The sequence below is a fragment of the Drosophila hydei genome, unplaced genomic scaffold (assembly GCF_003285905.1).
Source record: "Drosophila hydei strain 15085-1641.00,03,60 unplaced genomic scaffold, DhydRS2 tig00000149-arrow-pilon, whole genome shotgun sequence".
NCBI classification, from domain to species: domain Eukaryota; kingdom Metazoa; phylum Arthropoda; class Insecta; order Diptera; family Drosophilidae; genus Drosophila; species Drosophila hydei.
Window position 1 is genome coordinate 1287638 of NW_022045678.1, and position 141273 is coordinate 1428910.

Below are 141273 nucleotides of genomic sequence, written 5' to 3' on the forward strand. Positions count from 1 at the left end.
CTTATTCTGAACAATAAAACACAGCTCTAGTCTGTGTGTATGCGTGTGTGTTTGTGGTCGGGGCTCAAACGAATGCGACGCGATTTGGGCAACCTTACACATGTTTGTGCCGGCTTTAATTCCCTATCAGATCACGTACGCGGCGCATGTTTAGCAGCGAGTGTAACTTTCCCCCCTGTATAAACCCATTCTCATTCCCTTTTGCCACCATTTGCCCACCTTTGACCCAGCTGAATGGCAAAGTCTTGAGGCACACCACAAATAGTGCAGAGATTGCGCCTTGGAATTTATTGCACGTGGTAAGTTGCTTGGATGGGTTCAGTTATTCAGTTTCAGAGCTTGCCTTTGCTGCACGGACTGCAGATTAGACGTCCTGATAGACACAAAATGGTTTCCTTTCTTCCTTTTTTTTGGTATTCTTTTATTTTTTTTTTGTGTCCTCCAGTTAAACTTTAGACATGGACAAAAATTTATTGCTGCCTAACTGCAAGGATTTCGCTTGCGTTTTGTTTGAATGAAGTTGCCTACTTTGAGGCGCCGTAACTTGATCTAAATGGGGTTTCAGGGTTGAGCTTAGCTGCTCGAAGTTTGTGTTTTGTGGCTGGCAAATGCCTGAGAGCGATTTGAAAATTTGCCCAAGTTTTGACTGATGAATGGAATGAAACAGTTAGCAGAAGGAAGCAAGGAGAGGGCTACCAATTTGTTTAGATAGTTGATCAGAAGATTAAATTGTTTGCCGACGGTATTAGAGGAATGTCAGGGGATTAACTGGTGCTTTGTGCCTAAGGGAAAGCAATTAAAATGGCTCTTAAGACAGAGTCAGGTACAAGTCAGTTTTCTTTCTTAACTTACTTCAATATGCTATTAAAATTTATTAATTTTTAACTCCATAAATGAAAAATGTCGCCAAGTGAATTGCCACGTGTTAAATTCAAGCACAAAACTAAAACAATTGACAAAATTCAAGTGGGAGTTGGGAAAGCTGAGCTGAGCTGAGCTAAGTTGAGCTGAGCAAAACTCAAAGTTCTGTGGAAGAATACTTGAGCACCAAGAGGCGACAGCAACAGCAACAGCCGCAGCAGCAGCAGCAGCAGCAGTAGCAAATCCTTGGGCCAAGTCACAAAATGTTTGCCACATTGTGTGAGGGTAAAAATCTTTTTAAAACAAATTTCTGTTCATGCTTCATTTCGTTGGCTTTAAATTTGTGCTGTGGCTTAACTTTTTGATGTTTGGAGTAAGATTAACGCCAACCAATGGCCCCAACCCCTGGCGACATCCTAGCTGGACCTTTATTGACGTGACATTGTGCGTGTTACGTATAATCTACTTTCGAGTAGCCACAAGCAACACCCATGTCCATGTAATCTCTGCTTCCTTCTGCTATTTGCCCATGTGTTTTGTCCTTGTCAGGGACAGAAAACTGTAATTTTATGCAAAAGAAAATGTGCTGCATGAAACTCTCAAGATAATGTACACAACAATTTTTTGACATTTTCTTTTTGGGGTTTTTCATTTTTATGCATTTCGTAGATTAAGCTGGCAGCAGCAAAAATATTATGATTCAACAAAAAGTGAAAAGTGAACAGTGAGAGAGAGAGAGAGAGAGAGAATTTACATCAAGCAAAAGCTTAAAATAACAATAATCTGCATAAGACATAAAAACATAAAGTTAATTAACTACTTAAAGTTCTGCGTTGACAAAATCAACGAGAAACACGTAAATCTTTAGAGCAGCATCGATAAAAAGAAAAGGTTCAAAACTTTTACTTTTCATCAAATACTCATAAAATCAACATTCACTTATTGCCCAAAATAAGTTTGGCCTAAACTTTTCGGCTATAAAAAGCCAAAATGCATTTCAGAAACAGCCTCAGTTCAAATTGTGAAAATGCAGGTGACAGTTGCTTTGCTGCTTGGATTTGGTGAGTTGAAAATTGCTTAAATTTACATCAAAGTATAGTTTGATAAATGAAATTCATAAATTTCTATTTCTATAAGATATCAATTTAAAAAGATTTTTCTTCTTCTAAAGTCAGTTAGAGTTAAAGAAAGTCAAAAAATATCCTTTACAAATATTTCCTTAAAACTTTTGTTTAAAAATTTTTTTTTTATTTTCTTATTAGCATTTGAAGATTATTTCGTTATAAATTATATAACTTTGTATATATACATTTTTAGTTTATAATAGACCTTAACATTGTTAAGCAATGATTTATTGATCCTTCAACCCATTAATATTGTAAGCTTAGACTATATATATTAGTATTCTTTTATGTTCAAATCAAACAATTGTCAGTTATATTTTTGTTTCTTAACAATATTATAAATTCTTTATTTTGATTTTCTGCAACTTATCGATCATTAAAATCGATTAAGACGCTTCTTAAACTCATCTGCAACTAACTTCAACTAAGACTGTTTTGTTATCAGTTCAAAGTTATGACTTGAACTATTCTATAATTCAACTCAAAAATATGCTTCCACGATTCTATGGGTTGCATATTGATTTGCGAAAGAAATCCTTATAAGCTTCATCTGTTTCACTCCTGACATTTAAAAATATTAAATAAAAATCAGCATTAAATCTTTTGTGTCAACATTTGACAACGCCTTAGTTCTCTCGCTGAGCACACTGGAGGCCCGTCCTTGGAGCCCTAGCGATCCGATGCAGCCGTCATTATTTCAACTCTACAAGAATCAGAAGCAACGTAACCTGGCCAAAATACAGCTAATGCCACAGAATGCCATCAGCTTTGTGGGACCCAGGCAGGCGACATCTCTCGAAGATGATGATGACGCGTATTACGCAGACGACTACGAAGCTGGAAATGAAAATGCGCCCGTAGACTACACGGAATCTGAGGAGGACGATGATGATTACGGCTGGCGTTGATTGCACAAATATATATATGTATATATACATATGTATTTCAGTAAATATTTATGCACATACAAATTGTAGCATTTATTTAACTGAAACTTGGTTGGGTAATTAAATTTATTTGAAATTCAACTTGTCGCATTGCCTGGCTGCTTGGCTGCTTGGCTGCCGGGCTGCTTGGTGGCTGCTGCGCATTCATTGAAAAATCCGCAACTAATTAGGACACGAAGCGGCAGGAAGTACACGTAGACATAGATGAGAATGTGTCTTCCTGTGCTGCTGTCGCCTCTCTCTGCCTGCCTCTGCGATTCTCTGCCAGGCCAGAGATAAGCAACTCGAGTGTCGTCTGTCGCATTTGCCCGGCCAGACAGACAACCAGCCTGCCAGCCAGCAGCATGCAAAAATAAATAGACTCAGACACAAGCAGAAAACAAGTGAATAGACTTTAAAGAGCTGAGAGACTTGAATATACCCACACTTTGCTTACGCAACTCATCAGTACGCCTAACAAAAGTCATGCAAACATGACTTACAACTTTTGCAATTAATATGTCAATAACAACATTTTAATTAATGTTAATGTTAATGTTTAATGTTTTTCGAATTTTTGCGCGTCTCTAAGGCTAAAATATTCTATAAATATAAGCTGTAATAAAATGGAAATGTTTCTATTAATGCAAATATAATACAGATAGAAAGAGACAAAGATAGTGAAAAAAAGAAGAGTGAGAGGGAGAGTGAGAGCTTAAGATAAGAGAGTGGAAGAGAGTAAGCGTAAGATGAAGCAAAAAGAAAAAAAATAAAAGATAGACCACAGTCTTTCTCTCGCTCTTTCATTCTTCATCTCAGTTTCTTACTGCTTTCTTATAGTGAGCGAGAGAACGAAAGAGACTTAGAAAAAGAAATACAATGAGTGAGAGATCATTGTTTTCCTTTTGACGTTTAGTGTCTCGTCGTTAGGCAATGACATTAAGCAATCCCGACATTGAGATGCCCTGTAGACATCATGAAATCGCTGGATGCAGGTGTTTCTACTCAACTCACTCAAAGGCAAACAATAAAGGCTGAGAAAGTATTAAGAATATTCATTATTCGAGCTGTAACAACGTTATTTAACTATACTAAAGAATATAGAATTAATATTTAAATATTCTTCATCTGTAAAGAAAGATTCATTAGTCTCGACGTCTCAATGACTCTAGGGTATTTATGAAACAAGTAGCTGTGGGAGTAGTCATAATTAACTGACTGACCTTAATTTAATACAAATTCTGCTCTCCATACATTTATATATACTCCAGTCATCTCAGACAGGCCTGTTTGTGTTATATTTTTGGAGCATGTCTTGCAAAGACATGACTTAACTTTCACTGGCTTGTTTAATATTTAAGTTAAACGACGAAACAACCACATTCAATTAGAGCTGTCAACGCGGTCAATTGGACTGACACATTGTTTTTGCGCCCACTTAGTAGGGTCGTTGGAACCCAGGCGACGATTCGATACTTGCGAAAAGTATTGATTAGTATTTGAATAATAGATGCACTTGGGGGGCCATGCGGCCACACTGAAGCATGCTGGGCGCTTCACTGGGTATCCATTGATAAACTGTGCAGCGAATAAATGAAGCGCTTTGTTTGTTTATCGCACAGTATCTCAAAGAAGCATCCTCCATTGGGGGTTCAGTTCAGTGGAGGCCTTGCCGGGTAAACCACTCGAATAATGCAGTCGAGCGTAAACTGTTGATGCCCCCAACACACCACCTCCACCCCGCCTCCTAGCTCTCTCTCTCTCTCTCTCGCTCTCAATCGAGGGGCGGCGTGCAGAACTGTCCTCGAGTCGGTCCTTGCACAAAATTTACATTTAATGAGGTTTAAGTAAGTGTAAGGTGCGAAAAAGTCATTCGAAACGCTTCGCCAGGCTTTCAGCTTTAAGTGATATGCCCTGGCCTGGGTGTGGACAAATTGATATTAAATGCAAATTTTATACCCAACGGTGTGAGAGGCATTCGAACTATTGATGCTCTCATATTTAATTCATTTGCTCACTGATTTGATGAGAACTCATTGAAGATCTCTCTGCAATTAGAGCCTAGGAAAAAACAAATTAAAATCACCTATAAGAAAATTACTTAAAATAGTTTATGATTTTCCCATGATTTTTATGATTCTCCTTTATATTCATAGATTATAAGCGATTCTTAGGCTACTTTAAATATATTTTAAAATAATAATTATAAAAAATAAATAAATTGATTTTAGCTGCAGCTAAATTTTAATATAACATTTTAAAATAGTTTCATAAATAAATATTTCATAAATATTTCAACAGCTTCATGTTATCGATAACTGAAACAACTGCTGATATGAAGTTATCGTTAATAGTGTTTGGCTTATAGTCCTTCACTAGGTAAAAAGAGTATATTGATGCTAACTCTTCGTCTACCTATCCATTCCCCTATCCGACTGGTCATTTATCCGACTGTTCGTCAATCCGTATGTCCGACTGGCCATATGTGCTCTTCTGGCTCATTTCACTTCTATTGAACCCTTGAAGACTTGAAATGTAGAATATATATAGTGCGACGTGGTACATAAAAAAAAGAAACTATTTCGTTCACAATCTTAGAAAGTAAGGCTTTAGACAGTTAAGTTACTAAAGATCGTTTCTTGCGATTGATAAAAAATTATATATCTACACCCAATTGGGGGCGAGGCTTTTCGGAAAAAAAACTAGATGTTCTACGGATTTAGAGCTAAAATCCACAGATAGATTGTTAAAAATTTGATATAAAATGAATTTTGGCTCCGACAATCCTCATTGTTTATTTTAATAGATGTAATAATTAGACAAACTAATACAATTTTTATTTACAAAAAATGATTTATTTGTTTATTATTAATTAGTTTTTAATACACAAACATTGCGCTGATATTTTGTTTGGCATGCACACGTAATACACACGGAAAGTTCCAGCTTTACTTTCATTTAAAGTCAATTTTCCTCCTCATTTTGCATTTCACTTTAATCACATTTTCCTCTCTTGATTTTTTTGTGTTACGGTACTTTAGTGTAAATCCTGTGGCGTTCGATTGACTTGTGAATGATATCTGAATCTGTTTTACTTTCTTCATTCAAAGAGCGAAAGCTTCTTACATGTGCTTATCTGAAATGGAAATCATAGCTAAGTCAATATACATTAATTAAATTTACTAATAGAATTTTTGAAGTGCTGAAATGTAAAAATAGAAATATATAAAAAAAATATAAATAGCTCGAAAAACAAATACATATTATAAAACTCTAGACAATGCCCAAAACTTAAGCCTCTGGGAAATTGAAATCTAACAAGTTAAGGTGCTCTAGTCTGGAGTGCCTGACTGGGAAATGTGCTGAACACTGTAGAGTTGCTATTCCAATCATTCTATGTTTGTTTTATACATACATAGCACTAGCACATGCACACACACAGACACTGCGACTGCGCTACGGCTGCAGTATGGACTTTGCTATGTTAACTTAATTGTTAAATAACTTTTCTTCTAGACTGTCTTAATCAAATTTGTGCGTATTTGCCAAAACGCAAACCTTTAATTTTTGAAATATGTTATGAAGGGCGGAAAGGGGGACGTATCCAAAATCCATATACTCATCGCAGCAGTCCCTCAGTAAATTCAAAGTCTCAAACAATTCTGCTACTCAGCAGATTAGCTCAACTGATCGATTCTGATCGATAACAAGCAAATAAGATATGTTATCGAAAAAAATAAGAAAACAAAAATAAATTGAACTCATTTATGGTTATTTTCTTGAAATTTAAAAATGTTATTCGTTAAGATTTTTGTTGATCTTGGAATATAAATTGATACATTGCAGACTTGAATATATATCTTGTCATAAAACCTTTCTCACAAGTTAAGTTTAGTTTTCTAAAAAATAAACTAAAAGATACCCTCAAACATATTTTCTAACTTTTTAAGAGCGAAATGCAATCGATTTGGATTGTGTACAATTATATGATCTTTCATCATATATAGATATTTTCTTTGCATATGACAAAAGATCTAGATATGATTAGATTCTTGGTCTGCTTGAAGAGATTTACCTAATAGGAATAGCAACTGAAAACCACCAATAGCTGTGCCCAAATTCTACTTCAAAGTCGCGAGTCGAAACCACATTTGAGCATTTCCACTAATTAAAGTGACACGAAAACCGCAATACACAAACACACCACACACACACACACACACACACACACACACACACTATACAAAACGACAAATAAATCAGCGTTTGCCGCAACGTAAAACTGGCAAAGTTTTTTGGTGTAGAAAATGGGAAAATTTGTGTGCTTGGCAGGAGCTTGATGCCTGCAGCTCTACTGGCTGTGGAGTAGATTGAATTTTGGACAGGCCACGGCTTTGTGGCGACAACATTTGTCCAACTGCCACTGTCAGCGACATTTGCAAGTAAAATGTTGTTGCCTCTTTAATTACGCTTCTGCGTCTATCCTTTGCCATTTACTCACCTGAGCATGTTAGAGATCCAGATGCTTGGCGGAGCCTTCCAAGCCAGCTGCCAGATTGGTCAGCTGCAGCAGTTCGTTTAGCGCCAGCGGCGCATCACGTCGATCCTTGGTAGTCGCATGTCCTGAGCTTGCATTGCCCAAGGCGCCACCCAGCCAACGTTTGTACGTGTGCTCCGGCGTCGTGTGCCAGTATTTGTGAAACGAGATAGGAGCATTGAGCTGCAGCAGCTCTGGCGCATAGTCCTGCGGCCGTGCCTGATGCAGGGCGGGCACATGTGTGGCCGTCACGCCCAATGCCTGCAGACAGTAGCCCAATATCATGTCATCTGGTGCACTTGCTGTAGGACAACTGCAACGCTGCACCACAAGTCGCAGCAGCGGCACACTAAGCACAATTCCAGCCCCGCCTGTATGATAATTGAAGCCATCCGCCGCATAGAGTCGATAGCCATAGCGTTCACCCAGATATATATGATCCGTATGATTGTAGCAGCTGAGCAGACCGCTGAGACGAGGTACGCTGCGTGCAATTAATTCATTTTGATAAAAACATTTTTATTTAAAGCCGACAAAGAAGAGCTTATACTAATATGTCTTAAACTAAGTGTAAGAGAGAGGTGCTTAACAAAGAGAAAATAGTTTACAAGTAGAGTCAGGGAAAGAGCACATACACTGTAAAACAGCATAGTTTGTCTTAAAAGTCAAGCATATAGAATACTGTGTAATAATTATGAAATAATTTGATACTAAATGGATTTTATCTGAATAAACAAACATTTTCTCGTAAACATCAACATTTTTGATTCATTATGAGACACATAAAATAAATGCGATATGTAATACTTTCTAATTCGACTTGAAATAAATTATTTTAAGAAGCCTTAAAGTCATAACGCATCAACAAAAATGCCAAAAATGTTCATTCTAGAATTTTATATAACTCTTCTCACTCAAATTGCTTAATTTTGTCCACAAGTGTAAATGATTTGTCTTCTATTACCGTTAATGCTCTTAATTTCAATATATGCATGACATTTTTTGGTTTGAGTGAGTAAGAAAGAGAATTAATTTGCGACTGCTTGCACACTATTGCCATTGATCCTTTTCTCTGTAAAATGTGATTGAGAGCGCGAACGTAACCGCTCTCATTGCATTAGTATAAGTGTAAAAGTATAAGTATAAGGCTTGACGCAGATATATAGAATAGCATAATTTCTTCCGTGAGAGTTTGCATTGCACGATAAGTGAGCGCAACAGTTTTCGTTATGTTAGTGTATTAGTGCACTTAGCGGCGTTAAGTAAAGAGATCATTTAAAAACTCATTGCTGCCTAATAGAGCATAATGACAATTGCAGTCGTTTGGAGCACAGCAAGCACGCCGCATGCAAAAAATTAAGCATATGAACATCAATAAAAAAATAAATAAATTATAAAAAAAAGTCAAACCGGGAAAAGCAATGATATTTTTAATTGAATATGCATTGAGGCGTGTAAGCCGCAAAAAAATCGTGGTGCACACATATGTTCACTCACACAGCATGCACTCTCATGCACAGTCAGTCTCTGCCTCTCTCTCACACATACCTCAGTAGCGTATCATCGTCGACAAGCATCAGCCAGCGTATGTCTGTTAGCTCATTGATATCCTTGAGGGATAGTTGCAAAATTGCCAATGTTTTGGCACAATGTCCAGTCGGTACGTTGGGTAAGCCAGTGCCGATTGTTGGTATACCATCATCTGTTGCGGTTGCCAGTGGAGTCCAGTTGTGCAGTGTCGTAGCATAAAGGTGAAAGATCATAAAGACAAATCAATGAATATTCAATATGGTAGCTGCTGCTGCTGCAAACTACTGTTACCAAACTGTTTGGCTCACAGTTGCATATGTGTTTGTGTTTATGTATATCTGTGTCTGTTTAGCTTGATTATACCCTGTACGCATAGAAAATAGCTGGGGTATAATGATTTAAATCAAATAAGATATATATATATATGTATATATAATATATTGTGAAGTGGATCTATCTATTTCTGTCTGTTTATCTTATCTAATAGTCTGAATGTGTATCAAAAAAATATTAGCATGCATATAATCTATGGAAATCATGGATTATATGATTGCGGCTTGCTCTTTTCATATTTTTCGGTTGCATATACCTATATATTATGATCAGCTTCTGATAAATTCAAAAAGTTTTATGTTTTTAGAAACTTCTTTCTTCTCTTAGCGTTCTTTGCCCATGTAAAAAGGTTTCTATAAAGCATATCTTGAGCATCATAAACTTATCTTGAAAAGATAAAAGTAGAATCTCGGCTAATCGATTGGTTACCTATCAGTTGAGTTTAGGGTATCTAATATGATGACACTCCTGTATCAATACTTGTCAGCCATTAGATACAGGGTATTCTATTTAAAGGCACTCTGGCGTGGAGCATCTCTGCTTCATTTTGTTTTTGTTATTGTTAGAAAGTGTGCGTGTGTTTGCCCATTTGCCACGCCCCCAATTGAGTGGGCAGGCAACGGCAGTAGCTGGTGGAGCAGCAGCCAGTCATTTGCTTTAATTGCGTTCATCGTTGTCGTTGTCGTTGTCGTTGTTGTCGCTTTACCTGCCACATCGCTGTAGTATTTGCGCCGGATGGCATCGGGCGCCCAGGTGCGTTCGATGATTGGTATACGTTCCTTATGGAATTTTGCACAGGTCTTGATTGCAAAATAGATGTGTGCGCCAGTTGTGTGCACCTGTTGTGGGCGAAAATCGTTTGGGCATCAGTTTTGAATTTGAGTTTGTGTTTGACCGTTGTCACAGAATTTATGGTTATAGGTTTCAAATGCTAATTGCCTCAATGAATGACCCCTCCTCACACCTGACACCCCCCACACGGAGCTGTACAATTGTTTGTCTTCATTTAACAAGCAAACATTATTCAACTAAGCCATAATCCATGCACAGCATCTGGCAATAGTTTCTGCATCAGATATACATCATTTTAACTACGTTCAATAACTCAAATAATGTAATAGAAAAAAATTGTAATTTATTCACAGCAGCTAAGAATTTAAAGTTAGTTACACAATTGTCCTTAGCAACAGTGCATGTGTGTAATATGTTCATAATATTTAATATATTTATTTCAAATTATTAAGTTAAGTAAAATAAAATTGACAAATTATATACACAGATTCATTTAGCTTAAGATTTTCATGCATTTAAATTTATTTATCAAAAATATTAAAATATATTTAATTAAAAGGGACACTAATTGGATTCGTACAAACAACATTTTCTATTATACCTTAAATATAAATAAAAAGTATCAAATTCCTTGAACTTGCATCAAATTTGCTTGTTTGAGACTTCTATTATAAGAGAAAATGTGTTATGTAAATGTGTGTAAAATGATAGAATGAGTTCAGTGTAAAATGTCTTAGAGTATTAGAAAACTAATTTGTATGCTGTTGCCGCAAATGCTCTTATTTTGGATATTTGCATGTCATGGATTTTATGACTGAGAGAGAGATAGAATGCAAGCGATACTGCTTGCACACCATTGGCGGCGATCCCTTTATACATATATGTATGTGATGCATAATGCTTAGAGAGCGCAAGTGAGTAAACAACGCGCGAGCGCAGGCATCGCCTTTGTGTGAGCGCATTAGTATATATGTGAGTCGATTAGTAAAGGCGGTGACTAATAAGACGATTTTATTATGAACGGCAGTATGGCGAGAGGACTAAGCGCTGAAGTTTCCTTAGTATTAGTGTCGTATTGCAATACGCTCTCTATTTTTACATTATGCGTACGCAGCTGAGAACGTGGGCATTGAAAGTCATGTGTGTGCTGCAGTTGTCTCTGAGTGAGTGTATTAGTGACTTGGCATGTTGACTAAGGTATGAGCTTAGCTTTCATTATTTAGTACGGAAATAGCTGCATGACATGAGAAGAGATTGTAAGAATTGTTTTGGTGTTAGTGTATTATCATAGGCGTTGGCTGAATCATAAACAGATCAATTAGTCTGTGCTTGTCTGCCTTTTAGAACAGTCGCGACTGCTGCATACGTTTTTCGTTTTTTTGACAAAAAATTATATAAAATAATACAAAAATTAAAGGTGATTGATTAATATTCCGAACTTTCATTCACATACAAAAATGTGCATTCTAAATAGTAGTTAAAATTAGTGTGTTGAATTTTTCACAAGAAACAAAATGGCGTTCGGTTAAAATGAATATTTGCTACAGAATAGTAGTCGAAAAGGAAGTGCGAAAGGGAGAGAGAATTATGTATAGTTTTTTGGATGGTATGCAAATATGTACAAATGCAGTACATGTGTGGTATATAAAGATTTGTGAAAATTTACTGTGATATTAATCACATTTAATTCTGCTGACCTTCACAGTTTGCTGAAGGTTTCACAGCAGGCAATGCATAGAGCTATATGTTCAATGTAAAATGCCTGCCGTTACTTAAATATAAACCGTTATTCAACTCACACAATGCATAGCATTCCCAGCGGCCATTTCCGGCTTGGCATGCAAGACACAGGACACAGGGCTTGACTCCTTTGCTGTCGTCTCTAAGGATGCCAACGACCAGGCTGGCGACACTCTCGCCCAGGGACAAATGTAGTCAGCACTTTTCAAAATTATTTTGCGCTGCAACATGTCGACAAAGTCGTCGTCGTCTTTACTGATGCTGATGTCGATGTTGTTACTTCTACTGCCACTGCCACTGCTGCTGCCGCCATCATCAGCAGGTGCTATATTATCGAAAATGAATCGGGCTAGTTCATGGGCTGCATCTATAGCAAATTCGCTGTGCCTTGTGGCATTTGGGGCATTAACAGCAACAAGTTCGACCAGGCTGCAAATGCATGTTCCATGATGAGTTATGGCCAAACACGGGCCTCCACCTGGACTCACCTGCGCAGCAAAGCACCTGTAAAAACAACGCCAGCAGTTAACATGGGATATGGAAACCATGTTGGATCTTTGTAGTTGGCAAAGTGATGCACAATCGTCGCTTCGGCGTCGTACAAGGCGTGTCCGTAATAAGCTAACTGTAAAAGCACGAGCAATAGCAATTGTTAAGTAGAGCAGTTGAAGTCGATGTGGCAAATAATATTTCATTTCATTTTTAAACTCACTTAAAAATTTAATTTTGAGAACTAGGAATTTAAATTTATAAATTAAATATAAAAAATAGTAGTAATATAATATTTCGAAACCAATTTAAAGGTAACTTTTGACTTAGTTTATGTTGTGTGTAGCCATTGCGAATAACAATGTAATTATAATTGACATAGATTCGTTTTCTTTTTCTACATAACAAAGCAAAAATACTTAAGCTGTTATTGAATTATTACTGGAATATAGAATTGTGGATATTAAATTATTTTTAGAGATATTTAGCGCAAACCATAGCTAATTTAATTCAGGACCCTAGCGGGATCAACAAAAATTACATTAAAATAAAAAAAATAAGAATGAAAACACCAAGTTGATTCTTTATTGGCCAAAAGCTTAGCCTATTTCGATTCGCAGTACATTAATTTTATAATCAAAATATAAATCAATAAGTCCAAAATGATTTTTGAACAGAATTTAAAAACCAAGCATTTAAGGGTTGACATATGTGCGAGGTATACTCGAAAAGTATGGCGAATTTTGATTTCCACGTATTAGATATATTCGAGCTGCGATTTTTTGAGGGAACTCATAGTCTTCCCTTATTCCCTAAACTTTCCAGACTTGACTAACTGTAAGGTTTTCTTATATGCGTAACTAAAGAGGCCTATGAAACGTCAGCCCTAGAGGACGATTGCATCGAAAGAGAAGCTGAACAAAAATTACGTTTTGAAGTGCTTCAAGTATAGCACGTAATGGGCATTAGTTTGAAGGGTATAAAATAGATATGCATGAATAAATAAAAAGTTAAAAAAAAAAACACTAAATGAGACTTTTTATACTTGATTTATATTTGATTTCAATTCGTGAATTTATGAATACAAAACCTTTAAATTATAAAAAATAATTTGTTTTTTAATAGAGAATACATCTACAACTCAATAGGTAGTTGTTCTCAAATAAATAACAACAATAATAATAAAAAATGTAAACAATAAATTTATTTCCAATAACATTCATATTGTAGACATTCATGGAATTCCTACACAATTTTTAAGTTTTTTTCTTTGTGAGTTGATATGATATGAATTCATTTCATAGTTGTATTCCGTTTCGGAAGGCATACACATAGTTTTATACTCATTTACACTTTTTTTACGTTTAATTAACAAATGTTTGTTTGTTGTTTTTCACAAGCCTTGGATTCGAACTTGAATCCTAGTTATTCAGTATTTCTATAAACTCATGTAGCAAGAATTCCAGTACAAATATTATACAATTTTATGAATTCGGATAGCACATTTGATGATTATATAAATATACATATTTCCCCTATATTTGGTATAAATAATTTTGTAAATTTTACAAAAAAAAAAATCGTTGCTGTGTGTTCAATCATTTTTAATTTTTTTTGTGTTTAAATCTTTTCGCTTTTTTTTGGCACTTTTCTAAATTCTGCGCTTCTTAATTTTTCTTTTCACCTCTTGCGCATCCCGTTGCTGCAGTTGGTCGAGCAGGCCACGCAGCGAGGCGACGTGCGTGTTGTGCTGACACCAGATAATCCAATCGGTGTTCGCGTTTAGCAGACGTGTCTTGCCTCGCAAATAGGGCAACGCATCGAGCAGAGTCCAATAATTGAATAGTTCATGCATTATGTGCACCTTAATGGCATAATTATAATCCGTTGGGATCGCCTCCGATATTTGTTGCTCTCGCAGATTTTCGCGTAGGGCGCGACAATGCTCTGCCGCCTGCTGTGGACAGGAAATGAGCAAAAGAATCTCACTGCCATTGCATAAGTGAACGAAGCACGTTAAGAATAGTAAAATTTTCAAACTAGGCTTTAACTGCATTTTATGCACTTTATTTGGTAAGCATTGTGGTCAAATGAAAACGCTCTTAAGACTTTGCCGTCGCGTTGCCAATCACTTGCAAGTGGAGCGCCGCCGTGCTCCAGCTGCGACTGCATTAATGAACGTGCGAAAACGTACTGAAGCAACTGTGATTGAATTTCTAATTTTTTGGCGCAAACGGGCCACGGGCATTTTCGTATAGTTAATGCCAAAGCGCAGGCGCCAAAGTCCGGTCAAATTTTATGAATGAACTTTGTCCTGGGCGCAACAGATGGCCAATGTCAGTAATGGCCATGGCAATGAATTAACCTGTGTGAGTGTGTGTGCGAGTAAAGTAAAGGTGTATTGCATACTTTTGTGCGGCTAATGATTATGCACCCTGTGCTGTGGATGTACCCTGTGCTACTTGTTGGGTCAGATACGGGAGGTAAACAAATAATGCTTGATTAATATTATTATAATTCATTTCTGAGTTTAGGCTGAATGATTAGTAATATGAATTATCGAGGTGATTGGAGTTGCTTTTGTAATTTGTATATTTAAATCCCAAGCACCTGTTCCAGCTGAACTCTATGAGTTCAGTTTAAACTCTCACAATATAAAAACTACCAATGAAATATGTTTTTATTTGGAATATAATCATGTGTCCCCAGTGACCCACTCTACATGACCGAATGATTTTTTATATCGCAATAAATACATCGCGAGTTAAATATAAATTTAAAAATAATATATTTCGTGATAATTTTATTGCGTAATGCTTTTTCTTATACAGTTAAAAAATACATATATAAAATAAAAATGATTTGTTTCTGAACAAAATCAATTGAGAAACTTTTAGATAATGAGAAGTTTACATTTTGCATATAATGCAAAACAGATTTAAATTATTCACAGTTGTTTATCCAACAGTAATTATAAAAACAAAGCAAGATATCAAAACAGGCAGGAAAAAATCATATTATATATATATATATATCAGAAGTGTTTTATCAGCTTTTTAGTAACTGCAATTATAGTTTGTTGTTTCTGTATATATTTATTAGTTTTACTGCTTATGCACATAATTTTTGGGATTAAATAATTCATCATTAGTGAATACATGAATGCCATGTACAGTTAGTCGGTAAAACAATTAATGGGAATACTAGTAGTTAGAGCAGTACATAAACTCTTATTCAATGCATAGGCGAGGCGAGACGTGTGGTCGTCTGCATATTATTGCTGCGATTATTAAGCTTAAGGCGCAGCTCGTTGACGTGCTTGAAGAGCAGATCCTGTTTTGAGAGCAGCTCTCGTGTGCGCTGGCAGCCATGCTGAGGCGTGCACAAACCGGGATTCCAGCGGCAATAGAGACCCTTCCACAGTCGTACGGCGCGCACGCTTGCAATGGGACGCAACACGAGCTCGGCGCCGTGTGTGAATGAGGGGAAAAGCGGATTCAGATATTGATCTAGCGAAGAATTAATATGTGTCCACAACGAAGTGGTCTTGTGCTTAAGATCTAGAACAGAATTAATTAGAATTATAAGTTATGCCAAACAAATATATAGATATATAGTAGAATGCTTACCCTCTGCCACACGCTCCGCCTCAGTGTTGCACAGGAAGGTGCCAAAGCGACACGAATACAGATGATCAACAATTGTGATGAGAAAATGCTCGTTGAATTCGAAGGCGTTGCTAAACTGTTGACTCACTTGCCAAACGCTATCAATGAATTGCAGGAAGACCGGCGAGCGATCAGCATCCGAATGCTTGTTATCGCCGTGGCCGATGCGTTGTTGGAATTTATGACCAAACGACAGCCATTCCTTTTCGATAAGCACTTCGAAGCCACGCACGGTGCGATAATGCGGATCTAGCAATAGCATCGACAATGCAGTCAGCTGTGCTGTTCGGTCCCAGCCATCGGAGCAGTGTACTACCACAGATGTGCTCATTGTCTCCACCTTATCGACAATGCGCACAGCGCCAGCTAAAACGCAGCGTATATGCTTGAGCCACAAGGTGCTATCGATGGCAGTTTGCCATTTCGAGTCGTCAGTGGTTGGGTAGCATGCTTCCTTCACCTTGCGCAGGCTTTCGCGCATCACATGAATATTGTGTATATCTAGGAAATTGATTTCCACATTTTTATAGGCATCCTCGGACTCGTAGCCGCCACCCTTGGCCTTGTTGGCAATGGCATTAGCACTGGGTCGGGCATCCATTATGGTCAATTTATCGGACTGTGCATTGGCCTCCATAATATAACTTAGATAGGTCTCATCATCCGCATTCCGTTTGCCGCTGACACCGACCAATGGCTGGGAGCAACGCGTTATGGTTGCCTGCGTACGAGGATTCATCCAGGACAAAACAGGCAAACGGCAACGCGAACGAAATTGCGCAACGCGACGAAGAAAATCATCAGAAGCCGCTTTTGGCACGGCCCAGACGGCCGGATAGCTGTCGCAAATGGCATAGAATTCGTTAATCTTTGTGACACGCCACATATCATTTGGCACGCCCAATCGACGCAACTCGGCCAACGGCTCATACACAGCCCAGCCATCCCATCCGGCGTTCACAGCTGCGTTTGCTGTCGACGGCTGAGCCGCTGCAGCCGCATGAGCAAATGCGAAAAGTTTGCCGCTGTAAGAGAGCGGAAATGCGTTGGCTTGCAGCTTCTCGAACACTGTGCGACGTGAATGATTTTGTTGTTTGTGTGCAAAGCGTAAATTGCGCATATCTTTGCAAAAGATTTCAATACCATAACTATTCTCACCACGTGACGTGGCACCACCAATTTTTTCCACACGCGCAATTACGCCCAAAGGCACGTCCACAACAACTGGTGGCTCCTGATCGCGCAACGGAAGCGAACGAAAGTATAAGCGATAATTAGTGATAGTAAGGGCGCCGAAGGCCGGACCGCGGTATGGGCACACATAGGTTACATCGTTTTTTTGATCCTGATCTTCCTCACCGTCCAAATAGGAAAAAGGCGTATCTCTTTGTTGACCATTTTCAGTGCCGTGCTTGGAGCCCAGCGAACTTGACTTTGAGCTGCTGTCCAGCGAATTGCTGCTGGCCGTTTTCGATGCCAACTTATCGGCTGAGCTTGATGTGGCATCCATTGCAGCAGAATGGTTAATTATCAACTGTTTCAGTTGTCTTATTGGACACTAAAGCGTAAACAATTTTTATGTCGAGTGAAATAGTCTTTTTTATTGTTCGCAGTCGAGACTTATCGAATCACAATCGGAACAAGTTCTATTGAACAGTTCACCGAACTGAACAAACGAGCTGAGTTATTGACTCATGTTAATCATATATTTGTAATATATGCTTTAAATAGCATAATTAAAAACAAAAATAGAGGTTATCGAAAGCAGACTATATAGTTTCATAATTAAACTACATTCCAATATCTAGTTGTCATTAACATAGCCATAAAACGACCAAGCAATGCAGTTAACATGCAGTAACATTACACTGTTACACGGTTACACTGTTACATTACATTAAACTGACTAGAGCGCCAAATTTGAATGACAAAAAATAAACTCCTGTTACGCCCTTATAAATAGTTCCAAACAATTTTTTTTGTAATAAATTTTAATTTATATATATGGTACATATAAAAAACTCCTGAACGGAATTTTTGCCTTTACTAAATTGTTAGTTTCTTTTCACAATATTATATAAATATATGTACATATGCATGTGTTTTTGTTTTATGTTTTCCTTGTATAATAATAGATTGTATATCATGTATTTAGTTTTACTTAGTAAGGTGTATTTCATTCATTTTGTTTTTATGTATTTTCAACAAAAGTTAACAAGTAAACCAATATTTTTGTTCAAATTAACTTAGTTTTTCAGTTAGTATTTTATAAATTTAGATTAGTTTTCTTTCCTCTTGATTTTTCTTTTAATGTCACATTTACGTACATTATTAAATACGCTAAGCATCAACAGAAATCATTTAGCTGACTAAAAAACGAAATGAGCTTTCCAATTGTTAAATTCAATTAATATATTCCTCTAATGCTGAGCGTTCAAAACAAATTGTGGAAATTAAGAGAACCTAACTCTAATCCTTCATTTTGTTACTAAAGAGACTATATATAGAATTGTATATATTTTGTTTAAGTATTATTTATCTTGCTTTGAATGAGTCATTTTATATAGTCAAATGTATCCTGTTGACGTTTAGTGTATTGTCTTAGCAGTTTTCATTACGAACATGTTTTCTTTCTTTTGTTTAATTTTGCTAATACAGTTGAAGAAAATTATGTTATAGTTTGTTTTTCGTTATGTATACTTAGAGACAAAGCGTTAGTTGCAGTTTTGGTTTTTGTTCAAATTAATAAAAACTTATTCATAATACCCCATTTGCATACAACTAATAATATGTTAGCAAAACAGGCAGTTTGTGTGCTTCCAACATATCTGATGTATGTATATAAGTACATAAGAACTTTACAAATATTATCATAATGTGTGTAGGTGTGTAAATATTAGTATGAATAAAGTCAATAAATAAAATAGTTTCATTTATTTAGTTGCCTTTGTCTTTGTATAAACTAAATTAACAACATAAAATTAAGGAGTGGGAAAGTTTTGTTTTGAAAAACAATGGATATGCTTTGTGAATAATTTATATATATATATATAAATATATACATTTACATATATATGTCATATTTATAAATTTATGCCAAGACATTGGGATTGCAATTCGAGCTTCGAGTTTTGCCAATTACAATTGTTGCAAATTATTTATTAATATTAATTTGTAGCATGCCTAATTTGTATTTCGTATATTAGTTTTCTCATTAATACAAAGGCTAAGTACTATGTGTAGACTTGTAGGGGTTGTTTGCCTTTAAAGCTGTTTTAACTATTCCGATTTGTTTTCCATATGTAAATAGTTAATAAATGGGCGCTTGCGACTTTTCTTCAACTTCATCCATCATTTTTCATCTCTTCACCTTCTTCACTTTGCTCTATAATACTTTCTTTGTTAGTTACACGTATGCTTGATAATGTTAATTATACATTTATATATATATATATATATAAATATATATATATATATAAATGTATGTTAAGTGAGCTTCGTATGTGTGTTGTATATTAAACTAGGCGTATTTTCTGTTGTATACACATATAAATTGTATATATAGTTATATATATTTATATATATGCAGCTGTTTACTATATATGCCTGATTGTTGTGCATGTTGTTCTCTTCAGTAGAATTAAACTCAATCGGAGCGCCTTGCCTTACCATCAAAAATTATATATATGTATATATAAAATAAACTTAAAGCATGCCATAATGTCATATGTAAAGCGTTACCATATAAAGTAAAAAATAAACAAAATTAATAGAGTTAAACAAAATAATAAACTGTACATAATGTCATTAAAATATTATATAACAATGAAGTTTGGTTACTAATTTGGTTCGAAGCACGCATCTCTGTATATATATATACATATATACATACATAAACAAATATATATATACATACATACATATATATATATGTTTTTATTCTGCAGCTAAAACAAAATACTGTTAGTCTATTGCAAGCCCAATTATACTATAAATATATAAATCATATATGTCACATTGTTAAAAAAAATAAAGAAAATAATATATATATGAATATATACACGTGTATATATAAAATGATTAGCATCTAAAACTTGTACATGCCTACAGCTAGCAGGGCGCCCGTGCAAATTAGTTACATACACGCTTTGTATGTGCCTAGTACGTATTTCCTATATAGAGTATGTGCTATGTCTTGTATACATTGTCTTGTAATGGATTATATGACTATGTGTGTCTGGGTGTATATGTGTGGGTGTGTATTTATATATATATATATATACACATATATATATAAATAGATTAGACGTGCATCATGCTGCGTGTTGGGGGGCCCAGTCAGTATTTAATCTGAGCCTGGGAGTCTCTTGCGTTGCGTCTTTCTTGTTAGAATTTTGTGGCTTAGTTGTTTGTCTGTTTCCTTTTTCCATACATTTCATCCTCATCTTTAGTTGTCGTTCTCAGCGTTTAGGAAATATTGGCGCTGTGCTTGCCTGTTGCTGCCTTGGTTTGTTTCATTTTAGACTGGTTTACTCATCCACCGATGTTGTGGGCGGACTATAACTGCATCAGGATGCGCTACGCTGTTCGCCATCCGGTCTGCGATCTGTGGCAATTTGTAGCAAGTTTCTGAACTCTGTGTCGAGTATTTGGCGTGCCTAAATGTAAATGTAAATAAATTTGGTTAGCAATTGAGACATACAACAATGAATATATAGCAGTCACCTGTGCATTTTGCGTGGGTATTTGCAAAGCCAGGCCCATGGCGTTGGCATCGAAACCCTCATCCAGCGCCATCAGACCACCATGGACGCCCGATTCGAGCAAGTTATTGGCATATTCCTGTCATAATAATAATCAAGACAAGCAGTTAAATGTAAATAAAATTCAAAGTAATTGATTATGACACCGACCTTCAGTCCTATGCTGCTCACCCACCGTATGACACGCTCATTGCTCCACACGAGCACATCGCAAAGGCCATTCTCGCTCATCTTACGCCTGTGCTCCAGCTCGGTGCGATCATAGTTTAAGCGTTTTAGCATTGAGATGCCATACTGCAGGCTGGTGCGATGAAAGCTATCAACCATTTTCAACTGACCACGCAAATCCTTCTTGGTTAAATGATCCAACATGCGTGCATCGACTAGACACTCCATAAAGGTTGTGCGATATTGAGGCAAACCTAGCCCAGGCAGCCAGTAATTGCCAATCCACTCGTGATTCATGTCCCCTAAACAAAAATAAAGTGATGTTTAGATATTTACCATAACTCAAGTTGTTATCTCATATCTGTGCGACCTACCAAACGCCAGTGTAGTTCGTGATGTTTGCGGAGCTGAGGGTGAAGTAAGTGAAACCATTTCCTGTATGGCCAAACGTAGTTTGAGCCTATGTAGCGGATTACTAATGCCTATGAAACAAAAGATTTTCATATGGTATACAAACATGGTAAATTTAATTCAGATTTTATTGTTACCTATTTCCCGCTGTATCTCCGTGTCGCTAAGTGCGCTCATAATAGCACCCGATTTGACATTGGCACGACAGGCGGCCACATACCAGGCTGGCATGCCCACCCACAGCTCCAGCCAGGCGACAATGGTGGGTCCGTTCCACAGAGCGAATGGCGTGCCTGCTTTCATGGCCTCACCCAGCAGATCGTTGCGATAATCGTGATCTCTGCAATACATATAGTTAGTAAAGGATCATCTTTGATTCACTCTAAGCACTCACTTCTTTTGCCTGCCGTAGTCAACGCTGCTGATCTTCGAGCCTTGGGCGCTGGCTATGCGCGGCATCATGCCGCCAGTCATGCTCATGACATCATAGTTGGAATCCACCTCGCTTAAGCCCATCGACAGATTGCCAATGGACATCATGCTGGGCGAACCATCCGGCAGCGTATCCTTAACGCCCTTGACCTTCTCCTTTTTACTAAAGAAACGACCCAACGAAGATTTAATACCCTTCTTTTTCTGAACGGCAGCGGCGGCAGCTGCTTCCCTAGACACGCCTGACGTAGGCGTCTGCAGCATGGACATTGAACCCATTGTATTATAGTGACGCAGTGACTCTTGGCTGCCATAACGTGAACTGAGTGGCGATAGCCCATAGCCATGCGAAGCCAACGTCATATGAGCATTAACATGAGGTGAGGCAGCGGGCACCATTGTGCGGCGACGCAGCTCCTCCTGGCTATGGGCGAGTGCCTGGGCGACGCGCTCCAAGCGCATCGAACGTGCCGTCAATGGCGAAGCAGCGCCGCCGGAACTTGAATCGCCGGTGGTGGACATGCCGCCATGCAGCTCCTCACGAGACGCATCACTGGATAACACGGGCAAGTTAAGCTGTAAATAAGAAAATAGTTGATTAGTTGGATTCCGTTGTTCCCCTTAAATAGGTTCCACCTGGAACTACATTTCACCAATTGCCAATTCTTACCGTATGATATTTCTGCATGAAATCACGCTGTGGACTGTTGGGCGTACTGCGTCCACTCATGGGAGGACTTTGTCTGTCCATGGAACGGCCACGTGCCAATAGATTCACATGCTCCAGACTGCCAACGCGCGACTCCAGCTCTTCGGCTCGCGCCTCTGTCGATTGTTTCTCCTCCTGGATGAGACGGATCTCATTATTAATGGCATCTAGCTGCTCTTGCAGCATCATGGCCAGCGTTTGCGCATCTGTATGCCCGGAAGGCGACATCATATCCGCCGTGGCTGCGGCATAGATCGCATCGCTATCATCGCAATCGCCCACGCTGGCAACCAGCTCGTAGGCCTGCTGCTGTGCGTGTGCCACCTGCTGCATTTGCATCTTCTCCCACTCCTGCTCGGCCATTGAACGGGCCAGAGCATTTTCTTCGGAGAGGCGCGATTTGCTCTGCCTTCGCAGCGAATGCGTCTCGAAACTGGCATGAGATGTGCTGCGTGTGAAGGCGTTGCCACCATCCGCCGCGCTACTGGGCGAGAGGCTGCGAGTCAATGCCTCCGTCTGCTGTATATTGTAGGCAATCTCCTGCTGGAGCAGTTGACGCTTGAAATTCTCGATTTCAAGGCGCGTCTTGGACAGCTCCTTCATGATTTCGCTCTTCTCATGATGCAGCTCTTCGGCCACCTTGCGCGCCTTCTCCAGCTCCTGCGTCAGCGCGTTCTTCTCATCCAGCGCACGCATGCGCTCTTTCAGATGCACCTCCAATCGCTCATTGGACTCGGACAGCAGCTTGTCCACCGTCGAGGACAGCCGCAAATTGTGCTCTTCATTCATTTTGAGACGCTGATTCAGTCTTACCACCTCGGCGCTCTTCTCATCCAAATTCGTTTCCAAGCCCCGGATGCGATCCTCCGCCGAACCATGACGTTCTTGAGCCTGCAAAGCGTTCAGCCAAACAAGTTTAGTAATGCAAATTCAAAGGGTTTCTCTCGTCAAAGACAACAAATTAGTGTTTGTATTAGTAATGAAAGCTAAAAGTGAGGAGTTTTCTTATGTTTTTTGGTTTAGTTTTTGTTTTTGTGAAGGTTTTCAGTTGTCGGTGCGCTGAGTTCTTGTGCAGGACAGAATAATAGAGAAAGAGTTGTATATATTCTTGGATATTGTTCTTGTTGTTGTTGGTAGTATTATTTTTTGGTTAGTAAGTGGATTTTTGGAAATAGAAAATATATACGAAAAATATATATTCAAATTACGTTACACAAAAAAAAGAATAAGAATATAAAGAATACGAAATTTAGTTGTAAAATTGATAATTGAGATTATACTTATGGACCTGTCGGCGCGCATATTAGTTCGAGTGCATACCTTATTTCCTACCTTTGTCAATGCCTCCATGCGCGCCTTTAGCTGCTCCTCCATATCCGGCTGCAGTTTGGCATGTTGGGCTAGCTTTTGCTCAGAGAGTTCGAGTTTCTCTTCAATGGCGCTGATTTTCTCTTCGTGCAGCTGTCCATGGAGTTTTTCGGATTGTTTTTTTTTTTCATTTTGTGGGGTTGGGTGTAGTTCAATTAGTATGGTTTTTTATGCAATATGGATAGGGTACATATTATTTAGTATTAGTCACAGTTCTGTAGCGTTTAAGCAGGCATGGGCGAACGACAAGACACTGGCTCAAGCAGTTTTTGCTTGCATAAAAATGTGGCAAATTTTAGGAAAATTCTTCAAAGGAAAACTCAATTGAAACATTCTATTTGAGCGAAAACTTAAAAACTTACGCTTCTATCGTAAAAAGTGGCTGCGCTGTTAATAACATTTTTTTGTTATATTAAAGACTTGTGTTATTAACAGAAGCATTTAACAGAAAAAGCTTGATATGTAAAACAACATCATGCTAACAGCTTGTACCCTACATAGGAAATTTAAAACAGTTTAAAAAAGAATAATAATAACAATGCAAAACACATGATTATGTTTACACTGAAGAATGATGTCATATATAGCAAAGCTTAATTATTTCCTGACTTTAGAACCGTTTCCATAAACATCCAAAATTGCTGAGATACATAATAATTAATAGCGGAAATAAGACATTAAAGATTTTTGGCATAAATACACACATATAGATAGGTAGGGTATATTGTTTTGCAGTGCAGTGTTTTGATTAATTTATGAAATTCGCCCATGCCTCGAAACCATAACCAATTCCATGTACATAGATTTCATTATATTTATATTTATACGCACCTTTAGCTGTGCTTCCTTGTGCCGCAGCTCCTGCTCCAGTTTCTCGTTCAGATCGTGCAATGATGTGGACTCACGTTGAGCATTCAAATAACGTTTCTCTAGCGTAGTTATGCGCTCCTCCTGAAAGTGTTATATATGTCATATATTCTGTTGATCTATTATATCTTCGGCTACGCTCTACCTGATCTTCCTTTTGTGCCACATTTTCGCGCAAATCTCGCTGCAGCTTCGAGCATTGATCCTGCGCTTTGCAATGCTCCTTTTGCACACGCGACATATTCTCCTCGAGCTCACTAATCTTGTTGTTCAGATCAGACACACGACGCTGCCATTGCGACAATTCAGAGGTCTGAAGTAGAGAATGAGTAGAGTTAAATCAATTTAGTGAAACTGAGTTGCTTAGTTATATAATTATGAGTTATATAATTATGAGCAGGTAGTCGACATTAAAAAATCTATATAATCTATAATTTGTGCTTTGATTTTACATTTTTAATTTAACTATGTTCTGCCAAATGGCAATAGTCCTAAGCTATTTATGCTTTCTGTTTTTAAGGAATATTATTCTATGCGAATTTCTATTCATTTCGTCTATTAAAGATCTATTTTTTTCGATCCATTTAAATTCTTATCTCCATCCATTTCCATTCTTATCTTATTTATTTATTTACGTAAGCTCCGATAGTCTTGGACCAATGTCTGATGCTGATAGTGAACAGCAATTAATTGCTATATAATGTTATTTAAAAAGAATACACTTAAAAACCCTCAATTATGTTAAACAGCAAATTCATAGCACTTAAAATAAACTTTATCATCATACGAAATAGTTGTCTGCTTTATCAACACATCTCGTTGTGAGTCATTAGTTGCTTTTTGAATGTATTGTCTACGAACGTAGTACGAGTTGTTGGCAATGATGTATGTTATGATACCCCTGCCACAGCGTGCTCACCTGCTTCTCGATGATCGTTTGTAGCTCGTGTGTTTTGGCCGCATATTCGTTAAGTTCGCTAGCATCGCCATTGACCCCGCCGCCGCTGCCGCTTGCCAGCTGCAACAACAAAAGGTACGAAACGTAAAATACACGCTTGATTGAATAAATAGATATAACAGCATACACACACACAAACACACCTTTTCTTTTATGCCATTTTCCCCGGCTGTGCTGGCAGAGTTAATACCGCCTCCGCTTTGCAAAGCGCCAGTTTTATATTGGGTTAGCTCCTCTTTGGTTGTATTCAGCTCTTCCTCTAGCACATTGTTCTTCTCGATGGACAGGCGCAGACGTTCGCGCACTTTCTCATCTAACGCCTTGTGATGCTCGAACAGAGATTTGAGCGCTTTGAGCACCTCCACTTCGCTGGAGACGCCGCTTTGGGCGGCCGCCTGTCGCTTCACGACGGTCATGCGCAGAGATCGCTCATGACGCGACACCAAGCATTCCAAATGTTCCAGCAGCAGCTATTATGACATACAGATTTAGTTAGATCTATCCGTAATATAGCTGAAGTCATGTGTAGCTTACCCGCGTATTATTGCGTTCCGCCTTAAGCTCTCCGATTTCTTCGTCGCGTTCCAGCAGAGTTTCACGCGCTTGCGTTAGCTCCTTAGTGAGCGTGGCGAACTCCTGAAAAGCAGAAAGCATCAAACGATTATCATTGTTAGATTTTAAAATTGTTGTGCTTACCTGCGGTAGATTGGCATTGATTTGCCGCTGTAAACTGTCCCGTTCTTTTTCGACATCGTGCAGCTTCACCTCCGTTTCACCCAATCGCTCTTGCGCCTCGCGCAAACTATCCATTAATTTGTCCCGCTCATCGAGCATGGACACCATCAGCTGCTCAAAGTTCGCATCTTCGCCGCTGAACTGCGAGGAGCGCTGCGATATGCTGTCTTCCGATATTGTGGGCATTACGTCGCACATCATGTTCCACATTATTTAGTTGGCCACCAGAGCACGGGCACGCATGTAAGACTGCAAAGCAAATTAGTTTCTTTTAAGTCTAAAAATAACTCTCACATGGATTTTAAGAGGTAGTTAAATAACTTCAGCAGATTATTATGCGAGGGTGGTCTGAATAATTACGATTTCGCACTATATATTTTCAATAAATAACGTTTTTTTTAGAGATGAGATTTTTTAAACAGCCCTCGTTGATATGAATCTAATCTTGTTAAAGATTTAAAATCTAGAATCTGATTTTATTGAATATTTTATTCTTTATACTATTTACAATATTGAAGTATTTTCTTATATATTTTTACATATATATTTGAAATCCAGATTATTTTTATTTATAATCTTGGTTACGCAGAGCAAAGAGTAAATGCAACATATATATGTATATATAAATAAACATATATAGAATATAGAGCATCGACTTATTAAAGCTCTCTTTTAAAAACACGATAAACTATTTTAACCGGTTTGAACCGGTATAACGGATTTCTTTGGTACTAAACCGAATTATTGAAAAACCGGTACAAAAATGAGTGAAGTGTAATTTAAAAGAAAAATAACTGTTAATATAAATTTTGCCTTAAATCGCTGGATAGCCAATTAAAACGGTTAAATAGCCTACGCATTTTGCCCACGCCTTTGAAGCTTTATGCTTTGTTTATGCTCAGTTTTTCCCCTCGCGAGTCGTTTACGCCCGTGTATTGGGTTTAAGACATTCCAATTGGACTAATACACTGAACATGTCTAATAAGGCTTTTATCATAGGCGCCGCATTGATAACAAGTTTTTTTTACAGCAACACACGTACACACACGCACACTGCGGACACAGCACGAACACTCATACATATACACACCGCTTATGTGTATATATACATACACGCATGCCAGCACGCACACATATGTACAGCTTTTTCTTTTTTTATATTATAATTTTTTTAATTTAAATTAATGTTTCTCACATGCATTTAACACTAATTATAGCAAACACATAAAAATTAAGAGTCGCGGGTTAACAGCTGCTGCACTTGGTCGTTTAATGATTGGTAAAACGCCTTTTCACGAGCATAGAGCGACGGCTTTTATGCAAAAAGAGCAAAAAACTCCCTTCCTCCCTGGCGCAAACACGTACCCCGTAGCCAACAAGGATCGATCGCACGGCGACAGCGCAGCAGCAGCAACAACAACTTTTGTTGCTGTTCAGCTTTTGCATATATAGCTATTTAATTGTTGCAATTGTAGCAAGTTTTATTTATTTCTGATTGATTTTTATGTGCGAAAAAAGGCAGCTCGTTTCTTTTTTGGTTGCCACTTAGGTAAAAATGTGAATATTGCCACCTAGTTTCAACATTTTGTATATTTTTGACAGTCCGGCAAGCTAATTTGCTTGAGAATATATAATTTACGTTATTGTGTTTTATTCAACCCAAAATAATGTTTGAAATGCATAAAAAATTAGAATTTGTAATTTATTGTAATATTGCCAAATATTGCCATTCCAGTCTATGCCTATGTACATTAATCATATATCGAGTGTTACAGCTGCATATCGACAGATAACAGTATAAGCAACATTGCTCTGTTGTTGTAACATTGCTCACAGCTCTTTTTTTTAGCAACATCACTCACAGTTTTAGCCGCATTGCCTACAGTTTTTACACACAGAGCAAGCGCCCTCGTTTATGTTTTATTTTTTCGTGTTATAATTAATAAAAATAAACAATTAGTATAGTGTTAACGTGTTGCCATACAAATCAATATAGCGCCGCAGCTAACAAACAAAATGGGGTAAGTGCATAAAGTATTCTAATACAATTTTAAATGCTGTAAATTGTGTGAAAAATCGACGCCGACGTTTTCCTTGCTGATGCCATTGTTGTTGTTGCTGTTATCGTTATTGTTGTTGTTGCTGCTGCTGCTCATCTTGGCTGAGGTGTAAATATATGCCATATATACAATGTGAATTTATGATATACGTAGGTGTAGGCTGGCAAACGCCGCCCGTCGATACCAATTATGCGCGTGTGAGTGTCTCTGTTCGTGTGTGTGCATGTGTGTGTGTGTGTCGGTGTAGGTGTGCGTACGCGCATTTGTGTATGTGTGTGTGTGCAGTAAACTTGAGCAAAATCAAAACGAGGCTACAAAACACTTAAGCGCATAATGCAATTTAGACGCCAAGGCAAGGGCCCCCCTCCCCCGTAACCCCTACCACCACAACCTCCACCGCAACCATTAACCACCAATAAGAACAACAATGCCAATGACATGGTGCCGACAATATCAATAAGAACTACAACAACAAAAAGAACCAGCACCTATGTTATGTTCTCTGTAGCGTTTGAACCGAGAAAAAGATTCATTGTTGCCATGACAGCCGTTTCTGATATATACTAAAATTATAAATATTTACGCCGCCGTTCTATCTAAATTTTCAATTCGTATCTAGAGCTTTAGCATTATGTTGTCTGAAATGTTTAGAATTTGATTGAGCACTCCAAAAAAATTACAGTGAACTGTGCTTATGAACGAACAGGCGGAAATAAATGGTTTAGCATTTGATTGCATATAGGAAAATTACAGTGAACGAACTGTGTGTGTGTGCTAAAAAGAGTTGTTTAATAATTTCTTTGAGCCGTACTGTGAACTATGCCTATATTGAACAGGCGGAAATAAAGACTTCATTGTTTTTAAAAATTACAGTAAACTGAGCGTGTATAGAACAGGCTGAAAAGCATTTTAATTATACAGTAAACTATGGATATACTGAACATTCAGTTAGTGAAAAATAGAATACAATTAATACATTTTTAAGTATATTATAATTCCTTCAATGTTATAAATTCAATTTACCATTTTGCTGAATATAATTATATATTTTTTTTTAAATATATACAATATTATTATATATTTACAATAATTCACAATATTTCACAATAATTTAAATTGACTGATTAATTATATTATTAATTAAATTAAAAAACTATTCTTTTATTATTAATAATTATTATTTAAAATCAATTATATTTATAGGATTGTTATTGAATAGTTTTTCATTGTAATTTTAGTTAATGCAAGTTGGGCCACATATTGAGCGTTCACTGTATTGATTGCTAGTTTGTTTGCACTTCCTATATCAATTAGCAGCTAGCACAGCCATATAAAGATCTAAATATACCGTTACCAACTTGGTCACATATTGTATTTATCGTGCAAAACCGACTTCCTCCTTCCACTGCCCCTTAGCAAGCGTTTACAAATTAAATATTAAGCCGACGTGCAAGAATTTTAATGGAATTTTTAATTAATCACCTGTGGGTGCTGCTGCTGCTGCCTTTACTCCTTTTACCTGTCTATTTCGCACAAACAGAGAGCAACCGATTTTCACTTGCCAGGCGCACGTGTTTCATATTGATCCAAAGACGAAACGCACATGGATCACGGCCAGCATGAAGGCGGTCAATGTGAGCTTCTTCTATGACATCTCTCGGAATTTATATCGCATCATTAGCGTGGAGGGCACCAAGGCGGTCATCAATTCAACAATAACGCCCAGCATGACATTCACACAGACATCCCAAAAGTTTGGACAATGGAGCGATGTGCGCGCCAATACGGTGTACGGACTGGGCTTCTCCTCTGAGGCGGAACTGACAAAGGTTTGTCTGTCTAATAGTAGTATTCCTCCATTAATAATCATATAAACATCATTTTCGTTCGTAGTTTGTGGAAAAATTCCAGGAGGTCAAAGAGGCCACCAAGAATGCCATGAAATCTGCGAATGGATCGAATGCAGTGACGCCCACCACCTCGGCAAATACATCTCCGATATCGGGACGTGCCGTGGGCGCCATGCAAAATGACAATACCAACATCGATCCTCATACCGTTGAACCGCCGAATTTAAGTAATACCAATACACAGAATGCCAATCCCGATAGTCCCTCCCACAAGCTATTGAACACTAGCGATGGCAAGCAGGATATTGGATCGGCAACGCCTTCGCCACAGCCAACGATGGGCATGGTTGCTGGCACAGCAACCCTGGCTGGCAGCGGTGGTGGCGGTGGCAGTGGCGGAGGCGGTGGTGGTGGTATTACAATCTCTTCTGGTGGCAGCATTGTGGGCATGCATACTGGACCAGGAGCGGGCGCAACGGCCGAGCAGCAGCTCAAATATGAAAACGAACGTCTGAAAATGGCACTGGCGCAGAGGTACGAATGATATATATGAAATGGTCTTCTGCTTCTATTGTAATCATAAATTTAACCTTGATAGCTGCGCCAATGCCAAGAAGTGGGAAATTGAGTTGGCCACGTTGAAGAACAATAACATACGCCTGACCAGCGCCTTACAGGTGTGTATGACGTTTAAAATTGGTCAATTCCTAAAGTTAAAGCCCACTCTCAAATCCCACAGGAATCGACAGCTAATGTCGACGAATGGAAGCGCCAGCTGCATACCTACAAGGAGGAGAACATACGCCTCAAGCGAGAAATGGAACTGATGCGTGTTGGCGGCGGTGGTGGTGGCTCCGCAGCTGGCGGCGCCTCAGAAGATGAACTGCGTCGCGAGGTGGCTGCGTTGAAGGCGCGCACAGAGACGCTGCAGGCGGAATTGCTGCAACACGAAATAGAGCTTAAAACGGCCAATATGAGCTTACGTGAAAAGTGCAATGATCAAACTGTAATTAATACTAAATATACCTATCATATATGTATAGAGACTAATGTAAGAACGTTTTGCAGCTGGCAAAGATGAGTGAACTGAATGTCCTGTTTTCCAAGAGTCTGTCGGAGCTGTATGCGGTGCAAAAGGATATGGAGAATGTTATACATCCTGCCAAGTGCACTTGAGACGCCGAGCTGGGTGCACACAGAAAGGTTGACTACTTTAACTTTGTTTGACAACTATTATGAGATTACAATGGAATTGATTTCTATTTAGGTTTCAGCGCAGGAACAGACTACAATGGCAACCACTATAACATCAACAACGACAACATCGACAACAACTAGCAAACGCTATTTAAGCAATTTTCTAACGGCCGACGCCGAGAGCACGCTGTCCAATGTCACCTCCATACATACACAGCTGCAATCGTCGTCGCACTACGAAACTCAAAACACGGCACAGCTGCAAGCGTTAGATAAACACTCGTCGCTACTGCAGGAGCTGCATCAGCGGCAGCTGCAGGCCGCTGCAATGTCGCGACCAAACTCCGCTGTCACTGATGCAGCCGCCTCCAGTGGGGCTGCCGGAGGCACCAAAACTGCCACCATACTCGTTTCTAAATCAAAAACCAAAACTGGGCTGCCCCTGTTGCTGAAGAATTCCATTAACAATTAGGGAAAAAGAGAAAAAAAAAACAAAAAACCAATAAGCAGACGCGACTCATTGCATTTTTGTAATCTTTGTATTTGGTAGTTTTGTATACAAAAGCAAAGCGAGACAAGAACCAAACTCTCAACTCAAAACACTCACACACTCATTGTAGGTTTATATGTATATGTATTTAATGTATCTTTCGGTATCCCACTTCCCAAAGTCAACAAATTGCCCAGTATTCCGATTCTTTTCAAAATTTTGTCTGTGTCGTGGTAATTTTTGTAGCATTTAAGTGGAAAGCAAGTTTTTAAAATTCTCGAACGCATTCAAGTGCAATATAAAGGAACCCTAACAATTAATTGATATTATGTGCTCTATATAGTTTTATTTCTTTCTGCTAATTGTTAATTAATTTTTAATGAGAGCTTGACAATGAATCCAAAGTCCCGGAATCGAAAACCTCTGACGAACTATATACAAATTAATTTATAAAAAAGAAAAACCGAAACAATTACGAAAATGTGCTCGAAAATTTTCTAGTATTTTTAACATGTAAACTTTGGTATTTAAAAAACTCGTGAAATTTTTTATGTATTTATTTATATTTTGTACGTCCTATAGACGGAGTCTTATTTATGAAATTCAAATGCAATCTTCATTTGTTATTATTTTTTGCCTTTACATTTGCAAAGTTTAATTAGCAAATTAATATACAAACTTATTTATTGCAATTAAACTTTAACTAACAATGACTTAGACGACGAAGCATACTAAATCACATAAAGAATAATTATTTTATAAATAAACAAATAAGAAAATACGAAACTAGCAAAGTAAAATTAAACGAATACCAAGTCAAGAATGTACGTGCATCAGTGGAAAACTAGTTTAATATATTAACAAATTATATAAATATATATATATATATATGTATGTATTTACATATATGTATTGAATGAACAACAAACGCAACTTGAAAACCGCAAGCAAATATCAATATGCAATTTCCCCACTACACACGTAGACAAACACACACACACACGCACCCACGCTCTCTCCGTTGCGAAACGGAAAATGGGAAAAAACGCTTACAACGGTTATTTTGATGCCATATTGTTATGCAATTTGACCGGTTCGTTTTTTGCATAAATAAAATTATCCAGTTAAAGCAAAAAGTAAATAAAATCAAATAATAAACGAAGCAAATGTTGAACATACAAAACTTAGCAGTTAAAAGCAAACAAACATATGAAATAAATAAAAATAAAATTCAATATGATTAAAAACTAAAAACGTTGTTGTTTCTCTGGGTTTGTCAACATCAATTATGAAAGGAATTACCTTTTTAAAAAGTAGATTAGGAGTTTCAGCAATAATTGGAATACAAGTATTTAATATTTTCATAATATTTAGTTAGGTTCGAATTTAATGTCTTTAACAAGCTTAAATAAATTGAAACACATTGATAATTTCTTTAAATGGATTTATAATTAAAATTATGTTTCGCTAAAGAATTCTTTTACGTGAAATAACGTATAACATAATCTACAATATTTAATTGTAATATTTTACGGATTTGTGATTTAAACAAATAACGATCTAAACAGTTCCGCCTTGGAGTCATCCGTCCAGTCGCTTGCCTCATTAGGAGCCATGAAATTGATCAACTTATTATGCACCACATAGCTGAGGGAGAGATGAAGTTAAAAAAATATAAATTTCGTAAATAATATTTTATGCAGTGCCTACCGCAACTTTCTGCCTTTGCTGGCTCTGGTGTCCACTTTCTTTTTCATTTTCTGGCGCAGTTTCTGCAGCTCCACAAACTGCTTGGTTATATCGCCCATGTTGGATGTGGTGCTGGCCTTGTATTCAATCAGTTCCCGCAGCTGCTGATGATAGAAATCGCTATCATCGTAAATGTGCGGTTGCCTTTGACTATTGTTGGTTAGCTCGGAATCTTCGTCTGCGTGCTGCGCCTTCTGCTGCGGCTGACTGCTCTTGAGTGTTTGGGATTTCTCTATGAGTGCGCCACGATTGGCCAGCGCACTGTCAATCTTCTTGATGACATCGTAGTCTTCCTGCATGGATTTTCTCTTAGCACCCGCTCCAGGTGTTAACAACTTGGTTCGATCATCCCACTTGAGCAGAACCTCATTGCGATAGCTGTGCATATTCTCAAAATTACTTTGCAGCGCACTCGCAAAGCATTTGCTGGCTGGTTCCGACTCGGATCTCGACTCTGCTGGTTGTTTGCGTTTTACGGCCTGTCGCAGCTCACTGTGCTGCTGTGTGAGCGCCGACTGCAGTGCGAGCAGTTGATGCAATAGTTTGGTACTTCGTTCTTCGGCTTCTTTTAACACCGTTTTCAGTTCCTCGTTATTATCGCTGAGCGTTCGCAGCGTCTCTGGCGGCGGCAATTGATTCGCCTTGCTCGTGAATTTTTGCGTGTTGATGCGCAGCTCCAAGAGTCGCTCCCAAATCTGCAGTTGATTTTGCACGCAGAGTCCTTTTTGTACTTCGGCTTGCTGATTTGTCTTGGACATGATTTTGTTCACATTGATTGCATCATCTTCTGAATTATTCTCGTCGTCATCGTCATCATCATCATCATCATCATCATCATCATTATCACCATCATCATCATCTTCATCATCGTCGTTATCATTATCATCACCAACATCACTGTCATCCTCCTCCTCGTCGCTATCATCATCACCATCTATTTGATGTCCGCCGTTCTCATAATCCATGCTGCTATCATCATCTTCTTCACCCTGCGATCCATTCGCAACAATTTTCGAAGCTCTTAACTTGTTGAAAGCCTTCAAGTTCTTTGCTTCTTCCTCGTCTGTGTCACTTTCTTCATATGGTAGCTCCTCCTCATCCTCATCGTCACTCTCCTCCTCGTCATCGTCTTCCTGCTCAAGTTCTTTGCGACTGCTTATTTTACCCTTGTATCGTTCGCTCTGCTCAGACAATAATTTCACATTGCGTTTACGAAAATCTGTGCTACGTGAATCGGGCAAATCGTATTCATCCTCGAAATCTACAACGCGCGCTTTTGTGGCCACATCAATATCGGATTCTTCATCACTTTCACTGTCGTTGGGATGGGCGAGCAGTTTGCTGACCTTCTCGGCCACAGTCTGTGGTTGCTTTTTTGATTTTCGCAACATTTTTACAAGTAATTCATTTACTTATTGCAATAATAACAACAAAACCTGTAAGCAACCGCAACACGTGAAACTGGAATTCAGTACAGAACTGATTCCGATTGTGTTAGGCCGTATGCAATTGAACTAGCTCGTGCTGTGCCCATCGATATCTGAAATACGTTGTACTATCGATATTTTTGAGCAACAGGTTACACTGTGCTGCCAAAAAACAATACATTATAATAAGAATTGTTGATTTTCTATATATATTTTTTTGTTTATATGCTTGCAAGACAAAAATATGTTTTATATCGATAATTTAATTCTCTTATTACCGCTTATACAGTTCTAAATATTTAATATTCCGTGTATATTATTTTATAAAGTATTTTAGCTCTCCGATACTTTTTATAATTTGACAGCTTTCAAAGTGTACTTTAATATTCATGAGAAAATATTTTAAGGTGGCTGACGAAAGGACTTAATTGTATTAAAAGAAGTGCTAAAGTTTGTAAACAATTTTCTTTATAACAAACTGTAGTACTCTTTCAGGCGGCGCAATTTTAATAAATGATTAATTGTAATATAATATTTTACAAGTATTTTTATTATAAGTTTGAGAGCAAGCATACTACATAATGGACACTTAAATTATCGCTGTAATATCAGACATTAGTTTTGATATACCGATAGATTCAATTCTAAATTGCAAACTCTTTAACTCACAACTCCACTGCGACACGCTGCCTCATTAAAATGAACAAAATGATTGCCTTATCAGCACAGGTGCATCTTGATAACTATTCGCGCACACACGCACACTAACACACTCGCATGCACACATATCTATGTATGTGTGTGTGGAGAAAGCCAACAGCTGCACACACTCGCGTAAATTATTCATAGCATACAATGGGGGGCTGTGAAATGTCATATGGACTATGGACATGAACTTGAAATCCTTTTTGTTGGGACCAATTTGTGCTCATTATATAAATGAAATGTTTGGCAAATTGCGACTTGGCATTTATGGGCAGCAGAGAAAAAGCAGAAACAAATAGAGAAAATATGGGCAAAATGGTTAACCTTGAAAAGTGCAGAAATGCGGTGCAAAACAGACGCCAATGGGCGGCCAAAGTTAACGCAAGTGTTGCCGGAAAAGGATAATTTACGCAGTATTTCAATTTATTTAACTACAAATCAAATGTATAAATATATATTTTTTATATATTCGCATTAAGTTGGTGAAAAAGTCAAGACGTGCCGCCATCAGACGCAGATAAGCTTTTGCTTCTTCTCTTCACACAGAAACACATATATATATTTAAAAATATATATATTATTTTTGAGACACGCTCACGGCTGGCGTTTTACGGTTTTTATTATGTTGATAAGCGCGTCGTAGCGTTTTGGCAATTCGACTGTATAGACAGACCAGCTTTGAACTTTGAGTTACACACAGACGCAGATAGAGACGGAGACAGTGACAGACAGCGGCATACGCATTGGATTTATGCGGGCGGGACGACACACCGAACACATGTCCGACATTTTTGGGGTCGTCTGCTGTTATCAATGCCCGGCCCGGCCGGCATTGCCAACTACATGTGTGTGTAAGAGCGCCAGCTGTGTAGCACATTTGCCTTTTTTACTTTATTTTCAAATTAGATTATCAGTTGTTGTTGAGATTTCGATTTCACGGCAGCAGCAGCAGCAGCAGCAGTAGCCAGCGCAGCATCAGCTGCCACAGCAGCCGCCCTCTTGATTCAGTCAGTTCCTGTACGCCGCACGGTGCAAATATATGTTCGAGTACCGCGAATTAGATGAAATATCGATAACATAACTCACGCTGCTCTCTCTCTCTCTCTCTTTCACGCTCACTCACTGTGTGCGTGTAGTCAGTGTTGTAAACTGATCGATTGCATTGTGTTGGCTGTTCTGCTGGTGTTAGTGCGTGAGGTGTGCAAATTATCAGATCTTGCATACACACACACACATACACACGCTACTGTGTCTATGGCAAGCACAATAATAACATTCACACACATACATAAACACCATATTATTCTTGGACACGGTGCGCGCGCGTGTTTAGAAAACGCAAATAAAGAAAAAACGGTATTAAAAAGAAACGAAAACAGGAAAATAAAAGGAAGCAATTAGAGCACAGACGTAATCATTGATTACGCTTAAAATAGGTGAATTGCTGGCTTGATTAAGCCATTAGGAAACTTTAGGGGAATGCAATAGTATTGTATAACAGTTAACAGTTGTATAACAGAAATAATATAATGCGTTTATAATTAGCTGAGCTATCCGGTTCACGATTGTTTTTAATTGCCTGAACGGCGAGCCCCCTAGAATTTCCGTCTGCCTATTCTATTATTTATCTCTGACTTTAACATCAACACAAACTAAGCAAGCAAAAGTTCAAAAGGCCAACAAACACTGCGCGATTAAAACAAATAAATAAACAATTCATTTATTGTGCTACAAGTTTCGATGCTCAAGGATTAATGCACTGAGAGGCATTTCGATTGTTGTTGTCTATTCGTAATCTTTAATGTTGTTGCTGTTGTTGTTGTTATTGTTGTTGTCTCTTTTCAATTGAGTGAGTCTGAGTGTCTGCTCTATTGAGCGCAATTGATTAACTGATTATCTAGCCAGCGGCATGTGAGAACAAGATTATTAATAATAAACAAGAGTCGAAGCGCAGCATAAGTGGAATTTTTATATACATCAAAAATATTTGATTGTCAAAATTAGTTCAAGGTCAGCATATAAAATGCAGCTTAAAAACAATCATTAAAAAAGCTACTTAAATATATATATATATATATATATATATATATATATATATATATATATATATATATATATATATATATATATATACATATATATAAACGTAGCAAGACAATATGAATTCATGAAATTCCGACCCAGCAGGACAAATGAGTGAAACTAATTAATCAAATTGAGTTAACAAAGCATCAATGTATATGCGTACCGGGGCTATCCTTTGGCTCGTTAGACTATAGGGCGCAATAAGACAAGTGGGCTCTGGAGTCAGTTTCTGTTTGTGTGATTATCAAGCAAGGCTGGCAGTCGAGCGTATTGCACAGAGCTTAATTTGCTGGAACGCAAAATAATAATAAACAAATATACATATATATTGGATTATATATATATTTAATATATATATGATACGTGTTTACCTATTAAATAATCGTCATCAACCAAGTGAACGAATTTTACTTAGCCAAGCTGAGTGACTGGAATTTAAATAAATAACAATTAGTTATTAAAATTGCAATAAATTTATATATTCATTCGAGTAAAATAATAAAGTAAATTTCAATTTTTTTGGAATTTTTAAATTTATTTGTAAAAAATACCAAATACCAACATATTAAACTTTTTATTTTCTAAAAGAAATTCCTTGAAGACATTCACACATTAAAATTGTTATTAATTATTTCCTTTTTCGAATTCACTTTTCTTTGATTAAATAAAAACAAATTTTAAAAAATGTCTGCACTTTAGCTAATTAAAATAAAATTTAGTAAGCGTATAAAAAAAGGAAAAATTCTAGTAATCTTCTATATTTAACAACTAATCAACAGAAATAGAGTGAAATATCTTGAAACTGTTTATTTTGTTTAAATTTCACGTGCGCCATAAGTTTTTAAACAAAAGAGAACTCTTGCGGAGAGCGGTGTGTGTTGATGGCCACTAAGATGGCCGGGTCTGGCGAAGTGAATGAGGTTGTTTATGATCATCGTATATTGCGTGATTGGTCCAATGTGAATAATACAAACGGCACAATGCATCTGTCCAAGGATATGATATTTAACGACGGCCATCGTCTGTCCATCACAGTCTACAGGTGAGTGCGAGAAATGGGAATGGTAATGGTAATGGGACTTTCTATACTCAGCTTAACATGTGAGATCACCCACACATTTCCCCAAGCCAGCATTGTTGTACTTTGACACACACACGCACACACTGACACACACAGTCACGCTGATAAGCAACGATTGTCTATGCACTTTTCTAAAACTTATCAGCCGCTGTGTAGGTGTGTGGATGTGGTTATAAATAAGTATAAATCATGTCGTGTTCATGTCTATCTGTCTCTGATTTTAATAATTTTTCACTTGGAATTTGAACGCTTTGGTTCAGCGTAGAGTTCACTTTAATAGAGTGATTCGAAGTGTTACACAGATCTTTGCAGCTGATTGACGTTCACAAAACTGACTAAGAAGCCCGTAGAAAGTAGTTTTTTTTTTGAAAGAAACTCAAAAATATTATACAAATTTAATTTTATTAAATAAAATGTTTCTCGTTGTACAACTATGTGTTTATTGTTGCGGGTTATAAATTATTTAGTTTGTGATTAAATCGAATTTCTGTTAAGTCTCAATAGGCGTATACGTAATATTGATAGGAGAATAGTGAATATCAAACGGTATTTTCTTTATGAAAATAGTTAATAGCTTTAATATAAATGAAATTATAAAAATATATATTATTTAATAGAATCATTAAGGCTTGCCTATTTTGCCCTTTATACAGTCTAGACAGTTGATTGATTAAGGAACAGCAACAAAAAGAACAGCAAAGTAAATCTTATAAAAAATTGAATTATAGCTATAATTAAAAGTTGTTTAAAATATTATTTAAATAAAGTCTTAATGACTACCTTTATATATATATCTATTTATTTCCTGCCTGTAATAAATATTATTTTTTAATTGTAGTTAAATACTTTGCTTAATTAACAATATTTTCTTAAGCTTCTTTTGTCTGCAAATCATATTTAAATACAACAATAAATGCATTTGACATTTCAATTTTAGAGAATTGTTAACTTTTATGTCTACATTAAGCTAAGACCAACTTCAGTGTTTTTAGCTATGCGCTAAAAGGTCTTTGAACGCGAGTCATAAAATTATATTTGCTAAGCGAACGTTTCGTCGTTTATCGTTTATGGAAAAATCGTTATGTTTGGTAAAATCAGTGAAAAGGCGCTTTGAAATTGTTGTTCGATTAGCAGATACCCTAACTATGTGGTACACCACAAACTTGTAAAAATTTTTTTAACTAGCAGATGCTTGGGATATCGCATATTTTTGCTGTTTTCAAAGGAACATAACATAATTTATACATTTTTATATGTATTTATATTTTAGTATTTACATATTTGCTATCTTTACAATCCATTTTATTACAGTGCTGTATATTTTGATATATTTTTATTGAAATCATTTTTGCTAAGCAGACGTCATTTATCGCGATTTACGGAAATATATGTTATGCTTGTTAAAATGAATAATTATACATTACAATTTTGTATATGACTAGCAGATACTCTACAAATTTCATAAACTTTCAGATTCACTATATACTTAAAATAACTAAAATCTAATAATTATATATATATATAATATATCTTTTCTTTTTAAAAATATTTTTGAAAAATTGTTTTTAAAGTTTTTAAATATATATTATTTTAATTTTATTTAAATATGATTTTGTGTTTATTTGTTTTAAATATTCTTTTATTTTTTTTTTTAATATTATTTTTTAATATTTGTGTTTAATATTTTCCTTTACAAATAGTTTTATGTTTGATATTTGGTTTTAATTATTTTTTTTTTAATTTTGTTTACTGACTTTTATTGTTTCTAATATTTTGAAGTATTTAAAGAAAACTTACATACAATAGTTTATTACTATGTTTACAAATAGTTATGATATATATTCCTTATATAATAACTTAACTAAGTTATTATATAATTACGACCTTTAAAAAATATCTGTCAATAATTGTAGTCATAATAAAAAATGTGCATGATAAAAATAATTTTTTTTAAATAATTTAAGCTTTTCATACCAAAACAAAAGCAACTTATTCAAGATGTTTATTAAAATTGCTTTTAACTATTTTCCGTTTTGGCTTATAAACCTTCCTTATCCCATGACTTTATCATATTCTTTGATTGCAAACACCCTGATGTACATAGCCTACGATTTGCATCTACGATAAATACACGTACAGTCTATAAATATTGTGATAAGCTGCACACTCCCTTCTTAAACCGTTTGAATTGCAGTTGAATTCGCTGCTCCGTTCAGTTCGTATGACCCACTTATCAAAGCCGAAGTGCACCCACGCAGCGCCATGCCCCGCCCCCGCTTCCGCCCCGCACTTGAATGTCTTATCCCCAAGCGATATCGACGCTCAGTCGTTCAGTTATTCACTCGTGCAGTTAGCCGATTAATCGCCACGACCTTTTCCCATTCACAGCATACTCTTTGTGATCTCAACAATTGGGAACAGCACAGTGCTCTATCTGCTGACCAAGCGTCGACTGCGTGGTCCCTTGCGTATCGACATCATGCTAATGCACTTGGCCATTGCCGATCTAATGGTGACGTTTCTGCTGATGCCGCTCGAGATTGCGTGGGCCTGGACGGTGCAGTGGCGTTCCACGGATCTGATGTGCCGTCTCATGAGCTTCTTTCGTGTGTTCGGACTCTACCTGTCGAGCTTTGTCATGGTCTGCATATCGCTAGACAGGTGAGTTGACTGCAAATTCGACTGTGTCGCTAATGGACCAAATTGATCGCCAGATAAGGCGACACACACAAAGTGTCAATCGCTTGCCTAACATTTCGATTAAGTTTCTCTCTCTCACTGTCTCTCTCTCTCTTTTTAGATACTATGCCATCCTGAAGCCACTGCAACGATCCTACAATCGTGGCCGCATCATGCTGGCCTGCGCTTGGCTGGGCTCCGTCATATGCAGCATTCCGCAGGTGGGCTGACACACGGTAGTTAACCAATTCCAATTAATGTCAGTCATGCCATTGCAGGCCTTTCTCTTCCATCTCGAGGAGCATCCGATCGTTAAAGGCTACTTTCAGTGCGTCACCTTTCATTCGTTTGTTAGCGAATTCGACAACTGGCTATATCAGATCGCCACAATGTGTGCCATGTACGCATTTCCGTTGATCGCATTCATTTACTGCTACGGTGCCATCTATTTGGAGATCTATCGCAAGAACCAGCGTGTGCTTAAGGATGTCATCGCGGAGCGCTTTCGTCGCTCCAACGACGACGTCTTGAGTCGCGCCAAGAAGCGCACTCTCAAGATGACCATTTCGATCGTGATTGTGTTTATCATTTGCTGGACTCCGTACTACTTCATATGCATGTGGTATTCGTTGGATAAAACGTCAGTGGACAAAGTCAATTCCCTGGTGCGCAAAGCTCTCTTCATATTCGCATCAACGAACTCGTGCATGAACCCCTTGGTCTATGGCTTGTACAACATACGTGGACGCATGAACAACAACAACAATGTGGTAAGAGATGGTCTCCCTCTCTCCCTCTCTCTCTCTCCCTCTCTCTCTCTCTGTCTCAAGCTAAATCTTTGGTCTCAACTTTCAGTCAGTCAACAATCGTCATACTTCGCTCTCGAATCGCCTGGACTCCTCCAATCAGTTACTGCAGAAGCCCATCAACCCGCTGCCCAATGGCAATGGCAACGTGGTGGCTGCGGCAGTGGCTGCCACCACAAAGCTGGCGCATGCGGTGCGCTTGAAGACAAATGGTGCTGCCGGTGACGTGCAGTCTCCAAATGCTGCAGCTCCTCCAGCCACGCAACTGGATATAAATGACGACGATGTCAGTGTCTGTGTTGTCACCGTCAAGTGCCCGGAACACACGCCCAAGCAGCAAAAGCAGCCAAAGACGCCCATCATCTGCCTCAAGTAATGTTTTGCCTCTGTTGCTGCCGTTTACCTTTTTATGACATCCCCCATCATCAACTTCACTTTTCATTTAGGTTTTCGCACAGTTGTCGGCATAAATTGTCAGGTTTTATGTTGCGGTCTAAATTTGCAAGACCAGCTCGATTGCGTGGTTCGTGGTTTGCTTAATTCAGCCACAATAGGAAAGTGAATTTGTGGCTAGCCGCGGTGGCTCGCTGGCATGGGGTTAATGGGTTATATGGGCAGTCCACTCAGGAATTTGTGTTGCACTGAAAGCTCAAGTGGTAGCACAGTGGGCATCCTTTTCTCAAGTAAACAACTAGAAATCAGAAGAACAGGAAATTCTAGTTATATCTCTAATCCTAGCCAATAATACAATTCACTGAATAACATAAATATTGAGATACATTAAGTTCGACAGCTAGTCACCTGTTGAGCTGAATTGGCATTTTAATAAAAATATTTTAGCTCTTTATAATTAGTTTTTGTAGTTAGCCATTTGCAGATTAAGTTAGTAAATCTGATGAGTACAAGGGCTTCCTTAGTGCATCAACAAAAAGAGTTTCATATACAAGTATGTTAACTGATTTGTCTTATGTTATGTAGATATGTAGGTAAAGCTTTATATTATTATATATGTATAACTATACCTAGGTATAGCTGCTTTATCCATATACCTAGGTATATATGTATACCTTTATCTACAAATGCATAGCTTTAGCTACACACCTCTTAAAATAGGACAATGTCAATATATGTATATATAGTTATATTGCTATAGCTAGTGATATTGTGATCCGATTTGATAGATATTTATATATGTGCATAGATAGACAGAGCTATGCAAGGTTTTAGTACGATGGCATCGAAACAGAGCAAGTCAAAGGGTTAGGTAAGATTATGTAGACTAGTCTGTTAATAAGCTTTAACATATGTGCGTGGGTTCAAGTCTGTTAATAAAGTTTAGCATATGTAATGGGGTTACAGCTTATTAACAGTCTAGTATATATAATCTAACTGTACAGGGGTAACGCACTTCTTGTAACTGAATTACAATAATATATAGAGGTACTACAAATACACTTATACAACAATAATTAATCAGAACTAGATGAAGAATTTAATTTATTTAGAAGAATTATGAAGAATTCAATTTATTAACTGCAGTCTATTTCTAGATTGAGCTTTAGTTTGCCTTTATTTAAAGTGATCCTTTAGGTTAATCAAAATTTGTAGTCATTTCAAATTACAACTATATATATAGTCAGTTGCAGGAACTTTATTATTAAATTATATAATTATCAAAATGCTATTTTTTATTAAGTGAACTGCATGAGTAGAGATTTCATCAAGTATATATAGATAATGAATATTTAAAGAATTCTCTGACAGTGTTCTTATTTTTATCTTGTTAAGCTGTATAACTTTTTGGTTAACTTGGATCATAAGTGTTATAATTTTTTTTTTTTTTTTAATTGCTGGTTTTATTTGCAATCTGTCTTATACTAGACAATAAAAAAAAATAATTAATAATTAATATGACGAGCTTACCGCAGTTTCATACCGCGTTATTGTTAGGATTTTAGATTTAAATAAAAATCAATTGAATGGAATAAGAGCTATATCTTTAGCAATATTAAGAGGAACTTTATGTTCACTGCTTATCTGTTTATTTGCACCTCTGTCCATTTGCTGACCTTGAGTGGCAACATTAACCCCACCCGAATGTTAGCTTATGCTAATGTCCACCTGGCACTTCAGATCCACTTAAAAACCCATACATCACATTGTGTCAACTCATCAGCCATATCAACAGCATCAACAAAAATTCGAAATTAAAAAAAAAAACAATTGTGTGTGTGTGTGTGTACTTACAGCTGTGGCGACTCCATTGAGGTGGCCAGTGCGGAGAAGAAGTCATAGATTACAGGGTATCTGGCGCACAGATTCAATGACAACAGATGAGTTAATTAAGAGTTGCTACCGTTTAACGTTTGATGCGGCTCCGAACAAAAGGCTTCTTAATTTGCTTCTTCTTTTTTGCATTTAACTTACAGATTAAAATGTTAAGCACGATTAAAACTAATATGCAAGATTCTGGTCGGGGCCGTTAAATGTTTAAAAGCTATCATAAAATACGCTTAAGACGTAATAGCGCGTAATATTAGATACTCTAGTTAGTTGGCTTATTGCTTAATTTAAATTAATTTATTCATAAAAACCACACAACACACAGAATATCATATGTAAAATTATAGAAAAATAGCAAATAACAACAAAAAGAACAACAACAACAACAACCATTCGATGTGTGTAATTAATGATCAGGTCTACAGACTACACCCTAGCCATAACCATAGAGCTCTGGCTTTATTTGCATTGGGTCTTTTATAAAGACGGCGTTAATCATTTGCTTTATAGCCTGCGTTGACGTTAATTATATAGTCAATCGTAATCGTATGTGTGTCTGTGTGCGCTTTTAAATATTTATTAGACATAGATATGCGATGAATAGAAAACTTGTTCCATTTGAGGGCAAACTCGGGAGTTATATTGACTGACCTTTAACTAATTTTGTTTTTATTTACTTAACTGCACAAGTGTGCGAAGTTATAGGGCTTAAAGAAGAGCTAATGTAAATATAATATATAAATATAAGCTAATTGTTTATTTTTTCGAAAGGTACATAGAAAAACTGAAGGGAAATCGACGACTTTCTGTGTGAAAATCGAAGCAAAATTTGTATTAACTGATATTAAATTCTTAGTTCGTTATCATCTTGAATATAAATATTTAATTTGTAGAGCTACAACATTATTAGGCATTTCAACTTGTCCATTAATTTTGATCTATTAGAGTCTTAACAATTCTTTGTAATATATTGCTTTCAAGATAATATTAAAAAAGATGTTTTGTAAAAGTTAAAAAAGTGAACGAAAATGATTGATGCTCAGTGTAAATATAAAGAAGTTAAGGTTGGTTCAACATGAGCTTGGTTTTTACGTTTATGAACTCAATTTTGCCATGTAAAATTGATTTTCTGCTTTCGTGTTCCACAGTTGTTATTATAATTTTTTTTGTGTATATTAGATATTCAGGCTTGGTTAATTTTTGGGTTGTTATTTGGGTTTAATTTTTTTAAAATTGTAGCGCTGATATGTGAGATAAATGTACCTATATAATGTACCTAAGTAATATATATACCTTCTTGGAATCGATTCGAATTGCAGTCTTTCTATCTTATGATTCTCTCTATCTATGATCCCCACTGATTTACCATGTTTCAATTGCCAATTTGCCAATCTTTATCAATCAGGCATCACATAGATAGCACTCCTTATAGTTGACGCATATATTGTTTTATCTTCGGCTTGACTAGCCTAGACCTTCACATTTCTCCCCGCTAATTTGTGAGTTGTAATATTTATAACGCACCTGGGTTTTTAGCTTTGGCTTTGTGTATGGTCTCACGCCCACGCTCCATCCTATGCGACAGTTTTAAGTGCGGCCACTGCGCTAGTTCGAGAGTAACCCAATTAATGGTCAAAAAGGCATAAAAGACAATTTCCTGAGTGAGCGGACAGTGTTAGAAAGTGGCTCACTTTCGTTACACTGCACAGCAAAGTCACGTTCACACACATACTCGAAAGAGCGCCACAAATAAAGTGAGGAATGCGTGTAATCGAAAACTTGAAGATCGAAAAATAAACATGTTAATAATACAATTTTATGATTAATACGAAATGAACTGCAACAACAACAACAAAGGCAACAACCGAGGGGTAGTCAGACATGCAAGCTGCGTTGTAGCGCCGCCAAAGTGCGTGGGTCGTGCCCGCTGTTGCTGATGCTGCGAGCAACAACAACAGCATCATCCGATCTCAACGAGCTGCACACCGCGCCGCTTATTTATAAATCACGCACATAATGAAATTTCAGCAAGTGGTCGTCGTGTCCAAAAAAATGCAGTCAACAAGCAACACGGGCGAAATATGCAGCGACGTTGAGACGAGATGAGATGTGAATCCGCTCTGCCTGGAACTGGGTGTGCTTCATATGATATGATATATATGCATAATGCTTCAGGCCAGGCCAGGGCATGGCTTGACACGGCTGGCGACATAATGATGAACTGGTAGATCTGAAGATCTGCTTTCTTTGCTGGCTACTGACGTGTTACGCATCACTCGTGTTGTCACTTTGATAGAGGTCGGTGCGCAGGGGCTGGGGGGCAGGCGTTAACACTTGTACTGCATAAGTAGCCATTAATAGGTGCCACATGGACATAACACTATTTTGGGTCTGGGGTGATTTGGTTTTATACGAGCGTTGGTTGGTTGTTGTCTTTAATGATTGCACGGTTCGTGCCGGTTTTTATGAGCCCCATTTCTGGGCATTTTTAAAGTGCCCAGCTTTTACGCTTTGCGCTCTGGCCGGGATATGTGGGGAATGCGGCAAGGCTGAATGCATAAAAAAGGGTTCAGAGTATTCACAGAAAATGTGGTTTATGAGCAAGGGCTACATTGTTGTTTGCTTTCGATTTCAAAATAAGAGCACACTTTATTGATATAAGTTTAGGGCCCGATTGGATAGTAAATGTAGGATAATTTGTTGCTATAAATGACAAATTAGGCAGATCAGCAAGCCAAATCAATAAATTATTCATTAAGAAACGCATAAACTTAACCAGCTAGATGTAAATGAGTTATTTCTTCTGTCATGGATCAATTAGCTATCAATCAACTTGTATTTCGTTGAATTTTTTCTAATTCACTTATTCCGGAGCCGCTCAAAACAAGTTATCAATAATCTGGCAGCACTGGTATCTTAGTCATGCTACTTTACACGTGGGTGTCTTAGCTTACTCACGCGTCAAAATATCCTAATTGGATTGAATAATTGATAGAATAATTTTAAGTATAATATAATCGGTCCGTGTCCAATCGGGCACATCAGTAATCATAATCAGTATACTATTCATTAAGGAACTCAAAAAGTAAGTAATGTCCTAGCTGTTCATTAGCTTCTGCATAAATTACACTTTTTGTCTGTGATGGACCAATTAGCTATCGATCAACTCTTGAATCTTCGATTTATTTTTCTTTGCTAATTCACTCTTACCGTGAACCATTTAAAACAAGTTATCAACAATCTGGCAACTCTAGTCTCTTAGTCGCTTACGCAAATTTGCACGTGGGCGTCTTAGCTTACTCACGCGTCAAAAGAAAAATACAAACGAAGACAAAATGCTATCGGCGGCGTCTGCGGCTGCGGCTGCGGCTACGACCGCTCTGTTGAACGCGTTTCTCCCAGCAGCAACAACACCGCTACACAAACGGCAACAAGTTAACAACAACAGCAACATCATCCAGCAGCCAACAACAACAACTACACCAGCTGAGAACAAAACAAACTGCAATCAGGCGACGACGACTGCAACAACTGTTGCTGCTTCGAACATCGCTGTCGCTATCGCTGCCGCTGCCGCTGTTGCCGTCGCTGCCACCGCCGCCTCTGCTTCTGCTGCTGCTGCTTTTGATGTTGCTGTCGCTGCTGCTACCCTTCAGTGTGCGTTTGCACGTTGAACAGGACGGTACAACTGGCAGAGGTAAAAGATAAAAACTTGCGCGTTCGTCGAGTATCAATAAATATAAACGAGCGCACGCGCGCGTGAGCTTTCTTGCGATCGTGATCTATGACGGCTTTTAGTGTCGCTCGTTTGTTGTTGTTATTAGAATAATTATTACAGAAATATACAGAGGCAAACGCCTGTTTAATTGTCAGCGCGTCGCTTTCTGACAGACGCCTCGCTGCCAGCCCCCATTGAGCATCATTTTCATTTCGTTTGGCAGCGCCTTCGGTTCGCGTTGTCATTCCTGTTGTTAATGGCATAAAAGTGTTTTAATTTTTATTAGCACGAACACCGGCCCTGCCTACACGAGACATCATCCAGCAACCAGAGCATCCACAGGTCTCCAGTTTTTAGTTGTGCAGTTGCTGCCATCGCTGGAGGATCGTTGGATCGCTGGATCGTCGCCAACGTCGCGTGTGCCGTTCGTTCTAATAAAATCAATCGCAAAGATCTTCGCGTGTGTTGTTTATGTGTGTGTGTGCGTTTTGTTGTTTATGTTTGTCGTTTCTTGAAAAGGGTTTTAAAAGTTTTAATGCAACCGTTTTTATTATCGTTTCGTATAGTGTGAGGAGACTTCAATCCGATTTGTTTGATCTTGCACGAGTGCATAAAATACATCCAAACAACCAAAAATATATATGAAAAAATTATACATAGAAGTCCGGAAATTGAGTGTGGCAACATCCATAAAAATAACTTAAGTTGTTGTTATTCTAAATAACGCGTTGACAGCAGTAAGTGGCTGAAGCTCAAGGAGCTGTCCAAAAGAAGTGCAACCAAGAAGCTGCCACAGAGCTGTTGAAAGCCCAAGTGGCCAATAGCAAACAGAAACGCGGCAACAACGTTGGCGTTGCAACGTCCTTGACAAAGAGGTGAGTGTGAAGGCTATAAAATGGTGTTAAGTAGGTTAAGCAGTGGGGCACAGCAAGTGCATGGGTGCAGCAGACGCCACAGCTCAGTTATATGGGAAACTTGGTTGAAATTACGTGCGAAATAAACTTCTGATATTAAACAGACTTTTAGATCTCATCAAAAATATTATATTTGTAAAGGTTTAAAAATTAACATTTGTGTATCTTTATATTCAAATTCGATCTGTAATAAAAATTTGTATAGTTAATGATTAAATAATTCATTAAAATAATTTAAAAAAATAAATATTGAAATGCCACTCTTAAGTTCAGTTTTATTTTTTAAATGTATTTTTAGGTTTGTTTTGTTTTATTTTATTTTTTTTGGTTTGATTTTTGGTTTTATATAATTTTTTGATTTTTTTTATTTATTTGATTATTTTTTCTAATGTTTCACTACAAACTATTTGTTGTGTTTCTTTATCTGAATATTTTAATTAATTAATTGAAAATATCTATTTATGGAAGTTTGACAAATTAGAATAAGCTTTAGAGATTAGTTTCTTTTTATAGTAATTTATTGTTTGTCTTATTTTGTTTTTAACGTAGTTTCGTTGCTTTAAAATTAAATTAAAAATTTTAATTAATTACAAATAGACGAACAAAACAAAAAGAAACTACTATATTTTATTCGAAATATAGTATATAACAGTTTTTGGTTTGTCGTTACTTTATTTCATTATATTTGTTTTGTAATATTTTTTAGCTACTATTTATTCTAACTTAAATTTTATATAATTTTTATGTAATTATGTAGCCAAGTTGCAGCTTAAAAAAGGTGAATGAGGTGTTTTTCCATTAGTTAAATTATTCAATGATTTAATTTTGTGTGCTGCTTTTTCTATAACGCATCGCTTACATCATGTAAGGTCTACGCTTTTCAAAAGATCACGCATAGCATTTCTCTTTGAATATTTTTAAACCTTTTCTAGTGGTTCAATAATTCATAAATGTATATATATAAATATATATTTGAAAACTCACAGCTTGCTGTAATTTTAGCCATATTAATTGACCAATTTATGAATATATTTATGCGGCCATTTCACCGCCTTCATATCTCTCGATAAATCATGCTAATTGTTGTTGTAATTCAAATACATATTAATTAGACACACCCAAATTTGGCCATCGGCTGTTGGCCGCAACGTTTGCACATTAATCTATAGATCTCATGTCTTATCTGCATTGGCGCCATAAATACCAAAGTCTAGTCATAATCTATTAATTACCAGACTTTCCACACTTATTAAAAGCAGTTTGAAGTTTATGAGTCGCATATTAAAGAGCCGAGAACAAATTAAAAGTCCGCAGAGTATAAAAGTAATTGTCAGCTATATTTAAAAATTTTACAGCATTCACAATTAGTTTGGCATTTCCTTTTTCGGTATTGCAAATTGTTGCCACTTGATTTCACACGAATGTTAAACAAAAACTGACCAAATGCGGACTTGTTCATAGCCGCTCTTGTTGTCTGTTTATATGTGAGAAAGAGTATGTGTAAATATGGATAAATTAAGCTTTGAACACACATGTGAAACTTATAAGTTAAGCTTTAGTTGACGTCATGAGAATTGCATAGATGGGCAGCTTATATTAAGATATAATTACAGTTCTTTCAGTCTGGTTATCATTTAGTAAGTTTATGAGCTTGGTAACATAAAGAAAGTTAGCCTTAGTTGAACTTATGAGAATTGCATACAACGGCGCAATTTTCTTTGTTTCACTAACATTGGCTTTAGTATTTGTTTTTAAAGTTTAACCAGAGAGTGGAATAATTAGTTAGTGCAAATATATAAGTCTTTCTATAAATATGTATATCTAAATATATAATATATTTATTTGATTTCAACATTTTGTGATTGTTAGCTTCAGCTTCAGCTTCAGCCTCAATTCAATTAAAAAACGCCCACTGAAAAGACATTACCATAACAATTTATAACTGCCGAGTCGACGATGTCTCAGTCTCTGGTTTAGCTGCTTATTTTATTATTTTGAATATATTACACTTTGTTGTGGTTGGTAGATCTTGCCATATATGGCCAGTAACTGTGGCATTATTAAAACATAAATAATATTGCTTTTAATGAAATTTCCGCTTGCCAAGTTATGAGTTCATAAACAAATGCAAATTAGTTGGAAAATTGTGACAACAAATTAGCGCATCATCCAGTGGAAAGAGTCGTTGTTAATTTGTTTGGCTGATTCAGGCTTTAGTTGGAATTAGGTTTACATATTGGTGAATGCTTTGTGTTGACTGCATTTCAGCACCAAATCAAATTTGTAATTCAAATTGACCCGCAGCACAATATTGACTCAAGCTCTTTGTTTGGACTGGCGGCGTCAGATGTGATTCAAGTTGGGCTGAGGCGAAACTTCAATTTAATGGCTCATCAAAATAAGTTAATAGCTTTTCAACTTTTGGCTTAATTACAGCTTAAACATATTCTAAACAGTTTTGACAGGTTTTCCAAATACAAGCATTGTGTTTGGATTTAGGATTTGTGGCGCCAAATATCGTTTATAACCAGTTGATGAGATCTAAAAAAAGTTTGAATGTAAAATTTTGGTGTCTACCAATTTTGCGGTTCGGTGTTAACTGAATTATAAAATCATCTTAATTTTCTGCGCTGAAATGCAAATCAAGATGTGACTGGGTGTGGCCTAGGTAGCTGAGATAATCACATGATTATAAAGCAGCCATATTTGTGACATGTTCTATTGTCTTTTTTATGGCATAATAATATGTTTCGAGACAGTTTATATGCTGCTGAATAATAGTTCCACAGAATGTTAATGTACATAAATGCGGAATGTAAAACATTTAAGTTGTTATAGAATTCTGTAGTTATTTATATATTTGTCTGATTATTAATGACTCTTAAAATTGATTTGTAACAAACACAGAACAGAAAACACAGAATTCTTGTTGGGCTATATTAAATATAACAATGTATTTAATAGATCAGAGATGAAAATAGAAGTCGACTGGAATATTTTAGAAAATATTTTTGTTTTCCAATTTATATTTCGTATATATTTTGTTAAGTGTATCTGCATTTATGGAACAATATATATTAATTATTGTAGTGCATTTTCACTTTAGATTTGCTTTATAAATATTTTATGAATATTCAATGCAAATTTCGATTGAAAACTAAAAATTATACGCAGTTCTGATTCTGAAAATAATAGTGCTGCACTAGAGAAAACTTTTTTACTTTTACCTATATAATATCTATGTAATAATAATTTGATCTATATTTATCTATCTACAGTAAATTATAGAGATAAATATATTTAGATGATATAACCAAATGGCATTTACTATATATACTTTTCAACTCTTACTTCTTAACCTGAGATATTTCACAATTCGTATTATGTTTTTAAAGCTCTTGGGAATCTTATCGGCTAAATAATGTATAATTTAAAGATAAGTAGATATTTTTTGATATTTTCAAAACACTTGAAAAGCTTATCGATCATATATGGTAGACAATTTTCGTACCTTTTTGCTTTATTTTCGATTTAAAAAAAAAGTAAATAATATAACACCTATAGCCACTTTTTTATGACAATTTGGTGTTTGATTGAGCCGCTTGGCAGGCGGCAATTACCATAGCAGAAATCAGCACCGCACTCATATATACCGATATATGTATATTATTGACAGACCTTTCAATATTGTGAAATGAGTCAGAAAAAGAGCGTTAAATTCGTTTGTGTAATAACTGAAAGGCCAACTTTTCAGCTGTCAACTACTGCATATTTGTTTCCATGGAAAACCGAATTTTAAATAGCTCATTTTGTTTGCGGACAGCAGTTGAGAAATACATAAATACAGTAATGTCGGAGTCAAGTGCTATTGAAGACATCACATTTATATAAAAGCTAAAAATTCCACTCAACTTGCGCCGGAAGTGATGTATAGAAAAATCTATTATGCTCGTGCCATAATGGAACCAATTTATCACGCGAAGACTGCGTTCAGTTTTCAATTAAATCCAAACGAGGTCTCTGACTGAAATATATATATATATATATTTTGGACAAAAATCAAAGAAAGTTTTTGCAGCCAAATGAAAATCTGTTGAAGAATTTCCCTAAGCGCAGCTTAGTTGGGTCTCTACCTCTCGCTCTCTATTTGGCTCTCTGGGGGCTAAGTCTGGGGCCGGGTCTCCAGATGCGTAGGCGCCGACGTCGTTTCTTTCCGTGTCAAACCAGCAACTGACAGCAGGTTTGCCAGTGCCTCGAACTGGAGTTGTATAGTTGAAAATGAAGTTGGGAGCTGCCGCCGTTGCCGCAGCCGCAACTAAGCTTGAGTTTGAGTTTGAGTTTTCGGTTGAGCATTTAAACGCGGCTGATTTGATTTCAGTGACACGACGCCTGCGGCGACGACGACTAAGACGACGAGCGCGAAAACTTGTCCTACCCACACGCGACAGCTTTGAAGCTGCAGCAACAGCAGCAGCAGCTGTGGCGCATGCGCAGTAGCCAGCGATCGCTTTTTGCGCTGTTTTCATCGCCCTGGGGGACAGGCTGCATGTTGCATGCTAGCGAGCGATGCAACAGTCAAAATATTTGAATTTCTAATGCCATGCGAGGGCTGTCCCAAACTTTTAATAGCCATGACTCATGCACAGTTTGTTGCACCCAAAATATGTTTTATGTTTATTGCAGAACATAAATACCACAGAATTTATTTTTGGCGTGCTTTTTTTTGATCTTTCAATAGACAAGTCTTTAGATTTTATAGATTTATGGCTTATAGCTTGCACTGTACTTAAATGAGAGCAGGAAGTGAGAGAGTTTTGACGAAGAAGCAAGATTGTAGCTGAACTTTTTGGAATTTGTAGTTCGTTTTTTATATGAATCATTGTTCAAGGTAATTTTTTAGCTACTAAAACTGTTTTGTTGTTTAGCTAATTTTTATAAATAACTGTTTTAATAATAATAAAGTTAAGCAATTGTCTTTGAATTATATTATACAGATAGTAAATATTGTGATTCCATTGTAAAATGATAAAGGTTTTGTCTAAATATATATAAAATGCAGAAAAAGGTTTGCGCGACTCTATAAATCATAGATATCGATGCTCAGTATCAAGAGCCGAGTCGATGTGGGCTTGTCTATCTGGCTATTCAACTACTAGCTCTCCATAGTTCCCATAAAGTATAAATATTTTATGCATTATTTCATTTAGTTTCATATTTATCTATCATACTCATGATCCAGATAAAATGCGCTGTAAATAAATAATATTTTTGTCAGATTCAATTCCAATTCCTGTTACCTTAGTGGCAGCCCTCTGTAATGTGTCCAGTTGTGTAACACTTAGGGTGTCCGTCAGTTTACATACAATCTGATCTGATAGAATATCTTTTGCGATAAGCATCAAATTTCCACTGATGATAAACGGGCTACGCCTTTTGTCATGCAGCCGACAAACTTGTTCGACCGAATTCAAATCTTTTAGATCTGAGCCCGGGCTAGTGGGTGACAATCTGTGTTGCTGTCGCTGCTGCGGTCGTCATTTGCGGCTTCCGTGTGTATTTGACTTTGCTTAATTAAATGTCAATCAATGTAGATATATATATATATATATATAAATATATGCATATACGATATGTCGTATAAACCACAGCATCATTGTTTTTGATTTGTGTGCTTTATTAACCTGATATGGCGGCGTCTCTGTGGCGACGCGCTGTCATTTCTGACTTATGCTGACTGCGTGGGCGCTGGGCAAAGAGAGAAAGATCTATGTGTGGAGCGTACATACATCTATATATCTATGCGAAGGAATTAAAAAGTATTTAATAAATTTTGGTCTGAGGATTATGTTTATATACGGCTCGCTTCGGCTCGGTGTCGTTTTTTGATTTGCCTGAGGCCTGGGGATTATTGGATTGACAATTGGTGGGAAATGTTCTTAGCGGATGCGTACAAACTGTCAGTAGCAGAAGGAACTGTCCATTTATACGTCTCAATGAACAATTGAGGAGCTTTACGTATTGCGCATGACCTGAGTTCTGGGTAACACTTTGGAACTTGCTTAAATATCTTAATCCTATTATCAATTTTAAATGCTTGGAAGTTTCTTTGAAATAAATGTGATAAAGTCAAGTAGATATGAGCAGATTATTCTATTTAAACTTGGAGCTCAGTGAATAATGGATAAGGAATTTTTTAAATATAATTGAATAAATTAGTAACTAATTTTTCAATACCAAAATATGGTTTATATATATTCTCTATATAGATTTCCTAATGTCAATACCCAATTTTAAAAATAAATATTTTATTTATTTTTAGTCAACGAAAGCCCACTTAATTCTCATTTCATGCAACTTTCTGGGCTGTAAATTTTAATAAATTTCTTAGACATAAATCTTTGATTTAATGTCTGGTCAAAGTTGCCCTATATTTTGACTTTAACAACAGCTACTTTTTTCCAATTTGTTTATCATCAAATAATGTACGCCTCGTGGACATAAATGTCTTAGACTTATTCCCATAAATGCAAAAAATACGTGTGTACCTAATCCTAAGTCTCAATAAAGCCTGTCACATGCCACATAAAAACCTTAAACTACTTCGAAAAGCTCTCAGTTAAAGTGGCTGGCGATTCAGCTACTTTTACTACACCTTAGCTGGTGAAGACTGTGTTGTAGCTGTGTCAATTGCAATTCTGACCATAAATGGCGCATGTTTTGCGCCTCTGTGACTCAGTGACATTGTAGCGAGCGTGTCTAAAACTGGCCAGAACCACTAAGAGAGACGCTGAACTACAGAGATAGAGAGAGAGAGAGAGAGACGAGACAGACTAACTGCCACTATAAATCCATAACTGTCAGTCACTAGCTTTTGGACCAGTATTGGCAGAAGCGCTACTCTCGCGTAAGGCTATAACGACATTTCTGTTGCCACGACCGTTACCACATTCCTGGGACACCTTTGATCCAAGTTAGGCAACCAAGAAGATGCTGCGCACACATTTCTAGCATGAATATTGTCTAATGGGCGCTGCACACAAAGCAGACCAAGATTTATATCTGTACGATTTCAATTTGTTTTACGAACTCTTAGCTTTTATTATAGAATATTTTAAACTCAGCTGTCTTGATCCAGAAGATGCTGCAATGCAAGTTTATTGCCAATTAATGCACACTAATTTACTCAAATGTTTTTTGTTTCTCTTTATTGCTCGTTAAATTTTGTGTATATTATTCGGCAATTTATTAGACTCAAAGTTATAAAGCTCTCGTGCTAGAGCCTTTGATCATCTGCAGATTTAAGCACTCGATAACAAATTACTTCGATTGACGGTAGCACATGTCGGCAATTGGCTTAATTTATGTGGCACAGGATCAGATGAGTGTTCGTAGAGAAAGTGCTCGAAATGTGCGGTAATGGCGCAATAAGATAAACAGTTGCCTAGTTAGTTACACGATTTATGGTCTGTAAGTGAAGTGTGATGCCTAGGCGAGAGATCAACTAATGTATGGCTACTTTTCAAGATATTTAAGCAGTGCTGCTGTCCAGGTTAATGCATTAATTATGATTGCAAATTGATGAGATACTCAATAAAATCGGAAATTGATTTCTTAATAACATGGCTCTGGCTGTGTTTTGTATATCTGAATATTTTTTTAATATTTGTATTGAGTAACAAATAGAAGGAGGCGTGGACGACCTCATTATGTGTATATATTTATGATTCTAAAGACGAGATGCGCGTTCGTATAGACGCAACGATCATGGACCATAGCCAGAATGAGTTTATAATTTTTTCGATAACTCATTATCGATAATAACATTTGATGAGCTTTTTTAAGCGAAATTTCAATACCACAAATTCTGATACTTTCGAATTAAATTTACTGAATACACACGACTTAATGTTTTTATTACATTTTAAAAATGTTGATCGATAACAAAAGTTGTTTGGTTGGGGACAACCCATAGAAAGGTCCTCAAGTGCAGTCACAGCGTAATCGATTGCTTTCAATTACACGAGAATATGTATATCTTTGTATACATTCATTATATCTTGCTGTGCGTCTATTCCAGCTGCCTTTTTGAAAATTATATATTGTAAATAAATTATATTTGAAACAAGAACGCACAGTTTCACATTAAATTCCATATCAAAGACTTTTCATGAGACCAACAAAAAACAAATCCTCACCTTGTGTACATAAAATTCTTTCGTGCCGCTTCCGCTCGTGCGGCACCTGAAAAAGCAGACCCACAGCCGAGAAATAGAATAAAAGAAACAAATGCCAAAGGAACATCAACTAAACATTTATTTAACTAACACGAGCCGACGAAAGAATGATTGCAAAAATCCAACATAAATCTCGGCCAAACTCAAAAACCAATAGAACTGGAAGCGAAATAAAAAATACATATATATATATATATATATATATAGAAACTTAAGTTGCAAATGCTTTATTACGCCCACAGATGGCCGACACAGATGAAAGATATACATAGGCAACCATACATAGACCCATAGAAATATATATGTAAGTGTGGCTAGCTGATATCGGAGCAACACTTCCGGCACGAAATTGGTGCGAGGCGTCGACATTTTGAACGATGAAATGCTTGTTGAGCATCTCAAAAATGCCGCAAACATTTCATCAAAAAAAAACTATTTTTTTGCTCGTTAAAACAATTTAATTTAAATTTTATTTATTATTTTTTATGCGATCTTCTGGGGCAGTCGCAATGCATTTTATGGGCTTTTATTTTTAAACGTAAATAAACAACCACCGACTGCGTTCTGTCTGCTTAAATCTTTTTATTTTTCTCTCTGCAGCGGACGGACACACAAATCACCTCAAAGTGAAGACGACGACGCGGGCGATGAATTGGACGCGCGTGTTGCTAATGGGCGTGGTCGCCTTGGCGCTGACACTTGTGGAGGTTGCATCACTCTCACTGGATCCAGGTAGGTGCCGCTGCTGTTGCTGCTGCAGTTGAAGTTTCAGTTGGTTCAATATGTTTACCGTTGTATTTATGGGCAAACCTGCGATAAGCGAGAGCAAATATTTGTCGGCCAGTTGGCATCGCCCAAAAAAAAAGCCAACTCAAACAGCGATTTATGTAAATCAAAAACATATAAAAAAGAAATACCACCCAGCAGACTGTTAAACGCTTGTTGCATGCAGTCGACCTCCCAGCACCTTAAATGGCGTTGGCGTTGCCCGATCACGAGCTGGCCAAGCTGCAATTGCAATTGCAATTCCGACGCCGGTGCCGGTGCCGGTGCCTTGTGGGGCATCGAGTGTGGCACACGATATCGTGAAGGTCACTTCACATGCGCCTGTCAACCGCTGCTCCTACACACACTCGTTCATGACAAATAACAGCGCAAATGCGTCAAATTCTACAAACGCGAGCTCGTTTTTGGTCTGTCTTGATAAATTCCTTGACGCTCTGACATGCATATTTGTTGATTGTGCAAATACGCAGCCCGTTGCTTTCCACTTTGTTTGCTGGCTTTTCTTTTTGGGTTAACATGCGACGGGATTATAGCCAGTGCTGACCAAAAATAAACACACACACACACTCATACAGACCGCCAAGTGTTGTAATCTCTGTCAGGCGCGAAAGCCGATTGCCGATCGCCATTCGCCGTTTGCCAGCAAATAGAGCAAGTGCCATGCCATGAGGTTGTGTTTGAGATTAGCTAACATGGTCAGCGCATTGTTTGATTTGGTTTTTTCTTTGGAGTTTATATATGTTGTTGATCTTGTAATCGATATATGCAGTACGTTCGTATCACATGCAAAACGGAAGTTTGTGTAGGCCTGTGTATTTACAAATTTGAAGAACCGATCGACAGTTGATGATGATTGATATTGTTTATAGATCTGCGCATATATATTAGATGATAAAATGTGGATAGAAGTATTGGCTGCTTGAAAATATCTTGAAATATTTTTTATATATAACAAGTCAGTTGAGCCAGAGACACGTTTGGGAATGGTAGATAGAAAGGTTGTTGTGTTAAATGTTAGTCAAAAAATTGCTTAAGAAATTGTTAACTAGCATGACTCTATGAAAGAAAAACGAAATAAAGCCATGGTTGGGGGGAGCGAATCAGTGAGACCTCCATAAGGTAGTCTTCTAGAGTTGTGAAGGAGCAAGGCTTGACAGCAAGAGCTTCGCTTCGAGCAAGTGTGGCGCAATTGTCGCTGGTGCAGGAACCGAACATGGCACTTGCAGAGGGGCTGTGCGAGAGACAAGAGATTTGCTCGGCATATGAAAAGAGAAGAGACAACAACAAATTGCGCTGCCTTCTGAGCGTAATTAAAAGAAAGTAAAATTGAGAATGCCAATTAGGGATGTATGTAAATATATAAATATTATAAATAAAAATATTTATAAGCTGTTTTTACTTTATGAGCACAAAGCTGACAAGTTTGCTATCTCGAGTATGTGTTTTTTTTTTTTACAGTTTTCATAAGTCTCTACAATTCAAGTCTAAATAATTATTTTAATTATATTCAATATATATATATATAATTTCTAAAATATTTTATAATAAATTTTAAATTTTATTTCTGCATTCGGTATACATTAATTCGCCGAATATATATGCAAAAATTGCCTTTCACTTACCTAAAACATACATTATCTCTTACCTCATTGCAGTTGCCTCTTCTGAGCTGGAACAGTTTATCAGAAAAGGAGATGTGGTCATATCCACGCGACACATAAGGTAAATTAACTAACCTTGAAGTGTTTTAGCACCATGTTAAACGACATTCCTTCAACTGACAGACCCCGGCGCAAGTTGCATATATCGATTGAGGCGCTGTTCATGATTGACTTTCCCATGCTGAAGCATAAGATGTCCTTCTTCCTGGACCGCAAGCAGCAGCGCGTTACTCTAGACATCAGCGCCAATGGGGCGACAGAGTCACGCAACTTTGAGATACCCAATATAAATGAGACGAGCACTATACGGTCGCTGGCCCTGCAGTTCTCCAAGAATCGCATTACGCTCCATGTGGACTGCAAGCCGAGCACTTTCCACGACATCGACATGAGTCTCACCAAGCTGTATACCCAAATGGATGATCCAGTTATTAAGCTGGTAAGTGTTGAATCAATCAGGCTACGAGTGACTTCTAATCCCTCAATTTGATCAATATTGGGTCCACACAGTTCAGAGAACGCAAATATCCACTACATTTTGATGCAGACATGGAGCATTCGCTGCAGCGCGCCAACTGTCAGAAGGGACTTCATCGTCGAGGCAATCGCCGCATGCTGCGCAACAAGATCAGCGAGCGTGGTAAGTTTATCGATCAGACATTTCACTCCAGTAGGCTGTGTGCTACAGCCCACCGATCTTGGCTCTGCCAATCTTTCAGAGAAGAACAAGAAACGCGACGTGCGTAACAATTGGTATTACGAGCCAACTCTGGCCAGAGAGGGCGTCGATCAGCGTCACCAGGAGGTGCCTACGGACACGGAACGTGGTGATATACCCATCATGCATGGCGATTGTGAAGGTAAGCAACAACTCGCCATCTTTCTACCAATCGCACTTATCACACAGCAGTCGACATTTCACGCATTGGGCGTGTTTCGCCTTTCTGTGGGCTGGCTACAACTTTTGGGTGGAACAGTGGGCTCTCTAAGGCGTTGCTCTTAAATCATTTTTGCATAGATGTTGTACTTGATGAAATTGTTAGTCTACTGCAGTTGACATTTATGTCTGGGTATATAATTCAATTAAGCTGCAAATGCAAGGGAAGTTTGGTCGACGGAAATATGAATGAACAAATGTTAGCGTAGTCGGAATTGTCCGACTAGAAGATACCCTGAACTCTGAGCTAAGCTGCTGTTTAAATTATTTGACGCTTCTTTTATGCACTTGCACTAAATAAACTTGTTGAATAGGTTTTTTTTCTAGATGAATTTCCATTTTGAATAGGTTCTAGAATAGTTGTAAAGCATAGGCAGAATAACAAAAATTTCATTTAAATTTCATAATATTTCTTACTGTTGAAGACTACAGACTTAGAAGCTTTTCTGCTTGACTATATTAAAATAAATATATAAATATTATTTAAAGAAATTTCTAGATATTTACTCAAATATATGTGCAGACAGCAAAAGTTGTGTTGCAAAAAAAAATATTTAAAATTTATTAACTGTGTTAATTTAGCTATAAGTAGCCAGTGTGAGCATATTTATCTACTCAATCGGACTAAGCCTTATTTAATGTTCCATTAGTATTCTCTAAAGTTTGCCCTCGCTGCCAGTGGATGCCACAGCTTCTTACATGCCGTAGCTTAATGCGATAATGCCTCACAAATCTGTAGCCAATTAATTACAATATATTCGTATATAAGCATTATATCGTATAAGTACCCACATTCGGATCTGCCAATAAGTCGTCGAGAAACCAGCGACAAGCAGCGCCCACAGAAAAGACACAACACTAATGAACCGAAAGATATGCCAATGCCTATGCTAAAGCCGATCCGTGAATAACTTGTGCACTCGTTTTGGGTACGCTGAGTGCTGTTTGGTCGATGTCGACCCAGCATAATTATTATTTATCTAGTTCAGTGCAAAATCCCAAATTGGTAGCACGCTCTGTACCCACACAGAGCCAGGCGACTGGGCGGCATATAAATATCAAAGGCAAACGTAATGAATGACGCCGACGAGATATCGAAACGAAGGTTGCACACTAAAAACCCAAACGTGGCCAAAACACGATCACAGATCCAGTGCACCTCGAACACAGTTGCCTGCCCCTGCATATCCAAAGCCTGAGCGGATGCGTTTGGGCGTTGAGGCGGCGGCGGCGGCGGCGGCGGCGTTTTCCATGTTGACAAAACTCACTCAAGCAGACAGCGAGACGTGGACCAATCGACAAACAGTTGGAACCGATGGTACATTGGACTAGTTTAGTCGTTGCCATGTGTCTAACATGGCGTCATACAACATATGAGATTTAGAGATGAGCTGAGAGTTTATTAATGTACATTTTAAAGAGGATAAGATAGAGCCGTCGAGAAATAACAGTGCAGACCTGATTGAAATAGTCGTGATGGGGAATGGAAGTCGCTGTGATTGGGAATTACTTAAGTTGTTTTTATTAGTTTATAACTATATTATTATTAGCACAAAGACATGAAACTTACAAGAGATTGTGTGTATAATTCTGTGAAGAGCTTTCCGGTTTTACAGCTATCTATCTCTTGGTGTTCAGCTCTGCTCTTTTCCAGCTTCTATTGAGATAATAATATATTTCTTTAGCAGATTAATATAATTTGTTCTGTTATAAATGTTATAAATGTCTTTGCAAAAAATATATAGGAATATTTTAGTGTCTTTAAAAAGCTATTTCTATATATATAATGTATAATATTTCCTTATTCTTGTCTTTAATTTCTTAAAAAAAAAACATTTGACAAGCAACTCAATTTCCGAAACATTTTCTGTTATATTAAAACTAATCAATTTCGTTCACAAAAAGATTCAAAATAAGTAATAAATCAAGATAATCGAGTAGTGACTGCTGCTACTGTCATCACTACACTTCACATCACTGTGCCTGTGACTTGGCACATGTGTGCAGCATCTCTGGATGCGCTTAGATTGAAATGGGTGCTCAGCTCTGTTGTCGCATTGCATTAAACTGCGCTAAAACGCGCCGCATTAGCAGCTGGATATTGAGGCCCGGTCGCTGCGTTTGGGCTTAGACCCGTCCAAGCGACAAAGCGGATTAGGTTGCAATCAGAGAAGCCTTGCGCAGATGACTGTGGAGTCTGTAAACGGGACGGTGCAAGAGTGAGCTCAAAATGAGTGCGATTTTAGCATTGGTTAGGCCTTAATCTTGTCAGCTGCCTGAACGCTTCCCACACACACACACATACACACACACATATACACACACACGAGTGCGCAGCGGCTCATGAATTATTGTTGCTTTATTTAAAGTCTTATTTTGAACGGTTTTTTCTTATGCTCATTGTTCCAGACGCCCTCGCACGCTCGCTGAGCGATCTTTTGGCATTGGTTAAGCTGCTGCGTGAAGATGTCGCCCACCAGCGACAGGAGATTGCCTACTTGCGCTTGCTATTGGAGAACTGTGCGGGCTGCAAGGAGCCCACCGGCGATAATCACATACGACTCGAGCCCAATTGCCGCACAGCGAATCCTTGTTATCCTGGTAAGCGTCATGACTCATGCAGCCATTGGATGGCAAACCCAACTTATACATCATCTCCATTCTTTTTTCTGCCCACAGGCGTTGATTGCCTTGAGGCTGCCACGGGACCAAGGTGCGGCCGTTGTCCTGCCGGCTTCATTGGAGATGGCAAAGTCTGCAAGCCGGGCGTCAGTTGCGCGGATCGGCCCTGTTTTCTGTAAGTGCCTAGTGAGAAAAATTAGCTTTAGCTTTTGTTTTTTTGTTGTTTGGGTTTTTATGCTTTTATGCCTTATACGCCCTCTGTTAATGGCGTCAAGGGCGTGGCCGATGCATGCATGTTAATTGTATTTGTCATGCTGTTCTCTTGACGCAGATGGACGCCTGGGAGGCTTGAAAGGCGCCGCCTCACGCAAAATGTCGCTCAGCGCATTCGCAAGGGCTTTTCTCTCGCTGAGTCTGCAATTATTTGCATATGGCCTTAATGGCGATTTGATGTTGTTTATGGCTTAATGATGCAGTCAAGCGACTCTCGGCTGCCACTTTAGACAGCTGCAGCTTTATCTATCTATGATTGATAAGTTTTACCCATTCAGATTTCAATACTGCAAGCCATGTCCGTTCGAGTAGGCATCAGCATGCTGAGTTCTGAATGGAGAAGAGCAGAGAGATTGTCGCTGGCAGTTTCGTTTGCTCCTTTATGATAGTTATTCCTATAAGACCATTAGTTATGTTTGGCTTCCATTCATTTGGGCCACACTCTTGACAAGTGTTCAGATCTGCGACTTCTGATATGCCAATCCAAATGTGCAAAATGCCTAATCCCTTGTCGGCTTAAGATAAAATCTCGCTACTCCACTTAGCACTAAGTCATTCTAGTTTATCACCTTGCGAATAAATCTTCTTTGCAAAAAGATAACTAAGTATAACAGCTGCTTCGAAAAAAGAGCTTTAAACGTGACGGCGAAGTCTATTATGCAATATCTTTTAAAAATGAAAATCTCTTTAATCAAGGATTATGGGCATAAGTAATTGATGCTGCTTTAAAGCTGAATGAGCTAAGCCATGGCTAAGCCTAGATACAAGCAAAGGAATTCTGACTTCTGATCTAAAAGTGATTTGAGATAAGCAGTGAATGAACAGAAGTCTTTAAGCTTAAAGTTTTTATTCACATTAAACCTACTCAGAAATGTGATATTGTTTCAAAGAAAGAACATTAAAAGAAGACACTTAGATCACCTGCTGTTATTATAGATACTTAGAGGGAGAAACCTACACATATGACATTTGGCGGAACCTAGTCGTAAAATCTCCCACAGTCCGGAAGAGTGCGCCATGAGCGAAAGAAGATCAAGTTCTTTTATGATTTTACTGAGGCTGTCATTTGTGTCAGCGTCTATCGACTAATTATGCAAAAGACCCACAGCAATTTCAATAGAATATTGACTAATAAAAACATAAATCGTAGAAGCTCGAAAATTTAGAATAGACATGTCATAAATATGTTAAACAAAACTAAAACATGCCATGTAACGGGCCCGGGGCATATTTTGTTGACATTGTTAAACAAAATGCAACAAAACCTTCGCAATAATACAATGTTGTATAAGAATAGAAGAAGAAGCAGCAGCACAAGGGACAAGCGGCGGCATCGGTGAGCTGTGAGGTCTGGACCACAAATGGCACTTGAAACTGACGCATAAATTAGTTAAATGTGCAGGGAACCCGCACAGATATGCCCAGCAAGCATACCATTGAGACAGAGACCGGAGCATTGTCGACTGAGAACTGACTGACTTCATTGTGTCAAAACACTTAAAGTGATTTCGGTCTGTGGGCTCTCTGTGAAATGTGAGATCGCCATAGCCGCTGCAGCACTCGACAAGTGAGCGCCTGGCCACGCGCAGTGGAAACGGAGGCCCGGCCATAAATTTGTTTAAATTATTGGAAACGGGCCAGAACAGACAAAACAAAAAGCAAACCCAATGGCAATGGCCACAATATGTTGCGCATTGTAGGTGTCTAGGCAACCAGGGAACCCTTGTTCCCTTACCTTGGGTGCGCCCTGGCTGACCGTATTTTAATTTGCATAAAATTGTTTTAAATGTTGTCAGCATCATCGAGCAACGCCGCCGCCGACTCGTTACTGTCATCTTTCATTATCGATGAAATGTGGCCAATGCGTGTGGTAAACATACAAGCACACGCACGCACATAGACACACGCACACACATAGACACACGCACACAAACACACACATAGCCCTCTATCATCATTTTAATTTAGAACCCACGAAATGTTTCTTTTTGTCGTTGCGGCGTCTGAGTTAAGCATGGCCAGCTCTTTGTTTGCTTGACTCTTGGCTTCGGCGTTTCGAATGGTTCAAATCGTTTCTATTAAAAGACCATAAAACTTGCACTAATGACATGCACACCTGTTGATCCTTTATTGTTCGGCTGCTATCGTGCAGTTTCCTAAGGGCTTGTCGAATATACTTTGTGTTTAAATTGTTAATGAACATTGGGAAGTGTTTTGAATTGGAAGGAGGTTCAGTTTATTGGAGGCGAATTAAGATTCTGAGTATTCAGTTAGTGTGTGAATAAGTGAATATTTACTCTGACGAATGCTCGAAAAGTACGCTTTGATAATTTGAGATTGAGTCTGAAATATATATGTATGTGATATGTTGTAAGTTTATTTGATATGCGAGATTTTTAGATGGAATTCTAATATTTGATATTGCTTGAAATCATATATTTTAAGATGTATTTGTTAGTAAGCAAGGCTTATAGATATTTAATTAGTATTTACTACAATGGCTAACTTCGACATTTAATTAATTTATATTTAACTTACATTTAACGAAGCTTGTAGAGTAGGTTTTTTGAGTGAGAGTAACTTTTTCCTAGGAATTAATTTCAAATAAGAACAAAAATAAAAATGTTCTTTATGCGACGGAATTCTTGTAACATTTCTGAATTTTCTACTCAAAAATTATATTTATAGAAGTAATTAATATATTTAAAAATATAAAATGATAATAGAATATAAATGATAAAAGGTATTTATTTACCTTTGCCGATGTCAACTCTTACGCAGCGCTTTTTGCAAATATTTTCCTAAAATAATAGTCAAATAGCAATTGAATGTTAAGTAAAGAATATGTGCTAAAAGAGTTCAGTTCGTACACAATTCAATTTGTAATAGCTTTTAGTTAATTGACTCTGTGACTCGACTGATTCGGTCGCACTTTCCATTTCCCCAGATCAAAAGCCCTAATTCGAAAAACCCAATCATAGTTTGGCCTCTAGCTGGCTGTGTTGGCCAGAAGTTTCACTGCCCTCCAAAGCGCGCTGGCTGTTGTTCAATTTAAATTATGCGTATGATGAAATAATCAGCAATGCAATCAAGCTGCAGTCGGGCAAGATTATATTACCCTAGCTAAGCCGGAGATTGAGATTTAGATAGAGATACCCATTTCGATGGCGATTCCAGCTGCAACATGTGTATGCACATGTTGTGAACAATTCCGAAAACAGAATTCCATTTGATTATGGCAACTTTCCCACAGATTCTTTGGGGCCTGGCCCGAAACAAAACGTTTACAGCAACATTGACTGGTAAAAGTGGCTGCACTGTGAGTGACAGAGTCGGCAAGAGTCGAGTGAGAGAGATGGCGAGCTTGGGCAGAGTTAGCTGACTTCACAGCAACATCAAAGTTCGGTGGAACGCATATCTCAGCCGCGAATCGAGTTCGCCTACGCACCAAAAAAGCAACAGCCAAGCCGCAAAAGTGGAGCCATTGATTCCAAGTTGACGTTGTCGTTGCTGCTGTTGTTGTTGCTGTTGCTGTTGCTGTTGACTGTGTCGCTGCGGACTGAGGCAGCGTTTGACTGCTTGAATTCAAATTAATAGCCAACTGGCTCTGGCTCTGGCTCTCCGACTCTGGCTGCTTGCTTGGTTCGTTGCCCGTTCGCCCGGTGTGCAGGCGCAGCAATGAAAACAAAAACAAGCCAAGCCAAGACCAAGCGACGAAGCTGATGCTGTGTCAGCCAAGCAGCCAACCTACTGCCAACCTCACAGATAAGTGGCCTGTGGCAAAATAAACGCCGCTTTATGGCAGTTAGTTGTAGTTTGTCCAAAGCGTGCGCCACATGGAAGTTGTTGTAGTAGTTGTGGATGCACCAACTCCTTTAAGGGAGAGCCAAGTGTTTCTGTTGTTTGGAATAAGTGGTATGCATTTGCATGGCATGCGCTACCATTAGAAGCAATTTGGGTGGGATAAAAGCGGGCAGCGATCTCAGCATCTCCAATAATAGATAACTCTCGCGATGTTGCGAGCCTCGTTCGAGAGTAATATGCACTATGGCAAAGTAATGGGCTCATCATGCGATATCTGTAGAGCAGATGAAGAATAGTTGCTGGCTAAAGATTTCAATGAGCGTCGAAATGAGATTGCAAAGTGTGAACGCAATCTTGAGATGAATCTGCGAACAGGCTGCGTGAATGGTACAGAATGGGCACATACTTCGAGCTGCTTAAAATATTCAGTTGATCTTTTATTCATTTTTACTTAAGTGAATTGTATAGGAAAGTTCTAATAGAAGAACAAGTTTCCGTGAATATCTATTTATATTCCTTTCACTCAATATTATTCACAGTCCATAAATAGAGTTTTGTCTAATATTCAAGAGCTTTATATGCCATAGGGTTTTTAAACTATATATACATATGTGTATCTTTATGTCCATGTCATTCTCAATCTGTCTCTATCTCTATCTCTATCTCTATCTCTATCTCTATCTCTATCTCTATCTCTATCTCTATCTCTATCTCTATCTCTATCTCTATCTCTATCTCTATCTCTATCTCTATCTCTATCTCTATCTCTATCTCTATCTCTATCTCTATCTCTATCTCTATCTCTATCTCTATCTCTATCTCTATCTCTATCTCTATCTCTATCTCTATCTCTATCTCTATCTCTATCTCTATCTCTATCTCTATCTCTATCTCTATCTCTATCTCTATCTCTATCTCTATCTCTATCTCTATCTCTATCTCTATCTCTATCTCTATATCTCTATCTCTATCTCTATCTCTATCTCTATCTCTATCTCTATCTCTATCTCTATCTCTGTATCTCTTTATTTTTAATTTGTTTCGTTATCTCAACATCTTGAATATCAAAGATGCAGTAGCTTCTTTAAGCTGTCCTTTGGTTTATTAGAGCCCTTTACCAATTTCTTGTCAGACATTTTGTAGCTGATTTCAAGCAGCGAGCAGTGTCTAAAAGCTTTTTTGCATGTTCACACATTACTCAGGCCGCTGTCCGGAGTTGAGGTCCGTGTCTAAAGGTTTTGTCTTTTTGGGTGGTGCCTGGCTAGTGTTTGAGCTGAACTTGAGCAGAGTCAGCAGCAGCAGGAGCAGATGACGAAGAGGAAGTTGCAGGCAACGGCAGCCGGACAACTGGCCGGCAGCCTTTCGGCTCCAGGTCCAGGCAGCAAATTGGAATTATGAATTATGAATGCGTGGTTAATAAAAAGAACGACCAACAACAAGAAGGCAAACGGCAAGTGGGTTCGTCATGCTAACTGCTAGATGGCTCGACGGTGGATGGCAGATGCTAGTTGGTGGAATGGAGATGCAGCGGGGGCAGTGGCTGAAATGCTAATGCGTTCCTCGATGCGCATCGCTGGCTATTTTCCCAGCACTCAAACGATGCCGATGCCAACTCGCAGGGGATCCAAGACAATATGGTCGAGTGAACTGAAACAAAGCAGAAAAGCGCAAAGTGGCCGAGGCTGCGAGCGCCTGTGAACATGGTCAGAAAGCGAAAACCCCTACGCAATATTTTTTCATATAACTCTCTCTCACTCCTCGCTCGCTGACTTGATCGCTGTCTTGGATATGGACAGCAACAGCGCCGCCTCATCGTGGTCCCCTGGCCACTTAAGTACTTAACACTTTTTGCTAATTGCGCGTTGCCGCCAAATGCTTCTACCAAAATATTGACGATCACACACACTCACTTCCGACGAGTGTTGTCGGCCACCGCCGCCGCCGCAGCTGCGGCTGATGAATCTACCAAAAACTGACAGCGCAAACTCTCAACCACACTAAAACAACAACATTCGAGTACTTCTTTGCGCCTCAATTCTAGCCAGGCTTGCCTACAACTACCAAGTCGGGGCATCAAGAACTTGACGTGGGATCTGACAAGTTGGAATTCTTATAACTATCTGCCATATAGGCCATATATAGCTAGCCCACTTGTCATATTGTTGTGGGCTGCTCTATTTGTTAATTACTAAAAAGAATTCTTGGCTTTAATTATAGCTTACATAAATATAGATATGCTTAACAACATTTTAGCCATGGCTGCTTGGTTGACCTCTCACTATCGAGTTCGTAAAAGTTTCTTTTGGCATTCACGAATGTTGATTTAATTGTTGATTTAATTTTGAAACTTTGGCAGCCAAGCAATGTTTAATTTAATCTATTAACATTTATTGTAAAAAACTATTTTCGAATTCAAATATATATATATATAAATAAATAATAAATAATATACATATATATAATATATATGTCTGCGCTTTCTGATAACCTAGAATCTTTCAAACATAAAGAAACTGATCTGTATTCCTACATTTAGAAAGCTTCATCATAAACTTTATTAGTTTTCTTTAGTACAAGCTTATGAGTAGAGTATACAAATAGTCCCATACATAACTAAGACCCAAAACCTTTGACTTGTTTTTAACGATTTCCAACTTCTGCATTAAATTTCAAACAGAATTTCGCCAGCAAGAGCATCGACTTTGGCATCGCCTTCGCCTTCGACTTCGACTCTGCCCACATGATCGTGGAGCAGTTCTTTTGTTTCTTCTCTTTTTAAACTTAACGCTTTGTAGATATTGCCATAAAATATGGCAACGGATGGCTTGTGGGTCAGTTGGGCACAGTAGTTGAATGTTGGATGTGCGCTGTCTGCTGGAGTGATGGACTTTCTTTGGAAATGCGTGTGCAGCGATTGCAATGAGTTATGTCCTGGGAAGGTTTGCAGCTTAGCAACGGCGTTACGCAGCTGTTAAAGTTGGGTTTAACCGTAACCTGGATAATAACTAATGTCCGTGTCATGATATGTAAATGTTATTTGGTAGCCATAAGCAAATCCCACACTCGCCCAAACATAAAGAGAAATTTACATGGCATCCAGCATGTAACTGGACTTTTTTTTGGCCATGGGCCATTTGGACTTGGACATCAGCCTACGTCGAAAAGACATGCACAGAGTGTGCCTTCTTTTATTTATTTTGCCTCGACGGCTTTTAATAACATTTTCTTGTAATTGTAATTTGTTTTCTTTTCGGACTGTTGCCTGCATCTTCTTCTTCCTGTGCATATTCCAAAATCCAAGACCTCGAACAGCCCGAACATGCTCACATGTGCGCTTTGTCGGTGCTTTTGTGTCCCAGAGGGATCGCGGAGGGGTCCCAACTGCTATAACCTTTTCACTTCCTTCGCTCTATCTCGCTCTCTGGCTCAGTCTGGCCGCCTTTTGTGTATGCCCATGGAGCGCGCATCATTAATAAATTTAACTTTGTATGGTGTTTTCGGTTCTCTACAATCTTTTGTTGTATATTTGTTCCTGCTTGTCAGTATTAATAATAATAAACAATATGTGGCCGCAAACAAAACACAGGCACATCAACATTTACCTCTATACTCAATAGCGCTCTATCCATATCTCTCTCTCTCTCACTCTCTCTGTTTGTCTGGGTCTCTTTTGCAGAGGCGTTCAGTGTCACGATACGGTGAACGGTGCTCAGTGTGACTCCTGTCCGGTTGGCTATGAAGGTGATGGACGCACATGTACGCTACGTAATCCTTGCCTGGAAACACCATGCCCCTCAGGTAAGTCAACACAGATAACAACAACAAAAACTGCATAAACAATAACAACAACAACAATGAGTTTATGTATTGGGCTGAGTTTTCACTCTTTGCGGTCTGTTTGACTTTTTGATTAGTTTAAGTTTCAAGTTGAGATTTGGGGCCACGTTTTGTTTCCAGCTCTTTTATGGCTAATTTAAGTATGTCGTGCTCAGAACTGAAGTTAACTGTATGTGTGTAGGTTGGCTTAGATACCTTAGAAGGTTGCCACGGCATGAGTCAACAATAGATCAAAGATCATGAAGCACATTTTCTCTATAAAAACCCAAAACTAATACTTAATGAGAAAAACGTAATCTATGCCAAATTCGTTAGAAATTTTTGAAAGTATAAATGCGGCAGATATTTGTTATATATAGACCAAAATGTTTGTTTAAGTATTATAATTTAATTTTAGATTACATTTGACAAATGGTACTAAATGGGAGTTATATTAACATGCATAAAGACTATAGATTAGTTTATAGAATATAAAAGATATGCGTTAGATTGAGAATATTTCATATTGAATGTGTTTTAATTTTCTCTCTTCCCTAACTTTGTTATACCTTCAAAAATCTTTATTATATACTTTTAAGTACAGAAATTTAGCAGCAAATTTTAAAAAATTGAAATGCCCTACCAATTGGCTTGTAGCGCACACAATTCACACGACTGTTTGATTTATTAATGCGCAACTCGGACAAAATTTAAGCAAGTCGAGCGCAGCGCGGAACCCTTTTGATTGAAATCCTCACTAAATTATAGGGTAGTCGAGCAATTTTCAATGAATGTGTGAAACAAGGTTGCTAATTAGAGGAGCTACTCACGCCCGTCAAAGAGAGAGAGAGATAGATTGAAGGACAGGAACTGATTCATATTGAAGGCGTGCTGGAATGCTGTGCCTTATAAGTCAAGTTGGCTAATTGAATTCGGCAAAAGTACAAAGTGCTTTGGCAGTGGGTGGATTTGCTTAGCAGTGTGACACAAATAACTGATCATTTATTATACGATATTAATGCATAAACAATTCTCATTATTAGGCAACATTCTAATGCCCACACATAATGTGCAGCACTATCAGAGGCAGAGCCAGTACACGGCGCGCAAATACTCGGTTGTAACGAACTGAACTGAATCAGAGCACAGCCGTAGAATTTAATTATAAATTCGATTACCTATAGACAGAGAGTGCGACAGAGACAGCGAGATAGAGAGAGAGAGAGCACATAATTAATCACTTATAAATAGTCATAAGTTGTAAGCTCTATGAATGGCAAATTGAATATAATTGAAAGTATTAGCAACGTTTCGCTCTCTAATAATCTCTAATAATACTTACAAAAGATATATAACAAAATTATTGAAATCAATTTTAATGAAATCGTAAATGCTCTCACACTGTTCGACCGCCAACCAGAAAGTGGAGTTGATAAGCGCGAAACGAAATTTGTTTTTTCCCTCTCTGTAATGCCTTGAATGAAATGTGAATAAAATTATAAAATATTTTTTCAAAAACAAATCAAATTACGGTTGTTTTATTTGAGCAATTAACGAACTTCTAATAGCTCACTGGTCGTGCGATTTGGATACATTTTTTCGGTAAATAAAATTTTATTCCTCATTTCTCTTAGTTTTATCTCTCGAAATTCATCTCTCATCTGCCTATATCTTTCTTATTGTCGAGATCCATTGCGCTTCATGTTTATTCACTATCATTTTCTGGTAATGCTTTGTAAGAATAGTTTATGTTTAAGAAAATTATATCTTAATATCATACAATCGTGTAGATCATTATATATATTGGTTGAGGGCCAACTAATAACAGCATCCATTAATTTATGTACTAATCTTTTAGCTCTTACTCATCTCAATCTCAGTTTCATTCAATGCAAATATAATAAATATTAATTTCCTTTGGCTAGGTGTCGAATGCATTCAGCTGGGCTTTGCGCCTTACTTTCAGTGCATCTCCTGTCCACGTGGCCATAAAATCAACGGCACCTCCTGCCACGATGTGGACGAGTGTGCGCTCTATCAGCCCTGCGATGGATTGGCCGTGTGCAACAATCTCAATCCAGGTTTTCGCTGTGGCCCCTGTCCGCCTGGCTTTGATGGCATTCATGCCCATGGTATTTAGCTTATAAAAGCGTCTATCCATCAGCTAACCAATAAATATTTGTACGCTTCTTAGGCTATTCAGCCGATTACTTGGCCGTGGGCTTTCAGAAGCAAAGCTGCTTGGATATAGACGAATGCAAGCTGGGTTTCTTTAGGTGTCCGGAACATGCGACTTGTCAAAATAGCATTGTACGTATATTCTTAGAGAAAGCAAGTGAATCGTTGGGTAATAATCTATAAACCTTCTAGGGCTCCTACAGATGTCAGTGTCATGAGGGCTATGTGGCTAATGGCACCTTCAGCTGCTTATCCGCGTCGGAGCTGTGTCCCGATGGCAGCATCTGTGCCAGAAATGCGGAATGTTTGGCCCTCGATAATTATAACTATCAATGCCGATGCAGCGTCGGTTGGGCGGGCAATGGCAAGGTATGTGGTAGGGATCGCGACTTGGATGGCTGGCCGGATGAGTCGCTCAATTGCGCGGATCCACATTGTCGACGCGATAACTGCCCCGATTTGCCGAACTCTGGTCAAGAGGACGCCGACCTGGATGGCATTGGCGACGGCTGCGACGATGATGCCGACAGCGACCAGGTGCTCAACAGCAAGGACAACTGTCCGTTTGCCTATAACAACGATCAGACCGATACGGATCACGATGGTGTGGGCGATGCCTGTGACAATTGTGTGTTTATTCCCAATCGCCGGCAACTGGACACCGATGAGGATGGCATGGGCAATGAGTGTGACGATGATATTGACAACGATGCAGTGCTAAATCAATATGACAATTGTCCTGCGCTGCGTAACCCAAATCAATCCGATGTGGATAACGATGGAGTGGGGGATGTCTGTGACAATTGTCCTACAATTCCCAATCCAACTCAGGAGGATCGCGACATGGACCTGGTGGGTGATGCTTGCGATAGCGATATCGACGGCGATGACGATGGCATACAGGATTCGGAAGACAACTGCCCGATGGTCAGCAACTCAGATCAATTGGATACAGATTTTGATGGCAAGGGCGATGCCTGTGACGACGACGTGGATGGCGACGGAGTGCCCAACTATAGAGACAATTGTCCATTAGCTAGAAACCCAGACCAATTGGATCTTAATCACAATGGCAAGGGTGATGTGTGCGAGGACGATGAGGACGAGGATGGCACGCCCAATATAATCGATAACTGCCCAAACAATTCCATGATACATCGCACCGACTTCCGCACAATACGATCTGTTATTTTGGATCCGGAAGGTGATGCACAGCTCGACCCCAACTGGGAGGTGCATGCAAATGGGTCGGAGATTATACAAACTCTGAACTCTGATCCGGGCTTAGTTGTTGGCAGCGATTCATTTGGAGGCGTTGATTTTGAGGGTACCTTCTACGTGAATGATGATACGGACGACGACTATGTTGGCTTCATATTCAGTTACCAAAGCAATCGCAAATTTTATGTGGTGCAATGGAAAAAGGGCACTCAGACCTATTGGCATTCATCACCCTTCCGGGCGTCCGCTGAACCAGGCGTTCAGATAAAGCTTATTGACAGCAATACAGGACCCGGGTCCATGTTGCGTAACAGCTTGTGGCATGCTGGCGACACGCCTGGACAGGCAAGGCTGCTATGGAAGGATCCATTGAATGCTGGCTGGAAGGAGAAGACCTCCTATCGCTGGTCCCTGGTGCATCGACCAACCATTGGCCTCATCAGATTGCGGTAATTTGGCAAAATACAGTATTTCCCCCTAACCAGGCGCCTGAATACATCTAATTTCGTTTTAGCATATATGAGGGCGAACGTTTGATTCTGGACTCGCACAATGTCTACGACGCCACGCTTACCCTCAAGGGCGGACGACTGGGCGTTTTTTGTTTTTCCCAAGAAATGATTATATGGTCGGACCTGGCTTACAAATGCAACAGTGAGTAGCCCTTTGGCACTTTTGCTTTGCCATCACACAAGTTCATTAACTTTTTCTCGACATAGCTCGCGTACCGCCCCTCATCTACAACGAGCTGCCCACACATCTGAAGCTGAAAGTGGAATTGGAGAACTAAAGACAGCCCAGACGTAGTTGTTCATCTTGTTTTTGGCAAAGCCTTTTCACCAACTAAAATGGTAACTGCCACAACACTTAACCCAATCAACTCAGCTATCATATTTGTGGATGCTAAGACAGATCTTTTGGTACTAATATATTTTTAAGTGTGCTTAAAACTTGTATCGAAATATATCTAGACAATAGCTAGTGTACAACCCTCTACTATTTCGTATTGGCTGACCAAAGGACATCAAAGTCGTCCTCGTTGCTATCGATATATCAATAAATATTATGGCATGAATGCTTTAACAATCTTATGAGGTTTTAATGCCTATTAAATAACTTGTTACTTGCAGTCCTGAAATTTTAAGAGCTCTAAAAATATTATTTTTTTATATATTATTAGTTGCTTTAATCTAATACACATTTTTATTTTTCAGATTTTTTCGATGCTTCAGAATGCCATGAATCCAAAAAGGCTCATTTCTCCAGAACCAGAGAGTTGCACCTGAAGTACCGCCATTGAAAATAAATTAAAACAAATCAAAATAAAATAAGAACAAAAATTATCTGTAAACTTTTAAGCGAAATAAATATATATTTAAATAGGACTATTTAAGTAAATAAGAAATTGTAGTTTTTTTTTACTTGCTAACAATTAACTAACTCTTTTTCGTTTTGTTTATGCAGTTCGTTTGTTGCAGTTCATTGTCTCTATAGCTCTAAGTCTTAACTAGTGATGCCAGTATATACATCTTAAATTGTAGACCTAAATACTAACTCTATTTTATTTAAATTTGTCTGATTCCCTGACGGTCCAGAGGATGTAATCTCTAAAGCCTCTTCTCTTCGCAATTTGTTGCTCATAACCAAATTATTTGCGAGATAGTTTCGATGCGCCGCTTCTACGTATCTGGAGCTCTTAATAAATATCCTAATCTTACAATGATAATAATCTAAATATTATTAGTTTACAATAAACACTTGGAAAGATATATATATTTCGTTTCGCCTATACTCCTATATCCTTGGCATCCTTAGGCATGCCAGGTATATAGTCTTAGTGACCCTAAAGACCAATTCGTGCAGAATTTACATTTAAATGGTCACAAATATATATGAGTCCAATTCAGCTGCCTTTTTTTATTTCTTAATTCTCTAGACCTCCACATGTCCTACAATATGTAGCTTGCCAAGATTGCACAGAATATACCCGAGATATACATGGGATTATTTAAACCCGGCTTTACATTTTTACAAAAAAAAATGTTGCATAGGCTCACGGAACTGCTGTTGTGGCCTTTGAACAGCAAATACTTAAGGACATTCGTAGTAGAACGGTAGTTAAGTAAAAATCTTAATAAACAATAAACACTGTGCTTTCAGATCACTATTAACTAAGAGCAAAGTAACATAACAATGTTAACTATGTTAATTAACGTAGCTATTCTAATTCGCTGTTAACTTACATTGCTGTGTTAACTCACTGTTCTTATGAAAATGTGTTGCATAGCCCCAAGGGGCGCTTAATTTTAATGCAAAATGTCTCCAAGGTAGCAGACGAAGAGAAATTAGTAGCAGGATAAGAAATGTTAGTTAACAGTGATTTAACATCGAACTGTTATTTAATATTGACATATATAACGTATTACATTTTCAAAATATTAACATTTAATATATTTATTTAAAGTTAATAATTTAAATCTAAAAAATCTGAAAAAAACAAGTAAGAAAGCTCTAGTCGGGGTGCCCGACTAGGAGATACCCTGATCCCAGTCCTTTGAGTTTTGTAATATTTTCCGTAGTTTGTATCGAGTATTAAAAAAAAAGAGAAAACAAATAAAAATCGACATTGCGAGACCAGGATTCGAACCCGGATTATTTGCGCAACGTGCACAAACTCTACCAACACCGCCACTTCATTACAAAAAAAAAAAAAAAATAAAACAGTAAAAAACATTTCATCTCCTCCGGTCTCGAACCCGGACCAAGCTGCATACGAGCGGGGCCTCTACCAACGCAGCCACTGTCCTTCTTGCACGGGCTGTTGCAAATTTGAACATAAGTAGCAGCTAATAATTCAGCACAATTCAATCGCAATTTCAATTCTTGGAATAGAAAAGAATACACGCATTTGAATGTATGTGTGCACACGCATAGGAAAAATGCGTGCGCGTGGCGCTGCTGACATGTGCTTTTGGAAATTGGCCAAACGTTTTGTTTAATAACTTCTGTTTTACTTAATGGATTTTAATGAAATTTTCAGCATATGATCTACATATCCTATTGGCTTGGTTGAGATGCAAACGCCTTCACATAATGGCCCTATTTCCAACTAAACTTAAATTCTAAGAATTTGGGGGAATTTGGAGCCGGTATCCAAAATCCAACAAAAATCAAAATTGCATAAAATATATATAAGACTAAATACAAAATTTGGAGGCTCTAGCTCTTAAGACGTTCGAGATATAATTTATTTACTGCATTTCAATAATGTTTTTATTCGATAACAATTAAATGCGAATAGTTATCGAATATTTGAAACAAACTTGACCTGCGCGTGCTATACACGGACCTACAAAAAAAATTTCAAGTCTCTAGCTCTTATAGATGCTGAGATCCACGCGTTCACACATACGGACAGACGGACAGACGGACAGACGGACAGACGGACAGACGGACGGACAGACAGACGGACAGGGCTCAATCGACTCGGCTTGTCGTCCTGATCAAGAATATATATACTTTATGGGGTCTGCCACGCCTCCTTCTGCCTGTTACATACATTTGCACAAAACCATTATACCCTGATTTCCCATTTTTAATGGGATCAGGGTATAAAAAATAAAAATATATTTTAGTATAAAACAAGTAGAAGAGGTCTGTTCTAACTGTGCACATTTTAAAGGGCTGCAAAGTTATGATTGAAGATAAGCTTCATTAAACTGTGTTTAATAATAATTGGGAAACAGGGAATCAACAGAAAAACCGTTTTTCCTGGAAATCGTTGAATCCGTTAAGATCATTTTCATGGTCAATACAAATTATTTACCACAGGCTCAATGTGCAAGGACGTCTAAGTTGATGTAAGTTCGCATATTTCTCAGTTGTATTTTATTTTTAAATGCAAGTTAAACTTTTATGTATCGGAAACTTTAAAACGAATACAATATTGAATTTTTCAATACAAATTTGTCACTAGACTCCGCATCTCTTATTTGTGATTTTTTTTACATTTTTAAATTTTATATAACTTAATATCTTAGGCACTTTACAGATGCATTTACATACCAAATAGCCTTTAAATGTTATTTCCTTTCAATACAAATGATATACTTTATTTGGCAACATCCTTTATAAATTTTGAAATGCTAGTTAAGGCTTCAAGATGTTGTGTAACACTTGCCACTCAGATGGCCATTTAATTTTGCTGAGCTTGCGTCACTTTGACATTTTATTCGATCTCAACATATCAGCTGTGCAGGCCTAAATTTTAAACATTTTATCCACAGTATTTTTCGACAAAATATCAATAAAAAATAGTCTTGCTACTCAAACAGTCTGAAATTCTGTCAGTCTTGCAACAAATAGTTCAGGGTAAGTTATTTGTACAAATTTGTAAGGCTAATTAGAAGACATGGGAATTGTTCGGTCAGATAGTAATAATGGCCAGTTGCGATGTGCAAGCCACTCCATCGGATAAGATTATAAATGAGGACACAGCTAAAGCCGAAATGAAGAGCGAAGCAGTTAAAAAATTTCAAACTCGAATTATGAAAAATGGAACTGTCCCCCAGCCAACCAAAATTCCGGGTCCCGTACGCTTGGATGACAGCGGCAGCTACATCCACACAAGTACACGCAAGTACACCACCCTGATGAAGTGTCTGCAAGCGAAGAGCGAAATGGATGAGAGTTTCAGCAGCACTAGCACACTGGTAAACACAACTGAGGATTCTGGCGTTCAATTGGATTGCTCAATGAACGTAGACGACGATAATAATTCAAGTTCCGAAATGCCATCTCAACCGGGCAGCTCAACGCCGCGCCAACAGCGCAGCACGGATACGATTGCAACCAGTGGAAGTCTTGACGAATTGGAGGCCGCCGAACGACAAACGCTGAGAGTACTGCAACGTGCCGTGGCCGAAATGGAAGCGGATGTCGCTTTACATGCGGAGATACTCGAAGAACAGATAAAGCTGGAGCTGGAGAACCAAATGAATTTGCACATAGAGCACGAAGTCCAACAGGAGATTGAAAAGACACTGTTGCAACAAACAGTGGAGCAGCAGAAACAGCAGCAGGAGCAGGAACAAGGGCAGCAGCAGCAACAAGAGCAGCAGCAGCAACAAGAACAGCAGCAGCAACAAGAGCTGCAGCAGCAACAGCATCAAGAGCTGCAGCAGCAACAGCAGCCGCAGCAACAAGAGACCTGTATTCAGGAACTAGAGACAGAGCTGGAGCAGCAGCTGGAGCTGGAGCTGGAGCTGGAACTGAAGCCGGAGGAACTGAAGCAATCGGATTTCAACGATGTATGTCACCACATCGACGACGAAGAGACGACCAATCTATCCGCTAGAGCTGGCTCACGCGAGCGAAAGCACGTGCGTGTGGAGCAACTCCTTGAGGCGGAACATGACATAGAAATGTTGCACAAGCTGCTCCAAGTGGACTGCGATCAGTACAATGACGAAGTGACTGCCCCGGATCAGCCCCATGACAATGATTGTCCGCCCGACTTAAATGCCGGCGGGGAAATGCAGGTTAAGCCGGACAAATTTACTACTGATAACGAAGCTGAATGGCATGACAAGCGAGTGGGCATCTTTCACTCGCTGCTGCAGATTATCTGCGGGAAACGCATCCGCAAGCTAGGCTATCCCATACTATTTTGTGGCATGGCTGTCGGTTTGATTTATTACTTTCGTAAGAATTAGGGAATTGTAGGCGTACACATTTTAAAATTCATCTACGCAAATTCACGAGCATTGCATAAGCGCGACATAGCGCAACAAAATCGAATTCAAGTTGAGTTCTCAAAATTTCATTTATTTTTACGAATGATAAAACGAAAACCACATAAATAGAAAAAAAGTATCGCCAATAAAGTCGCAAAACTCACGACGCTGCAAAACTCCCCATTTATAAGTCACCGTTTTCGGAACTGCATATCAAGCAATTGTAACAGAAAAAAAAAATATATATATATACATATATTTACATATAATATTTACATATATATATATTGTACTTATATATATATATATATATTAAGCGAGCACACAAACGCAATAAATAAATAACCCTGCGTCATTTTAACAGTCACAAAATTATAAATAATTTTTAAAGGAAATAAATCGAGGAATTCATGAAAACATTTAAATCATTGCGTGTATTATTGAGGGAAAAGAGGAGAAAGTAGGGAAAATTCCTGAAGTCTGTGTTTTTTGGGGTTTGACTTGTACATTTAGTGTTAATATCAGGGAAAGATATATATATAGGATATATAGATATATATATATATATATATAAGGAAAGATATATATATGATCTGCATCTTACATAGAACTGATTGAAAATCGAATGGACGTACAGACGGACGGATATAAGCTGGGCGGGATACACCAACAGATGGACGGACGAACTGATTGACCTACAGAGCTCGTGCAACAGTAACTGTGCTGATAATTAAAAAGCGTACAGATGCAGATGTAGAGGTGTCGAGGCTTAACTTTACTCTGTCATATCTGTCTATCTGATTGAAAATCAAAAGGGAGTACAGACGGACGGGAGGGATCCATCGAGGGATGGACGGACTGACGCAAAGATCCGACTTATCTGAGCGTACGTACAGATGCAGATGTGGAAATGTAGAGGCTTAACTTTACTCTGTTATATCTGTTAATCTGATTGAAAATCAAATGGGAGTACAGACGGACGGGAGGGATCCATCGACGGACGGGAGGGTTCCATCGATGGGCCGTCCGCGACTGACGTAAAGATCCGACTTATCTGTAACTATACTGATAATTAACAGGTATACTAATGAGCGTACGTACAGATGCAGATGTGGAGATGTAGAGGCTTAACTTTACTCTGTTATATCTGTTAATCTGATTGAAAATCAAATGTTAGTACAGACGGACGGGAGGGTTCCATCGATGGGCGGACGGACTGACGTAAAGATCCGACTTATATGTAACTATACTGATAATTAATAGGTATACTAATGAGCGTATGTATAGATGCAGATGTTCAGATGGCTGAACTTGCCTCGGACCCAACTTGAATTTGTCATAGAACTGTCATAGGATGGATATAACGATGGCGGGAGATATCGACGAAAGGAAGTTGGTCCGACGTGAAGATTCCATTTATCAGTAACTGTACTGCATACACATGGGCGGATATATGGAAATGTACAGCTACACGGACGGGTGTCCGTTTAGAGAAGCGGGCGGGCGGAATACAGGCATACAGACGTGTAGACAAACGGACGAAGCACTTCTTACTGCATGCATTAGCTTGAGCAGAGAAGGTTAAAGTCAATAAATAACACTTTTTATAAACATAGAATGTACACGATGTGTACATGATATTTCCTTGAGTAGAACAATGAATATAAATTTATATAAAAACAACGCTTCGAAATGCGTATGTGGAAATTGTCAACATTAAGAAAAATGTAGACAAACATTAGAAAATTTTTAGGTAAATTTTAAATTGAAATAAACTGTTTTCTGTTTAGATTCAGCGACAGAAATGGCCGCCACTCGGTCCGTTTTACTAGCGGGACTCGTGCATCTGCTAATTGAGCTTTTGCACTTAACACCTCAATTGGGGCTAAAGACGCCTGGTCCAGTAACGCCTACGATCATCGTCAGCTTGGCGCTAATGCATATCATCTATAACACCCGCATAATACCGCAGCGCCTCAACGATTGGCCGCCTGCACTTAAATGTATCTTTGAGTCCGTTACGGTCATCTTGATATTCGAGCTATCGATGCTGTTCTGGGAATCGATCGAGCATACAATTTACCTAGTTGTCAAGGGATCGCTGCTGACCACGAAAGTGATTTCGAAAGAGACCTATCATAAACAGGAGTACGTTATAGTCGGCGCCTTCACGCTGCCGCTGTCTCTGGCCATATTTGCTGCAGTTGCGCAGTCCTATAATATGTACCAATAGAAGGAATAGAAAGCACAAAATAAAGACAAAGCTTTTTAACTAGCTGCAATTCGGAAAGCTGAACGAAGAAATTTTCATTTGGGTGCAACACGTTGAGCTAAAGTGGAACAATGTTTCCTTTCTTTATTTATTTTAACAAAGTTTACCCTTAGAGCGACTATAAACACAGTTAACATATACATTTATTGAAGTGCTGTCTGATCCTTAAGACTTGAGAGCTTTGAATGATGGCTTAGCAAGGCAAGAGAACCTATAAGTACCTAAAAGAAGACAGAGTACAACGGCAATACAGATTTACTAGGCCAACTGCCGCTCCTAAAAAATGGCAATAGCTGCTGGGCCCTGAACTAGGTCCTCATGAATGGGCTTTGGGATGATGGCCTCATGAGATTTTATATAGATATCTCTGCTATATCTTTAACAAACTTTCTCATAAACATTTGTCGTAGCTTTCAAATCAAATTGGCCTTGGCTAAAGTTGTTCAGCTTAGCTAAATACCGTTAATAATGTCAGTTATTGACATTATACTATCCCAAATATAGGCTTCAGGCCTTTTTTTTTAAATATTTAAATTTTTAAATTTTTAAATTTTTAGTTTCTCTTGCAACCAGGTAAGTAATGTCCCTTAGCATGAGGCACTTTTACTGTTCACGAATTTGTAGTGCATAGTTATGGCTTCATTGGAATCAGTTCTTGTTGCCGCCGTGGTGCATCTCTTCTTTCGCTTTGCCTTGTATATAACGCCACAAGCGGAGGTGACTACGCCCGGTCATGCACTGCCCTCGATCGTTGTCTGTGCGGCACTATTGGATGTCATCTACGACATTCGCATTGTGCCACTAGGCATGTACATGCGCCCCAGGCTCATCAAATGCATTGCCGAATGCTTTGTGGCGATCTTCATAGTGGAGGTGGGCATGCTGGTATTCTGGCAGTCATTGGAGCATGTCGTTTTTATGCTGGCCAAGTCACTGCTGCTGGGCATGAAGCTGGTTTCACCTGAGTACTACTATGACCATGAGGCAACTTTAATTGGCGCCTTCACATTGCCGATATCTCTTATAATTCTGGCCTCTGTGGTCGTCTACAGCAATCACATGGCCAAGCTGCGTGCTCGTTATATGGCGCGGGAGATGCAGGTACACCTGCAGCTGGATAATACCGTCAACTTCCTGAGCCGCTCCAATCGTTTCAAGGACTCCAAATGTCGGAAGATACTGGATTCATATAATTCGAATGCAAAGCGCAGTCGAAATCCCAAGTGGATGGTTTACTTTCCAGATGAGTAGCGCACAGCTTTTAGTTTTTAAATTGAATTCAAACGAAACGTCTCGTGTGTTTATAATTATTAATTTTATTTATTTAAATTACAAAATAACGACTATATTTGATTTGCTTTTTACAGCACTCGCGAATTTTTCAACAAGTTCGGAAAATATATTGCAATTTAACGCTCTTATCTCTCATACCTTTCTGAAGCAAGGTAATCATAGGTATTTATAAAGTATTCATTTTTGTTTCGTATAGGTAAATAATACTTAAAATTAAAACAAATTTACTCATAAGTTCGACTTAATTTCTGTTTAGTTTTTTCATATTTAAAGAGCACATGTTGGAGTTAACTATTTATTAAGATTTCTCTCTTCATAAAGCAGCTTTTTCTTATTTTCATTTTTATTTTTGTGTTTTTTTTTTCTTGCATCATAAGCTTTGCATTAAGCCACGTAATTGCAGCGCATTTTCAAAGGTTACAAAAAAATATCTAAAGTTGTGTGGACTGCGATTACAGCGATTCAATGCAAAGCTTTTGAATAACGCTTTCAATGAGTATTTTATAATTTTTCCTTGGGGCAGTGTTAGAACTTTGCCTCGTTGCAGTGCTGAACATTTATGACCACAATTTACATTAAAGCAGCTATTTTTATAAGATTATTCCTTTTATATATTATTTGTATGTTTCGTTGTTGGTTTACTGCACTTCGCTATCACTGTCACTCTTTTCTGCAAGTTGAGAAACAAGTTAGTTGCCTTGCTCTATGCTTAATAAATGCCATATTTGGACTCACCTTTCTTGCCCGTGTAAGCGTGACGTTTCAGTCGATCGTATAAGTCTTCTTTAGTTCCGTAGAGCGACGCATTGGATCGGGCCAATGTGCTCATTTTTCCACCATGTAGACCTACGAAGAGCAGAGACAGGAGTTAGAAAGAGCTCGACAGGAAGTTCATGTTGGCAAAGGATTTCCTGCCGTTAAATCGTTTATTCTAAGGCCACTGCTTACCGTCTTTCATGTAGGTTTCGTTGTAAAAGTTGGGCATCTCCCAGCCATCCTCTTCGTCGTCATAGTAATGCGCATATGTGCTGTGGTGCGAGGGCGCAATGGACTCCGCGTATGGCGTGTGGGCGCCATAGTAGAAGTTGACTTGCGAGCCAGTCTGATCGATCGCTGGCGTTAGCATCTTCTTTGGATCTCTGCGCTTCGTGGAGCGCACACAAATCATCCAAATGAGCAGCACAATGATAATGATGAAGATAACGGCGCCTGCAATGCCGCCTGCTATGTAAGCGAACTCAGAGCGCTCGGCGCAATGGGGTCCGGTGAAGGAGCCGACACAGCGGCAGGAGGGCGTGCCCTTCAGATCCTTGACGCATGCGCCAGAGTTTTCGCAATAGCCGTCACACACATCTGTGCAGGCCATGCCAGTGCCGTTGAAGCCAGGCTTGCATTCGCACTTGAAGTCCGAAGTCTCCGGTTCCATAATGCAATAGGCATTGACGTCGCAATGTGGCTTGCCCTCGGCAATATGCTCGCAGGGATTGGTGCATTCGCTCTTGGAGGTGGCGCCCGTGATTTTGGTGCTGTGATTGGGCGGGCATTGAATGCAGGTGGTTTGCTGCGATTCGGATTGATAGAAGCCCTTGCGGCACTCGATGCACATGTTGAGCGTTGCATTGAGATAGGTGCCAGGCGAACAGACGGGCAGTGTACATTCCTCCACTGAGCTGGCGCCCACCTTGGGCGTGGTGCGACCCAGTGGACAGGCAGCGCATGAGGGCTGCACGCCCTGCAGACGATAGGTACCACGTGGACAAGGTTCACAGCGGCCGTCGGCGCCCAGCTGCTGGCCAGAGCTGCACTCATCACGGCACTCCTTGCGGGAGGTCGCCTCAGTGGAGCGCGTGGTCTGACCCAGACCGCACAGCTCGCAGCTGAATGCACCTTCATTCGGCTGATAGAAGCCATGGCCGCAAGAGCGGCACAGACCCGTTTCCGCATCGAAGTATTTGCCAGCCGGGCAACGCTCTTTGCAGTCAGCGGCAGAGCGCGCTCCAGGCCCAGCCGTGACACCAGGACGTCCGGCTATGGTCGGACACTTGCTGCACTGCTGTTGTCCTGCCTCGGACTGATAGCTGCCACGGGCACATGGAATGCACGTCTTGTTAGCGTTGTCGTAGAACGTGCCAATGGCACATGGAACACAGTCGGGTATCATGACCACCTGGCCGGCGGGGCAGGCATATTCAGAGCCCAGCTCCAACGAAGCTGGATCTGGCACGGTATTGGGCAGAATGTCTTGAACGGCAAACTGATCATCCTCCAATATTAACTTCTCCAGCAATTGCTTCACATTGGAGCGCTCGCCCGTCGAGGTGTGCACCACAGGATCGCTAGAGTTGGCAAAGGACAAAATGAGATTCAGTTTTTGTTTATCATCAGAATAAGCATTAGAAATTATCAGTTGGGTTAGCACGCAAAACTCATGTGACATGTGGAGGTTAGCATTAGAAGCATTAGACAGAGTTGCATTGTGATTGAGTTGGTTGATTGGTTGATTGGTTGATTGGTTGGTTGATTGGATGTTTGGATTAGTCTGATTGACAGTTGCTAGTACTGAGTGCAGAATGCTGGAGAGCGGGTGCAAATTTTGATCGTTATATTGAACGAATGTGGATGCTTGACATACTTAACAGCCGGGAAGGCTATTTCCAGCGTGTATGTGTCGCCGCCGGTTTGTTGGCGTCCCTGGCGACCTGTCAGTGCCAACTCGTCATCCTCGCTAGAAATTGGGGTTAACGAACACATATTCATATACATATAACACAGCGTACACATATATACAGCATAACAGACACATGCTAGACAGTTTGGACAGTAATACCCCAAGACACTCACTTGACAACTGGCAGCTCTGCCTCCATCACGTAGACACCACCATCCTTCACCTGACGACGCACACGATTGTTCTGGGCAGCTCGATAATGATCGCACTTGACATCGATCTGAATATCCTTGCACTCTCTACAAAAAATAAAAACCATTAGAGAATGCTGGTCTTCAGTCCAGCTAGTCCACTCTTACCTGGTGCCCTCAATGGAGTATGAGCAGAAGTTCCAGTCTCTGTTCAAAGCGTTCACGGAGTTGGTCACCTTCTGGCGCAGCACAGCCTGGCCGGCCTTGTTGCAGAGCACATCCGAAGGGAAGAGCATTTTGATGCGGAACACGCGCTGGGCAGGCTTAGCCGGCGAGCAGGAGGGGTAGACCAGTGGCATGGATGCTTCGCGAGTCGGACGCCAGAAGCCCTCGGCACCGCAAGTATAAAACTCCGGCACTTGCTCCGAGAAACGCAAGCCCGTATTGCAAGCGATCTCACAGACCTTGAACTGGCCGCCTGCTCCCCAGTCTTTGCAGACCTGAGAGCCGCCCACGGGATCGGCCAAAAGCGGACAGAATTCAGCTAGTACGAGTAAACGATAGACAAGGTTAGACAAGGTTCTAAATAAATTACATTGTAGACTTACTCAATAGCGAAACCTTGAAGCTGCATGAAGCCGTATTTCCAGCTGCATCAGATGCAATATATGTAATATCGTAGGTACCCCAGAGCAGCGTGGTTCCCGAGCGATGTCCGTTGCGTTCATAGATCTTGGTAACACCAATATTATCGCTAAAGTGTGGCTCGTCCCAGGTAACCACGGCTGAGCCATTCTTGGCAATGACCCACAGATCTCCTGGACAATGCTCCACAACTGGCGGCTCCTTGTCCATAACAAGCTGTTGGCAATTGGCGCCCGTGTAGCCCACTTGGCATTTGCGTTGGCCACACATGGAAGGCACATTCCGCTCCACGCCGCCCGTGGTCATCTCATAGCCGCCCCAGTTCAGTATGAGACCTGAGTAGAGCACCGGCTCGGAGCGACAGTCGCGCACTTGCTTCTGAATTTCAGAGGTAATGTCTAGAGCACGCGCCCAGACCTGCGCCTTGGTTACTGTGCCTTGGAAGCCAGCTTCGGTATAGCCCAGCTCATGCTTGATGCTATCCGGTTGCGGGCGGCCCAGCACGGACCACAGATAGGCAGGCAAGACACCTCCGTTGCCATATTCCAACTTGCTAGCAATCAAACCCTCTGTGATCAGCTGCAGCTGACCGCTGACTCCGTCCCAGACGACGGCTACATGATGCCACTGGCCATCGTTGACGGAAGTGTATTCGCCGAAGCTCAGGAACACATCTGGCAGATCCTCAAAGAGGGAGACCTGCACGCCGCTCGAGTGAGCTTGCAGCAGCAGACGTCGGCGCTGTGTCATGCGAGCGGAGTCTACACCGTACAGGGTAAAGAAGATGCCTGTATCGTCCTTCTGGGCGAACTGAACCCACATGGCCACAGTCAAGCTGCTTGCCTCGCCCGTGGGGAAGGGCACCACCTGGGCGGCTGTGGAACGCGATGCATCGCTAAAGTACAGATCGTAGTCCACTTGAATGGCTTTGCGGCAGTCATCGCCGGTCATGTTGAAGGGGCACTGGCAGTAGAAGCCATTGGTCAGATCAACGCAGCTGGCACCAGGTGGGCAAGAGTTATCCTTGCAATCCACAATATCTTGTTCGCAGTTCTTGCCCGTGAAGCCGGGGGGACACTGGCAACTGTAGCCAGCGCCATTGTCCAAGCAAACAGCGCCGTTCTGACACACGTGTTCCTCACAAGCATCGTACTCATACTGGCAACCGATGCCGGCATAATCAGCCGGACAACTGCAGTTGAGGCCAGAGCCAAAGTCCTGGCACTTGCCGCCATGCATGCAGGGATTGCCGATGCAGCGCTCGGGCGCTGTTTCGCAGTTCTTGCCATCAGTGCCGCTGGGGCAGACGCAGAAATAGTCTTGGAAGAGATCAATGCACTTGGCATCGTTCTGGCAGGGGGCTTGCACATTGCACGTGGTCACCTGCTGCTCGCAGCGCATGCCGCTCCAGCCAGGCGCACAGCCACACTCGAAGCCTCCGACGCGATCGCGGCAAATGCCATTGTTGAGGCAGGGTTGCGGCTCGCAGTCATCAATGTCCGTCTCACAGAGAGTGCCCTTGAAGCCATCGCGGCACACGCACTCGTACTTATTGTCCAGATCCAGGCAGCGTTCGGTGCCTACGGGATGGCAGGGGTCGCTGAGGCATTCATCGATTTCTGCCTCACAGCTGAGACCCACAAAGCCTGGCCGACACTTGCAACTGAAGCCATCGAGCTGATCCACACAGGTGGCACCGTGCTGGCAAGGGTTCGAGGCGCAGTCATCAATTGTGTGCTGGCAGTTCTTGCCCGTGTAGCCCGGTTCGCAGCTGCAGCTGTAGCCATCCACCAGATCCACGCAGACCCCATCGTTGGAGCATGGCCGATTCTCGCAGTCATCAATGTTAACATCACAGGCGGGTCCAGTCCAGCCCGGTTGGCAAACGCACTCGTGGTCAAAAAGACGATCCACGCAGGTGCCATGTTTGCAGGGCTCGGACAAGCACAGGTCGATCTTCTGCTCACAGCGTTTGCCGGTGAAGCCAGGTGGGCACGCGCACTGGAAGTCGTTGACCAGATCAGTGCAGGCAGCGCCAAGCAGGCAGGGGTTCTCTTCGCAGTCATTGATATTCTGCTCACAGTGCATACCTTCCCAGCCTGGCAGACACTCGCACTTGTAGCGGCCCTGTTGCAGGGCCAAGCAGCTGGCGCCATTGGTGCAGGGATTGCCATTTGCTGTGCAGGGATCTATGGTCACATCGCACTGGTCGCCGGTGTAGCCGCTGCGACAGAGACAGGTCACATTCTTGAAGCCCGGCTCGTTCTTGCACATAGCTCGGGCGGGACAGGTATCGTTTCCACAATCGCTGGCCTCCTCTTGACAGTTGATGCCCGTATAGCCAGTGGGGCACTCACAGCGATAGCCTTGCGGCAGATCCTTGCACTGACCACCGTTGAAGCAGGGCTGCGAGGCGCACTCGTCTATATCCTGCTCGCAGCGACGTCCAGAGAAACCGGCAGGGCAGAAGCACTGGATGTCATGGCCCATGGGCACGCAGAGTCCTCCATGCTGACAGGCGCCCTCGCCGCACACCACGGGCTTGCACTGTTCGCGTCCCTTGGAGCCGGCGCTGTCGGTGCGCATGTTGCTGGGGCACTCGTTGCAGTTTTGAGCACCCGACGAGCTCTGGTAATGATGCAGCGGGCAGGGCGAGCAGGGAGCCAGGCCTGTGGCGGAGTAGGTACCAGGTGCGCACTTGGCGCGGCACAGCGCCTTGTTAGAGGCGGCAGGCTGATAAGTGAACGACTGAGCTGGACAGGCTTGGCAATCCTTGAAGCCGCCAGTGGGTGGCTCCGCGCTGAAAGAGTTGCGTGGACACTCCAAGCAAGGCACCAGACCAGTTGGCGAGTATGTGCCATAGCCGCAGACGGGTATGCAGTCGGTTAATGCCTTTGAGCCCTCCTCCTTGGTGTAAGTGCCGGCGGGACAACGCAGACAGGTGCCCTGGCGATCGCGATTCTGATAGTAACCACGTGGGCAATACGTGCAGCTGTTCTGGCCCTCCGACACATAGGTGCCAGCCGGGCAGTGCAAGCAACGTGGCACATCACTGGTGTCCATGTTCAGAACTTCGCCCATGTTGCAGTTGAATCCGCGGGAAATCTGTGACTTGAGTGCGCGCAGCGGAGGACACTGGTTGCCAATGTTGGAGATGTTGAGCAATGAATCGATGACAGCACTCGCATATGGCACGCTCAGGTCGAAGATCAGATTCAACGTGGAGCCACAGAGGTCGTACAGCTGCGGCTGACGCACGGCTGGCAGTATGGAGAGTATAAAGTCCATTTTGACAACATTTTCCTCCAACAGTGACGGCACGGACTTGATGAATGTGACGTTCATGTTGACGTTCACCGCGGAACAGCGCTGCGAGAGCAGTTGATTGAGTCCTGCATAGTGATGGGAGAGCACTTCCTGGTATTGACCCAGACAGGATTGAGCCACGGCACCATTGGCGCGGTACGTGATTGTTGCAGTCACATGATAGGCAGCCTGCTCAGTGTTCTCGGAGACACAATCGGGTACCACTGAGGTGGGACGCCACAGACGGGACGTTTCGCAAGAGAAGGTCTTCAGAGGCTCGCCGTCGGTAAAGCGGAAGCCTGGCTTGCAGGTGGCTATGCACTCAATGCCACGATCGCCAGGCAGGCAATTGATAGCTCCGTTTGCGGGCGGCTGCAGCTCCCAGTCTACACACGGCGAGGCCTGAACGGAGACTTGGAAGTGGCAACTGGCGCGATTGTTAAACTTATCCGTGGCCGTGACTGTGACATTCTCGAAATGGCCAATCTTAATGGTGGCACGTTCAGGCGTGAACTGCAGGCGTACCTCGCCCGTCTCGTCCGAGGTCTTGATGCGCTTGCGCGTGTCATTGAAGTTCACGTTGTAGCTGTCCTGGCGATCGACCAGCTCAATAACATAGCTCTGAGGGCATTGCAGCAGTGGCGGGGTGACATCTGGCACGGTTATGTTGATCTCGCATATGGCCACATTGCCGTCGTAATCGAAGGCCACGTACTTGACCACCGTATCCTTGAAGATGTGGCTGGGTGTGCGGAAGTTCTGTGGCTTGATTTCCAGCCTAGCAATCGAGCCGGAGTTATCCACGGCTGTGGGCTCGGTAAAGTTGACGGGCAGCACGCCACCGTTTTCATCGCGACGCACCACAATTGGCTGCTGTGGGCAGTTCTGGAAGATGGGAGGCTCGTTGTCCACGCAGGGCGAGTATCCATAGTCGTAGCCGAGCAGTGGCTCCACCTTGGGCTCCTCGCAGCCCATCAGCTCGAATTTCAAGCAAGCATTGTCCATGTAGCTAACGATGCCCAGAATAACAAAGCGAGCTTGCACATACTTGGGCAGGGTGATCATGGCCAGCTCGCCGTAGTTGCCGGGATCGCGCATTGTTAGATTAAAGTTGGGGAAGTATACCACATAGTTCTCGCTCTCCGCCTGCTTGTAGAAGAAGCGTATCTCTGTGGGACGTCCAACAATGTCGTTGGTCACAACACCTTTGACCAGTATGGCCTTGACGCGATATATCTGACCCAGATCCACGCTGACATACGTGAAGGCTTCCTGCTTGCCGCACCAGCCCGTAGCCGAGTTCAAACGAATATTCCTGGCCTCGTAGTTCGGTCGCTCCGATGTGGCATTGATAGCTGAGTCGGGTATTTTGCCTGAGCTCAGACCCAATGGCTTGATCACCTTGCACTCGGGCTCACGTATGCACGTAATTGGCCTTGGGTTGATGAGAATGTAGCCAGGACGATTGCAGCCAAAGTAGACTTCAGAGCTTTGTTCGTAGCTGCGCGCCAACTGGCGACCGTCAGCTGGACGCCCTGGATCCTCGCACACGGGTCCCTCACAGCGCAGATCTCCGAAGTCCCAAATACCATCGGCACCACAGCGTACCACATTATCATGACGCTGGGTTTGTCCTGCCAGCTTGAAGGTATTCTGGCAACCGAAGAAGAAGCTGCTCTGGAAGCGTGTGTCCACAAACTGTCCATACTCGGCACCTGGTGTTGGCATGGGTGAGTAGCAGTCGACACGGGGGCAGGAAGGCTGCATGCCCGATAGCCAGTAGTCGGGTAGACCCGGTTTTGGATCGTAGACGCACTGCCTGAATCCTGCGGATGCAGTCGAGCGCAATTGACGACCAGACGAGCCGCATGTGATGGTAACATTATCACGGAACGGCACCAGCACGGACTCGGGATCGGGACGCGTAACTGTCAAACCCTCCAGCTTATCATCAGGCAAGGAAACGCACTTAGCATCTGCAAGAAAATAATTTAATTGCCCGGATTAGCTATGTTTCTTTTAAAATTCCTATTTGCCAAGCTCCAATATATGTTTCTGTTGAAAAGAGTAATACATTTTCTGATCCTAACTCTCTCAGTGTAGAAGATATTGAAAATGTTCGCCTTGCAACGTCTCTTATTAGTTTGGTTAGGGTAACAACATTAACCCACTTGCAAGATTAAGGAGTTCTAGCTAGAAAACTAAGGAAAAACTCTAAGGGAGGTAGCATGCATGCATTTTTACCCGATTCAAATCCCAGTACTTCCCGCCTCTATGGACTGTCTCTAGCTTTACTCTACTTTCTATAATAGGTCTATGACTTACAATTGCATTCTGGTACGCTGGCATTCCATTGACCGCTGGATAGGCACAAGGCCACCGAGCTGCCGCTCATGATGTAGCCGAAATGGCATTGGAATCGCACAATATCGCCGAAATGGTAATCGTTTCGCTCGCTGAGCAGCTGTCCATTTTCGGGCGCCTGCAGCTCAGGGCACATAAGTGGCACGCAGGTCTTGTTGCGCTGATAGGTGTCGCCGTCGCGTTCACCGGACTCCGAACGCTCGATGTGATAGCCGGCGGTGCCGTTGGATGTGTAGAGCTGGTAGCCCGTGTTACAGGCGCAGGCGTAGCTGCCGGGTGAGTTGATGCACTTCTGATCGCAGCCGCCGTTGTTTTTGCTGCACTCATTGATGTCCACGCAGTCCAAGCGGGTGCAGCCCATCAGCTCCATGCGCAAACAGGGCGCGCCCACATAGTCTTGTATGCGGAAGCGTATGTAGCGCGCTTCAATAGGCAATGGCAGATTAAGTATGGATAGGGTGGGCTCCAGTATTCTGAACTCCACGGCGGTGCCATCGGGATTGGCATAATCCTTGAAGACATCTGTCAAATCGTTCGAATATTGCAGACGCACAGCAGAGCTAAAAGCCACGTTGCCATCGGGACGCTGCACGGACATGGTGCGGAAGCCACGCAGTATCGTGGGTGCCTTAAGATCAATCAGTATCCAGTTTGCACCAGGCTCCAGCGAGGCGCCACACCAGCCATTCGTGTTCAGACGCAGCAGACCTTTGTTATAGCCCAGCTCACTGGCGGAGGTGCTGATACTGTCATCGGGTATGCCACCATTGCCCAGACCCAAATCTGCGACAGGCCGACATTCGGTGGTCGCAGTGAAGCCAGGGCGACATTGGCAATGGAAGGAGCCGTTGGTATTCATGCATTCGGTGGTGGTCAGATCGCACTGTGATGAGCTGCACTCGTTGATATCCTCGCAGCTGGGCGGTTGTTCGAAGCGCTGAGCCTCGCTGCAGCGCATGATATTGCTGCCAATCAACTTGTAGCCCTTGTAGCACTGAACCCTAGCCTCGTCGCCAAACTGGTACGGACGTGCTGCATCTACCACGAAACCGTTTGCAATTTCAGGAAACTCGAAGCAACGTTTACGGCTGCAACGTGGCACATCGCCACTCCAGGTGCCATTCGACATGCAGGTGAGCACGGGATGTCCATTGCGTTCATAGCCAGGCTCACATTCATATTGGACAATGGTGCCATAGCTGCGACCGCCGCCGTTGAGCAAGGTCATATTGGCATGTGGCACCTCAGGCAGTGCGGCGCACTGTGAGGCCATGCAATGGGGCTGACGCTCCCAGCGTCCATCGGGCAAGCAGGAAATCTTTTCAATAGGTTCGCTTGAAGCGAATGCAAAGCCAGCATAACACTGATACATGGCAATGCCCCGGTAGGTGACATTCGAGGAGCCAATGGAGAAGCCGTTGTCGATTTGTGGAACGGGACCGCAGTAGACCTCTGTGAAGGAAATTGTTCTTTATAGCAAAAACATAAAGAAGGAAAGAGCTCTTCTTGACTCACCCTGACACTTTGGTATGTAGGAGACACTCCAGTTGCCACCAGGCAAACATTCCGTTACCAGACGCGTCTTGCCGGTGGCAAACTCCTGTCCAATGGGACATGTAAAGCTGACCAGCGTGCCGAAGGCTGTGTCGCGACTGGAAGCCAAAGCTCCAATGCCAGGCTGTAGCTCTGGGCAGTCCGCCGAGAAAGTAGCCGACCAACTGGAGAGGAAATTAAATATAAATTAATAAGGAGACGTCAAATAAGTAAGATTATAATCGAGTGGAGATTAGCACAGACGGATGAACGGACAGCGGGACGATCTTCACTTTCAACTAAATCATTTACCCTGAAATTCAAATTTAAATGGCTGAAAATTCTGTTTACTTACCCCGCTGCATTGTGTAGCGCATCCGATGTAAATTTAATCAACATCTCTCCTGATGAAGCAGTCAATGTGAGCTTAGGGGCCGCAGTGCCTGTGAAACCATTGCCCGAATGCAGACGCAGTCCGGAGGTTGAGGAACCATCGAAGACCTGCACATTGTCGCTCTTGTGGACTGTGAACTTGTCAAACTTAAGCGAGAGCGGAGCACGTGCATCATTTCGGATGGTAAAGAAGCACTCCTGATTTTTGGGATAATCAGCTAAGCCGAATGCGGGCGAGGTAACAGTGCCGTTGCGTGCCGTAATTGTTGCCTTGCAGCCTTGAATGTAACGCAGACTGAAGCCTTTGCCCGCCTCACCGAGGCTGGACTTGAAGTAGAGGTAGAGCGTATTGCCGGTTGAGATAATCACACGTTCGTTTTGCGCAGATTTGCCCGTCAGCTTGGCAATGGTGCGACTCATGGGCGATTCGCCATCGCGTATGAGCAAATAGTCGCGGCCCTCGGCAATGTCCAAGTCGTCAACCTCAATGGATATGATGCGACCAGGCTGTGCCTTGAGCACATACAGGCACTCCAGACCACCGGGATATTGCTTGGGATAGTTGGGACTAGTCAGTATTTGCCTTTGCAGCGTCGCCTTCAGAGTGCCGCCACAGTTCTTGGCCTCAGTTTTCCAAGTGGCCCTGAAACCCTTGCGCTCCACGCTGCCGTCGGTCGTAAACTTGACGATCATAAAGTTTGAGGCGGATACAAAGGGCTGCGTAGTCAAATCCTGTTTGCCACTGAGCGTAGCCAGCGACACGGACTTATCCTCAGTGCGGCCACCAACCAGAACTTGCACAGTATCAAAAGTTTTCTCTGTTTCAAAGTCTTGGAACTGCAGTATGATGTTGCTGCCCAACGGACCCTCCAGCGTCCACTTGCACTTGCTCAGCGCGCCATATTTGTGCGGATAGTTAGGTGTCTCAATGACATCGCCGCCGGATTGCATGTGGAAATGGCATTGGGCGGGACAGTCCAGCTCATCGGTGCCGTCGCCGCAATCATCGCTGCCGTCACACTTGAAGGCCTGGTTGATGCACAGTCCATTGGCGCAGTGCAATGCTCCCTGGGGACAGGCTGGAGCACGACACATGAAGGGCAGCAGCGACTCACAGGTGCCCAGATCCCAGCTCTGCGACTTGCCGGCAAAGCTGGCAGCCACGCACTCGCCAGACTCAGCGTTGGGCTGCTGCAGAGACCAAAATCCCGAGTACTGTGAGATCAATGCGCCCGATGCAGACTCTAGGGTATTCGTGCGCAGATCATCGAGTGAAGCCAGGCCGAGCCAGTACTTGTCGGAGGCCCGCTGATTGGGGTCACTGGCACGTGCTATCGCCAACGTCTCATTGTTTTCCGCATAGCTATCGATGGCCACCAGCTCGGCGCCATATCTGCAAAGGGAAAGAGCACGTGAAGAGGATGTCAGTGATTAGTGTTTGGGCTTAGGTCTGGAATCTCTAATGAGCTGTCTCATGCTTCCGCTGCACGCTTAACGCAATTTCAATTATGCAGCTGCAGTTTTCTAATGCGCTTTACTTTCTATTTTTCCGCTGCTGTCTTAATTATGCGGTTCCCAAAAAAGAGCAGCAACAAAAAGAAAACTTTCGTTTCCAATCGCAAAACTCTATTTTCAAAGCCCACAGTTCGACTCCATGTGTTCTACCACAGCTGCAAGCCAAGAAGAAAAAGAAAAACCAGTTTCGAAACCAAATATATGTTGTCTTTGACTCATAGGCTTAGCTTTGCATTCAAATCTTGCATATTACACATACGCAGCGTGGGGGCGCTATGGGACTGACAGCTGTGAGCAACGCCTTTGTCACACGCTGCAGCTGTTTGGCTGCTTGCATGCCAAAAATTATGCATGTTGCACTCACTGCATCCCTGCAGCCACGCCCCACCCCGCCACTCCCCGATATACATAACAGGCAATTGTACACCTAATACCAAGTGAAAACTGAAGACCTGGCCGAATACATATTTGAGTAAGTGTGTCTTTGTGCATGTCAGTGGAATGCGTTGTTTGCCATGTTTGTCTGTTCACTTAACAATTTTGTTGTCTGGTATTATTTGCACGTCTATACTTGCTTATTTTCACCACCATCATGTTAAACATTTTAAAATTTACTCAAGTCGCATGCATGAAACAACATAATGCTATGTACGAACAGAGTAAAAATATAAATTTCCATTTCTAAGTATATATATATTTCTAAAGTTAAATTTGAAAACTGTTACATAAGTTAAATATAATTTTAAAAAAATTATTGAAAATAATGTTTTTTATATATATTTTAAAATATTTGTAATATATTTTAAAAACATACTTTTAATAATATTTTTGAAAACACTTTTAAATAATATTTTTAATATATTTTTAAAAAATTTTTAAAAATATTTTTAATATATTTTAAAAAATATTTTTAATATATTTTTAAAAATATTTTTAATAAATGTTTAAAAATATTTTTAATATATTTTTAAAAGTACTTTTAAATAATATGTTGTAAAACAAATTTAAAAATATATTTAATATATTTCTAAAAATACGAAATAATATTTTTAATACATTTTTAAAAATAAATTTAAATAATATTTTTATATCTGTTTTTATAACTTGATATTTTATTAGAATTCATTGCTTCTTTAAGCTTAGCTTCAATAAAAGTTCCGTTATCTACGACATTTTACAATAATTAAATATATTTATATTTTTTTACTGTTATTTTCATAGTTTCACCTAGCAATATGCTTACTAATCTTTAGTATTTATAACTCTTTAAGAATTCCGTAAAAATTGTATGGTTCAATAAAAAGTCGTCAGCTACCTGTTTCCGCACCTATGACCAAAAGTTCAAGCAAATTGACTTGTCCAAATGGGCAACTGCCAAAACATCATTCAAAAAGAGTTTTCATTGCGTCTCGTCGGCTACGCCCAAATACTAAAAACCAACAAGTTCCAAATTCACGAGTGGCTTTTATTTTTTGGTCACAGCTCCGTTAACTGGAAATGTTAACGCCTTATCGGCACTTTCCTTCATTCTACGTATTTCGCATGCTGCACACGCAAAATCGTTAAGCAACGCATAGAGAGGGATAGAAAGATAGAGGGAGAGGGGGAGTAAGAAAGCAAAAAGAAATTTTCACCCAAAAGAAATATTTCACATTTGGAGTGTAAAGACGACACCTGACATATACTGCTATCTTTAACTCAGATTTATATATGCAGTGTACTTTTTTTGGCAAATCTATCGGGCAGTCAAGAGTTGTTTGTCGTTTGTTGAACTTGCTGTGGTAAAACTAATAAAACGTTAGCAGCATTTTAATTGGTAGTGGACTGGGGCGAGGTCTATGGCATGTAAATGGCGTGTACATTATAGAAGTGGCCACTGTAGCAGCTGCTGCTGCTGCTGCTGCCATTGTCAACTGGTGTAGCCTGTGCCGGGCATATGTAATTGCCAGTTAACACCTGACAGCAAAGAGAAATTGCGTAGGCCATTGACATTAGACCAAGTCTATGGCCAGCCAATAACTTTATTAATGTTAAGCACCGAAAAAATAAAAGAAAAAAAACACATTAATTTCGAATAACTTTCACCCCACATGCCCCGCGGTCAATCCAAAAGCCAGCGATTCACACGCTCATTAAATTCAAGCAGAAATTACAATCGATAAAAAACTACGGCTTCGATCAAATCGAAACACTCTCAATTTCCAAGACTAGCCCACAAGACAAAAGGTTTTTGGGCTGCAAGAGCTCTTAACTCTCAAACAGGTGCAAGCACTGGCCGAACCACTCGCAAGTATTTGGGTCAACATTGGGTTAACACCCAAAAACCGAATCAGGAATGTTTTTTTTGGGCCGAACGCCGGAAGCTTATTGACTACGTCGACGACTTTCTTTTCGCTCGAATAAAGTGGCCGAAGAAAAAGAAGAAGCAGAAGAAGAAAAAAAACAAATTATTATGAATCATCGGCCATCGCATTGGCTTATCGATGGCCTGCCCAGCCAGGCCTGAAAAACAATTACGAACTTGGTCAACAACGCCAAAGCTGCTGCTGCTGTCGCTGCTGCTTGCCGCATTTTGGCCTGGGAGGCAGCCCACTTTGGCATTGACAGTTAACTGTCAGCGGAAATGCAATGCGGTGCTGTAACGGCAACTGCTGCCGCTTGAGTATATCTATATATATGTACTCCAGCACAGATCTTGACAGCCAGTCAGGCAACTAGCATCTATCTGGCTTAGTATCTATCTATCAAGAAGAACAGGTAGCTGTGCTTATTGAAGCGTAGCTACTTTGAGCCAGTTCACTGCTTGGCTAAAACAGAAGTCCGATGCCCACAACTTCCTCCATATGACCATATATATAGATATATATACTTAGTTGTATACTGATATATTCAAATTATCATCTGATTATGGTTATGCTATGATTTTACTCACCTTCGACACAGTTCGGCGCTTTTCTCCCACGAATGTTTGATATTGAAATATTTATAACAATTTAAACCGCGCAGTTCCCAGCCTGTAAAAAAAAACAATAATAAATTCATATTAGACAAGGTCACAACCAGATTTGGGAAAGTGCATTATATGCAAACTTTTAAAAAATTTAAAAATTATCTAACTTTATTTAGTATCTCATTTCTTAAATATTTTTTAAAATTTTATTTATAGAAATCTTAGCTTTAAGATTTTTAAGCTCATTCAAATGTTATATGCATTAAAAATAGAAATTAATTATTCTCAAGCTAATTAACTTTTATGAGTTGACAATAAACATTCGCTTTCTATTAGCCTTCAACGGACTTTATACTTTTTTTATAAATTCTTAAAAATACATTTTTGAGTTGTAGTATAACATTAGAGCTGATGAAAGACTTGTATACCCTACATAAATGATGAGGGGAAAACCTTAAACGAAAATATTTTAAATAAATTTGTTGTCCCCTCTTTCGATTTCAGGCCCAGCTCATAGGCTGCATGCGAATGGAAACCCTCACACTTGGGTTAGTCAAGATACCGCTTAAGAGGAGAAATTATTTCCCATAACCAAAAACTCTTCGCTGCCCTCATGGACATCAAATTCTACAGCAACTTCTCTTTCCTCGAGCAGCTCTTGACATTAAATTCAGTTGCAGTTGGCTTCCCGCTGAGATCGCTAAGCGTGACCCCAATCAAAGCGACTTGTTTTGCATAATTTAATTTCTACATCTCTAGCTCTGGCTCTAACTCTGGCTTTCTATGCCATTAAGAGACATATGAGCTGCTTAGATTTAATTACTTGTTCTAGAGACACAAGCATTTAATTGAGTTATTTGCCCGGTCCAGATTGTGACTGAATATCAAGATATCATGAATTAGAAGTTTGTTGACGAGACTTAAGTAGTATATTTATTTTATTTTCTGCAACAAATTACAATTAATTATTTTGGCTTGTGGCGCTTTCATTTTCCTCAATCGAAATTGCGAATTGCGCATTGCGTTTTCCTGGTAAAATGGGAAAGTTGCTGTGACTTGTTGAGCCCGCCTTCAGCTGGCTTGATTGACAGCTTTCATTTAAAATCAAATCGACTAAAATATGCCACTAGGCGCGCGCTCAATGTTTATACGGCGTTTCAAAATTGTAGTACAAAAAAAAGCAAAAGCATTTAAACAATTTTCACTGCATTGGCAAATAGTCGATAAAAGTTATCACCAAACGTTTGGGCCGGCATCGCCTTTGGTGCCTTTTGTCGGCCTCTGAAACTTGTTACAGTTTTTCTTGCTTCAGCTCGACATATGCTGACATATCTCAGCATGTTGGGTAGTTAGGATTTGGCATGGACTTTCACGATTTCCGTGTAGCGGGCAATCGAAGAAACGCGAATTTCAGATATCTCTGATTTTAAATGTTAATGATAAAAGATCAGAGCAGGCGAAACTATTTTATTGATTTCTTTAGTCAGAGAATTGATCTTTAACTAAACTGAAATATTTGCCAAATTATTCTTAAATAATAACAGCTTCAACTAATGTAAGACAGAGCTCATATATCGCATACTTTTTATACACATAGATCTGCCTTGATCTCAGACCTGAGACACTGAGCTTTGCCAGCGCGTAAATTTACACATTAAACAACTCCGTTTTTTTTTCTGTGTACTCAATTTGCTTTTTAGACATTTGGCCAACTGACCTGACACAATTATGTCAAGTTAGAGTATCTTGCAACTAATGTACAGGTGAGTCCCCTCAAGCTCATATATTATTATGTATTTATTTCTATTATTAGTCATTTCGTAATTACATCAATACTTCACAAGTAATTTTTGTAATCTCTACTGTCATGCCAACAAATTACTTTAAATTCTTGGCCGATTGTACAACAAATTTCTGCGCTTCTTTTCTTTTTTTCGCTTATTTGTTTACTTAACTGTAAACCGCTATTTGCCACAATTTCAATTTACTTATTTGTTGCCTATATACCGCAGCAATTTTTATTTAATTTGAGCTTCGGCTCATACCAACAAATAGCCCAAACATAACCGTACGTTGTTCCACTTAACCAAAAAAAAGTGAATAAATAAGAAGAAAAAAGTAGAACCGGTGAGGCACACATTGGGTTTCTTTGGGGTTCTTAGCACGCTTCAATTGAAATCAGTCGAACGGCAAAGAAAAATGTTAAGAAACGGTCAGCATAACAAACATCATGTAATTGTTTTTAATGGCCAACTATTTGCCTGTCTCAATGTGCCTCTCTCTCTCGCTCTTGTGCTACACCCACTTCGAGTATGTGTGTGTGTGTTTGTCACCCTGGCCGTCAAGCCGTTGTAGTTTCTCTTTAAGCCATTTCAGCCACGTAACTAGCAATGGCTGCTAAAAAATAAATTCCTTTGCTCTTGGACTGGGTGCAGCAAACAGCTGGACAAGGTTAGCCAGTTTCTCGATTCTTTTAATTTTCTTTGTCATACGAGTATGCCCATGTCTGAGTGTGTGTGAATTTTAAACTTGTATTTGCCTGGCAGTTGACTGCTTTATTGAATTGTGCCACATACTTCAAATACTTTGCCAGGAAGTTTTGTAAGCCATGCAAATTTGCTGCGTGACTTGTTGTTGTTGTTGTTGTTCTTTTTATGGCCCACATAAAAAACGGCTTTTAGACCCCACGTATATACATCTACATACAGGCCTGCAACTGCATTTGTTAGCCGTGCTCTAATTGCCAAAGCGCCTCGAACCAAAAGCATCTCTGCGCTTGCTGATCATTGTCTCTAATTTCATACTCAACACTCAGACGCTCTCTGACGAAATCTGGTGTGCACAATACAAATTAATAATGTGAGAATTTCTTATGTAATAATTTATATATGTTTAACTATCTGAGAGCGCTGCACAAGCTTGAGATATACATATGCAGATATTTAACAAGAAATGGCATGTTTTGCTTTGGCATTTTAGCTGCAACTAAAAGTAGCAAAAAGCTTTAAAAAGCGACAGCTGCGGCACTTGAAACAGTTTCTGAAATGCTTAAGCTGTGGGAAAATGACTTGAATTGGCTTTGGTAATGGTATTTGCTATGTGAGCAATCGAATGACCTTGCGAAAGTAGAATAAGTAGCTGCGAAAAGGTTCTAAGAAACCTTTTGAGAATGCGATTGAGATGGAGACGGCTTGTCGATTCAGTTTTCTTTTCTGCTCAGCTCTCAAACGTTGTGTATTACTACATAATTAAAATTGTTGATTAAAGTCTTAACGTGTTATATATTTCTCAATAGTACGCAATGGCCAACGAGATTTTTTGTTGTACCGAGTGGAATCAAGAAATTAGATTCTTTAGCTGTCAAATTGATTAAATATTTGTTTTCTATAAAATCTGCGAATTTTTCATAAAATTTTCGGATAGATTACGCCAAAAGTAGCAATATTTAAACTAGAAAATAACTGAAAATAATCTAATACTTTCCTTCCTTCCGAGCTTGACGAGATTTCGCATACTGGCAGACTTTTTAACAAGAATCAGTAAAATGTATACTGTGCTTCTTTCTGTTATACTCATATTAACAAAACCAACAACATAGAGTATACAAAATTTCATAATACAACGTTTTGCTTATTCTCAAAAATTCAACCAAAATTTCGAAATTTAAAAGTTCAAGCATATCATGTACTCTTTAAGTAGCTAATTGTTAAACAAGCAAGTGCTTAGACTTTGTGCTCTCCATTCACTCTTAAATACGTAAATCTTTTTCATTTAACCCATTTAATTTAATTTTGCTGTTGACCCCGATAAAAAGTCACTTTTAATATCCATGTCATTTGTCCTATTTGTGTAATTTGGGAATTCACTTTGCCTATTTAATTACCAGCTTATTTTTTCGTGTTTATTTTTCGTGTTCTGTTGTAAGATGCTTGGCCAAAAGAAGAAAGTGAAAATCAAGTTGCGGGCACGCATATAGTTTCACAAGTGCAATAAATCTTCTTGTGCCCCTTTCATTAGCCTCATTTTTTATGCATTTTTTTCTGTTTGGCTCAGCAACGCGAATTTATCTTCACCATATAATCAACAATAAAAGAAACACCGAGATCTGTTCATGGCGTAGAAAGCGGCATTACAAGAATATATCATGTAATTCTAGCTGTTTTATCGACTTTGCTTCTTTGCTGTGGATTACCAGGTAATACGAATGTCTTGGCTTTGATTTGGCCAGCCGCTGTCAATGGCCGTTGCCCAAACGTTCATTAAACCCTGGACTCTAACGTAAAGTTCATTTAACTTTTCACACATTTGTGTGTCTGGGTCTGGGTAATGCTCATCTTTAACGTGCTCTCTTTCTTGTGCCATTCTCTTTGGCTAGGCATTGCCACCTTTCGCACAGTTCACACAGAAGTCAGTCAACTAGAAAATTGTTGACTTCCATAAGCCACCGCACAAATTTGCTTAAGCACACGAGCATTTTACGCTTCGTGATTATCTAAATGCTGAAATTTGAAAATCATAAATAATATCACCCCAACAACTGGCCCATTCATTTAGTCATATGTGTTAAAAGACCGTCGCATCGCATCGCATCGCTTATCACAGTGTGTCATATATCACTTGGTTTTCGGACTGTGCGTGCTGACCCAAAATGCTGCATTTACACTCGAAGCAGCAGACGAAAAGAACTTAATTTAATTAGTTTTTCAGATCTGAATGATGCTCTTGGCAGTTGCTCGAGCGTGTCCAAAAATTGTGGAAGTCGCGTTGTTCTTGTTGTTGCTGCTATTCTAGTTCTTGTTTGTGTTCTTGTTGTTGTTGTTGCCTACTTATGCGTTTCGTTTCGTTTCTAGGTAAGATTGCGAGTTGTTTATTTTACTCGTCTGTCTGTATATTTATCAATTTGAGGTTTTTACAGTTAGACGTGATGCTTGACTGACGAGTAATGAAGGCAAACTTTGGCGTGGCTTTGAATAGAATTACACAGACTCTCAATCCTATATCTACTTTAAGTTTATTTTAAGTGGATTTATGTTTAATTTATAGAATAACATCAAAGAAAGCGATACGCATAATAAACAGAGAAGAGATTTTACTCATGATTTATGCCAGAAAAAGGTAAATATTTTATAATGAAAGTTTGAATTTAAGAAGCTATGTAAAGTTAAGAAGTTATGTAAAGTCTAAGAAAATATAATATTCTATTTATGTAAATCAATCAATATATATATATAATAAGCATTAGTTGTGCTTTGTCAGCAGTTGAAAGCTACACCTTATTTAATCAGTTAAACGCCCATAGCTTAGTTTATATTATGCATCACTCATAAGACATCAATAAAAGCCATGCTTAAGCTAAATAACAGCAGTGGCAACAACAACAGCCGCAGCAGCAGCAACTGCATTAACCGCCAACTGCTTGGCCTATTTTTGCACAACTGCACCTATAACAACTCACACATACACCTTGCATATGAATCAAAAAACACAAGCAACGTAACATTAAAATATCAAAAGACTTAGGCAACGAACTTGTTTTGGCCGCAGTGCAGTTGGCTGCGCCGTTGGCAGGTGTTTGGCTGTGTGTGCGTGTATGTGGTTGTGTGTGCATATAAAAGTGTTAATAAGCACAGCAACTGCAGCTAGTTAATACGAGGCAGCTACAGCTATTCCAACAACAGCAGCTAATATCAGTGGCATGCTAGGTAGACTGGGATTGGGACTGCGACTGGGAATGGGAAAGAGAAGAAGGAGGTGGAGGCAAGCCGATCGCCAAGTTAGTCAGTCAGTCAGGCAAACTTGGGTTGGCATTAAACAACCGTTAAGAAATCTTGTTTCGAAGCGCGTTAACGTTTTTTTTCTACTTTTTTTTCTACGCTAGAAACTTGTCTCGCCTCACATATGTGCTGCCGTGGTTGGTCTTGTCGACGCAGTGTACTCATACTTAGTAACGAGTATATACAGATATATATATATAAATAAGCTTTGTCAGAGTTCTGTGTGCTGTCATAGCCACATGGCGGGCATTCTTGGCATTATCGCCCAGTGGGACACCAACTGCAGCAGCAACCAGTTTGGCATATGTAATAACCGTTATCGCTTCGACTGCCAGTTGTAGGTGGCCATCGAGTGAAAGGCTTCAGCGCCAAGTGCTGACTGCCTTACTGGCCATACAATGATTGATTAGCTGCTCCAGCATTTCCGTCATTTCGACTTCTTTTCCAAATTTTTACGTTTGTTCTGGCGGAGCGTGGCAGTAGTCAACCCGTTTGGCAAGTTGGCAGCTTTTGTATAGATTTGTCATTAACGATAAGGCCGCATTTTAATGGCCAAAGTGTGCGTTATATGTATGAAAGGAGCTTAGAAGCTGTTGGCCTAATGATATGGCCAAAACAGGCCTACAAAGAATTACGTTTAAGATTTTTCCTATCCTAAGGCTTAGCAGAGCTTAGAAACAGAGTATCGAGTATATAACAAATGATTATTAGCTTTTCAAGCTGAGCTATTCAAGGCTTATCTTGATTGTAAACAATGAATGATGCGCAGTTTTCTTTCTAAAGAAAACTGTTTATCATTATTTGTCTTTAATTAATTTTCAAACGGATTAATTTGCTTATAAACAGCATGAAATTTCTATTAATGAAGGCAATTTGAGAGAAAATCTGAATTGAAATTTGAGTAAAAGCCCGACGAGATTTTCTTTGCTTTATTTGGATTTATTTGTGAGCGATGATGGAGCAATAAAAATATGGATCTGCTGCAAAGGCTTTGAAATACTTTTGTGGTTGAGTTGGAAATGCAACTGAATGCTGTAGTAGGTTATGATTGGAAGATGTTAACTCAGCTCAGATTATTTTCTGTCTAGGTTAAGTTAAAAATTTCTAAAATTTCTCAATTTCTATTTTCTTTTTAAGCAAAAAAAAAAATATTTTTTCTGAATTCTGATTTGAGCAGGAAATACTTGACTTTAATAAATGCTGCCTTTGAAATTATTTTAATACGCATACAATTAGAAGTTTGTTGAAAAATCTATGTATCAGCGCTTAATTACAGTTTAGCAAATATTTTAACTGTGGCCGAATGCACAGATACAAACGCAGCAATTAAATCGACGGATATTAAAGACAATTTGCCCGACCCATTGGCAAAAAGGCAATTCAACATCCGCTTTAGCTATACACAATATATAATTTCTATACAGATGTACATCTATATATACATATATGTAATTACATTTATTTGCGCTTTGATTTGTGCGCAATTTATTTCTTTTTTGGCCACACCTGCAGCGGCCACGCACGTGCCTTTTGGAATTTGCTGAAGTGCAGCTTAAATTGGAAATTCAAGTTGAACGCGAACTTACCATTTGGACACGAAAACGCCTCATCCGCTGTGGCTGTGCGAATTACCAGCACCAGCAGCAGCAGCGACAGCAAAGCGGCCAGCCAATGCGAATTGGCTGCCGTCGTTTTGGCCATGTTTTGCCGATTTAAGGCCAATTAAAGTTGAATGGGGCAGCCTGCAAGCAAAAAATGACAAAGAAAAATAGATTAACAATTTATTTCTAATACAATAAACAGCAAGAAATCAGCGCAAAAAGTCAAACAACAAATAAGAAAAGCCGCACCCATGATGAATAAATAAATTTAACAAAACTTGTTTATAATTTAAAAAATAAGAAATACAAAATAAAAAATGACGACGTCTCCGACATTTCGTTCAAACAATTTTCGCTTAAAGCGTTTAGCAATTTTATCACTTCTGTAAATTTGAGCGCAGCACGTGTTTGTGGCTGGAAAACTTTGTGAATGCGGTTTAGAAAGTTTCTGACCGCACAAGATTTGCATACATTTATATACATATGACTATATATATATATATATTACTAGCTGACTAATGCATTGGGGTTTCAGGCAGGCAATAAATTATACTAAGACGGTGCTAATATGTTGTTGGTCGCGTGAAGTGCGGAATGATGTTTTGTCTTTAGAAGACTAAGTTATGTGGGCTTACAACAAATAAATAGAAATAAAACAACCTAATATATGTATGAAAGCTAAGGCTAAAGTTAGTCACAGAAATATTCAGAAAAAAATACATTTTTCAATGAAATGATGATAGAATCGCGTAAGATATTTTAGACATTAAAGTCTCTCATGCGCTTAGAAAACTTTATATATTAATAAAAAAAATATCAAAAGGATTTCTGACTTTTTTTGTCAACTAATTAAATAAAATTAATCAAAAAATCATTCATATGGCATCTGTGTGCACAGCAGCTGCTAGTTTCGCCCAAGAGCTTAACTCTTTTAACTTGTCAGACGCCCATTTCAATTGCTCATATTGTTTGCAAACACAAAAATGAAAAGAAAACAAAACTTAAGCGTATTTGACTTCATGCCTTATACAATCATTTTCTTATATCTGTCTCCTCTACACTTTGCATATAAAGTTTAAGGCTCTTTGCATTGTTGTCATAAATCCCAAGTGCTTGTCTCTCTCTCTGAACTTTGCAGTTCACTTTTGTCTCATTGTTAAATGCCCAGACACAGTGTGTGTGTGTGTGTGTATGTCTGTGCGTGCCTTTTCATTCATATGCTATGCAAAATAAGTCATACAGTCTGGCATTTGAGTAGCTCTGAAAGCCGAGATCGAGGCGCAAGGTTGACGTTATTGTCAAGTAATTATAACTAACTAGCACGTTATGCATTAGTATACATTTGTTGTTGTTGTTGTTGTTGTTGTTTTTGTTTACGCTGGCATAGCTAAGCTTGTTTAAAGAAATTAAGCAGCAAACATTTGCTGAGTAGAAACTAAGACATTTAATTGAGTTTTATTAACTTAGAGGAATTTATTTTAAAATCTGTTTATGTCTCTCACATCATCTTATCGTTGATGATTTATTTTTTATTTACAAATCTACAATTTTTATGCATTTTTTTATTATATTCATATCATCAGCGAAAACAAGTCTGTTGCCCAAGTCTTTTGTAATGATAGTTTTGCTGTTTATGTTTGTTTACAATGATATTTAAGATGTAGCTGTAAAACTCGACGTTTGTGATACACCCCAGTCCAGCCCATTAACAATTTCCGCAAATAAAAGCTCCACACACACTTGCTGGCATCTCGAGTCTCAGCTTTAAATTTAGTCAAACGCGAAGGTTGTGCACAGCACTTGGCCACTTGTGCATGTTTCATTTGCGACTAGCGGCAAACAGCTGTATTCACAACAATACTTATTAGATAACTTTGATTAATGCATGCGAATGGCTGAAATTTAAGCCAACTTGAGCCATACAAAGCGGCTTACGGCTTACGGCGTCCGCGTCGGCATCTTTTTATTGAAAGGCAAATTAATTTGCAAGTAAGCGCAGCATACTCCACACGCACCACACGACAGCAGCCAACAGCCAAAGTCAAAGGCTTTCAACGTTAATTAACAACAACACACAACAAGAAGTTAAATTAAGCTACGTTTTTCCCGCACTTGTAGCTCAAATAATATAAGCAAAAAAGGGCGGCGCCCGTTGCTCAATGGCTTGCATTATGCAATGCGCATAATTTTACAATTTATGATTTTTCTCGCGCGCACCAAATTTAATTTTTGAATATTTTATGCATTTCAAAGTTTGAAAGCCTACATGCAGAAGAGCAGAGATGTATATCTATGTATATGTATATATATATTATGTATATAAACTCCACAAAGTTCAAATATATTAAGGATGGTTGATAAAAGACCTAAGAAGTAAGGTTTCAAATATTTATTTTAATTTAATTATTTTAGAAATTTTTTTTTAATTCATTAAAATAAAAGAAATTATAAGAAAGTATTTAAGTGTACAAAAAGAATACAGTATACTTTTATATCAGTATACAGTATACTTTTATACAGTATACTTTTTTATCAGTATACTTTTATATCCCTTTGCTGCAAAGCGTTTAAATAGGAAAAGAAATCTAATAAGTATACATAAAATATCGAACAAAATAATTTGTATTTTTAAAATATATATCTTTGACATAATTTATGTGTGTTTTACAATTTCTAGTATAGAAAATATTTATTTCTCTCTTTTCTTTTACTCTTTCACACTTTAGTTAAAAATCTATCTTAAAATGTGAATTTATTTAACTTTCTGCTTAGCACGATTTATATTTAAATATTTATTGTGGATTGTTAAGCTTTTTCATTTTTCTTATCAACTGCCTGCATCTTGTAGTTACACAACATAGCAAAGAACAAGGAACATGCCTAAGATATCAAATCAATATTCATTATTAAAAATTGATATCATATACTTTTTAGATTAATATAATTTATTTGATATAAAATTTTAAATTTAAAAATGTTTCAATAATTTTGAATATTTTTTGTTATATTTTATATTTGAATTACATTTTTTTTTAAATTTTTTCTACTATATATATTTTTGCTCCCAAATTATATTTCAATATTTACCACTCGAAATATTTTTCTTTTAAATATTTGAGACACCCTTTAACCTTATCTATCTTTTACTTTATGTACTTATAATTTGTTCAGCCCAAGTATACTCTATCACCTCGTCGTTAAAAAGCATACAAATCATTTAAAGTCCTATTTGGCTATGGTGCAGCTGTGTAGCCACCCAAACCACATTTTTGTTAACCAACAGCCGGCAACTGTGGTTGTTGTTATTGTCGCTGCTGTCGCTGTTGTTGCAATTAGCTGGCTATGCGGTTTGGCCCAGAAAGCAACTTGCTGCCAAACATTTGCAGCAAACTGGCTTCACAGTTGTTGCTGCTATGTTGTGTTATTTATTTTACTGAACAACTCAAATATTTGTGTGTGGGTGACTGCTGCCATTGTTTAGTCTACGGAAAGGCGCCAAAAAAAACAGTTTGTTTACCAACGACACGTATGTGTATATATGTTTACTATGTGGCTTAATGAAGCTTAGGCAGTGTCAATTTTATAGAGGAGGCGTAGACCAATTGGCCATGCCCAAAAACAGCATAGTCATTAGCTAAGCTGAATTAAACATTGACATTAATTTGCGCTGATGAGTCAAAGTCACAGCAGCTCAAACTGTAAAAAATCTTTAGCTGCTGAATTTAATCAAAAGATCATAGATATTATATTATTATTATTATTATCAATGTGCTCTAAATGATTTGTATTCTTTACATTATTTATTTTCTATCTATTTTCATTCTCGAAGAACGGCAGTTTCGTTAAGCGTGGCTAACTGTAGTTTCCGTTGATTTTATACCCATTTCTGTGGCTAATTGAATTATTATGCTCCCCAGCTCTTGAGACATTCGCTGCCCCTCGGGCCATACAATTAGCCGTCAGTCGGTTAGAAGTCAACACCCCGACAAATATTTTGCTTATATAATCATAGCTAATGAAAGAGTCCCGCAAACATGAACCGAATTTTGATTCGACACGATCTATGCCACGAGGCAGCGAGACAGCGATGCAGACCAGCCGAGAGTCCAGCTATGAAAAATCTCATATTTCAGACAGATGATCGCGTCATTCAGACCCTGACTCAATGTTCACATTTAACTGCACTATGCAATATGCAATATGCAAATATTAGCTGTCGTATGCACAGTTGATAATACAAATAATCCATAGGCTAATACGTATTTAGCATGTAAATAGAGGCGCCCAGACGAGAGTGAAAGGTTCGACATTTGCTATAGCTTTGGTTATGCATCTCGCATATAGTTAGTTGATTATGCGCCAATGTTTCAATTCATTTGGCAATACTCACAAAATTAACATGAAAATAGCCTGGCATGGGAAATTGAAGCTAAAAATTATTCAATCTTTGTTGTTGTTTTATACGCTTTTCGTAATCAGCGTGCATGACACCTTTTCGGAGCTATTAATTAAGGCATTTTGATCAATAAGCGAAGGTAAGAGATAATACTAAAGGCCCAACACAATACATTGCGACAACAGATAGACTCGTGACTGCTTAAGGTATATATATAGTAAAATAAAGCTTATTAAATACGTATTTTTTGCAGAAGTGATTAAAATTACTTGATTTGTTCACTTAAAACAAAAGACTTAGGCAACGAACTTGACAGCTATGGCTCAGAAGCTTAGTACGCTGTATGCTGCAGACAGCTACAGAACACATAACCACAACAATAGCGATAGACAGACCATCGTCATCAGCAACAGCAGCATCAACAACGCGCACAGAACATTAAAGACTCGAGTGTGGCAATGTAACGAACAAAACATTTTTAGCAAACATGTCGGCACAGATGTTTTGCAATCGCAAGAGCGAACGGAAAGGCCCAAAACTCGTGGAGCGTCAATCAAAATTCAAATTTTCAAGCATATGCAAAGCGATCGAAATGAAAAGCCAAACTGCAAGAAAAACTAAAATTCAGACAAAAGATCAGCATCAGTCGCAGTCGCCCTGTGGCCAAACCGGTTTGGTTGTGTGCTTACAGAGACGAGGTGAGGTAGTCGGGGCAATCATTATTGATGACACCTTCGACATTTAAAGAAAACATTGACGATGACTAAATGCGGCTAGGTTGTTCAACATGCAGTAGGCTCTGGCTATGGCAATGGCTGAAGCTCTGATCGCCGACAAATGGTAAAAGTCAACTGGCAAACAATTCGGTTAATTTTTTTTAGCTTTAGCAACGGCAGCCAGCTGCCGGCTTGCCATTTATGGGCTGCATTTAGTTTTCCATTTCACATTGCCAACTGCCTGGCGTATATTTCCAGTTTTTCATTCAAAGTTGCAAGTTGCAAGCTGCAAAGCTGAACTTTCACTCACAGCACTTGTCGGGCGCCTGGTCAGTCAATATTGGCCACACAGCTCGATGGCTGTGCGGACTGTGCCAAACTCGTTTATGCCCGCCCAACTAATGACCAAAAATTTTATTAGTTTTGCTTTTACGATCTTACGGCAACTGTGTAAATCGAAGCGCTTGAAGGTCAATTGCTTTTATGACAGCGTGCTTTTAAAAAATTGGGTCTCGCGCAGCTGGTTTGAGTGTAAAAGGGGCTGCCGAGGGAAAGCGATTAGTTGAATCGAAAAGAAAACTAAATAACTATATATAGTGATTATTAAAACGGCGATGTAAGCATAGAAAATATTGTTTATTGTTCGATTTTTGGTTTTAGACTAAAATCTTTTTGCTGACTGGCTATTTGCTTAAACTTTTATCTACAAATTTGTATACACAAATTTTATATTCTTCAAAATTATTCCAGTACATCATCAGCATCAAATGAAATATCTAGCATACATATAATTATTATTAAAATTTATGAATATGAAAAACAAGGTTTTTTAATTGAAACGTAAAAGTTAAATTACAACAGATTCGCTTTTGTAGCAAACCTGTTCATATTACAGCAAACATAAGATGCCAGAGTTGGAACAGATTTGGTTTTTTGATTTGCAGACTTTAAACATATGTAATATATATGTATATATGTATATAATGTATATGTAATATGTACTTTTTATACTTTATACTTTATATATATTATACTTTATATATATTATAGAAATCTGTATAATATCTTCAAGCAGCAGCAGCTCCAGTCATATTTTTACAGAATTGATATTTGCTAGGCACATTTGAATTTATATTTATAACCATATAAGCAGCTGTCGACCCACATTGTTGCCCTTTTACTTATACGCAAATCAGATTCACTCTCATTTGCAATAAAATAAAACACATATTTCTTATAATATCCGCTTTGGGTCCGTTATGAGCGCTTGGCAGACTGAACGACTGCAGCGCAACGAATTGAACTGTTTTTTTTTGTTTAACAAATGTTCTACAATCGAAAACCAGATTTTTATGTAAATTTCTTCTCATTGTTGTTGTTGTTGATCACAGCGTGATTTCATTTCAGTTAGCGACTGTTACTGTGTGTGTGTTTGTGTGTGTTATTGATCTTTTGCCTTAGCACAAATTTGTGTGTTTAATTTGGGCCCGCAGGTAGCAGCAGCAGCAGCTTCATGCGATGCTTGGAGTCTGTTGGCTGCTTGGTCACTTGGTCCAGCCAGACTCTACTTACAGCTTCAGAAAACCAGATGGGCAGCCCCATTGAACTAGTTTCGTTTTGTGGCATGTGGCATTTGTGAACGGTTCGGTATTTGGGTTGCCATAAATAATGTAGCCAAAAGCCTCAGCCTTTGAAGCTATTGAAGCTGTGCGCCGCGCTCGCATTTAAAGTGGTTCGCGTTGTGGCTTATTCAGAGAGAGCACTGAGCACTTGAAGGGTCTAATGAGCTGTGAAGGTTGTGGTCCGCTCATACAATTTGCGGTCAGCGTTGGTTGGGTAATTACAGTTAAAGGTTCGACTAGAGGTTAATTGCATGGATATAAATTGGCCTCATGATTATCGTTGGCTTTCATCATCGTTTTTCATTGATAAGTCTTCGAGAGTTTCGTTGTCTATTTCTAGATAGCCAAATAGAGTTACGTTAACATATTTACCAGTCAATTTACTTTTCTACCTCCCGCCCTCTCTCTTTGCCTCTCTCTGTTTGTCTTTTCTGTAACTTGCCACCGACGCCTCAAGTCGCCAGTAGCTGCAACAGCTAGTAACGACGAGTATGTTTAAGCTTTACAAAACAATATTTATTTCCATGTGCAAACTGACGAAAGCTGAGCAGAGCACATACACACACACACACACACACACTCACATCTATGTGAGTAACATACACAAATGGTCAAATGATTTCTACTGTCCAAACGCTTTCACAATGCAATGGCAGTTGAAGGCGACAACGGGACGAGGCGTAGTCTGGGGAGCGCAATTAATGTTTAAATCGTAAATAGACAAGAAAGAGTTTTGCTGTGCAATGTGTTTTCGTTTAATGAAAAGTGAAGTGAAAAACTTGAACATAACCGAAAAAAAAAGAAAAATCATAACAAAAATAGTGCTAGAAGCAAATCAACAAGGCAGGCCAAAAGCTTGGCAAAAGCGAGTTGGAAAAATGCTAAATATGCAATGGAGCTGCACCTCAGCAGCTACACAGGTACACGAATACACGCAGCCAAACACCCGCACATGAGTGTGAAGTCAGTGAGGCAAACGCAACTGTGATATCATGCAAGAGTATAAAGAGTAGCTATCATGATCAGAGCCACGGCGCAGGCATCGGCCCCAGTAACAGTTTTTTAGTGATTTTTTTTTTGAAATTCAAGACGCAGCTACTTCAAACTCAAAGATGGTCCCGAGAATGCAGCGAAAAGAAACAAAAACACAAACGCAAACAGGTTAAAGCCAAGTTGGAAATAAATATGCAGGCGGCAGACAAGTCAAGAGTCAAGTCAAGAGCTGAGGGTGTGTGTCTCTAACTGTGCACGCGTGTGTGTGTGTGTGTGCTTGTATCTTGTTTTGTTTTCTTGTGGTGTGAAGCACTCATGTGAATTTTATAGCTTTTTTGCCAAGGTATTTGCTTGAAATTTCGGCTGTAAGCTGAAAGTGAGCGTTGTTTGAGGAATGCATAAGTTGCTTGCCTAAGTCTTTTGTATGCTAGCTAAGTATCTTGAAGAGGGAGAGAAACAGCGAGAGGAAGCTTGTAGAGATAGATAACTAGCACCCGAAGTGGGCTTTTCCATTTCAGCGAATCTTTTTTAATATTTTAAACTTTCAGCATTTTCACCTTCACATTTTAATGTATGAAATTAACCGTAGTAAAGAGCTGTGCCTTACACCTTATTGGATTCTACCTTTCAGAAACTGGTTCTGTGTTAAAAGTCTAGAGTGTAAAAAGCATAAAGTTTATATCCACAAAGCTGGTCGTATCTCTTATAGAAAACATACATATAAAAAAATACTTTTTTTATTTCATTTAAAAATTTGTTTAAATATATTTCTAAAAAAAAATAATATATGTTTTAAATTATTAAAATTTAAATTTGTCAAGAAAAGTCAAGTCTCATCTCTCTGCCCACACTTTGCCTTTCATATCCTCATTCATATATTATGTATTTTATATAAAATGTACTTTTTTCTTCAATGCAATTATAAGAAATACTTTTACTGTGTTGGCAGGCAGATATCATTTCCACAGCATGCTTAATCACTTTTTAACAATTGCCGACAATGACAGCGCCAAAACGTTTTGCCGGACGCACCAGAGATCCACTTTCTTGCGGCATTATGTGCACGTACCGTACACAATTCTCACAATTAAAAAACGTATGAAAATAACGAAAAGAAAGAAAGAAAAACTTTTCGTGTCAATTGTAACTAATCGACGAAGGCGCCGAGAAAGCGCCCACCACAGCACAACAGATGCCACTTGGAAAACTTATGAAACCTACTCGTCTATGATATTGTCAACTGTTTTTCAAGATGATTAAGCGCTCTTTTTTTATTTCACTCGCACAAAAGACACTTGAGGGCATCAGCATTAATTCGCTTTTAGAATAGGATTGTAAGCACTTTCACTGTCCAGAGACGGAAGCGCTGGCTGGAAATTTGGCTTTTGATTTGTGATTAAAGAAAAGTTGTTGATTAGAAAATGATGCTTGATTGAAATCCCAAATTATTGGCAAGCAACATATAATTACTTAATGATCTGGACTGCTCGCATGTTTTGTTAACGAAACGACTTAGGACACGAACTCGACCGACAAAGTAGCTCAAAATGCGCACTGGAATGCTCTCTGCTCATCAACCACTAATCAGTTCAAGAGATCTGGGTTCGGAGAGCAGGGATCTTATTGCATGACTCGACCTGCCACGCCCAGTTGCGTAGCCCATCCTTTTTGTAGCTAACTGACACCTGATGTATTGCGAGTTGTTTGTCAAATTTTGAGCAACCAGAGGCGGCTTATTTATAAGCCAAGCGTCTTTACCCCTCGTCTCAATCGCAATCAAAATGTGTCTAGTTTCGGCTACGTTTCAAATGACTTCTTGCACCTTAAAGCAGGTAAACAAAACTCCTAAGGTATTTTCCATTGTGCGTGTGCATAGTGCTACTATGTTATTATTACCTGCGGATGACTTTAGATTTGTGAATCGAATTTGATTTCTTTTAGGGTTGCTTTAAGGTCTATCTACCGCCGTCTAGGCGTCAGCTGCTGTTTATAGAGGGAGAGAGACAGAAATAATAGCTGGGCATTTAAATTGTGTTTCTGTTGAGAAAATTCTGGGTAAATGTCAAATCTAAAGAATGTGGATTAAATCATGGAATGTTAAAAATAACAATCGACAGAATTCAAGTGAAACAGGATTAAACAAATTGAGAGGGAAAGCTAAGCTGTATTTTGCTTTTTGATAGACAAGAATGATGAATGCACTTGCAGCTAGTCGAACACTCAACTTCCGTTTCATTCGCATGCCAATATATGAAATGATGACTAATCATCGATAGTCAGCGCGTAAAACACGCGCTCAAAGTAGTCAGACTGGTTTGCTAACACAAAAATTTCATTTATCTAAAGTATTAAGCAGAACTCATCTCAATAAATATCCATAAGATGCTGTACTAAAAAGATCATGGCACACACAAATGCCCAGCGAACGAAACAAGTTTATTTGGCCAGCGTTAAATGCTTATGAACTCAGCAAATAAAAATGCTTGCCAAAATGTGCTTTCTGTTTACAGATCTCACAGCAAAGTAACGGAGGTGCGGGCGGCGAGGACAGCGGGCGCTAGCTAACACGTCATTTGTTCTGCATTTCACTTCCAGTTAGTGAAATTTTCTATCCGAAAAAATGTATACAACCTAACAATAACAACGAGACTACACAGTTTTTTTTTTTTATTATTGTTTCTGTTGGTGTTGGTGTTAAGCAACAACATGCGGCAGAGTGCGTCTCAAAAAATTGAGGTTAACTCTTTTGTGCCGTAGCGCTCTCGCTTTTTCGACTCTCCACTTGGAAGTTGACTTGGCCTTTATTGAATAAATGTGACAAGCGAATGCGAGACTGACGAACTGACGAACTGGCAAACTGATAAACTGACTGACGCACTTAAAAGCCGGCAGACAGTCAGTGCTTTTGTTTTGTTTTATAGAAAGTAAAAGAAATTGTTCTTTGATGTTGATTGCTGCTGTGCTACTTATAGCATAGGTATGCGTGTGTGTGCTGTGCTACGACTGCTTAGTTGTGTCTCTAGTCTTCAGCTTGTCACAATCGCTTCGATCAATCAATTACCTAAACACAATTCATAATAGCACTCTATATATATACAATCAGTTTGATTACTAGTCGCTTGGCAAAATGAAAGCGTGCCATTTTTGTCTACCCATTGTTTATCGATAATCGATAAATAATCGCATTTTTGCGCAATGAGTACAGCCATGGATATAAAGGCAAAGGCGTGCCATGAAATGTGTTTTCAGCTCTTAAAAGCTTGTTGCATGATGTCAGCTCAGAGTTGAAGCAACCAACAAAAAAAAGCGATTCTAATGGGATTTTTTTATCAATAATAATCGAAAAGATTTTTTTTGTATGCGCATAAAACTTGTACCTTGACATATAAGAATTGGAAGTTACTCATGTTTCCGGAATTAAAGTTTTGCATCTCAAAATATGAGATATCATGCTCAAGTTTGTCAGAGTTGTGACAATGCTTTGTATATGAATGTATTCTAGCTAAGCTAGCTAAGTTGTTAATAAATGAATATATAAGAGAATATATCACTGTATATATGTATGTAAGAAAGCAATATTTAGAATACAATTGGAAGTTTAGTCAAAACTTATAAGAAACCCAATCTTTCTCTCTCTTCCTCTGCCCATTTTAAATTCAATTTCTGTATGCAACTCACCTCTTATATATGCAACCTATATACACGATATGTATTATGTTCGTCTCTATATCGTGATCCGCTTTTTAATAATCCAATTTATGTGGCATGTCAGCTGGTTATCCTTGAAGTTTCCCGTTTTCGTATGCAACACGCTCAACAACGGAGTTTCAGTTGTTGTCGCTGTTGTTTCTTCCTCTTCTTTCGATGTTTATGGCAACTTTAAGTTTACTTTTTTATTTATTATTAATTTAAGTTTTTATAGATGTTCGTCGTTTTTAGTGCGCAAGGCCAAACGCTACTGCACTATAGATAGAGATAGTTGGGTTAAGCTGAGTTGATTTCGTTCGAAAGGCGTTACTAAGTATATCACACACACACGCACGCACACAAATATATGATTTATATTCTTTAATATTTAAATGTCTCGGAAATTATGCATGCAAAGACAAGCGGCTAAACATTCTTCACACAGTTCTCCTGAGTCGCTTGTTGATGCTAAGCACGTTTCCAAATGCCTTTCAACTGGCAATGGGAACAATTTTGTAAAAGAAATCTAAGAAAAATATTTTATGTTAATTAAGAGAAATATTTGTTGAAGTCAAGTCTATCCAGTTCTATACAACAAATGACTTAAGACACAAACTTGTTGAACATAATAATTATAGCCCTTTTGAAAGCAATTTTTGGTTGGCTAATTGGTTTTCTTAGCCTCCTCCTGTTCATGCAACAGCTGCAACCGCAAACTGCAAATTTTTACACCATTTTTGGAGCATTTTTTTTATTTAATTCGAGCTACTGTTTTTTTTATTTTTTACTTCTTTGCCTCAATTTCTTTGGTCATTGCGCAAAGCACTTGTTGCCCAGTTGTTATTGTTGTTTCCCCGTTTCCCGTGTGGATGTGTGTGTGTATGTGTTTGTAATTTCTACCTGGTTAATGGGAGCGTAAATGCGCAGCTGGCATGCGAAGTTAGTATGAATACGCAGTCGTCGTATTCGCTCGAATTCTAATGTCAGTTTAAAGTAAAGTGCAAAAGGCATAGGCACACAGACAAGTTAATGGAGTGGTACAAAAAGAACCAAGCAAGCGGTTAGCTGTCTAGCTTAAGTTCAGCTAACTTGCATGGATAAACCCGGACAAAGACCAATGACTGCGAACAGCTAACTGTAGATATATACTATAGATATGTATATGAAGAATAATGCACTAAAAGTATTTCCTGAATCTAAATAGTGGAAATATTTATCATAATTAAGCTTTTTGTTTATATATTGCTTAGATTTGTTTCCTTTCGTTTTTCATTTAGATTTCATTAAACTTTTCTTTCAACTATTAATATTTTGTTTAGTTTAAAGAGTTTGTTTGTTAGTTAAGCACATAATTTTAGTATCATTTATCAATATTAATATTTTAATAAATAGTTTTTTTTTATTATTATTCTATGCTTGTGTGGACTTTGATGAGGAGTTTTTATTATTAAGTGTTTATCACTTCTGCAAAATTTTCACTAAAAGTTGACTTTTTTGCAAAAGCCTCGCGCACGCGCATCTTGACGAGAGAAAAACTTAATACACAAATCCTTTGGCAACAGACACAAACACACTTGCACGCAGTGCATAAACAATTGTACAAAATCCAGTTTGAGCCACTTGCACACACACGCACACACTCTAGCACTTAGTATTTTAAGGCTTGCTCGAAAGACTCTGCGACGGAGCCAATTCGTTTACTGTACCATGCCACACGAAGGCCAAACTCTGACTAAAACTTGTTCAAGAAATTCAATGCGGCTGCACCTGAAATTTCAGTCCACACACAAACAGACTAAGAGACAGAGACACACACACACACATGTGTGCAGACCACAAGACACGGCAGCAGAAAAGGCAAAGCGAAAGAAGGTAGAGAGCCGCAGAGCAGCCAATACATGGATAGGTAGAAAAGTACGATGAAGAGATGAAAATAAAATAGCGCGACGTGCCCGTTTTACAGATTTTATTGTTGTTGTATTTCAGAGTTGTCTCTGGCGGCTTTTTGTTGCCAGCTCGTTCGTTGGCTTACTCAGTGCTAGACTTCTTAACGGCTTTCACACACACACACACACACACACACACATGCACATGCACACACTGTACGTACACTTAACTACTTCTCGTGACAGCCTCAACGTCCACAACGCGCTGCAGTCAAAAACATACTAAAAGCTTTGCTTGCTATCAGCAGCCGGCAAGCCGCAACGCCGCTGACTTCTGTTGAAATGGCGGCATGTGAGCCCGCCAAACTTGCGGCGAATTCAGCGATCGTTACCTGATCGTTTTATGGTGCCCGATCACTGCGTGAGCTTAGGCAAGGCATTGAGATTAGCTGCTAGTTCCTTGGAAAATCCTGCTAATTACCTGGCAAGGCGAACATGTGCCTTTTATGTTGGGTTTTTCTCTAGCATTTTTTCGGCGACTGTTTTCAAATATTTACCAGTCTGGGCCAGGATTTGAGAGCTCTGTGAGAATCCTGTACGTGCGAAATGGTAAACGGAAGCGGAATCTACTAATGCAGTACTCTGTTGTTGTTGTTGTTGTTGACATACGAAAGACTTAGACAACGAACTTGCCCAAAGAGCTGTGCTATAAAGCAAACAATGTACAACTAAAAGAGGTTGCTAAAAGGTTGCAACAATAAATCTGGATAAGGTTTATTAGATCATTTTATTAGGGCAACGCACACACTCAGAAAACTCATAAAATATAAAGTAGGCTCTGCTTGTTTCAAGCCTTTGTATTGGGCTATTTGTTAATGAATGTGAGTCATCAACGGAATGTGAGAATAATGCAATATGAGTGATGTGATGGCTTCTAAATTCCTTGCTTCGCATTCAATGTACTTGTCATGTATTACAATTTCTTACAGGCTAAGTCTGTTAGGCTGCTTAGTTAAGTTTGCTTCTTATGGTTCACTTTTGTTATAGAATCAGATGGATATGCGCACAATTAGTTGGTTCCTACTGCCTATTGGTGCCGATATACAGATATATATCCGATTCTGTAGCAAAAGCCGAGCTCATAAGTCGGCCAATTTAAAATTCACTCGAAATATGAAATAAAAAGTTGCAAGGAGTCAAACTTCAAGATTTCTAATGTCGCTAAAGAAAATTATATTTAATATATGCTTAAGCCATATTAAAAAAAACGTCGTAAATAACTGAGAAAAGCTTCATCCATGCACAGAGTTTTCTCAATTCAAATGAGAGTTGAAAGTGTGGGGCTTTCGCAGTCTATAAAGGTCTACATAATAGCAATGTAAGTCTATGTGCCTAAGAGTTTGTGTGTTCTAGATAAGTAAGATTCGAAACCTATCATCAGGATACATTAACTGAAATCTTTGTGTGCAGCCAGAACATATGTCGGTCTTGACTAAATCGGATGACTATGCAATATAGTATTTGTCGTAATAATATATCAAGCATTCAACTCATAAGTGTTATTTGAAACATCAGCTCTTATCTAAAAGTAATTGCAGGTTACTCGAAATACATGGTATACGTTTAGTTCTGATGTCGTGTGAGATAAGGCAGCAATGTATGATCATTTGGTAACATAGATGTCGTAATACCTATATTTGGTTGCCCAGAAGGGCAAGTGGCAAACCCTTTAACGCTTCGCTAAGCAAACATGCAAGCTATGGCCAGCTGGGTCAAATGAGTATTGCTTGAATGCAAGTGTCGCAGAGACAGTCAAAATACATTAGGCCAAGAGCAAGAAACAAAAGGGAGGGTAAGACTGTGCTGCTTCATAGACAAACACAGGCGACACTTTGACAATTGACAATTGGCTCGTCGCGGCGGCAAATATTGCAGAAGAGAACGGAAGTGCCATATAAAGCAGGTTCCATGGCCTAAGCCGTTAAGGCCCAGACACTAATAATGTATGCTTGGGCTTCAGAAAAAAACATTTGTATGGAGAAAGTTTTGACATATATGTTAAAAATTGGAACAAGTATAGAGAACATCTGACTGATTATGACGACGATTGACAGTTGAGTATATTCTTATGCTCGTGTTCATTCCATTTTGTTTCAGAACATCCCTTTGGCCAGGCTGTGCACATTCATAACTTTACTTACTCAGTGTACATGTTTCTGTGTCCTTCAATTTTTTTTATATCACATGCTTACCTATGAATATTTAACTTCAATGCCAGACAACAAATAACTCAAGACAACTTATTTAGTAATCTATAGTTAGCTATGCTTGTGGCAATAGTCTTGAGTTAGTTGTTGTCTGGCTTTTCAGTTAATTACTCATAGGTAACTAAGCAAAAGAAGATAAATCCTTAATATATACTCACAACAGCTACAGTGTTATGCTTCCATATGGGCTTACTCTATCATATATCTAAACTAAACATTTTATAGGCATGTCTATTGTAATTGGAATGATGATGTATAATCAGCACTATGGAAACATAGCACAGAAACATAGCTACAGTCATTGGAGCGAACACAGTACACAAGTGGAAGAGTACTCCAAAATTATTGAAGTCATGTGTTGTTTATTAAATGGGGACCTCGCTTCGATCGAATTGAAGAACGACCCATTTTACCCTAAGTATTGCATGGTGTGAAGGAATCTAGCTGACTTTATGGCCAAAACTTAAAAAAATGGAAGGTGAAATCTGGAGGCGGTCTCATCTCACGGACGTGTCGGATACGTGCTTTGCTATCCCTCTCGAATTATTTTCTCTTTTACAACGCCAACTGTTTGCTGACAAGGTAACACTGACAAGCGCACGACCCTGGCTCTACCAAGAAACTATTGCCGGAATAAAACCGCAAATTTTTCAAAAATTGGTTCTTACGCTTGAACTGAATCTTTTACTATGACTACGACTATGACTATGAAAGTTTCTTAAAATAAAACAAAACAACAAAGAAATATTATTAGCCGTTTTTATATATTTTTATTTTTTTTGAGTACTTTGTAACAAATTGTTTAATAAATTTTTATAATTAATGACCAATTAAATAAAAATAAAAACAAGTTTTTTTTTGGTTTTACAAAATTTAATTAGCACTTCAAATTCACTTCGAATTTTTTAATTATGATTCAACGGGTTTTTTAAAAAGTGTTGCCCCAATACCGACGGCCAGTGTTGATCAACAACAATAAGCGTTAAAGACTGCAGTGTTGCAAGTCGTGGCATAAACATCAAAACAAAGAGCGCGCAGCTTTTTTTATTTAAACTCAAAAGCTTTGAGTCACAACGGGTTAGTTTCGCTAAGCTTTTCACACTAATTTCATGGCATTTGCTTGGTTATCTTTACCAATTAGGTCTAGTAAAACTAATTAATAGACTTTTATGATGTTGCTGTTGCTGCTGCTGTTGCTCTTGCTCTAAATGCATAACTAATACTTCGTGCAAAAATATTGTAATTATTTAAAAATAAATCCAAATTAAATTATATTTTCCTAATATAAATATAAATCATTACAGATAACTAGAAATATTAAAAAAAAACCTGTTATACAACCTATCACATGTTAATATCGTTTAAGCCTACCCCTAAATTAGTGGTAACTCAGTCTGTTCCGATGGCTATAATTGATTAATTAGTTGGGCCAAAAATAGCTGAACAGGGCAGCCAAAGTGGAGACGTGAGTTTGCCAATTTCGAGGTTTTTGCTTGTCATTTTTATCATTTTTACTATGTGACGTTTCGAAGACGGACATGAATTAACGAGTGAGTTTGCTCTAGTGGGGTATGCACGACTATAAGCTACCTTTACTTCCGCTCTGAGCTAAAGCTAAAATATTTCAGCTTACTTGCGTTTTTATAGTAATTTATTTATATTTTTATTATAATTTTATTTATTTATTTATTCATATTTACATACCAAATTTGGCGCTTTTTCTGCTCTGAGCTAATGCTAAAATATTTCGGCTTACTTGCGTTTTTATAGTACTTTATTTATATTTTTTATTATAATTTTATTTAATTATTTATTCATATTTACATACCAAATTTAAGCTGAATTTAAGTGAGCGTAAAACTTTTTATTTGAATTTTGCAAATGTGTAAAATATCGCACGATAATATAAACCTACGCTATGCACGATATACAAGTTTGAAGAGTCTGGCTTCAGTCTTTTCAACAAGTCAACAGCCCGAGAAACACATAACAGATAACTAAAAGTACTCAATTACCCATTCTTATCAAACCACATACACCTTATGTTGCTTAGCGATAATACCCTTTTGGAAAACATAATAGCGCATGTGAACCCCTTTTTAATTGGGTTAAGGGTATTAGACTACGTCTTTTACAGAGACCCCTCCCAAGCGTGTCCAATTTGGCCGCTGGCCAGGTCAATAGATTTGGGCTTTAAAGTAGGCTAAGCAAACGTGTGTGAGTGTTGATCGGTTGATTTGATTTTGTTTTAAGTGAAACATGCCATCCGAATTGCATGTATTAAACATTAACCAATATGCATTGATTGGCGTTACCATAAATACAAGCGAAATTAATCAGGTTTTGTCGGCTGTCTGAAGGTCGCCAAGACGACAATACAAAACGCGCCCAACCAAAAGAAGAAAAGGTGTCGCCGCGCAGCGAAGAAACGCCAACTAATGCAACGATTGGGTAAAAGTGAATATTCGCAAGGGCTTACAAATGAGACCTGTAAATAACTAAAAAAGCAAACAATTAAAATGACAAAATGAGAAGCCCTGGCAACAAGTGAATATGTCTTCACGGCGAACTCGGTAGCAGCAGGCAGAGCTATAAACATTATTAATTTAATAACTATACATGGCTTACTGTGCTTAAAGAGTTGGGTTATCCTTGAGCCCGGTATGCGGCGCATCCATTAGCACCGTGGCAAATTCAAAAATTAGTGTCCAATAAACATTTAGTCATGCATAATGCATACACTCACACAGGCATACACATATCGTATATGGGCTAACAAACTTTGACATTTGCCCTTACACTTGGCCCTTATAATTAATGTGTGAGTGGGTCTATGCAAATGCGTTGGCGTGTCAGCCGTAGCTGAGGCGCCCTATTGGCATTGCAAAACCTTCGGACTGGCCACGCATGCGCCACACTGACCCCAAGCAGCTGATGCAGATAACAGCGTCAGAGAGCCAACGCAACACAATGATATAGAGAGAGCCAGGGCGAGGGCAACGACGAGACGAGGGCCGGCTAGTGAGAGATTTTAATCAGCGCGCGCACGGTCTCGGTCTCGGTCTCGCTCTCGCACTTAAGCAACATCTCAGTCACTCGCCATACAATCTTTATCCGTATTAAAAATCTGCTTCGAGTATATCTTGAGTGTGTGCGGTAAATTTGTTGGGTATATAAAAGCTGGCGCATCTGCAGCTGGCCATCATTCAGCGTCCGTCTTTTGGTCACCAAAACAGCGTCGGCTCGACAAAAACTTTACAAGCTCAGCAACAACAAACAACAACAATGGTAAGCACATCGAGTGCCAGAGCAACAAGTGGCGGCTGGTCACATAAGCACATCCATCAACTTGGCAAGCTGACCTTAAATCCATTTGCCTTTAACATTGGCCTGCCAATTAGCTGGTCACACACTAATCGCACGCGGATCAACAGCCCATGGACTTATTTTTAATCGGGCTTTTATGACTTTTATTACTATTTGCAGAAATTCTTCGTCTTGGCTGTGTTCGCCATTGCCGCCGTTTCGGCTGATGTTTCTCACCTGAACCTGGGCGGTGGCAGCGGCTACTCGTATGAGAAGCCATCGCAGGCGTTCGACATTGACATCCGTTCAGCACCTGCTGGGGGTCCAACTTACTCTGCGCCAGGTCCTTCTTACTCAGCTCCTGCACCTGGTCCGATTTACTCTCCTCCCGCACCAGCACCAGCACCTGAGTATCTGCCACCTGCGCAAGACATTGCCGGTCCAGCTCCTGGACCAGTTTACTCCGCACCTGCCCCAGCTCCCGAGTACAACGCTCCAGCTCCCTCTCTGCCAGCCCCTGAGTACCTGCCCCCTGGTCCTGCTCCATCCTACCCTGCCCCTGCCCCAGCTCCTGGTCCCATCTACTCGGCTCCAGCACCAGCTCCAGTCTTGTCTGCACCTGCACCCGAGTACAACGCTCCAGCTCCCTCTCTGCCAGGACCTGAGTATCTACCCCCTGTGCAGGACATTCCCGCTCCAGCACCTGGTCCCATATACTCGGCTCCAGCACCAGCTCCAGTTTACTCGCCACCCGCACCCGAGTACAACGCTCCAGCTCCTTCTCTGCCAGCACCTGAGTATCTGCCTCCTGTGCAGGACATTCCCGCGCCAGCTCCAGCTCCCATCTACTCCGCTCCAGCACCCGCTCCCGGCCCAATCTACTCCGCTCCAGCACCAGCTCCCGGCCCCATCTACTCCGCTCCAGCACCAGCTCCCGGCCCCATCTACTCTGCTCCAGCACCAGCTCCCGGCCCAATCTACTCTGCTCCAGCACCTGCTCCCATATTCTCCGGCCCAGCCGGCGATTCCAACGGATACGAGTACAACGTGCCAGCCAAACGCTTCCGTTTCTAAGTGCCCATCCCCATCCTCATCTTTGGAGCGCCGTTTGTTAAATTAATAAGTGGCCTCCGGCACCTTGTTGTTGATCATTTGTTGTTATTATGCAAAGTTTCTGTTGAGATTTTTAGCTAATAAATATATATGTATATAAATATAAAACCAATTAAATTACCAAATACACCCATCTCTTTATTCGTCGATCCTCACCATTGCGTGACTTCCACGTACATAAAATTCGAGTGCTTACAAAAAGCCCAGCGAGATTATGCAAAACCTTTTCGCAAGAAATGAGCACAGTCTACAGAAATATGAAATAAAAATGAAACTTGTTCACAAAGATGCTCTGAAATTAATGTCAACGAATCAAAACGTCAAAATGAGAAAGGGAAAATGCAAAAACCAAAAAGATTGAAAAGATTCCGCACGTCTCTTGGCTCGAAGCCTCGCTGTCACTCCAAAACTTAATTATCATTTGTGATACATGTTAAATGTTTACTGTTTACTGTTTAAATTTATTGCAATTACTTAGCAAAGTAATTTGATAATAAATCAATTTCCAATTTGCAAGTCATTTGCATTAACTACTTCATGGTAATCAGTTCAATTAAATTTTGAGCTTTTGGTCAAATTTATATTATTTTGCTTTGTAAAATATTTTGTAGTCATTCGACTAACAAATATCCTCTTATTAACTGTAGGCTGTTGCAACGGTAAATACATAATAATATGAATTTAATTATTTTTTATACATTTTTGCTGTGGAATTTTCCGCAAGATTTTTCTTATTTCTCACTGTTGCTATTGAGGGTCTTCGAGTTATAGATACTCTGTAATTAATTATAAGCTGTTGGAACATGTATTTCATAATTATTATTAATTAATTTTTTTTTAAATTTAAATGATGTAGGTTTTCCCAATTATTCATAGCCATAAAGATTATCTGTTTCAAACCAAGTCGTATACAATTTTCGATTTCTTCATTCCTAATTCTTTCTAAGCTCTAAAATATAGAAGATTTAAGTGCTTCCTCTTCATTTAATCTGAATTCTTCAATATTTAAGAACTGAACTTCTTTGCGCCTTGTATATAAGATGGGCTTTTTGACTTGAATTTGTTTAGTCAGCAGCTTAAGCTTTACGACAGACCTTGATGAATCAACATTTAACATGTGTTAGACTTGGATTTTTGGTTAGTAATGATTTATTAAAAGACTTAAAGTTTCAGGGGGGTTTTTGAAGACCGCAGCTTAGCAGATTTAGCTTAAAAATCATGGAACTGTAAGATAAATATGTGTGTATGCATAGTTGATGATCAGAAAAAATGAGTTTTAACAGAAGGAGAAACACATATTAATACAAGTCCATAAGCCTTACCAAAACTTAATTAAAACTTTTAAATTGCTTTTGAATGCAATTGGCTAACAAAAGATCACAAAGACTTAGCTAACCTGCATGCATATACTTAATAAGATTTGAAAGTTGTTAAGCAAATATTATAAAATCAATTTCCATTGTCTAAATGTTCATAGAGATATCAGCGCACGCAGTCGCACTATATATTCATTTAAATATGTATATCTATTAGATAATATCGGATGGGTTTGGCAAATTTGAAAAGGCAAAGCCAAAAAACAATTAAAACTTGGCGAACTAGTTATTATTTTTATCTGAAGCCCCTTAACAACCGAGCAGTTCCTTAATCCACGTCTTATTTCAGTTGAATTTAATTAACCTTAAACTCAAATTTGATGTATTTAAGTTCATGAGTCTAACAAAAGGTTGAAATTGTCTTTTAAATGCATATCTATCAATGTACATCAATAAAAATAAACATACAAAGGTAATTTTATTCAACTAATTTTAGTTTTATTTGATAATTTGCTTCTCTTTAATTTCATTTGTAGTATACGTCATTTTATCCATAGTTGTTAAGTAATTTAACTTTGTATAATATGCGCTGTTAATTATTTTTAGTTTAGTTTAAATTAGTTTACTATATATGCATATACGTATATATCATATAGGGTAGAGTGTAGGTATATAAATTATTATCATAATTATGCAATGCTTCTATAATTGATATAGCTCGATAATGGATCGGCCATATAGGTAGCTAAACATTAACAAATCGAACATGCATGCATCGTACTATACAATTAAACTAAAATACTTAAGTTGCTGCTGTTGTTGAAGAGACTCTAGGAGCACATAGAGCATATGGTCAAGAAAATAGGAGCCTAACTTAAAATAAATATATATTTAATTTATAAACAAACGAGTTGACGAATTTCTCATGGTTTCATTTTTTACGCTACTTTTTTATATGCACTTTCAATTGCGGTTGTGGGTGTGGGTGTGTGTGAGGATTGAAATTTTCAATAAATAGCCTAAAACGGGGACTAGCCACATCCCTTCTTATTATAGGACATTCACAGACGCCACACATAAACATCTCTATATTATAGATCAACTACATTATATACAAGCTTGGACTGCCGCCGGCGTTTGTTATGTATCATAATCGTCCTGTTGGGAGCTGAAGTAGCTCACCAGGCCACTGAATTCCCCGACACCTCCTCCAACACTGTTCGCGGCAACAACGGCGCTACTGCTGCCGTGTGCCGAGCTGGAATCCTCCTCGGCAATGGGTGCTGGCGAATCGGCTGAGGCATCCCCAACCACAGCCAGCGGCGATTTGATATTGGAGTAGGCCTCCAGTGTGATGAGTTTCTTGCTGGTTATCACCGATGATTTATGCACCTCTGGTGTGACAGCTGCTGGTGGTGCAGACGGTGGTCCTGATACAGGCGGCGGAGCGACAGGCACAGCTGGAGCTGGAGCTGGAGCTGGTGCTGGTGCTGGTGCTGGTGGTTGTGGTGGTGCTGATGATGGAGTTGGTGCTGGTGATTTGCCACGCGTCAATGCCGAAACTGAATGATTTGTGGGTGTGACAGGAGGCGGCGGCGGCGCACTCACAATCACTGAACTGGGCGCAGACGCGTGCGCAGGCGGCGTAGTCAGCGGCGGTGGATAATAGCCATAGGGTGGATAGCCACCTAAAACAGAAAGATTATTATAAGTAAGAGTTGAACTAGAATTTAAATTAGATTTTAATGCTACTTACGCGCACCGGCTGCATAGTCCACTGGACCAGGTCGCATATTGGCGCTGCCAGGAGGTGCCACACGCGGTGGATAGTTCGGATTGCCATAAATGGGCGGTGCTCTTCAAATGAAATATATTTATATTAACCGTAACAATTCAATCTCCCCCTGACTTAACTTACCTGTAAGGATTCAGATGCGGTGAGGCATGACGAGCCGGTGGCGGACCGGCGCCATAGACGCTAGCCAATGAGCCTGGCGGCGGAGGACCACCATGGTGTTCTGGGCCATGTAGATAGGGCGGCGGACGCGCATTGGATGCACTACCAGGCGATGCAGATGCTGTTGACGTGGGTGGCGCGCCACGTAATGGCGGCGGTGCCCCATATGTGGGGCGCAGCGCAGAGCTGGGCGGCAATGGCTGGGAATAAAAACGAGCCAATTCCGCGCTACTCGGATACATGCCAGCTCCCGGTGATGCTGGTGGCACGCGTGTATGTGCCGGCGGAAGCAATGAAGGCATGGGCATGCGCGTGATTACGGAAGCCTGGGCGACGGTGACTGGTGCATCTTCATGAGGCTTAAAGAGCTGTGGAGGCGTTGGCGGTGGCTGCGCCTTGCCAGAAGGCGCAGGTTTCTCGTTGCCCACCGACGAGGTGGCTGCTGTAACAGCTGCGGCGGTTTGTTGCTTCTGCAACTGATCACGCAGTGGCGTAACCTTTTTTCGACGACCACGTGGCTTGGCTTCGGGTGCTGGAACAGGCGCTGGGCCGCGCACTGTAGCAGCTGCAGCGGCTGCCTGCATGAGATGGGCTGCAGCAACCGGCATTGACATGCCCAGTGGCAATCGCTGCATGGCAGGCAGCTGTTGTTGCTGTGCAGACGCATAGTTTGCACGGCTCAGTGGCTGACCTAGAGGTGCGGAAAGAGCGCTCTGCAGCAGCTGCATGGCCTGTGGTGGCGGTGCCAAATGGCGCTGCAACATTGGGTGCATGCCAGGCGGGGGATGCTGTTGTTGTCCACCCGGCGGTGGAGGTAGAAGTGAAGCTGGTAGCCCACCGGCTGGGCCATGCGATGGAAACTGATGACGCAGCAGCGGCGGATGCATTGTGGGCATAGGCAAGCGTTTGCGCATAGGCTCCTGCAGCCCGGAGGCGCTTGGCATCTGCTCCGGTGTGGTGGGCTGTTGTTTCGTCACCTTAGATTTAGCTGGCGTGGTGCGCAACACCTCGTCCGGTGCAGGCAACTCACGTACAGCAGTATCTGAATTGAACTGCTCCACCACCATGCGTGCAATCGCATCTTCCATGTCCTCGGGCAAATCGGGTAGCTCGGTATCATCCAGCTCGGAGTCCACATCATCCAGATCATCAATGGCCTCACCTTTGCGATGCAAATAATCAATGTCCAACACCTTAGCCTGACGTATCACAGACAACGGCACTGTTGACAGCGAATCACCTGCACCAGAAGCGGCACCACTTTTTGTGGGCGTGCGTTTCTCCTGTACGGGCGCCACTGTAGTTGATCCCTTGATTGGTATTAGTCGAGGCGTTGCTGCCAGTTTCGCGCCCTCCGCGTTCTTCTCGGCAAGCATGCGTTTGATCTCCTCCTGCTTCTGTATAAACTTTTGACGTTCTTCTGGCGGTGTATCGGGACGCTGTACTCCTGGCTTGATGCCCCCATCGGAGCTGTCGTCGTCAAAGTCCTCGATATAGGCGTAGCGACGGCCACGTGTACGCGTTCGCTCATCGGAACCGCCACCGCCACCTTCATCCGATGAAGGGGCCTTCTTCTTTTTCTTGGTGCTCTTGCCTTTGCCTTTACCTTTGCCAGACGCCTGCGCCTGCGCCGACGAGCCCGTCGTTGACGTAGTCTTCTTTAATGGCTGCGAACGCGGCTGTTTGCCTGAACCCTTGCCCGACATCGGTGCACCATTAGCGCCAATCTGCACTGCATCATCATCATCCTCGTCCTCTTCCTCCTCACTCTCACTGATGTCATCATCTGAATATTCCAGCTGTTTGGTCTTCTTAATTACAGGTTTCTTCAATTTGGGAGATTTGCGTGCAATGGCAGTCGAAGATTTCTTGGCAGCTGGCTTCTTGCGTTTCGATGGATGCCAGGCACCGTCCTCGCTCTCGCTAGTCGTGTCATCGCATAGATCTGCGCTATCCATGTTCTCCGATAGCTCGGAACCGTTTTCATCGTCGTCCGTTTCGGTTTCCGTATAATCGGAATCATCCTTCTTCTTCTTCTTATGAGACTTGTTGGACTTGGATCGTTTTTGTTGCTCCTCTTCGTCGCTTTCATCGCTTTCCTCCACCACAAACTTGCGATCCTTACGACGTTCTCGTGCCGCTCGTCTTGCTGCCTTGCGCTGCTTTTTACCACGCCCAGGCCGACGATAAACCTCTAGACTGGAGTCGGAATCGTCAGATGCAGACTGTGAACTATCGTCGTCGGAGAAACTGGAAGTCTTAAAGTCCTCATCGCTGCCATGATCTTCCTCGGAGCTCACATCCAACGTAGTCAACTTGCGTGCCTTCTTTTTAGCCGGTTGAGAAACTTTACTCTTCGACTGTTTAACAGCTTTCAATGGCTGCTCGTCATCTTCGTCGTTGCTGTCGTCCTCATTACTTGATTTTTCCTGCGTGTCTGTCGTAACCTTTGTCGCTTTCACTTGCGACTCATCCTCGTCGGGTTGCTCGCCCTCCTCTTCGCGTCGCGTTTTTTCTTTGTCCGCCTCGATAATAGTGCTAATGTCCTTGCCCCTGCCCAGATTTCCAGCTCCAGCCACCTCGTCCATCTCCTTCTTTAACGCCGAATTAATCAAATCATCGTATTCATTGAGGCGATAGCTGACATTGATCTGTCGCCGCTTGCGTAGCTTGTAAATGGGCTCGTCATCCGAATCAGAGTAGCTGCTGCTGCTGCTGCTTCCGCTGCTGCTGGAAGAACGTCCACCACCACCTGCGGCTGATTGTTTGCCACTCTTCGTTGCGCTGCTAGCGCTATCCGATCCATCGTCCTTCCCTCCGCGACGGCGTCGCGTGCCTCGCTTAGCTGCTCGTCGATTGCTGCGTCCATCACCACGTCGTCGTTTCGTTTTTTCCGCCTTGGCGCGTTTGTTGGCCTTGCTGGATGCATCGCCATCATCATCGTCGTCATCTTCATCATCGTCATCGTCCTCATCATCCTCGTCATCGTCTTTGTCATCATTCTTTTTGCGAGCATTGGTGTTAGAGCGCTCCTCCAACTCACTGGCGGTCCGAGCAGCTGCAGCGGCTACCGCTTGGCGCTTTTAAGATTAAAATTGATAAATATTATAATAAAGAATAGTAAAGCGCTATTAGTTTTAGATTATATTTAGTGGAAGATCTCAGAACTTTCAGGTGAGTCACATATTTCAGACATATTTATAGCAAAGAAACCAATGTAATAGCTAAAAATTACCTCCGCTTCCTCGGCTAAAAGTTTTTCCTGATGCTTGCGGGCAACCAGATCATCGAATTGCTGCAGCTGCTGTTCCAAGGCAGCGATAAGCTGCTCCTGTTGGCATGGCGGACAGTGCCAGTCGCCCTCGGGTATATAGAAGAGCACGGGGCTGAGGCAGGAACAATGATAGCCTTTGTTGCAGTCGGGCGTATCGCAGAGTAGTATCCATTCGGGATGGTCCGATTTGCCGCACTTCTGACACGCTTCGTCCGCTTCCGCAGCGGCCGCATATTCCTCATTATCATCCGCATTCTCCTTGCGCAATGTTCGAGCGCGTTTCATCGGAACCACCTGAGAATCATCTTCTACTTCCGATTCGGGCGAGAATTCATGATCGGATCTAAAAAGTGGCGAGCCGGGATCTGTATCGTAATGTGGTGGCTCTTCTTCCTCCTCCTCACTTTCGGCTTGCTCCTCGGAGTCCGATGACCACCCGCCATTCTTGCCAGGACACTTTTTTTTGATTTTCTTCTTAGTCTCTTCAGCTTCGCTTGCCGACTCAAAGGACTCCGACTCAGCTGACGGCTCTAGTACTGTGGGATCCGCTTCCTTTTCGGCTTTTTTTTTGTTCTTCAGCTGCTGTTTCATTGTCCTTAACGCGACTTCCTCCAATTTGCGCCTCTCCGCCTCTTCTTTGATTTTCTGCTGCGCTATGCGACGGGATTGGCGCACTGGCGTCTCCGAGTCGTTGGTATCAATAATGTTGGTAGTGTCCACCTCACGTTTCTTACGTGGACCTCGCCCACGTCCAACTCCAGGCGTTGTAACCGGCTTGGGCAGCTCCTCCTTAGGCACTGAAGTCTTTGGTTTTTCCGTTGGCTCTTTAGATTCCTCCTCGACTTTAATTTCCTCCTCGCTTTTGGGTTCCTGCTTGGCGACGGGTTCGCTTTTCGCTTTCTCCTTAGCCGCTGGTTCCTGTTTAGGTTCCTCTTTGATTGGCGACTTTGTTTTAGCTGTTGATTTCAAGGGCTTAATTGCTGGTTTCTCCTCTAGCTCCTCATCTTCGATTTTGAGTGGATCTTCTTTGATATGCTGCTTACTTTCAGTACTAGATTTTTCTTTGGGGCCACCTCGAGTGCGCTTGGGCTGCGGCAGCTCCGAGTAGACAACTGCGGTGCCGCCGCGACGTCCAGAGCGTCGCCCTTGAGTTTCAGCAGGTGGTGGCGGAGGTGAATCCTCCTTGGGAGTTGATGGCGTTGCCTGCTTGACCGCCTGAGCTTCTTTTTTAGTAGCTGACGGCGGTGGAGTAGCTTGCTTCGCCGGTGGAGACGTTGACCTCTTGACTGAGGGAGATGTTGATCGTTTAGCTAAAGGAGATGTTGCCCTCTTGACCATAGGGGATGTTGCTCTCTTAGCTGAAGGAGAGGTGGATCTCTTAGCTGGAGGAGATGTTGCGGTCTTAGCTGGCGAAGATGTTGCCCTCTTAACAGGAGGCGGCGTGGTTTCTTTAGCGGGTGTAGCTGTGCCTTGCTTATCTGGTGGAGGTGTTGCTTGTTTAACCAGATGAGACACAGCTGGCTTGACCACTGGAGGTGAAGCTTGTTTAACCACTGGAGGCGAAGCTTGCCTAACCACAGGAGGCGAAGCTTGCTTAACCACAGTAGTCTTCGCCGACTGTTGTGGCCACTCCTGTTCTGGAATTTCTTCCCGAATAACTGTAGTTTCCTGTTTGACTTGATGGGATTCTGGAGCTACGGTCGAAGGTTCCTCCTGCAAGAATTGCTGATCATTGTTGCGCATGTGTTTCTCGCTTATTGCAGGCAACTCTTCGCTGACGCTCGCCTCCTTGGAGTCCTTTGATTCCTCGCTGCTGCGTCGTTTGCGTTGTAATGTGGATTCGAAGCCTTGGCTTGTTGGAGCTGGAATTGCAGTCACAACTGTTTCACTATTGGTTCGCTTTCTTGGTGTTGCCTCCTCGTCGCTCTCCTCTTGGCGTATTTGCGTAAGCAAATTCTTTTTCAGTGGCTTTGTAATGGGCGACTTTTTGGGCGGTGTAAAGGGTACAGGTTCTATTCTTTGCGCTATAGGTGGCGTGATCTCACCTACTGGCTGTGCAGGCACCTGTGTGGGCGCGGGCATGGCCACTGGCGGGGCTATGGGCTGCTCGACCAATTGAGCTGTCTGCTCCTGCTCATCTTTTGGTTTCTCTGGCGTCTTCTTTAATTTCTTCTCAATGATTTCAGCCAGCGTGGGCTTTTGCTTCACCGGATTGGGTTTTTCCAGATGGCGCTTTGGCGCTATGATCTTGCGACGACTGCGCGCATCTTCCTCGCCGCTCGACGAGGTTGTTTCCTCAATTTGTGTTTTCTGAGCCTCCACCTTGCGTCGTACTTCGACGTTAGTAATCTTTGGACGCATTTTAATACGCTTGCCACCAATATCCAAATCATCGTCATCCAACTGTTGTTCATCTTCCAGCTGGAGCTCGCCATGTATATCGATTTCGCTTTCGGATGTGGAATGACGTGCAGCCGGTGCTGCAAAATCGGCCAAACGACGTTTCCGATTGGGCAGCAACATTGCTTTTCTGGTCTGGCTCTCTATTTTACTTTCCTTCGGCTCCTTTGCTTCACAGATCGTCGCTTCGCTTTTGTTTTCCTTAGGCGTTGTGTTTTGATTATCATTTGGGATTACAACCTTAGAGGTGCTAGGCAATTCACTTTGTACTGTTTCTGTTAACTTAGTTTTGTTGCTGTTTTCCGCAGCGGGTGCTGCTAATACATTAGCTGCAACAGTACCCGCAGTTGCAGTTGCTTTGTCAATATCTGTAGTTTCGACTCCATTTCCAGCTGCTTCAACTGCTAAAGTTTTCTGTGGTTCAGTTTCTTCATTCGGGATAGATTTACTGCTTTCTTCAGTTGGTTTAGGTGCTGCGTTGTTGTCAGCTGCAACTGGCGCTGCTTCTTCAATGATTTCTTCATTTAGCTCTTCCTTGCCAACATGGTTCATATTTAACTTATTATTATCTTCTCTTTTTTCAGCAACACTATCAACGTGTTTTCTAGTTTCCAATTCATCTTTTTCGTTCGTTGCTTCCGTTTTAATTGTATTCTTTACTATTTCCACTGATTCATTTGTCGTTTCTATTACCCTCACTTTATAAACTTGTTCTACGCTTTCTTCTTCTGACTTTTCAGGTCTTTCTTCATTTTGTTCAATTGAGATTTCTTTTGTTTCTTCCGTTTTTTCAGACACATTTTCAACAAGATTTTCTGATGATTCTCTATTGACCATCTTTTCTTTAGCATCATCTTCTGCAATAATTTTATCACTCTCACGGCTAGGGTTGCAGTTTTCTTGCTGTTCCTGATTGTCCTCCTGTTTCTGGTCCGGTGACTCATTCCCATTAAGCACTGCCGCTACTTTCTCGTTATCATTATCCGTTGTTTCATTGGACTTTCGACTCTCTCCATTCGTTTTCTCAGGTTCTGGTTCTGGGTCGCCTATGCTATCGAATATGCTTCTTTTTGTTTCCTGCTTTGGCGTCTGTTTAATGGGACTTAGTTTTAGACAGCCCGGTTCGCCGAAAAAGAATGTCGCCTTTGGCTCAGGCTTTGAGGTGGCCTCCTCGTCGTTGGCTTCGTTGTTGCTATTGTTTCCAACTAGACATTCAGCTCCAGTTCCGGAGCCATGCACAAAAAAGAGTTCTTCCACGATTGTTTCACCAACGCACGGATCTAAATCAGCTTCCTTATCTGCAAAAGCGCCAAGAAATAGTGAATCATCTGGCAACGCTTGGCATTCATGACCATCTCCGTGTCCGCGAACTATTAGAGTGGGCTCTTCAATATCTTCGCCAACTTCGTCGTCCTCGTCATCATCATCATCCTCTTCATCCTCTTCGTTAAATTTTTGCTCGTTCTCATCTTCGTCAGCAGCAGCACTATCAAGTGATTCCTCCTCTCCGTCGAGCGATTCCTCTTCCTCCTCTTCGCCCTCATCCAGTTCCGAGTCCTCCGAGTCCACTTCGTTATCATCTTCGGATTTGGTGCTCTCATACCGACTTGGCTTTTTAATACGTTTTGTGTCGAGCAGCGTAGGTCGCTGCTTCTTTTGATGATCCTCAGATGCTACCGGTGGACTATTGTCCACATCCTCCAACGGCCGTTTCTTGGCCGGTGCAGGCGATCCTCCCAGTTTGCCTTGTGTAATAAGCAGGGGCTGCAATGGAAACTGTGTAACCAAAGGAAAATGTAATCTTTAGCTCATTGACTCACCTTGACCTTCTTGGGCTTAACCTCTGGCTCCGGTTGCTCCTGTTGCTGCTGCTCGGGAGTGCGCAGCTTAATCTTTAAATTGGGCACTTTCGCTTCATGCGAATCCTCATCATGTGGGTCCGGCTGCAGTATAGTTGGTGGGGCCGGTGGTGCAGCTTGACTGCTGCTGCTACTGCTTGTGGTATCTTCATCCGCTTCGCCAATGTCCTTGGAGGGCAGCACTACCTCATTTCCACGTAGACGTGCAATGAGATTAACAAATTCATCACGATTTGTAGCCACCACCTGCCATATCTCCTCGTCCAAATGCTCCTGATAAATGCGCAAATTGCAATCGCCATCCTGCGACAGCCAATAGGAGTGACCCAAGCGATCGCGTCCAATGGGCTGAGCGCGCAATGTGGTCGCGTTTAGCGTTTGAATATTTGCACGAAACTTCGCATTACGTTCAAATTGACTTTCAAGTAGTTCCTGAAAGCAAAAGATCGAAGGATTAATAAGGAACATGAAATGCGAAGTCAAGCTTCTAGTTTGTACTAACACGTAGAATACGTAGCTTAACTTTAAGACTGGAATTCCGGTAGCCGAAGCGCTCAATCTCCCAGGCATCCTGCAGGGAATAGCCGAAACAGAATTTACTCAAAGCTGATTCCCAGCTCTTTTCGTGAACCGTCTTGCGTGTCTTGCGCAACAGTTTAATGTGAAGATCTCGCAGCTGGGGCACTGAAAAACAAAAAGAAAACGCGTGTAATGTTAATCAAAATGTTGTGATTGTTGTTGTTTTTGTTTTTATTTTCTCTTTCAGCTGCATTTTTTACGGTCTCCGCTTTACTCCATACCAAACAATAATACAAACAATCAAGCTCTTTTTCTCTCATTCTGTCACGCTCTCTCTCTCTCTCTCAATTGCGACACACACACACACACCCTGACTTGCACAGCTGCATACATATGCACGCACACACATGCATACACTCATACGTACCTTCATCGTTGTTTGTCAACCACTCCTGCAAATGCTTGAAATTTGGCAAAGCCAAGCCCAAATCTTTGGCAAATTTTTGCAAAAATGCACATATTACTGCAAAATCTGGATCATTTGCACATGAATGTAGCGTTGTAGTTAATGCATCGTCATCTTTATCTTTACATTCTTCTTTACATTCAGCCGTAGCTGAAGACGCCGCCATTTTTCATGCGTCTGCTGAAAAAATGTGTTAGGCTCTCAAAAACTTGTATAAAACACTAGCAAATCAGCAGAAACAGTACAAATTATGCAAGGCATTTGTTTACACTTCAAGTACACTGAATGCAAAACGATTTATTGCACGAATTAATCATACTTTTAATTACTTTTATACTATTACTTTATTTTTCGACGCATGAGAACCGATAGACGACCGATAAACTGTGGTGGTCGAACAATACGCACACATTAGAGATGACCGATTGTTGTGCCTGAACGAAGCCTACTCACTTAACGAAGTTACTCAATTAGCACTGTTCACATTATTTGAGCTATTTGGGTATTAACATTTGTTTGAAAATGTAACAGAAGCAAATAAGAAGAGCGTAGAAAAACAACAAAGACGGACAAAAACAACTGTGAAAATCGAATTTGTATCTCATAATTTAAAAATCGACTCTCAGTGTTAACTCTTTGTTAATTTATTGCGTTTTAAATTGTGAAAAGAGTAAAAAAATAATAAAAATTTAAATCAATACGAAACAAACAAAAAAGACCAGTGAAAGTGTGTGGAATAAGAAACTTTTCGCATTGACAAAACAGCTGTAACAGATTTCTAAAATGGCAGCATATCAAATGAATTTCAACCAGGATTTTACGTAAGTTATAACAAATTAGCTAGCTAACATCTGCCCCAAACAAGCGTTTGCACACCTACTCAAGCCTTTCTTTCAAATAAAGAAGGTCATTGAGCAAAAAAAAAATAGCAAAAAAATCAGAGATACAACGAACGACAAATTAGACAAGTAAACAAGCGAACCAGCTGGTAGAATGAGGGAGGGGTTGTGGCATGACGGGTGAGGGGAACATTCGGTGCTAATAGCTGAACTGTAACAGCGCCTATCAGTACGTGTGCGTGTGTGTATCTGTTTATTTGTGTAAGTGTGTGTGAGCGTGTATTGGCGTCGTTTTGCTTATTAGAACATGCAAACAACCAGTTCTAATAGGAATGACATGCACACATTTATTATGAAATATAGGTAATGGCAGAAAAGTACACTAGCCAGCAAAGGAAACCATCACCTGACTACTATATAAAAATACAAATAAATATTAAACTGCGGTTGTGTATAAATTACGGTGTAAAGTTAACCAGAGTTAATCTGACATCATCTTAACGTTAACAGAAATGTTAGCGCTCACAATTGTTGTTTGCGAAACAGTGTAATGAGCAGCAGTAGCGAGCACTCATACAAGCAAAACAAACACACACATACTGTACAGGAGCAACAGCTGATGCTGTCCTCTTTGTATGTATTGTCTACTGGGCTTGTGACTGACTTGCAAGCTGAATAAACTTGTAAAGCTTCTTTTTTGCTAATTTGTTTTTGTTTTTAAACTTTGTTTATTTTCGCTCAGCTGATGTCATATTGAGATTAGCTCACTGGCCTAACCACCGTTACTTACTAAGCACCTAATGAGCTGCTCTCTCACACTCCACTCGTTCTCTTGCACTTTGCTCTCGCTAGCCAAAGTGCAAGTGACGCACAAACTAGAAGCGGAAACAATAACAATCGATATTGCTGCTTATGGCGAAAATCACAAAAAGAAAACACTTAAAGCATATGTATGTATGCATGTGACACACATACAAACATATATACTTATATTGCTATATACACACAGACTCACTCTCGCATCCATAGGCAAACTCAATTATATGAGCGGCAACAACAAACCTGATAGTCGCGCGTCATAAAGCGAGAACAAAGAGCTCAACAAAGGCTGCAAAAAAGAGATAGAATGCGAAACGCTTTCTAATCAGAACAAATCAATTTGCTTTTAAAAGCATTTTACAGGTGAATGCACAGCACAAACGAACTCAATTAGGCATTCGATTGAGCGTCAAGTTCAAGGGCAAAGGTGCAGCAGCTGAGCTAAGGCAATGATAGTGATAATGATAATGGCAATGATAGGGCAACTAAAAACACGTGTTGCAAACGCGTCCATTGTCCATTGAGCACGAATAGTGCAGTTATTTCATAATATCTCTGTTTTTGTTTACGCCAGCTGTTTGCGCCGTGCGTTTTGCACCTCTTATACCCTA

At 39.9% G+C, this 141273-nt stretch overlaps 15 protein-coding genes and 2 long non-coding RNA genes across 30 annotated transcripts in view; 10 read left to right on the forward strand and 7 right to left on the reverse strand.

Moving 5' to 3' along the window:
• Positions 1-1888: 1888 nt before the first annotated feature.
• On the forward strand, positions 1889-2893 carry LOC111602294. The gene is made up of 2 exons (XM_023319295.2): positions 1889-1922; positions 2616-2893. The coding sequence occupies exons 1-2, from the start codon at positions 1889-1891 to the stop codon at positions 2891-2893; spliced, it is 312 nt and encodes a 103-aa protein (XP_023175063.2).
• Positions 2894-7421: 4528 nt separating this feature from the next.
• Positions 7422-14427, reverse strand: LOC111602293 (beta-1,3-glucosyltransferase). The gene is made up of 6 exons (XM_023319294.2): positions 14017-14427; positions 12332-12468; positions 11903-12272; positions 10018-10150; positions 8997-9150; positions 7422-7932 (listed from the first exon to the last, which is right to left on the reverse strand). The coding sequence occupies exons 1-6, from the start codon at positions 14386-14388 to the stop codon at positions 7422-7424; spliced, it is 1677 nt and encodes a 558-aa protein (XP_023175062.2). The 5' UTR covers positions 14389-14427.
• A 985-nt stretch (positions 14428-15412) lies between these two features.
• Positions 15413-17623, reverse strand: LOC111602222 (myotubularin-related protein 2). The gene is made up of 2 exons (XM_023319201.2): positions 15962-17623; positions 15413-15892 (listed from the first exon to the last, which is right to left on the reverse strand). Exons 1-2 carry the CDS (start codon positions 17508-17510, stop codon positions 15567-15569), a joined length of 1875 nt encoding a protein of 624 aa, XP_023174969.1. The 5' UTR covers positions 17511-17623; the 3' UTR covers positions 15413-15566.
• Positions 17624-19995: 2372 nt separating this feature from the next.
• LOC111602267 (liprin-alpha-1) lies at positions 19996-27872 on the reverse strand. Of its 3 annotated transcripts, none has more exons than XM_023319263.2 (15): positions 27777-27872; positions 26373-26660; positions 26211-26312; positions 25820-26146; positions 25638-25736; positions 24864-25031; positions 24683-24802; positions 23804-23944; positions 22445-23374; positions 21737-22350; positions 21480-21682; positions 21306-21413; positions 20914-21233; positions 20726-20842; positions 19996-20658 (listed from the first exon to the last, which is right to left on the reverse strand). In XM_023319263.2, the coding sequence occupies exons 2-15, from the start codon at positions 26619-26621 to the stop codon at positions 20569-20571; spliced, it is 3588 nt and encodes a 1195-aa protein (XP_023175031.2). In that variant the 5' UTR covers positions 26622-26660; positions 27777-27872; the 3' UTR covers positions 19996-20568. The 3 variants fall into 3 exon arrangements, with proteins under 3 accessions (XP_023175031.2, XP_023175032.2, XP_023175030.2); XM_023319264.2 differs by having other exon boundaries at positions 20569-20658; positions 23816-23944; XM_023319262.2 differs by lacking the exon at positions 27777-27872 and adding an exon at positions 27607-27743 and having other exon boundaries at positions 20569-20658.
• A 325-nt stretch (positions 27873-28197) lies between these two features.
• On the forward strand, positions 28198-32021 carry LOC111602328 (homer protein homolog 2). Its single transcript, XM_023319330.2, is given in 7 exon segments — positions 28198-28432; positions 30012-30300; positions 30365-30855; positions 30920-30998; positions 31061-31327; positions 31390-31524; positions 31589-32021. Coding segments are annotated over 7 exon segments (1668 nt in total). The 5' UTR covers positions 28198-28427; the 3' UTR covers positions 31991-32021.
• A 1438-nt stretch (positions 32022-33459) lies between these two features.
• LOC111602235 (protein Aatf) lies at positions 33460-35331 on the reverse strand. The gene is made up of 2 exons (XM_023319219.2): positions 33719-35331; positions 33460-33655 (listed from the first exon to the last, which is right to left on the reverse strand). Exons 1-2 carry the CDS (start codon positions 35146-35148, stop codon positions 33553-33555), a joined length of 1533 nt encoding a protein of 510 aa, XP_023174987.2. The 5' UTR covers positions 35149-35331; the 3' UTR covers positions 33460-33552.
• A 1577-nt stretch (positions 35332-36908) lies between these two features.
• Positions 36909-45650, forward strand: LOC111602244 (gonadotropin-releasing hormone receptor). Of its 4 annotated transcripts, none has more exons than XM_023319236.2 (7): positions 36909-37325; positions 38813-39016; positions 41444-41716; positions 41856-41955; positions 42013-42504; positions 42590-42912; positions 44790-45650. In XM_023319236.2, the coding sequence occupies exons 2-7, from the start codon at positions 38856-38858 to the stop codon at positions 44833-44835; spliced, it is 1395 nt and encodes a 464-aa protein (XP_023175004.1). In that variant the 5' UTR covers positions 36909-37325; positions 38813-38855; the 3' UTR covers positions 44836-45650. The 4 variants fall into 4 exon arrangements, with proteins under 4 accessions (XP_023175004.1, XP_030079066.1, XP_023175002.1 ...); XM_030223206.1 differs by having other exon boundaries at positions 36909-37245; XM_023319234.2 differs by having other exon boundaries at positions 38754-39016; positions 44790-45649.
• Positions 45651-48477: 2827 nt separating this feature from the next.
• On the forward strand, positions 48478-76316 carry LOC111602188 (cartilage oligomeric matrix protein). Of its 3 annotated transcripts, XM_023319149.2 has the most exons (16): positions 48478-48520; positions 49108-49416; positions 58290-58421; positions 60131-60197; positions 60260-60575; positions 60647-60776; positions 60856-60996; positions 63483-63674; positions 63753-63870; positions 71449-71570; positions 73514-73720; positions 73783-73898; positions 73959-75436; positions 75502-75641; positions 75707-75838; positions 76202-76316. In XM_023319149.2, exons 3-15 carry the CDS (start codon positions 58337-58339, stop codon positions 75775-75777), a joined length of 3183 nt encoding a protein of 1060 aa, XP_023174917.1. In that variant the 5' UTR covers positions 48478-48520; positions 49108-49416; positions 58290-58336; the 3' UTR covers positions 75778-75838; positions 76202-76316. The 3 variants fall into 3 exon arrangements, with proteins under 3 accessions (XP_023174917.1, XP_023174916.1, XP_023174918.1); XM_023319148.2 differs by lacking the exon at positions 48478-48520 and having other exon boundaries at positions 48529-49416; XM_023319150.2 differs by lacking the exons at positions 48478-48520; positions 73514-73720; positions 73783-73898; ... (2 more) ...; positions 75707-75838; positions 76202-76316 and adding an exon at positions 72632-73110 and having other exon boundaries at positions 48545-49416.
• Positions 62276-62839, reverse strand: LOC111602190. Its single transcript, XR_002751598.2, has 3 exons — positions 62644-62839; positions 62532-62582; positions 62276-62464 (listed from the first exon to the last, which is right to left on the reverse strand). It is a non-coding gene; the product is annotated as an uncharacterized LOC111602190 (long non-coding RNA).
• Positions 76317-79213: 2897 nt separating the features above from the next.
• On the forward strand, positions 79214-80972 carry LOC111602189 (zinc finger protein 853). Its single transcript, XM_023319152.2, has 2 exons — positions 79214-79358; positions 79418-80972. The coding sequence occupies exon 2, from the start codon at positions 79427-79429 to the stop codon at positions 80699-80701; it is 1275 nt and encodes a 424-aa protein (XP_023174920.2). The 5' UTR covers positions 79214-79358; positions 79418-79426; the 3' UTR covers positions 80702-80972.
• A 1554-nt stretch (positions 80973-82526) lies between these two features.
• Positions 82527-82955, forward strand: LOC111602292. The gene has a single exon (XM_023319293.2). It carries the CDS (start codon positions 82527-82529, stop codon positions 82953-82955), a length of 429 nt encoding a protein of 142 aa, XP_023175061.1.
• A 512-nt stretch (positions 82956-83467) lies between these two features.
• On the forward strand, positions 83468-84269 carry LOC111602340. Of its 2 annotated transcripts, none has more exons than XM_023319350.2 (2): positions 83468-83567; positions 83619-84269. In XM_023319350.2, the coding sequence occupies exon 2, from the start codon at positions 83628-83630 to the stop codon at positions 84243-84245; it is 618 nt and encodes a 205-aa protein (XP_023175118.2). In that variant the 5' UTR covers positions 83468-83567; positions 83619-83627; the 3' UTR covers positions 84246-84269. The 2 variants fall into 2 exon arrangements, with proteins under 2 accessions (XP_023175118.2, XP_023175119.2); XM_023319351.2 differs by having other exon boundaries at positions 83472-83567; positions 83626-84269.
• A 270-nt stretch (positions 84270-84539) lies between these two features.
• On the reverse strand, positions 84540-120796 carry LOC111602338. Of its 5 annotated transcripts, none has more exons than XM_023319343.2 (14): positions 120752-120796; positions 118633-118917; positions 107213-107368; positions 99835-99916; positions 95350-96780; positions 94977-95179; positions 93423-94913; positions 87755-93073; positions 87315-87690; positions 87129-87254; positions 86920-87012; positions 85236-86623; positions 85023-85133; positions 84540-84957 (listed from the first exon to the last, which is right to left on the reverse strand). In XM_023319343.2, the coding sequence occupies exons 3-14, from the start codon at positions 107325-107327 to the stop codon at positions 84926-84928; spliced, it is 10767 nt and encodes a 3588-aa protein (XP_023175111.1). In that variant the 5' UTR covers positions 107328-107368; positions 118633-118917; positions 120752-120796; the 3' UTR covers positions 84540-84925. The 5 variants fall into 5 exon arrangements, with proteins under 5 accessions (XP_023175111.1, XP_023175114.1, XP_023175113.1 ...); XM_023319346.2 differs by having other exon boundaries at positions 118633-118912; positions 120752-120772; XM_023319345.2 differs by lacking the exon at positions 120752-120796 and adding an exon at positions 120348-120368.
• A 938-nt stretch (positions 120797-121734) lies between these two features.
• Positions 121735-122607, forward strand: LOC111602341. Of its 2 annotated transcripts, none has more exons than XR_003944164.1 (3): positions 121735-121905; positions 121969-122053; positions 122126-122607. It is a non-coding gene; the product is annotated as an uncharacterized LOC111602341 (long non-coding RNA). The 2 variants fall into 2 exon arrangements; XR_003944163.1 differs by having other exon boundaries at positions 121969-122044.
• Positions 122608-126247: 3640 nt separating this feature from the next.
• Positions 126248-127324, forward strand: LOC111602291 (extensin; the record flags this gene model as incomplete). The annotated part of the gene is made up of 1 exon (XM_023319292.2): positions 126248-127324. A coding segment is annotated over one exon (927 nt), but the record flags the coding sequence as incomplete, so codon positions are not given.
• A 1851-nt stretch (positions 127325-129175) lies between these two features.
• Positions 129176-139415, reverse strand: LOC111602308 (serine/arginine repetitive matrix protein 2). Its single transcript, XM_023319309.2, has 7 exons — positions 138966-139415; positions 138522-138703; positions 137981-138451; positions 133722-137924; positions 130448-133566; positions 130286-130386; positions 129176-130217 (listed from the first exon to the last, which is right to left on the reverse strand). The coding sequence occupies exons 1-7, from the start codon at positions 139168-139170 to the stop codon at positions 129670-129672; spliced, it is 8829 nt and encodes a 2942-aa protein (XP_023175077.2). The 5' UTR covers positions 139171-139415; the 3' UTR covers positions 129176-129669.
• Positions 139416-139669: 254 nt separating this feature from the next.
• The window catches only part of LOC111602311 (WD repeat domain phosphoinositide-interacting protein 2), a 7754-nt gene continuing 6150 nt past the window's right edge, over positions 139670-141273 (forward strand). The window contains exon 1 of the mRNA XM_023319312.2: positions 139670-139825. Coding sequence (XP_023175080.1) covers positions 139788-139825 — 38 coding nt within the window. The 5' untranslated portion in view covers positions 139670-139787. The remainder of the gene's footprint in view (positions 139826-141273) is intronic.

Coding starts and splice junctions, on each gene's coding strand:
- LOC111602293 (XM_023319294.2), bottom strand. CDS start 14,388: ATGCAGTTAAAGCCTAGTTTGAAAATTTTACTATTCTTAACGTGCTTC. Junction 12,469..14,016: donor AGCAACGGGATGCGCAAGAG/GTGAAAAGAAAA, acceptor GTGCTTTTACAG/TTAGCTTATTACGGACACGC. Junction 7,933..8,996: donor GACGATGATACGCTACTGAG/GTATGTGTGAGA, acceptor AATTGCACGCAG/CGTACCTCGTCTCAGCGGTC.
- LOC111602189 (XM_023319152.2), top strand. CDS start 79,427: ATGGCCAGTTGCGATGTGCAAGCCACTCCATCGGATAAGATTATAAAT.
- LOC111602292 (XM_023319293.2), top strand. CDS start 82,527: ATGGCCGCCACTCGGTCCGTTTTACTAGCGGGACTCGTGCATCTGCTA.
- LOC111602222 (XM_023319201.2), bottom strand. CDS start 17,510: ATGGATGCCACATCAAGCTCAGCCGATAAGTTGGCATCGAAAACGGCC. Junction 15,893..15,961: donor GGCGGAGCGTGTGGCAGAGG/GTAAGCATTCTA, acceptor ATTCTGTTCTAG/ATCTTAAGCACAAGACCACT.
- LOC111602338 (XM_023319343.2), bottom strand. CDS start 107,327: ATGGCCAAAACGACGGCAGCCAATTCGCATTGGCTGGCCGCTTTGCTG. Junction 96,781..99,834: donor AGCGCCGAACTGTGTCGAAG/GTGAGTAAAATC, acceptor TTCCCTTTGCAG/ATATGGCGCCGAGCTGGTGG. Junction 87,255..87,314: donor TACTCCATTGAGGGCACCAG/GTAAGAGTGGAC, acceptor TATTTTTTGTAG/AGAGTGCAAGGATATTCAGA.
- LOC111602235 (XM_023319219.2), bottom strand. CDS start 35,148: ATGTTGCGAAAATCAAAAAAGCAACCACAGACTGTGGCCGAGAAGGTC. Junction 33,656..33,718: donor AGCAAAGGCAGAAAGTTGCG/GTAGGCACTGCA, acceptor TCTCTCCCTCAG/CTATGTGGTGCATAATAAGT.
- LOC111602308 (XM_023319309.2), bottom strand. CDS start 139,170: ATGGCGGCGTCTTCAGCTACGGCTGAATGTAAAGAAGAATGTAAAGAT. Junction 138,452..138,521: donor TTAAGCTACGTATTCTACGT/GTTAGTACAAAC, acceptor TTTTGCTTTCAG/GAACTACTTGAAAGTCAATT. Junction 130,387..130,447: donor CCGCATCTGAATCCTTACAG/GTAAGTTAAGTC, acceptor TTTCATTTGAAG/AGCACCGCCCATTTATGGCA.
- LOC111602188 (XM_023319149.2), top strand. CDS start 58,337: ATGAATTGGACGCGCGTGTTGCTAATGGGCGTGGTCGCCTTGGCGCTG. Junction 60,997..63,482: donor CATGCATGGCGATTGTGAAG/GTAAGCAACAAC, acceptor TCATTGTTCCAG/ACGCCCTCGCACGCTCGCTG. Junction 63,675..63,752: donor AGCGAATCCTTGTTATCCTG/GTAAGCGTCATG, acceptor TTCTGCCCACAG/GCGTTGATTGCCTTGAGGCT.
- LOC111602267 (XM_023319263.2), bottom strand. CDS start 26,621: ATGTGGAACATGATGTGCGACGTAATGCCCACAATATCGGAAGACAGC. Junction 25,032..25,637: donor AAACGATCATCGAGAAGCAG/GTGAGCACGCTG, acceptor TCTCTACTTCAG/ACCTCTGAATTGTCGCAATG. Junction 23,375..23,803: donor TGACAAAGGTAGGAAATAAG/GTATGCACTCGA, acceptor AACGCTTTGCAG/GCTCAAGAACGTCATGGTTC.
- LOC111602294 (XM_023319295.2), top strand. CDS start 1,889: ATGCAGGTGACAGTTGCTTTGCTGCTTGGATTTG. Junction 1,923..2,615: donor TGCTTTGCTGCTTGGATTTG/GTGAGTTGAAAA, acceptor ACAACGCCTTAG/TTCTCTCGCTGAGCACACTG.
- LOC111602244 (XM_023319236.2), top strand. CDS start 38,856: ATGGCCACTAAGATGGCCGGGTCTGGCGAAGTGAATGAGGTTGTTTAT. Junction 39,017..41,443: donor CTGTCCATCACAGTCTACAG/GTGAGTGCGAGA, acceptor TCCCATTCACAG/CATACTCTTTGTGATCTCAA. Junction 41,717..41,855: donor GTCTGCATATCGCTAGACAG/GTGAGTTGACTG, acceptor CTCTCTTTTTAG/ATACTATGCCATCCTGAAGC.
- LOC111602340 (XM_023319350.2), top strand. CDS start 83,628: ATGGCTTCATTGGAATCAGTTCTTGTTGCCGCCGTGGTGCATCTCTTC.